At 38.3% G+C, this 124,012-nt stretch overlaps 2 protein-coding genes and 3 long non-coding RNA genes across 13 annotated transcripts; 1 reads left to right on the top strand and 4 right to left on the bottom strand.

The window, feature by feature from the left end:
- Window positions 1-21,630: 21,630 nt before the first annotated feature.
- LOC118553648 (uncharacterized) lies at window positions 21,631-23,547 on the bottom strand. The gene is made up of 3 exons (XR_013441392.1): window positions 22,996-23,547; window positions 22,486-22,583; window positions 21,631-21,787 (listed from the first exon to the last, which is right to left on the bottom strand). It is a non-coding gene; the product is annotated as an uncharacterized LOC118553648 (long non-coding RNA).
- An 8,798-nt stretch (window positions 23,548-32,345) lies between these two features.
- On the bottom strand, window positions 32,346-77,603 carry BLOC1S5 (biogenesis of lysosomal organelles complex 1 subunit 5). Of its 4 annotated transcripts, none has more exons than XR_013441391.1 (6): window positions 77,435-77,599; window positions 70,619-70,701; window positions 54,314-54,443; window positions 47,433-47,491; window positions 35,634-35,946; window positions 32,346-34,347 (listed from the first exon to the last, which is right to left on the bottom strand). XR_013441391.1 is itself a non-coding variant. In XM_036120671.2 (6 exons), the coding sequence occupies exons 1-5, from the start codon at window positions 77,547-77,549 to the stop codon at window positions 37,326-37,328; spliced, it is 474 nt and encodes a 157-aa protein (XP_035976564.1). In that variant the 5' UTR covers window positions 77,550-77,603; the 3' UTR covers window positions 35,817-35,946; window positions 37,304-37,325. The 4 variants fall into 4 exon arrangements, 2 of the variants coding, with proteins under 2 accessions (XP_035976552.1, XP_035976564.1); XR_004926116.2 differs by lacking the exon at window positions 32,346-34,347 and adding an exon at window positions 39,261-39,482 and having other exon boundaries at window positions 35,814-35,946; window positions 77,435-77,603; XM_036120671.2 differs by lacking the exon at window positions 32,346-34,347 and adding an exon at window positions 37,304-37,412 and having other exon boundaries at window positions 35,817-35,946; window positions 77,435-77,603.
- LOC144379114 (uncharacterized) lies at window positions 71,528-72,165 on the bottom strand. Its single transcript, XR_013441393.1, has 2 exons — window positions 72,116-72,165; window positions 71,528-71,812 (listed from the first exon to the last, which is right to left on the bottom strand). It is a non-coding gene; the product is annotated as an uncharacterized LOC144379114 (long non-coding RNA).
- Window positions 77,604-78,588: 985 nt separating the features above from the next.
- Window positions 78,589-80,404, top strand: LOC118553640 (uncharacterized). Its single transcript, XR_013440969.1, has 2 exons — window positions 78,589-78,683; window positions 79,933-80,404. It is a non-coding gene; the product is annotated as an uncharacterized LOC118553640 (long non-coding RNA).
- A 6,292-nt stretch (window positions 80,405-86,696) lies between these two features.
- Window positions 86,697-108,938, bottom strand: EEF1E1 (eukaryotic translation elongation factor 1 epsilon 1). Of its 6 annotated transcripts, XM_036120704.2 has the most exons (5): window positions 108,792-108,901; window positions 108,323-108,444; window positions 103,826-104,026; window positions 97,721-97,816; window positions 87,966-88,518 (listed from the first exon to the last, which is right to left on the bottom strand). In XM_036120704.2, exons 2-5 carry the CDS (start codon window positions 108,380-108,382, stop codon window positions 88,378-88,380), a joined length of 498 nt encoding a protein of 165 aa, XP_035976597.1. In that variant the 5' UTR covers window positions 108,383-108,444; window positions 108,792-108,901; the 3' UTR covers window positions 87,966-88,377. The 6 variants fall into 6 exon arrangements, with proteins under 6 accessions (XP_077911811.1, XP_035976597.1, XP_035976579.1 ...); XM_078055685.1 differs by lacking the exons at window positions 87,966-88,518; window positions 108,323-108,444 and adding an exon at window positions 86,697-87,111 and having other exon boundaries at window positions 108,792-108,938; XM_036120686.2 differs by lacking the exon at window positions 108,323-108,444 and having other exon boundaries at window positions 108,792-108,938.
- Window positions 108,939-124,012: the final 15,074 nt, after the last annotated feature.

The raw sequence follows: 124,012 nt of genomic DNA on the forward strand, positions 1-124,012 counted from the left end.
GGATTTTTTTTTAGATTTTTTAGCTCTAAGTGGAAATATTTTGAATGAATTTTATATCTTATTTCTCACTATTCTTAGTTGCTAACTGACAATAATTAAAGAATTTGAAGTGCTTTGATGGGTGATGATTTTTATCAAAGAAATACAGCGTAGAAGGATCACCCTCATTTGGGGCCCTCCTTTAAGGACACCCACTTAATCAAATAGGAAAATATTTAATCTTTAAACTTAAATATAAAATTACAGGCTCTGCAGAAATGTAAGGAACATTTATCTCTGCTTAATTCTTGGCTTCTTTATTTTTTAAAGAATTCTAAGATGCCACTGATGTTTAAGAGGATGAGTTGATGACAGATTTTGGGGGAAGGTAAGGAAGGAAAGTAAGACTGCCACATTAAGTATAGATATTCACTGTAATATACTATTCACTGCAGAAATGGTAACATGTAAAAATAATAAAGCACATCTTTTATTTGAGAAAATATGATATCATTAAGATCGCCTTTGCTTCTCTTTAAACTATCAGAGGATCTGCCTTACATGTGTTCAATGTAATCACCTTCTCCTTAGTCAGTTTTCTGTTCTAAAATATTACTGTCTCATAGCATAACTGTTTTAATAAAATGTCTAGATTGGGGGTGACGTGGCTAAGACAGGGGTCTATTTCATTCCATAACAAGCATTCTGAAAATCAAACAAATACTTAATTTTCCATATTAACTGCATTTTGGAAAATAATTCTTCACTAATCACACAATACACTGCACATTAACAGAAACCAGCTTTGTCTCATACACACATATCAACTGCAAGCCTTCCATGGAGTGGGCAGGTATTCTTCCCCTCTAGGTGCTGTTTTTCTGTACAGAGAAGATGATTCAGAAGTCAACCCTAGGGCTTCTGGATCGCTATATCCTTTCCCACCTGCCCTCCAGATGGCCAGCCTAAGGGAGGCAGATACACAAAATCCAGAAGTCTATTTTTAGGGCTCTGTGCATTAAAGTCCCTTCATAACAAGTCAATTTTATGCCTTCCTGACCTTGAAATTTGAGTTATCTATATTAAATTAATGAACCACCCAGTGTAAGAAACTAGCTACTACCGAGATCAGATGGCTAATCACAATCTTAATTAGACCAAGAGACTAAGGATAAAATGTTGCCAACAGTGTGTGGTCCTTACCCGCCCCTAAGCTATCTATAGCTAAATCTAGCCTTCACCTGCCAAAATCTTACTGAAAATATGTTGTATGATAGCCAATAAAAAACATGGCTTTTATTGAGGTAAGACTCACACTCTGATGAGCTTCCACTCTTCAGGGGATTTAAATAACCAACATATAAAAACAGACCTATCTATATATTAAAAGAAAGGAGTGCTATAAAATCTGGAGGGATTTTTTTTTTTTTAGGTAAATACTATGTTAGATGCCTGTTAAATACTCCTGAAGATTGTGCTGATTAGTTTATAATAACTTTAAGAATAGGAGTCAGTGCTAGGCTGTGCTAGGCGAGGGGAAAGAATATACTGTGTTTACATACAATGTAATTAAGTTACTTAACATTGACCTGGGAGCTCTCATGCCGGAATCTTAAATCACTATGTAAATATCAATTAGGTATCAAAATTCCAATAACTCAGCAGGCTCTGACATTTGCTTTGAGTCATTGTTGAAGAACAAGTTCTGTGGCTTTGAATACTGATGAAACAGAACTCATATTCCTTGCTCTCCACTGCCCTCAAATTAATAATGGGTATTAGCACTGACATGCTGCCCTGGACTTGGGTAGCCCTTTGTAGCTTGCTTCATAGTAGAGCACTGAACTTACCACTAAAACAATCATTCCTTTATTGCTGTTTTAGCTATTACCCTAAAAGGTTCTATGAGACAATGAAGGAAATTTTCATCACAAATCTACAGCAGAAACTGCAGTGTGATGCCTATCTGGTGCACCTAATGACTTGAGCTGAAGAAGCCTGCGGAGCAATGTGCATCATCCCTATATCTAAAGGCGCATTTGGTGAGTAGAGCGGTTACTACTAGTTTCAGATGCTCTTTGGACAGCTCAGAACAAGCAGGTCCAAGCTCTGAGCTATCTTCAACTGCCTCTCTAGGTTATCAGAACCATGCCTTAAGAATGAAGGCTATGTCTGTTGGTGGGAATGCAAGCTGGTGCAGCCACTCTGGAAAAAAGTATGGAGGTTCCTTAGGAAATTAAAAATAGAGCTACCCTAAGACCCAGCAATTGCACTACTAGGTACTCCAAAGATACAGATGTAGTGAAATGAAGGGGCACCCACACCCCAATGAATACAGCAGCAATGTCCACAATAGCCAAACTGTGGAAAGAGCTGAGATGTCCATCAACAGATAAACGGATAAAGAAGATGTGGTATATATACAATGGAATATCACTCAGCCATCAGAAAGGATGAATAGTTACCATTTACATCGACCTGGATGGAACTGGAGAGTATTATGCTGAGCGAAATAATTCAATCAGAGAAAGACAATTATCATAAGGTTTCGCTCATATGTGGAATATAAGAAACAGAGGATCATATGGGAAAGGAGGGAAAACTGAATGGGAAGAAATCAGAGAAGGAGAAAAACCATGAGAGACTCTTAACTATGGGAAACAAACAGGATTGCTACAGGGGAGGTGGGTGGGGGGATGGGGTAACTGGGTGATGGGCATTAAGGAGGGCACGTGATGTGATGAGCACTGGGTGTTACACGCAAGTGATGAATTGTTAAACACTACATCTGAAACTAATGAGGTACTATGTGTTGGCTAATTGAATTTAAATAAATAAAAAGAATGAAGGATGTGTCACCCATTGAGCAGACAATTTATAAGACAACCAAACCCTCACCTCATCACATGATCATGGATTTTTTAACCAAAGCAACCACAAATGAACAGATTCTCTCTCCAAGATGAGTTGCTTTCATTAATTTTTTTTTTTTTTTTTAATCACATCTCTGGAAATTCCTCCCTGCAACATAACCCATTAAGTATTTTTCTTTTTACCCGTCCCAGTAATAAAGTCAGTCCTTTGGACTAACTTGAGACTGTTGGCTGGTGTTGACAGCAAGGACCGGGCAACCAGGAAACCATGTGCTCACTGGCTGCTTCATCCCCTTTTCCTTTTCAGCGGCTGCCAGGTGTAGCCCTGACTTCCTGAGGGCCTCTGGCTCTCAGTTGCATCCTGCCTGTTATCTCTGTCTGGCAAACCACCACTCTGGGCTTCCAGAACTTCAGAGCTTTCGGGGCACTGATGATAAGTCATTCTCAGCCCCCGGTGCCAAAAGTGCTTTTGGCGGGCGGACTGAGGAAGACTATTGTTATGGGTGGCGGTTATCTCTCGCCCCGACTCCACTTGGCAAATGCGCAAGCCCATCTCTCCGGCGGGGAAGCCGGGCGCTGGCCTCGAGATGAGTCAGCGCGTTAATAAACAAGCGTCGTGGAGGAAATAGCAACCAGTCTTGAAAACAAACAAAAAAAGAAACGTTTTGAGGTTTGTTGGATGCTGAGCTGTTTGTCCTCGGTAGTGAGCCCCTGCTTTATCTCCCTTCACAGCCTTCCTATCAAAGAAATGGGGAAGTTAGTAGTTTATCAAATGTTCATCGGCTGTAATGTTTACATACTCCTTACATAGCCTGGAAAGTATTTTTTGGTGCGGGTTGGCGGGGTGGGGGGGGGGTTCTGTTTTCCTTGACTGCAAGCTTATATCTTTGTCATTCACCTCCCCTTCCATCACACTCTGTATTCTAGGAGGTCCCCAGGCTCCCGAGACATGTGTTGTCTCCTGGACTTAGTCGCCGGCCGCCAGGAATACCATCCTGACCGTGGCCTTGCAGGGAGAGAAGAATGGCGAGCTTTCTCCCCAAGGAGACAGAGAAGCAGCCCTGCAACCCTGCTCCGGGGAGGGAGAGTGGCCAGCCAACACGGCGTGATGCCGGCCCCTCAGCGCTGGCCACGGGGCCCAAGTACCCCTCTCCGTGTCCGCCTACACCACATGGGGGCCAAACCCCAGGCTTCGGTGATTGAGCAGGAACCCAGAGGGCCCACGGGAGGCAGGAACTCAACCTTGAACGTGTGGTGTGTCCCCACGGGGATTGTTGAGGAAACGTGGGCGGAGGGCGTCTGCTCCAGTCCCAGGACCACCTTCCTCCCAGAGATCTAGAAACAAGAGTGGTGCTTCGCATACCAGACTCTTTAAGGTCACCTGGGGATGGGAGTCCCTGGGGTGACACGGGCACAGCTTGCAATAATCCTGTTGGCAAGAGAGTCATAAGAGGGGTGACCATATCTCTTGGTTTCCTCCAGAAGATCCTGGGTTTACCCTGGCATATGTTTTTTTTTTTTTTAATTAAGATTATTTATTTATTTATTTGAGAGAGAGGACAAGCCCAGAGGGGGGGAGTGGCAGAGGGAGAGAGAGAAGCAGGCTCTCCGCTGAGCAGGGAGCCTGCCCGATGCGGGGCTTGATCCAAGGACCCCGGGATCATGACCGGAGCCGAAGGCAGATGCTTGACAGCTGAGCCACAGGCGCCCCTACCCTGGCATATGTATTAATCACACCTTTTTTCAAGGTGAAGTAGGAAGTTACCAGCTTTCTACAAGAAGTAGAAAATTACCAGCACCTCACTTTTTTCACACTCAAAAGTGTCTTATTGGCCTGATAAATGGTCCCGTTGTCAGTCCACACCCTCATGGGGCTAAAGATAAGCAGTCCTGATGCCACAACTGCACTATTAGGGCCACTCACCACCTGAGCTTTTATTTAACGTGGTTTCAGCAAACATTTGCTCAGCACCCATGGGGTGCCAGCCACTGTGGTAGGCAAAGGGGACTAGAACATGAATATGAGGGCGCCTGGGTGGCTCAGTTGGTTAAGCGACTGCCTTCAGCTCAGGTCATGATCTCAGGGTCCTGGGATCGAGCCCCACATCGGGCTCCCTGCTCCGCGGGAAGCCTGCTTCTCCCTCTGCCACTCCCCCTGCTTGTGTCCCCTCTCTCGCTGTGTATCTCTCTGTCAAATAAATAAATAAAATCTTTAAAAAAAAAAGAACATGAATATGAGAGACAGACTCATGGGCAGATGAGCACAGGGCCCGGCATTAAGTGCACAGTGGATGCACACACAAGATAGGACCTCAGTGTGTCTTCGAAATGTCCATTTAGTGAAGAGCTGCCCACCCACTTAGAAGATTATCTAGGGTATGTGCTGGCCTACAAGTGGGGATGGCGGTGGTGGAATGAGCAGTATGAGCAGACAGAAAACTGTAAGCCCGTGGAGTAGACGTGTTTCTTGCTGTGCTTCTGGAATTACCAGCATCTGGAGAGCAGAGTGTGAACAGCGCATAGAAGCACTCACATTTTCCCTAAAGACACGCATAATTTTTAATTTCAATATTTACTCTTATCACTGCTTGGCTACCACCAACTATAAAAAAGTCAATCCACTCTACAGAAGCTAAGATCCATGCATGGAATTTTAGATTAACAAAGAAGACTTCTCCTTCCATTCTATTTTTACTCATGCCTCCTGGCATTAAGACCATTCTCTCTTTTATGATCAGCCTTTAGCACTAATACAAAATTTAGTAAGTACTGGTTTTTCTAATCATTTTTTTTTTTTTTTTAAGTGGCGGAGTGAACATGCCTGTGCTTTTAAACTTGGTTTGTGTTCATGAATTTTCTACCTGGACATCCTTAGCCAACTTCATTTGTTCTGAGGCCGATCATACTTTAAGATGCAATTCACATGCTGACTCCTTGGGAAACCAATCCTGATTCCATGAGGCAAGACTGCTCCTATTCTGTATATTGATCCTTGATGGCACTTAGCACATTATTATGTCACAGCGATTTGTCTATAAGTCATTGTCCACAGTGATATTGAATTCCTGGAAGCCAGATACTACCTCTGATTCACCTTTCCAATTCTGGCATTTAGCTCCGAGTTCAGTTAAATAATACATCCTATTTTGAATAAACCTCATCATAGGTTTGTATCTTTACGAAAGAGTGTACAACTCAACGAATCATCCAGAGAATATTCCTGGGTGACTGTCACCTAGGTTGAGAAGTAGAAAGTTACCGGCCCCTCAGAAGTCCCTCCTTGAGCCCCCTCCCAATCACTACTCCCCAAGGATAACCAGATACTAGTTGTACTATTTTGAACATCATATAAATGGAATCATATAGTATATATAATTTTGCATCTAGCTGATTTCACTCAACATCACGTTTGTGAGATTCATCCATATTATGGTCTGTAGCTGGGTTAGTTCATTTTGGGCATCTGTAGAGTATTGCATTGTATGAACATACCACAATTTATCCATTCTGCTGCTGATAGATATTTGGGTTCTTTCCAATTTGGGACTCTTACAAATCATGCTCTTGTAACTAGTTTTGCATCATTTCTTTAGTCTTCTCAAATACACAACTTTTAGTTCTGTAGGTCCTCTCTATTCCTATTTTCTATTTTATTAATTCCTCTCATCTATTTATTCCTTATTTTTACTCTCTCTCTCTTTTTTTTAAGATTTATTTATTTTTTTTAGAGAGCAAGAGTGAGAAAGAACCAGAGGAGGGGCAGAGGGAGAGGGAGACAAGCAGACTCCCCGCTGAGCAGGGAGCCTGATGCAGGATTCATCCCAGGACCCTGAGATCATGACTTGGGCCCAAATCTACAGTTGGCCACCTAACCGACTGAACCACCCAGCACCCCAGTTATTTCTACTTTCTTTAGGTTTAATCTGCTGTTTTTCTTGAACTTCTAGAGATGGTGTGCTTAGAAAACTGATTTTTAGTATTTCCTTCCCATATATGATTTTTTTATAAATTTAAATTCTTTTGTAAATTTAATATTTTGTATTTTTTTGTAAATTTAAATTCACAGTTTAAAATTTTTAAACTATAAACTTTCCTTCAAGCATGGCTTTTGTTGAATCCCCAAAGCTTCAAAGTCATAAATTCTCTTTCAGTTTACAATATTTTCTGACTTCCACTGTGATTTCCCTTTTGACCCAGGCTTTATTTAGACATAATATTTATTTCTAGTAATATTTTCGTTATTAATTTGTAGCTTTATTCTAAGTTGTCAGAACACAGTGTGTATGATCTTCATATTCTGAAATCTGTTGAAACTTGCTTTATGGCTCAGCATGGGGGTCACTTTTCATAAATACTCCTGTGTACTTAAGAATAATATATATTTTGCATACTGTGCAGCAATAGGTACCCTAGTCTATGGATGCCAATTTGATCAAGCTTGTTAATTGTCTTGTTCAAATCTTCTATTGTTTCACTGATTTTTCAGTGCCTTTTTTGTCAATTATTAAGGCAGTTACATTATTTGCTGCAAATTTAGAATTTTTATACTTTGTTGGTAAATTAAATATTTTATCATTCTGAAGTATTTCTCTTTATCTCTTGGAATATATTTTGCTCAGTATCCTTTCTCTGATATTAATTTGGTTACTAGTTTCTTTTGGTTAGTGTTTCCACAATATACCTTTTCTTATCTTTTTCTATCCATATCTCTATATATTCGTTTGCTTTCAATCTTTTCTGTGTTCTTATAATTTAATGTGTCTCTTGTAAAAGCACAGTTTTTTAAAAATAAACTCAGCTATCAATGTTTATATTTTAAGAAAAGCATTTTGTCACTTACATACATTTAATGTATTTCTTAAGATATATTTGTTTCAAAATCTACCGTCTTCCTATCAGCTTTATGCTCATCTTGCCTGTCCTAGGTCCCCTTTTTCCCCCTCTTCTTTTTTGCCTTCTTTAGAATTGACTCAATATTTTAATATAGTTTTCTTCCATTAACTTGGCAGTTTTCAATCTTTTATTGTTTTAGTAGGAAAGATTACCAAACATGTATTATTGAATGTCAAAAGCTAATATTACGGTGCCTGGCTGGCTCAGTTGGTAGAGCATGAGACTCTTAATCTCAGGGTTGTGAGTTTGAGCCCCACACTGGGACTACAGGTTACATAAATAAAAATAAATAAATAAATAAATAAATAAATAAATAAATAAATAAATAAAATCTTAAAAAGAAAAGCTAATATCATTAACATTTTTACTTCTAAATGCAAGGGACCTTGGAATAATTTCATTTATACCCTTCCCGATTATTGCTGAGAGTCTAAAAATCTTTCTATATGTTTTTAAATTTTTTTCAAAGATTTTATTTATTCATTTGAGAGAGAGAACACGAGCAGAGGCAGAGGCAGAGAGACAAGCAGACTCCCCGCTGAGCAGGGAGTCCACCGCGAGGTTCCATCCTAGTACCCTGAAATCATGACCTGAGCCAAAGTCGTATGCTTAACTGACTGAGCCAGCCAGGTGCCCCTCTATATTTTTTTAAACATCATTTGGTATTTTATTTTATTTATTTTTACATTGTTTTTTAAATTGAAGTATAGTTGATCATACAACCAGCTAGTGATGCAAGTAAATTCTTACATCAGTTATTCACACTTCTTAGAGCTCTGAGCTCTTTCTTCCATAACACACCGGTTTTGCTGCTTGAGAAAACTTCTACATATGAATTGGGTTTTTTTTTTCTTTTAGATTTTATTTATTTATTTGAGAGAGAGAGAAAGAGAGAGAGCACAAGCGAGGAGTTGGGGGAACAGAGGGAGAGGGACAAGCAGACTCCCGGCTGAGCAGGAAGCCCGATGTGGGATTCAATTCCAGGACCCTGAGATCATGACCTGAGCCGAAGGCAGACCAACTGAGCCACCCAGGCACCCCACAAGTTGGGGTTTCAAGTATGTTTTGTTACAAAGAAGGAAATAAGGCTAGAGTAGTTGAGATGGTAGGACATACAAGTCATCAGATATAACTTAAAAAAAAAAAAAAAGCCTTAACAGCTGGAATGAGTTATCAAAGAAAGAAACTGATGGATTGTCTGCATGAGAACAATGAAGAAAGCAGACAGGGGATGAGGAAAAGTTGAGGTTATCCTGTGAAAGCATCTTAAAGTAGAAAAGTGAGGCTCCTGTTCTGTTCAGTGCTTTAGTTTACGAAGTGTTTTCACACTCCGGACCATGATGATGGTAAAATGGGGCAGGAGTGAGGGAGGGGAGGCTGCTGACTACGCCGCGTCTCTCAGTGCAAGGGTGGAAAGCAAGTCAAGACGGAAAGGAGTGGCCGGGAGGGGATAAAGGCCGTCGTAAAAACTAAATCCATACAGTAGTAAAAATGTTGTGGGAAATGGAAATTTTTTCTGGATTCACAGATTTCGTAAGTGTAGGATACCATTTATTCTCTACAGAACTCATGCTAGTCATAGATGGGTTTGCAGTGTCTTTATATTAGTTGTCCCATAAGTCCAGATTATTATGAGTTGTCCTGGGTGCTTCGGTAACATATCTGCTAATAAAGGTACCTTCGTCAGTGTTCCGTTACCAGCATTGTTTCTGAGCCATATTAATTTATCCCTTCACATACTATTTCGCTCATTTGAGAAACACTTATTAAAACTTATGCTAGGAACTAAGGAAACAGATAAAAGACATGGTCCCTGCTGCCAAGAAGTTGCTTGGCTTACTGATGGAATTTCCTAGTACCCTGTGTTACTCTTGGTTATGCAAACATTAGATTCCTAGATTTTTCACTCACGGTTATTCCATTTAGAAAAAGAGGCCTCTCCAAGGTTGTTCACTGAGATCGCTATTCAGGTGTTAGGTTGAAGGGCAGGCCTCTTGACGGACTCTGAGTAACAAGCGGAGCCTTTCCACAGTGATGGGACTATATCGCTTTCGCGAAAACTGTGTGAAAACAGCAAAATGACATCTTAGTATTGCTTTTAAATCTTAATGACAAAAAAGGGAGCCAACGCTCTGCCCAAGAAGGAAGAAAATGGCTATGTCACTTGCTGGGACGCTAATGTCAACATGGGATGGGGGTGTAAGGTTATTGTTCACAAGTTAATTAAAGTTGAATTGTATTAACATTCAGTTCTCATTCCCAGTAGCCACATCCCACGTGCTAACAGCCACTCCACTGGGCAGCAGAGACACAGCACCTTCCATCGCCACAGAAAGTAAATGCAGTGGGTCTCCTGAAAAGGTTGCAAGTGCCAGTGGGTCTGGATAGCAAAAAAAAGAAATTATAATTATATGTAATGAGAGGGTTTTTTTTTAAAGTTCAGTTAGAACTTTCTAGCGTGTTATTAAGTCACACAATAATGATGGAGATACACTTACTCTTGGCTTTGGATGTTTGGATAACCCACTGTTCAAAGCATGTCTGTGGGATACGCAAGATGCTGTCCCCCTGCGTCCAGCTACCAGATGGGCCGGGGGTCACTAACTCTGTTGTCTCCAGCTCATCCAGCTGCTGGTTGATGGAAAAGGCCCATCAAAGCAAAGCACTGAAATAAGGAGGCACATTTGTCCTGCACATTTAACAAACACCCTGTCTGCCTACTACTGGATTCCATAATATGAGAGAAATCCCATTTAACAAGAGGGTCCTCTTATTCATGTGATTAGGCACTTAAATGACCTGATCACATGGGAGGGACAGAATGGAGTCATTCTGCAATGGATCTTGTTAAGTCTAACTCCTCTTGCTCCCATTGACATGGTCTGCTTTTCTACACTCCATTTACTTGCTCAAATCCAAGTCCATTGGATCCATTCTACTGTTAATCTTTAAGCATAAGACAGGTACACGGAAGGGTGCAGTGTTTCTTGAGTCATGTGGATAAACATGAGCAGTAACAACAGCAGACCTGTAACTGGGGCGAAATGAGATGGGTAAGCGCTAGTTTATGTCTTCTGTCTACCCCCTGGTGGAGGGATTCATTACAAGTTATAGCCGAAGAAGGAAAGAGGAAGAGAAAAAAGGATGAATTATTTCCTGAATATCTATTCAGTCCCTCCCTCAACAACCTAGTGTTTGTTGTTTACAGGAGATTGCCAGCTCCACAGAAGAACCGAAACCCGTTCTTTCCCTTTGAACATGTACTTTCCCCAGGAATGGCAGGAGCAACTCAGCAGCAGGGGGGCTGCCCTGCCAAAATGCTCACCTCTGAACGCAAGGGGCCATTACTCTGGGTGCAGAAAAAGAGTTATGAGCTTTGCTGCCCTGTCAGGTCTGGAATCCTGCCCTTGGCCATGGATAATACCTAATGATTCAGAGGAAGTACCGTCAATTCTTCAAAGTGATCCTAGCTAATTGCGTGATGTTATTCTGAGCATTGGGAGAAGCCAAAAAAGAAGGGAGGCTGGGGAGAAATTCCTTCCTTTCCAACGATCAGCTTACATCCTGCACTATCAGATTTGATTGTCCTTATCTTTTCTTGCATAAAAGTCACAAATGTTATGACTGGACAGAAGTGACCAGACTTCCAAAAAAAAAAAAAGAAAGAAAAAAAGCTCCAGCCACAATATTTGACTCCGTAACTGCCTGTGGTGGTAAATTCCTTAGCCTGGCCACATGCTGTGTGAACAGCTATTTCCTTTGATTTATTCATTTATCAGTTCTTAACGCTATCAGGTGCCCCCTCGTTCCCACATTAGAGAATGAGGCCAAAAGAAAAGTCTGTTTATTTTGCATCTTGCCTTTTTTTTTTTTTTAAGATTGACATATGTATTTGACAGGGAGAGCACATGAGTGGGGGGAGGGGCAGAGGGAGAGACTCTCCAGCAGACCCCCTGCTGAGCTTGGAGCCTGACCCAATGATGCGCAATCTCACCAACCTGAGATCGTGCCCTGAGCCAAAACCAAGATTCAGACACTTAACCGACTGAGCCGCCCAGGTGCCCCTTCATCCCTTTTCATTTAGGCAATTTAACCTAAATATACTCTAACCTCTTTTTCTCATACTGCATAGTAATTTTAAAAATTAATTCAATTTTTTAAAGGTACCTTAAAAAAAGGAATTAATTTTTTAAGCTACCTTTAAAAAAACTGAGTAAGTAATACAAGGACATAATTAAAATCATTTAGGCAAAAAAAAATAAAAATAATAAAAAATAAAATCATTTAGGCACTGCAATAAACCAAAAAAGCAAGTATCTCTCCTGTTGCAGACCCTTGGCTTCCCAGTCCCCACCTCCAAGGCAGTATTACCACCAGCTGCTAGAGTATACTCCAGAGATATCCAAATTCACAGATGTGTGCTTTTCCTTTTTTTAAAAATGCATTTTCACATATCTTGGAGATCATTCCATTTTGTCATAGTGATACTTCAACCTTTTTCATGGCTGCATTGTATACTAATATGAATATACCATAATTTATTTAACTAGTTCCAAACTGATGGATATTTATGTGTTTCTAATCATTTGCTCATATATGAAAAGCCCCAACAAAGATCTCTGTATACATGCCTTAACATACAAATACAAGTATCTGTATTTTAAATGTTGATAGATATTTCCAGATTGCCTTCCAAAGATGCTATGTTAATTGCTATTCTTACCAACTCTACGTAAGAGTCCTTGTTTCCCACAATCTTCCGTCAAATGCTAGTTCTACCTGAAAAACCACACATGGTGTAGGAACCTCCAAATAAACACTGAGTCCTGACACTGAACCTTCTACCCTTGTAAAACCAATCTCACCTGTGTAAGCCCTAATACCTGACAGGGAAAAAGAAGTAAGATGAAACACACAAACAAAATGGGTTACATGAACAAACAACCAGAGCCACCTAGAGGTTCCTGGGTTTTAATATCACCAAGTTTGTGAACTGCTCAATTTATACCAATAATTGTTTGTGTATGTGCTTGTTTAGGGATGGAAGTGAGAGAAAAATCCATAATTTTCATTAGATTCCTAAAATGACCAATTTCTGCCAGAAAGGCTAAGAATCGTAACCTAGATACTAAAAAAAAGAGAAAGACATAGAAGTAAAACTGCACACAAATCCAAGGGCCTGATTTTATGGCCTAATGTGGACATACTAAATAACACTGTGAACTTAAAACCATTAAGACATAAAATAATGAAATCACGCTAGAGTTAGAATCGCTTCTCAAATTTTGTATTAGTTTTTTTTTTTTTAATTTAAATTCAATTTAGTTAACATATAGTGTATTATTAGTTTCAGGGGTAGAATTTAGTGATTCATCAGTTGCATGTAACATCCACTGCTCATTACATCACATGCCCTCCTTAATGCCTATCACCCAGTGACCCCATCCCCCTCTCCAGCAACCCTCAGTTCAGCATCTCTTATGGTTTGCCTCCCTCCCTGTTTTTATCTTATTTTATTTTTTCCTTCCCTTCCCCTATGTTCATCAGTTGTGTTTCTTAAATTCCACATATTAGAAAACAAAATTTGTGGCCCAAGGTGGTTTTGTTTAAGTTCTGTGACACCAGGCAGAGTGGTTAACAAAAAATAACTCACATTCTGCCATCATTTTGTAAGAATATTTTAACATCAAAAAGCAGGAAAGATGTAGCCTTAGAGTAAAAGGCAGAGTCCTTGAAGTTGAATACAATTAACTCTGTTTAAAACTCCCTACACTGACCCTCATTTTCTCACGCCAATCATCTGGCCCAAGAATCTGAATGGTGCGGACAGGAGAACTCTGTCACGTATTCTCGCTGTCCCCGGACCGGCACTTGGAAACTGCTGCTATCAGGGACTGGCTCTTAAATCCATGAAAGCCAGGGCTCCTTGCACAGCTGAAAAACCCAGAGGAGAGAGCACCAGAGTTTGAGTCCTGGGTTTGCCGTTAATGAACTTTAGTTAAGTTACTTCGCCTCTCTTTGAACTTCAGTTCTCGACATCACATGAGAATAGTAACACCTTTCCTGCTACTGCACAGGACTCACAAGTTCAAATAAAATAAATAGGTGAGCAAGGTTTTTTCCGTAAAGTATAATGCAGGATCCACTTTAAGTACTAACATTTACTGAGCAAAAACAAAACAAAACAAAGAAACATTTACTGAGCATTGTTAAAGTGCCAGATACTGTTTTTTTTTTTTAAGATTTACTTTATTATTTACTGGTAGGGGGAAAGGTAGAGGGAAGGGATCTCAAGCAGACTCCCCGCTGAGCACAGAGCCCCATGCAGGGCTCAATCCCAGGACCCTGAGATCATGACCTGAGCAGAAACCAAGAGTCAGTCACAACCAACCGAGCCCCCCAAGCACCCCTTACATGCCAGATATTGTTTTATACAAATATCACCCCCTCTAGCCCTCGGAGGCCCCAGATGAGGGAAGCTGAGGCTGAGGATAAAGTAATGTGCAAGATTTATTTGGCAGGTGAGGAGTAAGGTCAGGACTTGACCCCCGGGCTGCCTGGTTCTAATTCTGTATTCTTAAGCATTTCTACACACTCTTTTTAAATTAATCATATTCTTCTTATTATTACAATTCTTGTAGGTTTTAATTCGAGCTTCTGGCTGAACATACATTAATTATTAATCATTTATCAGACTCAGGCTCCTCTGATAGATCAGCAACACCTATGGATGATAGCTTTTAGTTTAATAACAAAGGATTTGCTCAGGGACCATTCAGCTAATACATGTCCCCCGTTTTTTTTAATCTTCGGATATTAACCTTTGTAGCTAGCTATAAGACCGAGCCGGTGTAATCACTAGCCTATATTGCTAAGAAAGAAGATTGAGGCATTACTGTATTGGAGATATGTCACTGGATAGAAATGTAAAAAATGGGGAACGTAGGATATAAAATTCAAAACGTGAAGTCAGCTTGAGAAGTATTGATTTGATTTACTAAATCTTTAGTAAATGATACGTAGGCATTTAAATAGTATGTGGGGCTTGCTGAAGCCAAAGAACTATTAAGAAACTCTGTAATAAACTGTTTTTCTCATTCATTTTTTAAAAAGATTTTATTTATTTATTTATTTATTTAGTGCGAGCATGAGCCGGAGGAGGGGCAGAGAGAGAGAATCCCAAGCAGACTCCCCACTGAGCTCAGAGCCCGACATGGGGCTCGATCCCAGGACCCTGAGATCATGACCTGAGCCGAAATCAGGAATCAATCGCTTAACCGACTGAGCCACCCAGGGGTGCCTCTCATTCATTTTATTTTGTGATTTATCTAGAATAAAACATTATTGAGTTTTCTCTTTTGCTCAAGACAGGGTCATCTTTGGTTAAAGCTGACTGCAGCTTTGGTAGTTCAAGGTCTAGAGCCGAGAAGCGGGGCGGCATGAGTAATGGGCGGCACCCAGGAGCAGCAAGGACAGCACTGAGCGCCCAGCAGTCCTGCTGTCACCTGAGTGAGCAGGTGCCACCAGGGACAGCAGCTCCCATAGGTGTCCTTTCTTTTGGCTTTCTGTTACTTTGCCCCAAGCAGAACCACATTCCCTCATGCTTTACTTGGCAGCTTCCCCAGTAGACTTCCAGCACCCCCCACCCCTACCCCATACACTGTTTAAAGCAACACTCTCACCATGCCGTTCTCCCGTCCATAAACGAGCTGGCTCTTCTGGCCCCTATGGCATCTAGCTCCTAAGGGCCTATATATAATTCACTTCCATACGATTTATCCAATCTCTTTTTCCTTCCTCCCTCACCCCAACCCTACTTCAGGCATGAAGGGGACTTCACTTTTCTTTAGCAGATAAAATGCTTGCTCTCTCTCTATATATATATATTTAAACATTTATTGATTGGTTACAGTACCTCAGAAATGGCTAAATTCTTTGTCTTGTTAAATAGTTTATTCATCACATTAAACCTACGACGCAGCTCTTTTTATCTCCCCCGTTTATAGGTGAAAAAACTGAAGCACTAAGAAATTAAGCACAGCCAGTTAGCAGAGGAGCTGGGATTTAAATCCCAAAGTGCCTGGAACTCAGAGCCCCTGGTCTTACCCATTACTGATCAGCAGCTCACTAGCTATATAAGCTGGAGCAAGTTACTTAACCTGTCCAATCCTTAATACTCTCCAGTGTAAGCAGGGATATAAATGTCTACCCTGCTGGATTAATGAGATTATGTATATGAAGCTACTATCAAAGAGTCTGACAGTCAAGGGGCTCCAAAAATGTTTCTGTCCCTTTTCTTTTCTGTCCAATTATATTCCACTTAGCTTTCACATTCCGCCTCTCCCATGAAGCTTCCTTGGAAGAAAGAATGAACTATTTCAGCCTACGGTGACTTTTGTACAATCCAGGAGTTCTAAAATTCAGTTTTAAATTGTGTTCCAACTATTTCATTTAGGTTAGTCTTTGCTTCTCTACCTAAAATATTATATAGGCAGTAGCTACATATTAAACTTCATTTACATCCCCTGTACTTTGCAAAATACATCATAAAGACCAGATAAATGTTGGTTGGATCAGCAATGCAGCCCCCTGGATACAGTCTAGGATAGACCTTGCTTTAGAACAATTGCATTCTATCTTAGCAAATGCTTATAAAAAGGTATTATGGTAAATACAGATTCATAATTTATCATTTATCCAGCTTGGGTAACAATGAGTTGAAAATGAGGAACAAACTCTAATTTAACTTTCCTTCTTTGCTTACAGCCTGTTATGTACCTGGTTGTTAAAGGCTAAGAAACTCTTGGTATCTGAAAAGCTATACTATATCTTACTGAATCGCTATATTACTGAGGAAACAAGGTCGGTACGAGAAAACATTAAAGCACCCATCCTTAAATATGTATGGCAGCAATTAGGATTTAAGTGCTTCATAGACATGTTAATTATTCATAGCTGGTGATTTCCCTCCGAGGTAATTATAAAGACCATTAAAGTAACTGGAATTTGTAGAATTGCCTAACTATTGTGTTAAGCCAGTCCTGGGAATGAGCCAAGATAAGAAGCCAAAAATGATTCCACTGATACAGACCACAGCCAAAACAACAAAGACAACTGATTTAAGGCTCCAGACACAGTTCATTCTCTTTAAGTTCTTAAATTAGACTGAAGACCACCAAAACCTGGCCCCAGCACACTCCACAGAAGGAACAAAGTGCCAAGACCTCATGCCTCGTCCTCTTCCACCCAGAAAGGCTACTTTAGCCACAATCCCAGAACCACACATGAGCTGCTTTCCATCCAGTCCTATGTGATGGCACAGGCCCTACTTTTGCTTTTCGTTGTTGTCATGGACTCTTCTTTAGATGGTCTTAATTTTATCTATTACCTTTTTAATTAAAAAAAAAAATTGACCATTTCCATCTACAGTTTCTCAATTTGAAAAGGGTCAGTGGGAGTCAAAAGACTATGTCAAGTGCTAAGGAATTCTCGAATGTGGACATGTGGCATCAGGAGGAGCTAGATGAAGCTGCCAACTACATTGGTTGGCCAAGTAAGGGCCAGGCTAGATGGAATGATATCTTAAAGGAAGAAAACCTCAATATAGCTATTTCCACTGTTTCCGAAGAACTGGTCGATTTCTAACACAATCAGAAATCATTTTAAATGCAAAATTTCACACCACACTTCTAAAAGTTATATATTTCACTACAGAACATGACCAATAATTTGATTCTGATGTATCATAATGAAAAGACACTAAATCAATACCCACGCTTCCAGACAGGGAGAAGATTTATGAATACCTAAACAAGCCAGACTGAAAACAGTCTACCCTACTGTGAAAAACTTCCGGAGACAGCTTATGCAACCTCCCTAAGTAATGTGACAGTGTCTCGAGTTTCTCTTCATTCTGCTAACTTTCACTCCCTGCGACACCTACACACGATACGTTATACCTCTTATTTCGTAGGGAGGATATGTCAACACAAAGTCCAATATTCAGATGAAATTTCAAACAGGCAATCTTCTGGAAGTTTCCAAAGATATATAGTTGGCATAGTTCAAACTATATAGGCTCAAAGTCCATGACTATCCCCAATTTTCTCTCAGGACACAAAGAAGAAAACCCATGATGAAATCATTTATTGTGCCAGTTTTCCTTCAGATGAGAATTCCAGAAGACAATGTCTAAATATTAGAAGTCTTCATTTCTCTTGTTTGCCATGAACATGATTAGGCTACCTCTGTGATGCCCCGATTGTTAAGGATCACAGAGAAGACAGCTCTTATTATGAATATCTACCAAGCTGCACTGAAGATAAAGGACCCACAGGGTTCAAAAAAAGCTCTCACACTACTCAAAAACATGTTTTGATGAAATGGATATTCATGCTCTCTAGAAAGTGCACATTTCTTATCGGAAAGCCTGAAACAGAAGCCCCAAATTCTCTTAGGGAGTAAAAGAAGAACAATGCCATAAGTAAGTATAGTTTCAGAAGCTGCAGGTAATCTCTGGGATGGTTCCCAGAAGTGGACAAAAAAGGACCTAAGGCCACCATCTCACAAGAGGCTATAAGGCAGTGAGAAGTGTTCCCAAAGCAAAGACAAACAACTTACCCAGCCAGAGCCCCTCTGAGTAATGCCAAGTGGGTAGTAATTCATTACTGCTGGTCACTGGATTCCAGTGGAGGAAACTGAAATGTCATACCTTCATTCACAACACCGGCTCATGGAATTATTTTTTCCGGATTCCTTGGGAAGTTCAAGTATTTGAGAAGAATATCAGGAACTGTTGTTTCAGCCTGTTTTGTGAGTAGATAATTGCCTTCCAACTCCATTATTTCAGGAAATGATGTGTGCGGCATTGTTCTTGGATGGGGGCAGCACTGTGTTTTAGCAAGATCCATACATGCTTATTAAACAAAACAAAACAAAAGCACGCGGTCTAAGTCACTTCGCTGAATTCAGACTTTTTGAATCTGGGCTCTAGATAAGAGGCTGGCCCCAGACAACCTACCCACATACCAGAAACATTCTTTTGAAAGGGTGTAAGCAAAACTTGTTTTGAGAAATGAGAAATTTCACCCAAATTACTAAATGTGGTAATAAATAACTCTGGTCAATTAAGTGCTGTCAAAATCGGTTCAGCAAAGACCTGTTTGAAAGGCTAGGTTTTTCTCTAATTTGGGTCTGAATCAAAGACCAGCCTGGGAACTAGAAGTAAAACATTTCATCCTGAGAAGTACCTTTGATTCCATGGAATATATTAGCCGATCTTCCTGAAATGTGACATCATTTGTGGTACCAGCTGTTTGGGTGTGCCATCTAAGGATTTACAAAACTAGCATTTCTTTGGCTTTAATACGTATTTTAAGATCATAGAAAGCAGTCTAATCCAGCTAAGTGCTCCAAGGGGAACTGCTATGGACTTCACTTTAAGAAACTTAAACTATTTACAATCATGACCTATCAACCTTTTTATGGATGGGTTGCAAAGAATAAATTCCCAAATGGACATCTAGAATCGATGATGATGATAAAACTGTTAAAAAACAAACATTAAATATGGCGCTCATACGTCAGGCTATGTTGTAAATATATTACATAAGTTAGCTCATATAATCCTCAGAACAAACTTATGAGGTAAGTTTTAGTACTTTTACCACTCCTATTTTACAGATGAGGAAACTGAGGCACAGAGCAGCTAAGTAACTTGCCCATGGTTACCTAATTAATGAGTAGCAGAGGTGGAACCGAACTCACAGTGAATACTCTCACCACCTCAGCTATCCCACCTCTCATGGTTCTCAAACACTCTGTCTGATTCAGTTATGTATGTTACAATTGTCAGATCTCCTCTTGATAGAGGTTATTATTTGTATGGTTTGTTAATGAAATGAGAAGTACTGAAAATTTTCTAGTTAGTCTCTATTATGATTCAACATTAGTTTCCAATAGTTGCTGTGGAGAATTCATTTTCCCCTTGAACAATATATTACTATAGCTAGATATGTAGGTAAAGAGAAAGCCATTTCTATGAAATATCTATGCCTGGCATTATCATTCAAAAATTTAAGGATGTATTATCTTTAAAGGTTTTTAAATAATCTGTTACCAAATGTAGAATTAAGCTATAAAGAAATCCCTCAGTTCTTTCATATTACACCTTAAAAAATCAGGTATGAAGAAATCTAGGTGGAGTGTTAGACTACAGCATAGCCTCCCATCCATGCATCCACCCAACCATCCATCCATCCACCCATCTATCCATCCATCCACCCATCTATCCATCCACCCATCCACCCATCCACCCAACCATCCACCCATCCACCCAACCATCCATCCATCCACCCATCTATCCATCCATCCACCCATCCATCCATCCACCCATCCACCCATCCACCCAACCATCCACCCATCCACCCAACCATCCATCCATCCACCCATCTATCCACCCATCCACCCATCCATCCACCCAACCATCCATCCATCCACCCATCTATCCACCCATCCACCCATCCACCCACCCATCCATCCAACCATCCATCCATCCACCCATCTATCCATCCATCCACCCATCCATCCATCAACCCATCCACCCATCCACCCAACCATCCATCCATCCACCCAACCATCCATCCATCCATCCATCCATCCATCCATCCATCCATCCAATAAGTCCCATATGCCAGGCACTGAGAATACAGAAAGGGTAAGACAGACAAGGGTCCTGCCCCTCATGGAGCTTATATTTTAGTCAGGGGACTTTAAATACAAATGTGAGGGTGCTATTTTAGGTTGAGTGGCCAGGGAAGGCCTCTCTGAGGGGGTGATGTTTGAACAGAGAACTAAAGAAAGTGAGGGAGGGAGTCTTGATTGGATATGGGGAAAAAGCATGTCAGGCAGAGGCTCCTAGGTAGAAATGAGTTTGGGTATGTTTGAAGAACAGCAAGAAAGCTAGCGTAACTAGATGAAATTAAGCAACGTGCACAAGAGCAGGAGATAAATGTGACATAGACAGGACCTCATAGGCCATGCCAAGGGGTGTGGATTTTGTTGAGTGGGAGAGACTGCCATTAGTTGTAAGCAGGTGAATGACAGTGATCTGGTCCGTGCTTTCTAAAAGACACATGGCTGCAGTGAGGGAAATGAATGGGTGGGGAGCAAGAGCAAACGCAAGGAGACTGGTTAAGAAGCAGGAGTCTAGTTGAAAAACCCAGTAGTGGCTTAGACTAGAATTGCAGCAGTGAGTTGGTAAAAACTGGTGGTTAGATTTGGGATATATTATGAAGGCAAAGCCAACTTGGCTAACAGATGGGGTGTGTGACACAAGAATCAAGCAACTGGATAAACAGTAGGGCCTCATACTGAGATTTGGAAGACTAGGGGAGGAACAGTGTGTGAAGAAGGGGAATCAAGAGTTCTGTTTAGACACTGAAGTTGGATACCTGTTAGCTATCTAAGTAGATAAGCTTCTCAGGCAGATTTTTGAATGTGTGAGGGGAAGAGTCAGGGCTGGAGATAGAAATTGGGGCTGGTTAAAGTCATGGCTGTTGGGAAGAGACTAGGTTGGAGGTCTGACCCTGAGGCACATATAAAATTAGAGGCTGGAAAGAAGAGGAATATCCAGAGAGGTGGAAGGCAAACCAGGAATATATGGCGATCAGAGAGCCAAGTGAAGAAAGTGTTTCTAGAAGGAGGGAGTAATCAATTGTGTCAACTGCTGAGGTAGAATAATATGAACTCAGGGCCAATCATTGGATTTGGCTTGATGGAGTTGCTGGTGACCTTGACAAGAGGGGTTTCAGTGGAGGAGTGGTACTGAAAAGCAGGCTGGAAAGGTCTCAAGGAGAATACAAGGTAAGGTAAGTGGAGACAGCAGCAAATTTTCAGGTATTTTACTATAAACGTTAGCAGATAAATGGAGCTAAGGGTAAATGTGGAGCCTCTGGAGGGCATCTTGGGTCTAGATGGTAGTTATAACACATTTGTAATATGTTAAATGATTTTGCATGATCCCTAAATTTTTATCTTTTCATCTGAAAAAACAGAAATAAAAGAAATAAAATTAGTTTAATTGATTATAACTAATGTTTGAAACATGCGTTTTTTTTTTCCTGTACACATTTAATCTAGGTTTTGTTTTGCTGCTTGTTTGAGATACAAGGTGGCATACAAATGGGCATCTAGACGTGGCTCAGCCAGTCAGCTGGCCACAGCAATGATGAGTATTGTCTCTTACTTTTCACTTACTATCATTGTTTTCCTTTCCCTAACACTTAAAAAGGGAACTTGCCTTTTTCTTTACTAAAATCAAATCTAGATGCTCCTAGGTGGGCACTGGAGATGAAATCTCCACTGGAAAGCAGTAACCAGGCCTCGTGGGCACAATGCCCACCTGCTCCTTGGAGATCTCTCCCTACTATCACCACCATGTACTTTACGCCAAGGGACACCTCCTTCCCCAATTCCCCCCACACAACTGAGATCATGTAAAAAAGGTTTCACTGAGGATTTGGGGGCTACAAAATGGGAACAGTCATAAAATATAACTAGATAATCTGGTTTATAAAACATAACTCACTCATCTTTGGCTCAAGCACTCCTATCAAGAAGATTCCCTGACTAGCTCCATGTGGCAGGGGCTATCTGTAACCCTAAGAAATGCCACCAAGTGTGCCTAGACTTCTGAAAGTCCAGATGAGAAGGGGAGAGGAGGGAGAGGTTCTGAACCCACCTGGTCCTAAGAATCACCACTTTCTCGGGTGATTGACAGTAATGTCCAGGCATTCCAGGACTCAAGTACAGTCTCACTCTGGGTCCTTAAGAAGATACCTACATGAGATTATAAGACAATAAACCCAGGATCAACACAAGACATACACATATATCAGATACAGGAAGGTGTTTTATTATCATCTTATAATTGTAGACACCACTGGGACCTGGGATCTCTACCACCACCCTAACTCACTTCATGGTAACCCAGGTCTGGGACGGCAGGGCCAGTTTGGGCAAGAAAGAAGGGAAAAGAAATGAAAATAAACTCTTGGGAGTTGCTCTCTACAGCCACTTGTCATTTCTCAAGCCCCATTGTAAGTCCTAGGCAGCAACTTCGCAGCCAACTCAGTCACCTCAAAGAACATTCCACACTTAGAGAACCTCAGACAAAATGTCTGAAGTTCATTGAATCTGCAAATGAAGATACTTTATCCAGTGATGGGTTTAAAAAAACTATCATTGTCACCTGAGTACATTTACAGATATGTGTTGAGTGCGCATGGTGGTGATAGGGGAGGGTGCTTCTCTTCTGTCGTCTGCTTCTTATTCTCAACAAATCCTATTAAGAATTCCAAAATCTCTTCAGCACCAGATAAGAGAAACCGTGACTTCATCTGGAAACGAGATGGATAACATTCCGTTTTGAGACAGTAAGTATAACAATGGAAAGGCAAGCAGACTGGTGGGAGCCAGGCCTGGGGATAAAGAAGGATTTGGCCTAAACTGTATTAGTCTCTCTTCAGGAACTAAGGGATTCCTGCTTCCTCTGGTCCTACCGGGGAACATTATTTTCAGGCTACAGCAAGAAGGGTTCATTCCAGGTCTCTCAAGTTGAAACTCTAGGTACATTTCTCAAAAAAAAAAAAAAAAAGAAAATTAAATATAGTGGCTTATAGCATTACATACACTATTGGTAGTACTATTGGCCCATGATATTTTGAGACATAATAGTTTTTGTGGGCTAGCTAAGCGCCTAATCACTATGTACATCATTGTTTCCATCTAGAGATTCATTCCAAGTTCCAAACAGATGACCTAAATTTTAGAAAAATACCTATACTGGTTAATTGGGAGTAATTATGTGTGTGTGTGTTTCAAAAAGGTAAGATTTCAAGTTTCTACTTTTGCAGTATATAGTTCACCTTAAAAACTTTCCTAAGAGAAATAGCAATATTATAAATTAGGTGACGATAGACCAGAATCCTGATGGTGTAGACTAAAAATAATGGAACATGTTAATCTAGCCTATGTATTTCTTCATATTCAATCACTGGTAAAACACAAATGTAAACAGCAAGGATAATTCAAATCTTCCTTAACCAAACCCATAACTAGCTCTGTAATATGGAGTTTCCCTTGTTTCATACACAGTCAGCACATGTTCTCAGCATGGGATATAAAACACATTCTTTGTCCTTGAACAATTTAGTCTTCTGGGAAAGGAAACAGGAAATCCTTAAAGAGGGGTAGCTGCTTAATAAAACCCCACAGTATTTTCTCACTAATTATATAAAAGCAAAATATCTAAAACGTGAAGAGAAGACCCTTCAATATCTTTTTTACTTTTATAGTGATGATATTCTCAAAAGCAAAACTTCGGTCACTTTGGATAACAATTAAGAATGTATATGAAAAGGAAATATCTCAATCTGAAACTGTGCTAGTAATTGGCATAAGTAATATAAACAGCACATAAACATATCTATATATCGATGTTAAGAATTCCCACTACCTTAAATTCCAAACCAAGATCTTCATCTCTAACTCTGCCCTGTCTAGACTAGGCATTGCTGTTTTCAGCTACGTTCTCAAAATCCATGAGCAGGTTAGTAATTTCCTCTATCAGTCAGTCATACATCTGAGTCTACACAGTAACCTTCCTGTAACTTTCATAGTGCCACTTACTCTAATAGTCTCATTACCTACAGGATAAACACAAAATACTCAAGTTGGAAATGATGTGAACATTTTCTGAGTGATGTGTTTAAGTCCCTGTATAAATTTAGTGATGGAAGCATGACTAAAACCTAAGTCTTTTGGCTCTCAAACCAGTGTGCTTTCCAATTCCTAGTCTTCCCTATCACTGCCTTCAACATCGAAGAATCTATAAATTGTTATTTGAATTTGCCAGGAGTATTTCCGTCTATGTTTTTGGTAAACAAGGGTGGAAATCAAGCTTCATTCACTTCTTTATCTCTGGTATCTATTGAGGAATAGAGTGGCTGGAATATAGGTGTTCCATGTGTTTACTGAACTAAACTGAACCAGAAATATTTTGCCATTCTTTTCATTCTCTAAATCCTAATCAAGTTTTATCTGTATTAATAATAGAATGAGTCTCTGTTTACAATTCACGAAGATAGTTCCTACCTGGAATTCACTTATTTTAATCATAAACTACTTGCTTGTATATAATGGGGTGTGTGTACGTACACACACACACACACATATATACAAAAAATGGTCGTTGATATATTAATATTATGGTCCTTGGTATCATATTGTCTTGGCTTTTCTATTTTATTATCATATATGCACAACTTGATTATTGTGGACTATGTGGACTGTATTTCTCTTGGAATAAAATCCAGACACTACACAATGCTCCAGTGAATAAATACTCATTAAATTCTACTTTGGCTTCTATACCAGGTGGGGAAAAAAATGCCCTGACAACCAGGTCTTCAATTCCCATTATTTTCCACCAATTACATATTTTGGTCTCTAAACATTCATTTAGAAATTATAACTCTACCTCACTTTGGAGGAAAGGACCAAGGGCTTTTCAAAATTCATTTGAAAACATTCCTGGGAATGCTGTTTCTTGATTTGGTTTTGGTTACACAGCTGCAACCTAATCATCTGTGCACTAGTCTATACTTCAGTAGAAAGTCCAAAACATCACCTGGAGTTTTTTACTATATACTTTTACTGCTAATAAAACCCTCACATCAATAATATAATGAAAAATCTGTATGTTTGAGAGATGAAGAAAGGAAAAAAATATAATTCTCAAAAGTACTCCTAACCCTCCAGAAATCCTGTACATACTTTCCTACATTCTAGTACTTTTGTTCAGTAATGTAACTTAAATTATCTCTTACACATCTTTGTTCATAGATGGTATACACCCATCTACACAGAGCTGCTTAGATGGAGGGGGGAAAAAAAAAATCTGTTATCACAGTGACACCTGCTGGTTTTAGTTATAAATTTTAGACTCCAAGTGAAGGACAGATTCCTTAGCATCAAAATTTTGCTTAGTACAATTAAACATTAATGTTTTCCATCTTAATAAATTATTTATTTGATGTATAATTAATTTTTAAAGCAAATTTAATATACAATTGACCACATTTTAAAAATTCTGCGACAGTGGTCTTACTGTAACTTTATAAACTATTTTCTTAAAAAAGGTAACATTTCCAAAAAAGCTGTTTAAGCCTTTCAGGGTACATTAAGTTTTTTAAAAAGTGATTTGACTTGTGGCTTTCTTTTCAAATTCTCTACAAATATATTTTAAGGGAATGCATTATATTAAACCTTAAAAACATTTAGAACATATTTTCTTTGTAGAATTGTAATTTTTGCAATATAAGCAATTTCATAAAAGTCGAGAATTACATCTATGCAATAGGGAAACTTTTAAACTCAATCTAGCTAACCTCATATATTGACGTTTTTCTCTCGGCTTTATTGATTATATAATTGACATAGAACATTACATTAATTTCAGGTGTACAACGTGATGTGATATATGTATATATTGCAAAATGGTCACCACAGTAAGTTAACATCCACCATTTCAGTTATAAAATTCTTTTCTTGTGATGAGAACTTTTAAGATCTATTCCCTTAGCAACTTTCAAATACACAATACAGTACTATTAATTACAGTCACCATGCTGTACATCTCATGACCTAATTTATTTTCTAACGGGTTTGTAATTTTTGACCCCCTTTGCCCATTTTACTCACTCCCCACCCCTACCTCCGGCAACCACCAGTCTGTTCAGTTTCTGTGAGTTTGATTTTTTTTCTTTAGATTCTACATATAGGTGAGACCATACAGTATTTGTCTTTCTCTAACTATATTATAATAATATAAGCATTATTTTACTTATAATGCTAAGGCCCATGTGAAAACTCGTGTTTTCACAAATGACAAGATTACCTTCTTCTCTATAGCTGCTTAATATTCCATTGTGTATATATAATCGCATTTTCTTTTTCTATCCAACCACTGATGGATTTAGGTCATTTCCAGATCTTGGTTATTGTAAATACTGCAATGAACATAGGGGTGCAGATATCTCTTCCAGACAGTGATAAGGTTTCATTTAAATATATACCCAGATGTGGAACTGCTGGATCCTCTGGTAGTTCAAGTTTTAATTTTTGGAGGAACCACCGTACTGTTTTCCAGAGTGGCTGCACCAATTTACATTCCCACCAAGAGTGCATGAGGGTTCCCTTTCCTCCATTATCTTTGCCAACACTTACTATTTCTTGTCTAGCCACTCTAACAGGTGTGAGGTAATGTCTCATTGTGATTTTGATTTGCATTTCTCTGATAATTAGTGATGTTGAACACCTCTTTAGGCACCTGTGGGCCATTTGTACGACTTTCTTGGGAAGTTTTCTATTCAGTTCCTCTGACCATTTTTTACTGAATTTTTGCTTTTATGCTATTGCGTTGTAGGAGTTCTTTATATATTTTGAATATCAACCTTTTATCAGATATGATTTGCAAATATTTTCTCCCATTCCACAGTTTTCATTTTATTGATGTACAGAAGCTTTTTAAAGTAGTCTCACTTTTTGCTTTTGGTATCAAATACAAAAAAATCATCAAATGTCAAAGAACTTACCCCTGTGCCATCTTCCAGGGGCTTTATGGTTACAGGTTATGCAACGAAGTCTTTAATCCATTTTAATTTTCGTGTATGGTATAAAATAGTGATCTAGTTTCATTCTTTTTTGGATGTGGCTGTCCAGTTTTCCCAACACCATTTACTTAAGAGACTATCCTTTCCCCATTGTATATTCCTGATTCTTTTGTCATAAATTAAATGACCATATGCTCACATATGGTCACATATACATGCAGGTTTATGTCTGGGCTCTGCTCTCTATTCTGTTCCACTGATGTATGTGTCTGTTTTTATGCCAATCCCATACTGTTTTGATTACTATAGCTTTGTAACATACTTTGAAATAACGAAGTGTGATGCTTCCAGCCTTGTTCTTCTTTTTCAAGATTGCTTTAGCTACTCAGGGTGTTTTGTGGTTCCATACTAATTTTAGGATTATTCTATTTCTGTGAAAAAAATGCCATTGGAATTTTGTTAGGGACTAACACAATCTAGCTAACACATATAATCTACAGTAATCATTCTGAATTTGGGTAGTACAGACATTTTTATAAATTGTGTAAGTCTTCCAAACCTTCAGCACGGATTATCCTTCCACTTATTTATGTCTTCTTCAGTTTCTTTCAATGATGTCTGGTTTTCAGTGTACAAATCTTTTACATCTGGTTAAATTTATTCCTGGGTATTTTATTCTTTTTGATGCAGTTTTAAGTGGGATTGTTTTAATTTCACTTTCTGATTTCTCTTACTTTCTTGTTGTTAGTGTATAGAAACACAACTGATTTTTGTGATTTTATATCCTGTAACTTCACTGAATTTGTTGATTAGTTCTAATAGTTTTTTGGTGAAATCTTCAGGGATTTTTGACGTATCATGAAAGAAATAAAACTATGTATTTGCAGATGACACTGACTTCTTTTATAGTCAAATTTTTCACCCATACATGGTGGATAAATTATTTGCTATGAAGGCTAAACTTCTCCAGGCCTGCCTGGTCTCAATCAAACTTGATTTTTTTTTTTTTAAGTTTAAGGGAGGAAAACAATTATTCCAAAGGAATAATGGGAACCACATATTCTGTATTCACTTCCATTTTTAAAAAGTATTAATACTGCCCATGTTGACTGTGGAGTGGTTTTGCTGGCCAGGAGGGCTAAATGCATTGCAATGGGCTTGTATTCCCTTTATACTTTAAGTGAAGGCTGGGCCACTCTGGCCTGGTGTGTGTGTGTTGACAGTTCTCAGCGACCTCAAATCATACAGCAGTCTGTTCCCTAGTGGCATTTATCAGCCTTTTAACCTTGGCCACACTCATATTATTTTCTAACCTTTTTTTTTTTTTTAAAAGATTTTATTTATTTATTTGACAGAGAAAGAGACAGCGAGAGAGCGAACATAAGCAGGGGGAATGGGAGAGGGAGAAGCAGGCTTCCCGCTAAGCAGGGAGCCCGATGTGGGGCTCGACCCCAGGACCCTGGGATCATGACCTGAGCTGAAGGCAAACGTTTAATGACTGAGCCACCCAGGCGCCCCATATTATTTTCTATCCTGTGGCACAGTCTGAAACAGTAGTAAATACCTTTAGTAATTCAGAATATTTTAAAAGACAGAAATTTCACATATTGAAACTTACTAATCTTTGGTTAAATTTCACATGTTGACTTATTAATCTTTGTAGTACATGAAGCATTCTTTTTTAAAAAAAATTTTTTTTAAAGAAAAATTGAGGGACACATTTATACTGTGGATTTTCATGACATTTATGGATTTAAAAAAAAAAACATAAAAGAATTATTTATCTAGCTAATGCTGCTGGCTCAATGTTAGGTGAGCAAAACACTATATTCCCTGTATTTCTACCACTTTACTTTTTTTCCAAAGAACAAAGTGTGTAAGTCTTGGTTACAAGGATGAAGTAAGATTAAATTACACATAAGGCACTTAAAAGTACAATGTAAACTGTAATCTATAAGCTGTGTTATACAAATGTGAGTATTGGTTACTTACCTTAAATCAATTTTGATTATTTCTGCAGAGACCATTTGAATCTTGAATTTTTGTCAGGATCAGATGTTAGTGTACTTATTAATTCACCGCTCTGGGCAGTGCATCACATGTGAAAATGTCAGTTTCTTTTTTTTTATGGAACATAAATATGAAAATATCAGAGGAAATACTGCTTTGTTAATTTTGCCAGATCAATCACAAGAAAGCACTGTTTTTAAGTTAATTTTAAAAATGAGAAGGAACAGCAGGTAGTGATATGACCAATTTTTAACCTTCCATTCATTCTGTGACCTTGAGTTGCACGTTATTAATATCCGTATTTACTGGAGTCGAAAATTAATGAAATGATTTTAAAACTTTTCTGAAGGACTAAGAACTACTAGAAAATACATGTTCTATAATGGTAGCTTCAAATATTTTAACTGAATGAATATTTAAAATATTTTTCTGGTATTTTTCATCCTGAGATACAGACTTACAGCACCAAATGGCAAAAAAGGAGCCTCTAGGGTACAGTTTCAGGAAAGGCAGTCATTATGCTAAATTCCAAAGCAATAAAACCCTCTACTTTTAATTTGCAATGGCAACCAGAACCTAATACATCAAAATACATGTACATTAAGGACCAGTTCAGGAAGTGAATGGAAGTGTTCAGATGGAAAGCCTACGTGTTCCAGGAGCAAAGAAGAGAATCTACGATGTATCTGGGAAGCATCTGTGACTCCTCCAGGTTTTTAGGGCACTTCTGGTTTAATACCACAGATCTAACCTCTAACTACATATCCATATTTATTTACATATTCACAAAACACAGTAATGTCCTAAAAAGAAAATAATCCAAAATGAAGTATTCAGATAAAAGTGATCCAGGTTCAGAACAAGACTACTATATTCTTACTTGTCTTCAGTAGCTCACAAGCAGTAAAAAGAAAGAATCCAACAGAAGTAATAGAAATAATCAAATTAGTTCGCAGATAATAAATAATCAAATGGACAATATTTGGCACAATAATTAAAAGGAAAGGTATCGCTTTTTATACCAGAATATGGACATTTCTTTTGGAGGTAAATTTTAATATAATAAAATCAACACATACTTGTTTAACATGCTATTTCTGTACAGGGAAATCTCACTAGCTACTGAATATCAAGAACACTGGGGAAAAAATTTAACTATTTTTTTTTTCTTCATAGCTGAGTAATGGTAAATAAATGGAAACAACTGAAGGCAGATAGGAGAGTGAAATTCCATACCATAATTTAGACTGGGAATTGGTAACTGTCCTAACGACATTTCTCCACCCCTGTAGCCTAGAAGGGCCCCAGTTTTAAGGAGCCACGTCTACACGGGGGACAGGAATTACACAGTCCGGACTATATTAGTCTCCTCTGACTGCCGTGACAAAATACTACAGATGGGGAAGCTTAGACAAAAGCGATCTGTTACCTCACAGTTCTGGAGGCAGTAAGGCCACAATCACAATTCCAGAAAATTCAATTTCTGGTGAGGCTTGCAGATGGCCAATTCTTGCTGTGTCCTCATATGAACTTTTCTGTGTGTGCAAGTGCAGAGTGAGTGCTCTGTTGTCTCTTCTTTTTTTCAGAAGGACGCCGTGTTATGGGATTAGGGCTCCACTTCATTTAACCTTAATTACCTCCTTAAAGGCGCTTATCTCCAAACACAATCACTTTGGGGGTTTGGGCTTCGACATATTAATTTGGTGGGACACAATTCAGTTCATAACAGGGACTGAGCTGGATGAAGAGTAGGACTGATGAACCCCCAAAGGGTACCACTCTCAAGGAGTAAACTAGAAAATACCTCAGTGTGCCCTTCTTAACTCCAAGTAGATCTGTCGAGAAAAGTCTCCTCTAGGAATGCTGACACTCACATATGTTCGAGGATGAAGTTCACACTACCTGTGAGTAAGTGTACATGCATGTGTGTGTGCACGCAATGAAGGACAGGGGAGACAGAGGAAGGAAACCCAAGATGAAAACTGAAGTGATCCAGGGTTGGTCGTGCCCCAAGAAACAAACTTCAAGAAACAGAAAAACAGTATCTTCTCTATGGGAACATATTTTAAATAAAAATTCCCCAAAATAAAGTTTAGAAGAATACCAACTCAACCAAAATCACTGATCTTATTAGAAAACAAATCACCGTAACTGTTTCAGACAAAACAACATATACAAATTTAGATTTAGAGCCACAAAAAAGGAGAAAAATATGAAATTATCATACATAGAACGTAAGTACATTTAATATGTTTTAAGAAAAGAGAAAGAGGAAACAATGGTTAACTATCCCAAATGACCAGGAATGTTTGAGAAAGAAACAAACAATTCTTTGGAAATGAAAAAAACAACTGTAATTAAAAACTCAATAGGTTATAAATAGGTTAGAGATGGTGTGAACATAAGAATTAGGGAACTGGAAAACAGATTTAAAGAAACTATCCAGAATTCAACACACTGAAGAAAAAGAGACAGAAAATACGAAACAGATATGAGATACAAAGAACAGAATGTGATGATTTCCTACAGGAGAGAATAGAGAGAATGAGCGATATGCAATATTTAAAAGAGATAATGGTTGAAAATTTTCCAGACTTCATGAAAAGCACTAATTTTCAGGTTTAGGAAGCTCAATGAATGCGTACAGTGTAATAAAAAGAAGTTAAAAAAGAAATACTGGAATAGGGGCGCCTGGGTGGCTCAGTCATTAAGCGTCTGCCTTCGGCTCAGGTCATGATCCCAGAGTCCTGGGATCGAGCCCCGCATCGGGCTCTCTGCTCGGCGGGAAGCCTGCTTCTCCCTCTCCCATTCCCCCTGCTTATGTTCGCTCTCTCGCTGTCTCTTTCTCTGTCAAATAAATAAATAAAATCTTAAAAAAAAAAAAAATACCGGAATAAAAAAAAAAAAGAAATCCACATTGTGTTACAATGGCTTTAATTATAAAACACCAAAGATAAAAACTGTAAACAATGTGAGACAGATTAGCTTCAAAGGATTAGCTTCAAAGGAATACTGATCAGACTACAACTATGATTTCAGAAGCAACAATGAAAGCAAGAAGACAATGAAAGAATATCACTAAATACTGAGGGAAAATAACCATCAATCCATCCATCTAGAATTGTAGAGCCAGCTACCTTTCAAGGATAGTAAAATGATAAACTGTGGGTAAGTCTAAATAGATACTGACTGTATACAATAAAATAGCTATTTTTGGAGTTAAACTGAGATAAATTAAAATTCTAGACACTAACTGATTGAGGAATCAAACTCTTCAAAAGTCTCTGGTGTTTAGGAAGACAGTAAAGATACTAACTTTAGATTTTGTTAACTATGCAGATTAAATTTCTTGGTAAGCACTAAAAGTTAAAAATTGAGTTTTACCTTCTAAACTAGTAGAGGGAGGATAAACAGGAAAACAAAATGAAAATTAATCTATAAGAAAGCAAAAACAAAACAAAACAAAACAATGGGCAGTGAGGAAACAGAAAAGGTAGGACAAAAAGCACAAAAGATGATATAAATGAATCCTAATACATTAATAGTTTCAACAAATTTAAATGGATTAGATAGAAAGAAAAAAAATCCAGTTATAATTTTTAAGTTACAAATACTAACCAGCTGATGTGTGTAGCTTATGTAAATTAAAAAAAAAACACAGAATTAAAAGCAATAAAAAATGAAATAAAAACATTACTGGAAATAGAGGCTATGTCAACAAGATTCAATTCTAAGCTTGGAAGATAAAAAATTCCAAAGTTGTATCTACCTAATAACAAAGCTTCAAAATACAGAAAACAAAAGGGAGAATTAGAAAACTGACTAGAGTATGAAATTTCAAGGCATCTCAGAATCTGAGGGATTACATAGAAGGAAAACAACAGTAAAACAGAGATAATTTGAACAACACAGTAAGTGGTCTAATGGATACCCAACAACTGGAAAACAGCATATGTTCAAGTGCTAATGAAACACAAAAACTAACAATATTTTAGGTCATAAGGCAAATAAAAGAATTTCAACGTATCAGTCTTACACCAAACCATTCTCTAACCATAATCCAATTAAAGAATAAATCAACAACAAGAACAATTTAAAAATCTACAGGTTAAGAAATGAAAAAACACCCATAAATACGTAAGTCAAAAAAAAAAAAGAAATCATAATGAAAAATAGAAAATACTTAGACCTTAAGAATATTTTTATAATACTTTAAAAAGGCAGAATGTTACTTCACTTGATCATTACAAAATAATCCTGTGAGCTATGCAGCACCCATTTTATCTCTGCTCAACAGCATAAACAGAAATGTTGTAAATTATGTAATTATTAAAGTTAATTTTTATATGCAAATAAAGTATCTATCAAAAGTGATTTGGAAACTGGGAAATATAAGTGAAAATATTAAGGGGAAGGCAAACCAACCGTCTCTTTTACACACTATGTTGATTAGCTAACAAAGTTACAAAGGAAGAATTTAATATCTTAATGTTGACAGCTCAAAAAGCTTACGAATTCATTTTGGTTTAAGAAGTCCTTTAGATCCTTATATAAAATATACAAACTTATACAGTATTTATTATTCGTATGAGAGGAACAAACACTATCAGAAACCTTTGCTGCACAAGTGGAATAGCCACTTTTGCTAGCACATTTGCTCTCACACACACAGTCCTGATTTCTCGCATCTGTTCAAATGGTGCGCTGGCAATTAATAGCATTCCAAAAACTGCCTACAGTACAAAGGGAATTTTCATTTAAGGTTCCCCTCCCTTTTCATGTGTGGGCTATTTTTGGAAGTATGGTTTTATTTTTTTCCATCCACTGAAAGAGAATTAAGAAAATTCCAACATGCCTTAGTGTCAGCAAGTGCTCTTTTCAGTCCAGGTACCAGAGAATGATTGATGAACCTGTCAAGCCTACAGTAGCGGACAGAGAAAGTTGGCAGAAGTTCAGTGTTATTGAAAGAAATCTCAAATACTTATTTCATCTCCTCTATTAACTTTAATCACATTTTCAACATGCAGCCAAGAATGAAGCTTTACAGTAAGCCATAAATTTACACAAGCAAGCATTGTCACTTTTCTGCAGTAGCAACACTGAGATAACACAAGAGAGTTGGGTATTTTCTTTCTTGTGCCTTTCTTTACTGGAGAGCAATAAAAAATATTTGAAAGATTTATCCATACCTTGAATTCATTCGCCATAAATCTCAGAAATTATTGCATTTAATTTTGCTTGGTTTATGGCAAATAAAAAAATCAACTTAGTTTCTCAATTAGATTGTTAAATGCAGATTTTTTAAAGATCACAGTGATGACAGAATTGGTACATGTTTCATCATAATACACCTGCTTATGAGAACAGACATTAAACACTAAAAAAGGATTTACATTTAACATGGATCATTTGCCATGTGGGCAAACACTTCTGGTTTATTCAGAGCCAGAATCTTTATACGGTTCCAGAGGGACTCCTTGGCAGATTTTGCTGATTACTCATTAAACAGTTGAAACATGTATAGACGTTATTTATCTTACAAAGCTTACCCACAGCAAAACAGACACAAAAATGAGGTAAATACCATGGACAAGATTATGGTTCTTGGAAAGGCTAAACGTCAAATATATTTTTGGTAAGCTTTTCCTTCTAAGTATGTTTTAAAAGCTGAAAATATTAAGTGCTGGAAGGCCACAAAACTTAGCAAGTGTGTTTTGTCATTCAGTGAAACACTTGGCATTATGCCGTACTACAAAATCTGTAACCTTTCCCAATGGGCAGTTCAAAGACCAACGTGGCCATCTTTGTCTCAGCAGAGAAAAGGTTGTGCCTCTCACCTCTCTTAAATATGATCTCTGCTCTAAAGACAGTTGTTTTTGTCCACATTACTCATGGAATAACACTGTATACATTCTTCCAATAACCAAGGACGTTATGACAGTAGCTATTCTATCTGCCTTCTAAGCCACAATAACTAATATTCACCCTGTATGAGAAAGAATTAAATTATTTTTCTAAGAAGTCTATATCTACAGTCCTCCGAGATAATCAATGGAAAAGACACCCAATTCTGATTAACAAAAAGCAAACTTATCCCATTTTTCCTCCTATCCTCCCCATTCAAATAATCATATATAGGCACTTAAAACTGGAAAGATGTAGCACTCTTCTTCTATTAAACAATTAAGACTCCAGTAGGACTTACTTTCTTCTGATATAAGAGTGCCACTGAATATATTGCTAAGCTTGAAGCAGAGGCTAAATGGTTTGGTGGGAACAGTTTTTTTGGGGGAAGTCAATGTTCTCTTATTAAATTGTCACTGTTGTGGTTAAAGTTCTTAAAAGGTTGAAAATTTTGCTAGGTCCTTCTCCATGTCGGCATATTGTTCTTTAAGCCTCTCCGTGGCTTTTCTGTGTTCTTCATCCACTTCAGCCTGTCTGCTGTGTTGTTCTTTCATGAAATCTTCCCACTGGATTATATGCTGTTTTTCACTAGCTATTAAATGGTCATTAAGAATCTGAGAAAAGAAATTTGAAAGTCACATGACATTGTCCAGACAATTATTCCTCTATGCAGAAGAGACAAACATAACTTTACCTCTTGGTATGTGGCTACTACAGCTTGAAAGTCACAATGCTAAAACTGCATCACAGTTTTAATGTCCAACAAGAACATGACAAATTAGAAATGTCTAAGGCTTCTTTACTATGACTGAACATGGATGGGTAATCATATTTCTGAAATTTCAATAATGTCTAGTATCTTTAAATGACAAAATCAAATACAACCCAAGTAAATTTTCATGCCTCTATTTCTTCTCAAATTCCATTTAACTGTATTTAATATTTAAATCAAGTTTAAAGAATATATGCCCAAAGAATCATTACTATGAGAAATCAAGATGCATGTCTTACATAAAATATTTTTTCGATGCATTAAAAAAGATTTTAAATTCAAAAAAGATTTTGGGGTGCCTGGGTGGCTCAGTCGGCTAAATGCCTTCGGCTCAGGTCATGATCCCAGGATCCTGGGATTGAGTCGCACATCGGGCTCCCTGCTCAGCGGGGAGCCTGCTTCTCCCTCTCCCGCTGCCCCTCCCCCTGCTGTACTCTCTCTCTCTGTCAAATAAATGAATAAAAAATCTTTTAAAGAAAATTTAAAAACAGATTTTAAATCTAAAAAAGATTTAGAGGGGGGCGCCTGGGTGGCTCAGTTGGTTAAGCGACTGCCTTCGGCTCAGGTCATGATCCTGGAGTCCCAGGATCGAGTCCCGCATCGGGCTCCCTGCTCGGCAGGGAGTCTGCTTCTCCCTCTGACCCTCCTCCCTCTCATGCTCTCTGTCTCTCATTCTCTCTCTCTCAAATAAATAAATAAAATCTTTAAAAAAAAAAAATAAATAAAAAAGATTTAGAGGAATAGATTATTAATCACTGGAAGAGAACTCAAGACATCTCTTCTGGCTCAGTTCCATTCCTTAAAGTAAATAAATACCAAAAGCATCTGTGCAAATATCTTAAGTTCTTGAGATGTCCCTTAATATTTCTATATGAAGATGAAAAAATTTTCTTTTGACTACCATGATAAAGATAAAACAATGTATAAGTGAAAAAGGCGTAAGTTTAGTACAATTTCAATTATCTTTGAATATGTACAACAAAGAGAAGCTAAACAGGAAAAGAGAGTATGAAAAATAGCTTTATATCCCTGCCTTAAATGTTCTACACACATGTCTTTAGAAATCTGGATACAGACTAAGTTCTATTAAACAAACAAACAAAAACTGTGACAGATATAAACCATAAAAAGTTATAAAGCACCTAAAATCATTATAAATTCCAGCACTCTAATGAAAACAGGACACCTGGTATACTCACATACTGGTGCCCAGATGCTTGGTCACACCAAAAAGATAGCTAATAGGAAAAAAATGGGAACTGTTTTCATGCTGTCATCGTGTCCTTGCTGCTCCATTTTCTCTCTCATCTGAGATGATGATAAGCAGGATGAAAAGGTGGATAAATCCATCATTCTCTAAGTATCTCCGAAATGCATGTTTTTGCTACTTGTTTTGCATATCTTATCTACTCCTAAAAACTGCTCTTATAAAATTACATTATTTTCACTTTACAGATGAAGAAATTAAGGTTTAAGGACAGTAAATGTATTTCTCCATGGTCACTCAGCTATTAAGTTGCAGATTCAAACTTAGGTCTTTGTGACACCCAACCTATGCCTTTTTTATCCAAAGTGTGAACTGGATCTTTCCAGAGGAAGGTTTACACAGGTAGGAAAAGTCTCTTTTACAAGACAAAAACAACTATTACAAGAGCTTTTTCCTGCCAACGTGATCTGACCTTCCTCTGCATGGAGGCTTTTCAAGTGAAAAGAGGTTGGAGTGAGTCTGACGTTTGCGTTAAAGTCAAACATTCCCTCCTAAAATATGTGCCACAGACCCCTAGGATCTGCACAGGCACTACAGTGGTGGGGAGAGAGGGTTAGGGAGGGGTTTGCTGGTGGCAATAAATTTAGGAAACAGGTTAAACAAAATTCAGAACTTTACTTTTTAACTTTTCAGCCTCACGGACTGTAATTCTCCAAAAGATGAACAAAACATGGAGTTCATTAAACTCTTTTCATGGTACTTTAGCAAAAACTATTATATTCTAAGGGAAAAGTCACAGTCAGACTAAAGAGAGAAGAAAATGCAAATAAACTTTCTCAAAATGGGATCCTGCTTTAGCTGTAAATTATTTTTTAATAAATACAGAAAATACTAAACATGCACACTCAGATGTTGTTTAATAGATTTTTCTTTTCTTTTTATTCTTTTAAGATATGCACGATAATTGGCTCAGCCGACCCTGTGATTTGGACCACAGGGCAATGGCCCTGATTCCACTTCCCACCAGAGAGCACTTTTTCCAGTGCTACTCAATGGAAAAATGATGATTTGGGAAGCATATAAACCTCACTTCAAATTCTGGTTCACTTGCTACCAGCTGCATGACCCTGAGCAAGTTAAAGTTTCTTTAATTTTAAAATGAGGAAAATACTTTATACTCATAAATAAATATTTATGAAGACCAGATGTATTACATGTCAAGTTCCTAGCTCACTGCCTGTGGAACTTAATGAAAATTAATATCACTATTATACAAATTATAAGCAAAACATCTAGAAGGAAGATCAAACCACTTTTTATCTTCCCCATTTTTTGATCTTTAATTTTAATAATTTTTTATTTTACTAATTTTAATAATAAATTTAATAAATTAATTTAATAATTTACTTTTTAAGATTTTATTTATTTGAGAGAGGGAGAGACCCCGCGTGTGCGCGTGCACGCATGTGTTGGGGGAGGGGGCAGAGGGTGAGGGAGAAGCAGGCACCGGCTGAGCAGGGAGCCCAAGGCGGGGCTCCATCCCAGGACCCCAGGATCATGACCTGGGCTGAAGGCAGACACTTAACTGACTGAGCCACCCAGGCATTCCTAGTTTTAATAATTCAATTTCAGCAATAGATTCTTGTAATAATTTGAACAATACAGGCAACTCAAATAAAAGTGAGTTTCCCCTTCCCATTCCTATTCTCAATTCAATCCTCCTTGATGATTCTACTATTTACCATTTGGCTCTAAGAAAAGAATTTAAGATGTCACTAATTATCAGTATGTCTACTTTGTAGTTTCAGAATATTATGACTAAAAACATATATATCCAACTAGCTTTTTCATGTAAGATAGATCACTTCTTGGCCTCACAGTTCAGGTGAAAAGAAGTTGAATGCTGACTACTCTCTAATCCAGCTGAAAATATAGTCTTGCTTTCTTACCAAGAAGTTCATGAAGTCACTCTTATTTTATCTTAGCTTCTCACTTTTAATAAAAGTAAGTGCTATGAGGGACGCCTGGGTGGCTCAGTCAGCTGAGTGTCTGCCTTCCGCTCATGTCATGATCTCAGGGTCCTGGGATCGAGCCCCACATCCAGCTCCCAGCTCAGCGGGGAGTCTGCTTCTTCCTCTCCCTCTGCCTCTCCCCCTGCTTGTGCTCTCTCTCTTTCAAATGAATAAAAAAAAAAAATAAGTGCCATGCAATCTTGCATTCTTAACACACAGTTTAAAAAAAAAAAAAGGGCAGTTTCTACATTCATGTACTGACAATACCATATTCTTTACATAAATAAATAACACTTGACTACCTGGAAATAACATCTATCTGAAATTTAGTTGAGAACTATATGGTAAGTCTTTTAATCCATCAAAAGAAAAAAAACATACCAAAAAGTCCAATTACAAATACTGCAGTATTCATGAAAAGCTCTTTTGATTCTGAATTAACTTACCTTACTTTGCACACAGTTCTAACCATGTTAATTAACTGGTTTCCAAAAGTACACTGTATTAAAAGTCACAAATTAGAAAAGAAATGCTGATAAATGAGGTAGGAAGAAATGATAGGCATCAGCCTTGTGAGGAAGGAGAAGAAAGATACAAAAACTTAGAACACACAGTATTTGAGGGCATTTCCTACAGAGAAACACTCTAACACCCTGAGGACACCCCCATATTCACCACAATGTAAAACTGTCTATTCTCAATAATTCCTAATTTGTAAAGAAATTTAGCCTATAATAATTCTTTTTATGAAAACCAGAAAAGTATGAAATACGTTTTTAAAGATGTCCCCCCAAAATAAAGTTATAAAAGTGGTGTGCTTGAAGAAGATAAAACCTCAGCTTTGTGGTAAGCTTGGCTAGATGGAATGTTTCATTTTCTAAGATTCCTAGACCCATAAGGTTTTATTGTATGTAAGAGCAGAAAAATCCCCAATTAGCTGTATCTTACATATCACCTAGGCAAAAAGAAAGTATTGTATGACAGGAGTGAAGGTTATACTAGGGTACAGCTATTCAAAATGTAAGGAAATGCAGTCTGGCCAGTTGCAACTTCACTGGAATAGAATGACAAGGAGCTGAGCAGCTGCTTCATTGAAAGCAGCACATAAGGTCCCTCCTAACAGACTGTCACAATACTTCCTCAACTCCACTGAAGCCATTCTGACGTCAGCGTGCACCCCAGTTCATACACGAGGAAGTTACAGAAGCCAAGGACTTGGCCCGACATGCCAATCAATCTGTTCACAACTACAAAGAACTCTCGGAAATAAGGAAAAATCTTTTATAAATACTAAGCTAACTGCAGATGATCATCACCTGTGCACATCACCTTCAGAAACAGCAATTCTGCTTTTATGTTCAAGAAGTGGGGTTCTACGTGAGATTCAGTCTGAAGTAAGTGTTCCTTTAATTAAAACACATTTGAAAACAATGATCTGATCTAACTATAGTTAGAGTCACACAGCTTCATCTGAGTCTGATAGGAAGTGATAGCTCCCCACATACACACCAAATCCTTTCTCTAGTATCCTTTTTCCTGGCATTATTAATAGTTCAGTGAGTACTAAAGATTATTTCCTGATGTTTGTACAAACGCATCTCTTTAATAACAACACAATGAAGTCGCATTACACAGGAGGGTCTGCAGTTTTCTCTCTTCAGTAACGACACACCATGTACCAGGGGCACAGCAACAGCAGGAGGGTGGGGGAGCCCTGCCCTGGGTGCAAGCAGTAAGACGGTGTATTGTCGGTAGAGAATTTACATCAAGGACACAAACAAATGAAAGACTGTTTTTTATCATCACCAGCCACTGATGATACTGAAAAATGTCGGTGATAAAATACTCCTACTAAACCAAAAATCTTTCTCTGGTCTAAAGCTCTAAACAATTACTGAAGTTATTGTTGAATTTTAATAATATGTTTCAAATTAACACATTTTTATTGTTTATCCTTTAATAAATTTTGTATTTTACAGTGAAGTTAATTTAGAGGACTTCCAGTTACATAACCAGTCCCGGACAAAGATGAAGTTGGCTATACATGTTTATTTCCAAAGTAAATACCAAACAGTCCAGAATCATTTCAGCTTTCTTTAGACACTAAGCCCCTCCAACCCCCGGGGAATTAAATATTATTGCACTTAAACAATGACAGTAGAGCAAATGCAGATAAAATCTGAATCAGTTCAAATCCATTATTCTATATGACCAATTTTTGGACTTAAATTTGAGTATGTTTTTATTTATACCTAAAATTTTTATACTGTGGGGATACTGGGAGCCATTAGAATGACTGCCAAAGAATAAAGATAGTATTGCAATTTCTGGAATTTATTGTGACACATGATTTTTATGAAGCTCTTCCAGACTTATGCTTAAAACTTTTCTGAACTATGTATCTATTGCTTCATGTCAAAGAAATTTTTCAAAATTATAATAAAAAAGCATTTTTAATCAACTGTGAGTCAAAACATTAATAAATCTGTCTATACTATTTATTTAATTTGAATAGTCAAAGATCAATTCAATGAGGTTATTAACAAATCTGCATAAGAATCAAAAGCAAACTGTAATATTATTATTCATTACCATAACAGACAACATGTAGATGACAGGGTTTTTTTCCTTTTTTTTTTTTTTTTTTTTTTTTCAAAAAATAATCAATGTACTTAAATTTATTAATCTCTTACCTTTTTTCTTTGGTGTTATAGTACTTTTTAAGTTTTTTATTTTTTTACTGGTGTGACTACATACATGAAGTTAAAAACACCACCACCTGCATTTTTGTTTGTCATTATTTTTTAACATCAGGCTTACTATATTAAACATAATTTTGTTGGGAGGAGTGGTAAAAAATGGTCTATTCTAGGTGTCAAATATGGTATGTATGCTGCTCCTATATAGACATGTTTCCATGGACACACACTTAGAACAAGGTAGAATCAAGAGTAAAAATCCAGTTTTCTACTCTTTTTGCTATATAATGCTGTTTAAACCAAATAAATTATTAGTCTCAGGACTGGCACTGTTTTAAAAAATGACAGAAACTAACAAGTATTTCACATTCCAATTTCCAAAAGTATTAAGAGCTTTAAAAAAACTGACTGAATATGCCTGAATAGGCAGAAAAAAGTCTATAGGCACAACACTGTGAACCACTCAGGGATTTATATGTGCTAATTTTCAAAACAAAAGTGCAACTAACTTTGAAATAGTTTTTCTTTTTCTAGCAAGAGTTTATGAGAGCATGTGGTATTAAAAATCAAGTCACATCAGAACCAGATGAGTTTACTGGTGAATTCTAGCAAACATTTAAAGAAGAATTAATACCAATCCTTCTCAATCTCTTCAAAAAATTTGAAGAGGAGGGAAGACTTCCCAACTCATTCTATGAGGCCAGCAACGTCCTGAGACCAAAGCCAGATAAAGACACTATAAGAAAAAAGAAGTGCAGATCAATATTCCTGATGAATATTGATACAAAATCCTTAATAAATTACTAGCAAACTGAGTTCAACAGCATATTAAAAGGGTCATACACTATTTTGTTCTTGGAATGTAAGGATGGTTCAAAACACATGAGAATCAATGAATAAAATATACTACATCAACAGAATGAAGGAAAAAAAAACACATTAATCACCTCAATCTAATGCAGAAAACGTATTAGTCAAAGTTCAAGACATGAACTTTTTTTACCTTACGTGGTAAAAACACTCCACAAACTAGTGATAGAAGGAAACTATCTCAACATAATAAAGGCCAATATGTGAAAAATCCACAGCTATCATCATATCCAATGGCAAAAAACTGAAAGCTTTCCCTCTAATATCAGGAAGGAGACAACAAAATTTTGCTTTAGCCACTTCTACTCAACATAGTATTAGAAGTCCTAGCCAGGGCAATTAGCAGAGAAAAAAAGAAGGCATCCAAATTGTAAAAGAAGAAGCAAAATTATCTGTGCTTACAGACAGCATAGTCTTATATGTAGAAAACCATAAGGTTCCACAAAAAAACCGACTAGAATGAACAAATTCAGGAAATTTGCTGGATACAAAATCAAAACTCAAAAATCAGTTGCATTTCTATATACTAATAATGAACAATCCAAAAAGGATATTAAGAAAATTCCATTTACAATAGCACTGAAAAGAATATTTGGGAATGAATTTAACCAAGGAGGCAAAAGACTTGTACACTGATAATTTATATATATATATATATATATATATATATATATATAAAATGATAATCTCATTAGAGATAAATTTAAAGAGAAGCCAATCCTGAGGCCAAACTATGTCTAGGAATAGGTATATAAATGAACTCTGGATACATAACAAGAACAAAATTTTGCATATACTATAGTCTAAATCAGTGATTCTTAATGGCGGGGGGTTTAACCACCATTTAATTTTCTCTTGTCCCTCAAATTTTTGGTTATCACAGCACAGATTAGGAGGAAGTGCTATTGGCATGTAGTGGGTAAAAGCCAAAGATGCTTCTAAACATCCTACAAAGCACAGGCCAAGCCACCACAACAAAGAATTATCTGTTCCAAATGTCCACAGTGCAGAGGTTGAGACACCCTGGCCTATGGGAAAACTCTGAATAAGCCAACTAAGGCCTAAAAGGCCCTTTCAAACATCTGTCAGTAATACACTGTCATTAATTTTACCAAAAAATAAAAAAGAATTTACTTCAGTAAGAAGTGTCAGAATAAGAGCTACTCCTTTGCATTTTCAAACTCTGTGACGAACAATGTATATGCTATTTTGTTGCTCTCATGAAAATAATCATGCAGGGGTGTAACTAAATCTAGTAAGTATCTGCAGACAAGATGAATCAAAAGATTTGTATTTACTTTATTATCATCTCTAGTCTGGTCGAATATGGCTTCAAAAGTTGACACGTGTGCGTGAACCTAAGTTTAAACTACTGACAGGTATTAACAGCTTGTTTCCCTTGACGGTATATTTTTAAGTCACTGAATTTTCTAAACTAGTTGTATTTTCATTTCATTACTTTTAATGCTAGCTTCCAAAATGCAACTTTGTACTAGAGGGTAGTTTTCAAGACATATGTCAAATAACTGGGGAATGTGCATTTATTGTTCTTCTGAATGTACTTTTGGGTATCAATTGCGGGAAGTGTAATTTGGATGAATGACGTTTATCATAATTTACTTCCCACAGAATTCCACATATTGTCTTGACATAAAAGAATTAAAGATTAATGGCAATAGTCTATTTTATTCCATTACTACTCCCATCTTTCTTTGTTCTGAGAGCCATTCAAATATACAAAATGTAGCCAGCCAGCAGTATAAGCAAGGGCAACAATTAACATGAGACTGTAAAACCCAGCTAAAGGTCAATTTTGCTTTGTACACATTTGCTAGATGAAAATTTAAACTTTATGTCTATATCTCTTATATATATGTAATCCGAAACCTCTGCCATGTCAGTTTTGGCAAAAATCAGATATAGCAGTATAAAAAAAGGGTCGTTAAAGATACATATTTCAAATGTTCTAACTAGACAAGCACTAAAAAAGAAACAAAGACTAAAGCTTTATTGACCTGCAGAATATAAAGAATGTTTACTTTTCTCTGAGCACTGTCTGAGAAATGCATCTTTGTGTAACATTTAGCTGACGAATTTTATTAAATTATCTTGAGAAAAGAAAATAATCAAGAGTGGATTCTTACACACCTAGCCTCGTACATGCCATACCAATTCTTAGTGAAACACATTTCAGTACATTCTAAAATACTAATTTTTAACGTGTATTCCACATTAAGAAATAGTTCAGTAACATTCTCTGACATAATACCTATAAGAAATATATTTAAGACTAATATAATCTAAGAACGTTATTATTTCTTGAGGCCATTTTTATTCAAACCACAGTACAGTAACTTAGTATCTTTTAATTTAAGAAATCGTGAATAGGTGGGATTCTCCAGTGCTTCACCAACTCTAAGAGACCACAGCAGGGTTCTCACCCACCTTAAACAATAATTGAGCTGGCAGGGGAAAAATGGTGCCTTCCACTAGGAGTGGGATACAACCTGCAAAGCTGTTTCACATAGATTATATAATACAATTTATCTGGTAAGTAGAAAAATCAATCTATCAGGTAAGTATAACTGGTACTTATTTTGCAGATGAGGAGCTTGAAGCTCAAGGACTTGTGTAAGGGGATATAGCTAGCCAACAAAGGAACTACCAGAAGTAGAAGATTCCAGGTATTTTCTCACCAAAGCTGGTCGTTTTCCTACTTATATACAGTTAATGCACCAAATGTGAGAAAGTTCCAAGTGACAAGAGGAACTATTCCAATTATAATTTAATTTTAGGTTAGTTCTGCTCAAGAGTGACAAGAATTGACATTTCATCACAATCCTAACTGTTCTGACAATGTCTTAGGAAGAAAGGCCAATAATGTATGAGTGCATATTGATGTGCATGTGCTTAAATCACATAGTAACACGCTACACAGAACACTTTTTTAAATTTTTATTCTGAAAACCAAGAGAACTGCTTATTTACAGTAACAGCCAGTACAGCCAGTGTTCTATCAAATAGCGTTTGTTTCTCAAAACCAGAAATGCTCCTGGTGCCCTCAACCACAAATTGTTTAATATAGCATTCAAGATTCTCCACAATCATCTCCAGAAATATCCATTTATATCCTCTACATAGCAGCTGCGTGGGACTACTGACTTCACAGCCTTTTGTCTTTGCTTACACTGTACCCCTCACCCCACAGTATCTTTCTTCCCATCCTCCATCAACTGAATTCCTACTCACTGATCAAGGTTGGGCTTGAATGCCACCATCTTCCTAATACATTACTCCTTTTGCCAAGATCCTACAAAGTTCTTTGTAACTTGACCACAGTTCTTACTTTATCCTACATCATACTTGTGTTAGTAGTTTGGGACACCTCTTCTGGACTGTTAGTTCCTGAGTGTCTGAACTGCCTTCAACTTAACAAACTAAAATCTTTCGTCCCCAGTGGCACCTCGCAAAGTAGAGAACTAAAAAATACCTGCTGTCCAGCCTGGCATGGCCCACACGAGCTCCAGTGCCTGCCTTTACAGTGCTCTCTGGACACTGCAAGAACTACTCTGACAGATTTCCCAGCATGGCTTCGCCTTGCCATTTTATCAACATGCTCAGGGGCCCTGCTTCCTGACACAGCCTGCTAGGACCCTACTCCTCCTGGGCAGTCTTCCCACCTGCCTGAAGTGTCAAGTGCTTTCAGTAAGGCCCAATTCACCAAATTGTTGAATTTTTAAACTCTGTATCGATATTTAGAGTTGAACAGAGGGTGTAGAAACTTAAACTCTGGCAAGGTTTATTTCACTGCATTTTTATACAGTGCAGATCTGAACTATTATTGTGGATTAACCACAATCCATTCCAGAGAAACGGAGATAGTAACACTTGTTGATACATAAAAGGCATTATATTCACAGTGATTTAGTATTTTCAGTATTTCTTAAAAAGTATATCTTTATTAGTTTAGAACAATGATTAAGTTATAAAAATACTTTATGGAAATTGTAAGTGAAAACAGCAAATTATCACAGGAACTTAAATTCTTGTGTTGTTTTTCCATATCTGAATTTATTTAAGATATACTTTCAATAAGCAAAGCACTACCTAGCAAGTGATTCACATACTCTTAGGACTATTCATTAAATAACCCATCCACAGGTATGAATGCTTCCTTTTCTAGAAGAAATATACTCATCAATACTTCAAGCTTAAATAAAAGAATTATATTTCCAATCCGGTGGGTATTTTTTGTTCTATGTAAAAGTCTTAGTCTCTGTTCTCAATCAGACAAATACCACTTCCAGGGAAAACATGGAAATATTGAAAAAGGAAAAAAAGAGGTCTGCAGTTTGAATTAGAAAAGTATGGATGGGGCAATCATGTGCTCATACCTCAACATTATCTTCAATGAATTAGCCATTTTTAAATCACTGCATAAAGAAAATAAATTTGGAGATTTTTTTAATCAAAAGCAACTGCTAACAATATGATGATATTAAGAGTTATAGGCCCCATTAGCCAAATGATCTACTTTTACCTTCTTTCGTTCCTGCTCCCTCTGTTGGAGTCTACAGACTGAGTCAGAAGCTGCTTGCACTGAAATAAAACAGACAATGAGTTTCAATCAGCAGCCCTTGTTCAAGACTTACCTGAAAAAAAACAAAACAAAACAAAACACACCAAAACTTGGATTGTTTTAGATCTCATGATAAAAGAACTGATACTATTTTGGTCGTGGTGAGGTGGCTAGAAGGGAAAAAAGAAGTTCTGCCAGTATATTCAGGATACCATAATTAGAACCACCATCATTCTTGAGCCTTGAGGTATGCTTGAGGTACAAGCCAAGGGCATTTTAAGTACTAATTCCAATGACAAGTTGTCAACAATGACTTCAGAATTCTCCAAAAAGATATAAAATGCCTGATAGATTTACCATTACATTCTGATTATGTCTTTACAGTGTCTCTTTGATTCGTTCACCCTCCCCCCCCTTTTCTCATTCATCCGAACTTCTCTCTTGCAGGTAGTGCTTGATACCTACAAGGCTTCCACAGCTTCCTATTCTTGTTTCTCCTCCCTTACCTGTTAATTCATCCTGGCTGCCACTGCCAGATTCAGATTTCTCTGGGCTGTTTTCATGGAGTGATTTCCCTTTCTAATGGACCACAACTACTAGTAATAATTATTAGAGTTATTTATTATTACTAGTGCCCAGACTCATGCTAAGTACTTCCCATGTATTATTCGTCTTAATCCCACTTTCCTATTAGGAGAGGATCACTGTCCCATTTCACAGATTTTTGGCATCTGTAAAAAACTGAGGTACAAAGAGAAGGTAATACGACTAGTAAGTAGAGAAAGCAGGATTTAAAATCAGACCCCTGCCTCTAAGGACTTGGCTCATACCCTCAACACTCTACTCCTCTTATGATCTCATCAATGAAACTGGTCTTCATCCATCAGTTTTTCAGACCCTTTCATTCACTGGACCCATCGTATTTCTGTACACAAATGTTTTCACTTATTTCACTGTTCTGCATGCAGGTTAACAGTGAGCCAGGGTCAAATCTAGAGTTGAGCACTTAGTTGCGTAACTTGGCACGTTTGCTTGTGCGTTCATTCACTTGTTTAACACTGAATGAGCACCTACTATGTGCCAGGCGCTGTGACTACTGCGGCCCCTGGTCCCTTAGCACCTTAGTTCCTCATCTGTAGAATGAGCATAAGAATTAATACGAGCACTTGAGAACTGACATTAAATGAGATAATATGGCAGAAGCTACTATGCTTACAAATAACTGCAATATTAATGCCACTGAGAACAGTTCTTCACAAAGTGAAAGCAGTCAAGGAGTTAAGTTATTATTACTATTATTCTTCTTACTGTACTATCCCTACGGAAAATGCTCTCCTGTATTCCTTTCTTCTAATAAAAATGTTTTACTTGTCTTCAAAGAACAGTTCGAGGTTGACTGCCTTCATAATAAAGCCCTCCCAGATTAATCCTTTCTCTGTAAGGATTTTCTCTTACTTGAAATTCCTTTATCAGGTAGGTGTGTATCACACCACTTTATCCTGTAATTGCTTAAACAGAGGTTTGCCTAGTGTTTTACAATTCTGCCTTCCTATCCTACCCAAACCTAGCTCCAAATAGCTCACAAGTTCCATAACAGGGCAGGGACTGTGATTTCCCTTTCAGAAAAATGTTAGGTCCCTCCCTGTGAGAATATGGTAAAAGAGGAGGATTCTGCTTTTCAAAAGTAATGTTTTTATCAGTAAACATTTATTTTAGTTATATCAAAGATAATATTTTAGGACTGAAAATTATGTTCCCAATCATTGTTTGTTCTAACAGAAAAGATGAAAACAAAACAAAATGGGAGCTGATTAGATCTGCCTTCTTTCTGTGGCATATTAATATTACATCATTTTTCCCAAGCAGTGGTTCCATCATTTCCTGATTGGATTTTTTCCCCCTGACTCCAAATGTAACTTAAAAAAAAATCCATTTTGTGGTCTTTGGGTGCTTCTTCATTTTCAAATCATTCTGGGCTTAATCTAAAAGAAGAGTTACAAGACTATGACATTATTTTGTCATTTGTTATGTCCTTTAAAATTTTAATTAGAACACATCTGACAGAGGCGTCAGAGGCAAACTTTTGTTCCTTATATTTGTGCTCAGACAGAATGACCATTTTTAGAAATTTCAGTCCCTTAGAAGTAACTGATTTTTTAATTCTTTAGCCACACAATAATAAAGGCTTACTTTCTAGATTTCATGAAATCTGCTTTTCTAAAATACAAGAAAAATCATGTGACTATACCAAACATTCCTTCTTCATGATTAGAGACCCCAAGGGAAAAGGCCCATTATGCAAACCTACCCATCACTTCCACATCACTTACTGCAGTGTTATTCCTAATTCAGTAGGAAGCCGTCTCCCCTGTTGTCTCAGTGTTTTAGGAGACTGTACTGATTTTAAAGCATCAAGAATTTGTCAAATTATTTTCTCTCAATCAAAAGATTTTTTTAAATTAGCACCACATACGGTAATTGTGCCACAGACGACAATTAACAACATCCTGACTGTCCTCACAGAAGAGAAGCAAATACATTCTATCACGGTGTGTATATGTAAACCTCAAATACATAAGCAAATAATTTTGGTTTGGTAGCAGAAAATGTTGGCTGAATTCTCATTCACTCATTTCAATGAATGCATAATTACTTCGTGACTACAATGTGTCACTGTTTTAGGTGTCAGGGGTACTGCAGAGAACAATCAAGAGTCTCTGAGCTCATGGAACTTATGTTTTAGTTGGGGAAACAGACAACATATAAATATTGAGCACGTCAGGTGGTGGTGGATATTCCAGAGAAAAACAAAGCATGGTAAAGAGGCCAGAGAATGCCAGAGTGAGGGGCAACGATTATTATAGCATAGCTAGAAGGGTCTCACTGTGGACATTTGAGCGGAGATTTATAGGAAATGACGATGTACAAAAACCTGACAAAAGAGTATTCCAGAGGGATCCCTGAAGTGGGAGCACATTTGGCACATACTAGAAGAAGAATAAGGAGGCCAGAGTAGCTAGAATGAAGTGCGGGAAAAGAAAATGGAAGAAAATTAAAAAGTCAGAGCGGGGGCCACCGTGTAGAAATGTCCAGGCCACTGTGAAGATTTTGGCTTTTCTCTAAGCAAGGTGAGGAGATCCTGATATAGTAATGATAAGAGCCAAGTCACATTTCAAAAAGATCATTCCGGCTCCTATGTGGAGAACAGACTACAGGGAGGAAAGACATGAGTTATGTGGCTACTAGAACAATCTAGGTGAGAGGTCATTGTGGCTTAGACCAGGCTGGTAGCAGTTAGGAACGTGATGAGGGTGGTCAGAGTCTGGTCACAGTCTCAAAGTGGAGCCAAGAAAATATGTTAGTAAGATACATGTGAGGGAATGACCAGGGGGAGAATGGAAAAGGGAGGAGAGGAAGGAGATGGGTAGAGGAAGAAGCAATCAGTGAAGAAGAAAATTCTAACTGGTAAAGTGCTATAAAATATTGGTTAGTATTTTAAACTGTTGAAGTCCTAAAGATTTCTAGGTAGAGAGAGAGTGAAGCAAAACCAGGCAAACTCAGTCCCTTAAAATAACTCACAAAATAAATAAAAAGTTAAGAAAAACAAAAGGTAAAAAATTCCATCATTCACTGAATAAGGATGAATTATAGTTGTATATTATAAACTTTGAAATGTGGCAGCCAAGAACTGAGACTCCTAACCCCACTGTAATTACTTCATCCCCCAAAAGTTAGAAAGAGAAAATGAGTTGACAAAATTCTTAGAACTCTAATATGCTTAAATTTGTACAGAAATAGATTTGGGGGGTGGAGAAAGTACATAACATGTGAGAGATAGATAAGACAAAACACTCATTCTGAAAGAAAACCTAATATAATTTTCCATAGGTACTTTGTTATACAAAATAACAATATGAACTTATTAAAAGAGAGCAAATACATTGCATGAAATGAAAAATGAAATTGCAGCGCTAAGGAAACAAACTGAGAACTATGACAATATCATTACAGATCTAATAAATAAATCAGAAGGAACTGAACAGTCCAAGACTAAATAAACAATTGGCAGCACTAGAACTGCAGGACAGAAAGCAAATACTGCAAACCTTGATAAAGTTAAAATTTTCAAGTGAGGGGTTGGGGAAGAGAGGAAGGAGGGGAAAGTTGCCTATACCTCTCAAGGCATTAATTAATGCAGAAATAATAACATGACTCTAACTTCTGAATGTTTTTTGTAATTTTTTTGTTTTTCTAATTATTTTTCTTTGATCTTTTAGTAACTATTATCTCTTATAATATACAGAAACACTTATTTAAGGTATTCCCTTCAGTTTTAAGTGTTTGTTCTGTTAAATTCAAATAAAATTTAAAATTAATACCTAAGCTTAAAAAGTGTATGACCCCATTCTTATCAAACACTCTCTCTCTCCCCCTCGTACCTTCCCAGCTAGTCATTCAGCCATCATTTCTCTATCCGTTCTTCTATTTGGAGATACAAAGAGATGTCTGAAATGATGTTCCCCAAAGTTAAAAAGCAATGGTTATCTTCAGGTGGTTACTAAGGTGATTTATTGCTTTCTTCTCTTTTTTTCCTTATTCCTTAAACATATATCCTTCTGTTTAAGTAATTAAAAAAAAAAACAGTCATGTTCTCAAAAAGAGAGAGCGAGGCAGGAAAGAAGAAAAACTATCTTCCCATGACCATGCTAGTTAATGTGAATAAGGAATAACCCAGAGAGGCTCTGCCCTTTTTACTCTCAAATCAAGGTCGCGGTCCTCAATACTACAGTGAGATCTCCAGACAACAAAGTTGGTGAAGCCCAAGAGTCTGTGAAATAATTTGAAAGCAGGGCACAGACACTACTATTGTTATCAGGATGAAAATAACATAAAGGCTGCATCTTGATGACTTTATAGGCTGCTTTTTTCGTATTCTCCTAGAGCTCTCATTTACTTTTTTTGATTTTTAAGGACCCACAGGTCAGTTTTTGTTCTAAAGCTTCTGGTCACCAAATCCGGAGACACGCTGCAAGGTGGGTGGCTGCCCAGCCCAAAGCGGAAACAGTTCCAAGCTGAGGATTTCGTCATAGTTCTACATTCCAGTAATTCAAGACGTCTGCACCTTACTGCTCCACAGTTACCTAGTTCTGCACAACACGTGGGACCACCAGCTTAAGGCCACTCCTGCAGAGTTCTGAGCACACAGCTCTCTCACAGGAAGAGATAAATGTGGCAGTTGTGTTAAGAGGCACAAAACAAAACTCAACTCATCCCTAGGCTTGTAAAGCACTACTTAGGTCAAAATATATTCCAGTATATTCCATATAAACTTGCTTGCATGATTTTGTACAAGTCCCTGATCAATTACCATTGAAAATAAACAAGCCAGCACTCTGACTTAAAATGGCAGATTTTTAAATGTGAAATTCCCCAGGAACGACAGCTGGGCCCAGGCAAATCTTTAAAATTAAAGCAGATAATCATCTCCATTCTACGCATGCTCATAATACTTACCAGAATATACCTGGGCAGAAGCCTACTGAAGAAGCCTTTCCTGCTTCTGGCAGGGAAACACCTCCAAAAGCCGTTTCTTAGGTTCATAGAGCTAATTACACCCAGGGTAGTCCACAGATTTTGAAACCTTAACTATCAACTTTGTATTTTATGTGTTTCAATTCTTTTCAGGACATGTGTACAGTCTGAATCCCATTTTACCAGCAATACTTTTGTATTTCATTATGAAGACTCTACTTTTAAGAGGCTAGTCCTCAAATCAGAAGTAACATTAGCCCAAGAATGAAGTAAGCCAAAATAGTCATTCATAGATTATTATCAAGTTTTACCCAACTTATTTTTATATACTCAAAGTGTAGAAAAGGAAGGTTATAGGCACATCTCAAATGCACTCATAAGAATTGTTATTAGTAATACTGTTAGTATAACATCTAGAATGTTTGTCAGGGTTAAGGAAGCCACTCTACAAACAAACAAGGGATGTCTGTAGTAAAATGCAAAAGCCCACAGTCAATTTTAGACTTTTTACTATTCTACTCAAAGAAACCAAACGTAATCTTGGGGCATTCATTCTATCCAAGCTCCTAAAGGCATTAGACTACACAAGACTAACTTGGACTTGAATACAAAGACTGGCTTAACTCAGTTATTAACCAAATCTCCCTGTTGCTTTCCTTCATAGATCATTATATTACTGGCTAGTTTTGTTTTTTTTTTCCCCCCAGAAAGATATTTTTTCAGTTACCAGCATTATCTATCCTTGGACAAGCTGAATACTGTCGATATAGATCTAAGGAGAAGCCCTGAGTAAAATCAGTTATTAATAAAATTTTTATTTTATATTATTATTTGATATGTTTAATAAGGATTCTTTTTTAATATCCTTCCACATTACAATATTTTGCTTAATGAAAAAAGTTTTAAGATACAAATGTTTATGACAGGATTATGTTTTTAAAAAGTTAAAAACTCTAGTATCCTGTCTGAAAAAGAAGTTTCATTTCATATCCTAACTCCTAGTTACCGAACTTCTTCTTATGGATAATTAAAAAAACAAAAAAGGTAAAAAGTGTTGCAATTTCCTCACATCCTAAAAGGACTCCAGATGCACACATCTCACTTTGGAGATTAATGCTCTCAACATCAATGGCAACATACATTAATCACGAGATAGTCAATGTTCTCTGTGGCAGGGCTTCCAATTTATATGTTTCGGTTAAGAATTCTCTCTCCACCTACTACCAAAATACTGAAGGAAATACATTTTGGCATAGCATTCATTTGAAATAGAACAATATATATATAAAAAAACAACAATGCAGGCTTACATCTCTGAAGAACTTGGTTTAAGTTGTCCTGCATGATTTCTCTACATTTGGGAAGAGTATGTTCATTTGTTTCATGGATCATATTCTTCAAATTTTCAAGAACTCGCATTTCTCGAAGACCACGTTTTTCCTGTTAAAAGAAAGTAAATTACTAATACATACTGTGTCTTAATCTCAGTAATTACTTTCTGGGATTTCCAGCCAGGTTTCGGTTGTTACGCTATTATTTATTAATGAAATTTACACAGCTTTCTTCCAATTATTTGGCAATAAATGAGGTCACAACCTGGAGGCATTCTTTTTATTATGAAATGCTTCAAAAGTTGCAATATGAGTAATATTTTTATAGCAATGTTTAAAAGCAGGCATGAGAAACACTAAATGAACAAAAAGAGGCCTAGAATGCCACATATTTTATTCTGTACAGCAAAGAAATTAGACACCCTTGATCTAATTTTAATTTTGTTGTTCTTACATCAAACACATAATAGCTCCCATTATTATGCTGTTTTTAAATCTAATTCCATTTTTCTCAAAAATGTGCCGTAAAGGTAACAACATGTCGATAATTCCCTATACAGAAAAGGGTTAACACTGACCCCTCCCCTTAGAAAGGCCCGCTTGCAAGGCTGGCCTTTGGCCAGGGGCTGGAAACTTGCCCAGTAAATAGTTCCCTACACTGGTATAAAACTTTCCATAAATGATAATGCGCATCTCTTCTTCTGGGAGTCTAGAATTTTGATACATGCCAGGCACAGACTGCCTACCTGACCAATTGCCAATAAAATCCCTGGACTCCTAGACTCAGGTGAGCTTTTCTCGTAGGCATTTCACCTGTGTTGTCACAGCTCATTGCTGGGGAAATGTAGCACGTCCTGTGTGACTCCACTGAAGACTCTTGGAGGCTTCTGCCTGGTTTCCTCCAAAATCTTCATCATGCACCTGTCCCTTTGCTGATTTTGCTCTGTATCCTGATGTAATAAAGCCTACCCACCAGTATGACCATATGCTAAGGCCTGTTAGTCAGTCACTGAACCTGGATGTGATCTTGAGGACCCCTGATACACCCCCCCTTCAGAAAACAGACTTTAACACTACCCTTCCACCACCACTTGAGGGTAGGCCAGATTTAGTGACTTGCTTCCAAAGAACAGAGTAGAGAAAGCAAAAAATACTGACTTCACAGTGAAGACAATGAAGGTTGACATCATCAGTGATGTCATGGTGATAACACATACCCTCTGATGTAATGTGACAAGGGCACTTCCCCAAAACCCGTAACCCCAGTCTAATCTTAAGAAAAACATCAGACAAACACAGATTGGGGGGACATTCTACAGGCTACTGGCCAGTATTCAAGACTGTAAAGGTCATGAAAAACAAAGAAAGAAAGATAACTGTCACAGGCCAAAGACGACTAGAAAGACAGACTAGAAACACAAGTAAATGCAGTGTGGTACCCTGGATTAGGTCCCAGAACAAAAAGAGGACTGTGATGGAAAAACTGGTGAAACCCAAATAAAGTCTGGTATTTCATCAATAGTAATGTATCAATGTTTTACCCATTATATAAGATATTAATAGGGAGAGAAATTGAGTGAGGGGTACACGAGAACTATTTATACTACCTTAGCAACTTTACTGTCAGTCTAAAATTAATACAAAATAAGAAGTTTAAAAAAGAAGAGTAGTAAACTTGATTGTAGGGAAATAAGTTAGTTGTATTACTGAGGTTTTTATTTTGTTCTGAGCCATTCTTATGGAGCAGCTATGGCCAGATTTTTACTATACTGTTCTTAGATTTTTTTAGATTTTTACTAAAATTTTTTCCAAAGAATCTTTCTCAAAGAATCAAAAGCGAATACTGTACTTACCACCAATCAACAATTCTCAACTCCTGGCTTATTTTGTTCCCTCTGTAACACTGCATACATTCTCCTGCCCACAATCCTAGATTCTTTTGAAGCAAATCCCAAACAGCGCATCATTTCAACTGTAAATATTTCAACATCTTTAAAAGACAAAGACTCCTCTTAAAAAAAAAATACAGTAAGACCACCTCTCTGTCCCCTTCTCTCCTCACACACACTCTCTCTCTCTCTCTCACACGTACATGCACACTCAATAATAATTCTTTAGTACTATTAAATAACAAGGTAGTATTCCCAATTCCTCAAATGTCCTATTAATGTTCTTTTTTATCCCCATTTAAACCAAAACTGAACTAAAACTTATATATTGCAACTGGTTAATATGTTTCTTAAATCTTTTTTAATCTATAGATTTCCCCTCCATCACTTTTTTCTTTGCAATTTGTTGAAAAAATGTGAGTCATCTGTTCTGCAGTTTCCCACAGTCTGTTATGTGGCTGAATGAATCCCCGTGGTGTAATTTAACATATCCCTTTGTCTGTTCTCTTTCCTGTAAATTAGTAGTTAGAACTAGAGGCTTGATCAGATTCAGGGTTTTGTTTTTTTGTTTGCAAGAATATTTCAGAGGTGGGCTGTGTACTTTCAGCAGGATGTTGGTAGCATTCCGTCTTCATTTATCAGCAGAAATACCTCTGTAAAGAGAAATTTCCCCTCAACTATTTGGTTATTCTGAGGAATGCTTACATGTGAAAGGCAAAATAAAACACTTGATTATTTCCTCTTATTTAACAGATTTAAAAATAATGATTTGGTTCCCTAGTATTCTCTAAAGGTTTCTGTTTGTTTCTACGCATTCCTATGACTCACAGAATTAACATATTTGAAGTTTTCAAGCCATTACAGTATTTTTCCTTACTGGTGTTCGAACTGTCCTATCTTTGTCCAGTGGGAGCCCAGTCAGGTCGGCTCTGCAATGCTTTAGACAAAATTCTATGTTCTTTAGTAGCCTCTTTGCTTTCTGATATAACTGGGTGCACCAGGCTCACCTCGTACATTTCTGGACTCAGACTTGGAATCAGCAGGTCTCTAAACACCACTAATATTTAGAAATGGTATTTGAGAATGATCACTAGGGGTGTTCACTGCTACTGGGTCAGTCATTATTTCTAGGCCTTTCAGGGGATAAGGCTACAAAATAGGTTATGTGCTTTTTAAAAGACACATTTTAAGTTCATACTCAAACAATAAGGTTTTTAATTACTGTTCTGTCTTACCCATTTCTTTGCAGTTGTCAAAACACCAAGAGAACTACTCATTTGCTTTATCACCACTTCACTCAAATGACAATGACGACACTAGCATCAACAACACGAGCATCAACTACGCGATCACTGAAAACAGCTTAAGGGTTTGTTTGCTTGTTGTTGCGGCTGCTGTGAAGAAGGGATATTCCACTAGGAACGTACGTCAAACTGCCCTGTTTTAACGTTACTTGGAACACTTTCTCTCTGCATGGCAATGCCACCATCCAGAAACACAGGTTTGCTTTTTTTACATTTTACTTGATTTTTAGGGATTGTTCCTTAAAACTTAATTATCTTTTACGTAAAATATTTACATGTCTCCAAAATTACATCTATAAACAATATATATACATTCAAAAAAGTCTAGCTTTTATCCATGTCCTTTGCATTGTATTCCTTCCTAACTCTCTCTTTAGGTAAGTATTTTATTTTATTTTATTTTATTTTATTTTATTTTTTTTAAAGATTTTATTTATTTGACAGAGAGAGACACAGCGAGAGAGGAAACACAAGCAGGGGGAGTGGGAAAGGGAGAAGCAGGCTTCCCGCGGAGCAGGGAGCCCGATGCGGGGCTCGATCCCAGGGCCCTGGGATCATGACCTGAGCCGAAGGCAGACACTTAATGACTGAGCCACCCAGGCGCCCCTAGGTAATTATTTTAAAACTTTATCCTACCCCTGTCTTAAGTATAAGAATATACATCCACATACATACGTATACACACACACACACACACACACATACACACACGCACGCACGCATATATAAATGTGGATGTGGATGTATTTGATGTGAAAATGTTGGGGTTCGGAGTGAATGGTCAAGAAAGAATTCTTGAGGTGTCTCCAGTGCAAAAGGGTGGTTTTATTAAAGCCCGGGGACAGGACCCGTGGGCAGAAAGAACTGCACGGGGGTTGTGAGGGTTGACTGATTATATACTTTTAAGTTGGGAGGAGGTTAGGGAGAGCACAAGCCTCTAAGGAATTTGAGATCAGGCGCATTCAGAGTGGTATGGCCATAGACATCTTCCTCTAAGGAATGTGGAAGCAAGGTTTCCAAGACCTTGAGGGGCTTGCTCTTATGAGGAAAAGGTGATTTACTACTACCTAGTAAACCCTTAGTCATGAGACCCTTCAAATGTTTATCAGGGAACCACATGTTTGGAGGATGACTGCTAACGTACAAAGTGATATGGGAGTAGAGAAAAGGAAGTTTCCAAAGGAATTTTTATGTTAAAGGAGACTTACAGGATCCCGGAGGTTGGGCTAATATTAAGCTAAGGCTGCCTTTTGCCCTTAGCAAAGTATTAGCATGGAGGCAGCTGAGTTCCGAGAAGAAGGTCACTCTGCCTGTCTCAAAGATTTGTCAATGGGCTGCAAGTTGTAAGGAAATTTAATTTTTTCCCTTTTGCCTTTGTTCTCCCCATCATATTTATTCATATGTATGTGTTAAGTATATATGTATGTTTCCAATTCCTTCCTTCTTAAATGGAAACATGATATACAGACTATTCTTATTTCATAAATAAACGCACACACATAATGTATATAACATTTTCAGGTGTGGTCATGTGGTCTATTTGTTCTCTCTCTTTTGGTATCTCTTTCAGTATTGAGAAGAATTTGGTGTTTTTGTTCTCATGGTTATATTTATATTAATACTTTATATAATACCCTTGGTCTCCACTTTTTTGGTTACTGTCTACTGGTTCCCTACTATAAGCAATATTAGTATTAGGATCATCTCCTCTAGCTTTCTCACTCCTTCAGGATCCAATGTGAAACAGTATCCTTTTACTCCCAGTTAATACTTATAAGGCAACAAGAGCCGGACGAATAAGGCAACAAGAGCCGGACGATATTCTCCTTTTCATACACACTTCCCTCAGCCTCCACCTTCTGGTAGACCGAGTCTGCACGGTCAGAAAGCAGTCACTGCATGTTATACTCTCTCCCTTAACAACTGCCATTCAGTCTTAGTTCTGTAAGTAAATAGATATTTAATGCTTACCAACTCTTGTTACGCAGAAGTCTTGCCAATCATTTTAGTCATCTGAAACTCACTCTGTGGATTATATAATAGGTTCCTCAGGAAAGGCTCATTTGAACAATACTTGCAGAGTCCTGCATGACCCAGCAACAGTGGATTATATAGCTGCGGGTCAGTTAGGCTAGACATAAAATCCCTGGCTGTTCAAATCCATTGTCTTCTGGCATAAGACAGGTAAGTCTGTTAACAATCAGGTTTTCTGGGGCGCCTGGGTGGCTCAGTCGGTTAAGCGGCTGTCTTCGGCTCAGGTCATGATCCCAGGGTCCTGGGATCAAGCCCCACATCGGGCTCCCTGCTCAGCGGAGAGCCTGCTTCTCCCTCTCCCTCTGCCTGCCGCTCTGTCTATTTGTGCTCTCTTTTTCTGTCAAATAAATAAATAAAATCTTAAAACAAAAAAAAATCAGGTTTTCTTCCCCTAATAAAAGACACCCATTTTGTCTATATGCCCAAAGAAAAAAATTTTTTTTCTATAAAAACCAATAGATTAAAAAATTTCTCAGTGTAGGCTCTTCTGGGTTAATTTTCCCTGACAGCAGTGTGCCCTTCCATAAAATTTCACTAGTACTTTCTTTCAGGAAAGTTTTCTTGAATTTTAGTTTTCACATTTGTTCTATTACACTGCTTTGGCTTTCTTCTCTAGGGGCCGATTATCAGGCATATATTGTACTGCATCTTCTGTATTTACTATCAATAACTACTCCTTTCTCTTGAATTCTTTTTATCTCTTTCACTCCGTCTTTTAAATTTCACATAAGGGCTATCCATTGTGTTTATTCACTCTTAGGTTCCTTCGAGTTTAGTTTTCATTCCTGAAATAATTTTTAAAATTCCTTTTTCCTGAATTTTTCATCTTAGCTTTTATTTTTTCCATTTCTGTTTTAGCCAATTAATTTTGAGTTTTTCTGATTCTGATTTATACCATTTTTTTCCTCACTTCTAATAATTTTCTTATGCTTCCCAAGCTCATTTTAAATATTAGGTTACAGTTTTTATCTTTTTTTGTGGTCATACTTACACTTATTGCCTTAAAGGACATTACTGTTATGGGATTTGACTCCTGCTTACTTTTAAGTGAAATTAGTTTTCCTCTATTTCTAGAAGGGAGGGGTGGTCAGGACAGTCCTTCTAACTTCAAAGTTCTAGAACTCCCTTTTCCTGCTGTTTCACAAAGTATTCAATCTCCTTTAGTTTCTCTAAGGTGCAGGGCCTTGTTCTAGAAGGGTGTTCTGGTTTGTGAGTTTCAAACTCACAGGTGGCTTCAGCCCATTAGACTTTTCTGTGGTCTGCTATCACTCACTCAGAAATTAGAGCCTGTGAAGTCCCCTCCGAAGGTTCTGCTTTCTCCTTAGAATGGCCCTTCAAGCATTCCTGATGGTAATTTTGAGGTTTTCTAGCATTCAAGGCTTCACAAGACCCTCAGCCATTCTTCCATGTCTTCCTCCAGTTTCTGATTCCACAGAAGCCTTTTTTGGTGATTTGGTCATTTGGTATTTGGGGGATACGTTGTCCCCTGGTTTTATTACAGATGTTGCCTGGTTTTGCTATTCTTTCCTCTATCTCTGTAGCCAGATTGAAGTGAAAAAACAAACCAACTATGTCATAGCTGCTGTCACCTTCCCCCCACGGCACTGGAATCTGAATGAATCAAGACTATAGAGATTATTGCATTCCTTATGGTACATTTTTTCTTTATCAAGATGCAAAGGAGTGGTCTCTCAATTCAAATACAAAGACAATGAAGAACAGAAAGGGGAGTTCTGCAGTTCTACTCAAAGTATAGGTCTTACTCTAGGGTCCACGGATGGGCTTTGGGATTCCAGAATGCCCCTGAAATTGTACTCAAATTGAATATATATGTCCTCTACACATTTTCCTGGGAGAAAAAAATTCTCCAAGGAGACCATGACCTACTAAAGTTAAGAAACACTATCAAAGTTGAAATAAAATATAAAGTTAAGAATCCCTATCAAAACACCAATAGCATATTTCAGAAATAGAACAAATAATACTGAAATGTGCATGGAACCACAAAAGACCCCGAATAGCCAAAGCAGTCTTGAGAAAGAAAAACAAAGCTGGAGGTATCATAATCCCAGGTTTCAAGATATACTACGAAGTTGTAGTAATCAAAACAGTATGGGGTACTGGTACAAAAATACATACATAGATCAATGGAACAGAATAAAGAGCCCAGAAATAAACCCATGCTTATATGCTCAATTAAGCTATGACAAAAGAGGCAAGAATATGCAATGACAAAAAGACAGTCTTCAATAAATGGTGCTGGGAAAACTGGACAGACACATGCAAAAGAATAAAACTGGACCACTTTCTGACACTGTACACAAAAATAAACTCAAAATGGATTGAAGACCTAAATGTGAGACCTGAAACCATAAAAATCCTAGCAGAAAACATAGGCAGTGATCTCTTTAATACTGGCCTTAGGCAAAAGCAACAAAAGCAAAAATAAGCTATGGGACTACACCAAAGTAAAAAGCTTCTGCACAGCAAAGGAAACTTATCAACAAAACAAAAAGACAGCCTACTGAATGGGAGAAGATATTTGCAAATGCTATATCTGATAAGGGGTTAATATCCAAAATACATAAAGAACTTATAAAATTCAACACCAAAAACCAAATAATCCAATTAAAACATGGGCAGAGGACCTGAATAGCCTTTTTTTTTTTTTTTCAGAAGACATACAGACGGCCAAGAGACATATGAAAAGATGCTCAACATCACTCATCATCAGGGAAATGCAAATCAAAACCACAATGAGATATCACCTCACATCTGTCAGAATGGCTAGAATCAAGAAGAAACACCAAGTGTTGGCAAGGACGTGGAAAAAAGGAAACCTTGTGTACTGTTGGTGGAAATGCAAATTGGTACAACCACTGTGGAAAACAGTACGGAGGTTCCTCAAAAAATTAAAAATAGAAATAATATATAATTCAGTAATTCCACTACTGGGCATTTACCCCAAGAAAATGAAAACACTATTTTTGAAAAGATACAGGCACCCTTATGTTTACTACAGCATTATTTACAATAGTTAAGATACAGAAGCAACAGAAATCTCCATTAATAGATGAATAGATACAGAAGATATGAAATGTGTATACACACACACACACACACACACACACACACAGGAATATTACTCAGCCATAAAAAAGGGGATGAGATCTTGGCATCTGCAACACATGGATGAACCTAGCAGGTACTATGCTAAGTGAAATAAGTCAGACAGAAAAGGACAGGGGCACATGGGTGGTTCAGTTGGTTTAGCATCTGACTCTTGATTTCGGCTCAGGTCATGATCTCAAGGTCGTGAGACTGAGCCTGGCATGGGGCTCCATGCTCACTGAGGAGACTGCTTGAGGATTCTCTCCTTCTCCCTCTGCCCCTCCCCCCCACCAAATCAATCAATCAATCAAAAAAAGGACAAATACCGTATGATTTCACTTATATGTAGAATCTAAAAAAACCAAAACAAACAAAAAGCAGAAATAAACCCATAAATACAGAAAACAGATGGTTGCCAGAGGCGAGTGTGAGGAAGGATGGGCAAAATGAGCGAAGGGGTTCCAAGTACAGGCTTTCACTTATGGAATGAATAAGTCTCAAGGTTTAATAAAGGGCACAGCATAGGGAATATAGTCAATGGTATTTAAAGCACTGTATGGTGACAAATGGTAGCTATGCTTGTGGTGAGCATAGTACAACATATAGACTTGTTGAATTACAATGTGTAATTCAATGTGCCTGAAAGTAGTGTAACATGTGTCAATTATACTTCAATAAAAATAAAAATTAAAAAAGAACCACTTATTTAGAGGGTTATTTCTTCTAGCAGGCAAACTGGTAGTCTTATATTGTAGAAAGGGAATTTGTAGCCTCATTCATTTAAACAACAAATAGGCCCAATGATAGTGTTATATAAGACAGGATGTTAGAAACAGTCTCTGCCCTTAAACTTAACCCGCTGGTATGTGCTTGTTTTTATGCTGATATTTTTTTTTAATTTTTAATTGTTATGTTAATCCCCATACATTACATCATTAGTTTTAGATGTAGTGTTCCATGATTCATTGTTTGTGCATAACACCCAGTGCTCCATGCAGAACGTGCCCTCCTCAATACCCATCACCAGGCTAACCCATCCTCCCACCCCCCTCCCCTCTAGAACCCTCAGTTTGTTTTTCAGAGTCCATCATCTCTCATGGTTCGTCTCCCCCTCCGATTTCCCCCCTTCATTCTTCCCCTCCTGCTATCTTCTTCTTTTTTTTTTTTTCTTAACATATATTGCATTATTTGTTTCAGAGGTACAGATCTGTGATTTAACAGTCTTGCACAATTCACATTTATGCTGATATTTTTGACCACAGTGTACTGTTGACACTACAAAAGGAAGATTATAAATTAACATCCATTTATTTTTTTTTTAAAGATTTTATTTATTTATTTGAGAGAGAGAGAATGAGAGACAGAGAGCATGAGAGGGAGGAGGGTCAGAGGGAGAAGCAGACTCCCTGCTGAGCAGGGAGCCCGATGCGGGACTCGATCCAGGGACTCCAGGATCATGACCTGAGCCGAAGGCAGTCGCTTAACCAACTGAGCCACCCAGGCGCCCAACATCCATTTATTTTTTTTAAAGATTTATTTATTTGAGAGGGAGACAGAGCACGCAGGAGGAGTAGAGGGAGAGGGAGGAGGAGAGAAGCGGACTCCCTGCTGAGTGGGAAGCCCGATGCGGGGCTCAATTCCAGGACCCTGAGATCATGACCTCAGCTGAAGAGTTAGCTGCTTAACCGACTGAGACCCCAGGCACCCCTCCATTTAATTGTGTATATATATACATTCTGGGGCATAAATTCTCAGAACAAAGCTTAGCACTAATGAAGCTTGGTTTCTGATGTGTAACACCCCATAAAATTACATATACAGTTAATTTTTAAGTTGAAATTAATAACATGTCGCTCGGGTAATGTACTTAAAACAGTACCTGCCACTATCTGCTTAAAAATGCTACCGATGGGGACACCTGGGTGGCTAAAGTTGGTTAAGCGTTCAACTCTTGATTTCGGCTCAGGGTCTTGAAACTAAGCTCCTTGCCGGGCTCTGCACCAAGCGTAGAGCCTGCGTGAGATTCCCTCTCCCCCTCTCTCCCTGCCCCTCCCCCCCACCCAACTTGCACTCACTCACTCCCTCTAAACAAACAAAAATGCTACCAGTTATTAATAATATTAGTACAGTTACTAAATATTTATATTTAAGATATAATTTGATACTATTAGAAAGGAAATGAGAGACCAATACCATAATTTAAAATTTTCTTTCAATCACTAAACTGGTCAGTCCCACAAGATTTAAATAAAACCGTAGTGTGTGTGTGTGTGTGTGTGTGTGTGTGTGTGTGTGTCTATCACATGCTCTATGGGACAGACTTTATCCTGATATTTAATAATCTGACAGTTACCCTAATAATCTACCATCCAAGTACTAACCAGGCCCGACCCCGCTTAGCTTCCGAGATCAGATGAGATCGGGCATGTTCCGGGTGGTACAGCTGTAGACAGTTACTCTAATAATCTAACCAAAAATGAGAGATTAGGATGTCAAGCGAAATTCTAGTTTGTCCTGCCTTTTAAGGAATTTTCTCTTCACCAATTCAACCCACATTCAAACTCATGGACACAATCCCTTCCGACTCTGTAATTACTGTACTTATTTGAATCCTTTTTTTTTTTTTTGGCCTCTACTTTTAATCATTGTCTCCATTTTTGTTTTTCCTACTGGCCAACATCCATTTTTCTTTCTTAGCTCAAACACCACCCCCTCTATGAAAATTTTCCTCCCAGCTCTATGGGGAGTTGCTTCTGGAGTTGTTTCCTCTTGAGATCTCAAGTGCTTTGTGCTTATTTTATCATAATTCCATCATTAAAATTCACTGTTTCTATGTCTTTTTTCCCCTAGACTGTTAACTTCCTGGAGGTAGACTGTTTCTTATTTATTTTTATATATCTCCTTGACATTAGTTCTGGATTCATTCTCCTGTCTTCCCATCAATCCCCAAATATTATCTGGAGCCGCAAATGTGCCTCTACAGAGACTGCTTGCTATTTCCCATCTGCCTTCTTTTTTGTTACATGAAATGCAGATGTCATTGGTAGAACTTCCAAAGCCACCTTGAAAGCATAAGAATAGGAGCAACACTCCAGGGAGGTAGAAGGCAAAGTTAGAAGAAAAAGCTAACTCCAGCCCTAGGCTCTGGGTTTTGAGAGAAAAATAAATACTTGTTAAAAAGTCACTATTTTTCAGGTATCTGTTACTAGTAACTAAACACATTCCTTACTGATATACCTAGGTAATCAGTAACTATTCAATAAAGCATTCAAAGAATAAAATTTGCTAAAAATGAAATAAGCAACCAGAGGGGAAAAGGTGGTGGGATGGGCATAATGGGTGAAGGGGAGTAGGAGACACAAGCTTTCAGTTAATGAAATGAATAAACAGGTCATGGGGATAAAAGGTACAGCCCAGGGAATATAATTAATGGTCCTGTAATAGCACTGTATGGTGACAGACGGTAGCTACACCTGTGGGGGGCACAGCATAGCGTATAGATTTGCTAATTACTATGTTGTACACCTGAAATGAATGTTAACATTGTGTTTCAATTATGATTCAATAACAAAAGTTTTTCCATCAAAAAAGAGACTTATGCAACTAAAAAAAAAGAAAAAAATGAAATAAGGAACTTGTATAGGACCATAGACCCCAAAGCACTCCAGAAAAGCTCACTAACTGTTCCACATGGTGAGCCCACGACATCTCCTCTGTGGCTAGAAAGATAATGGTCCCGCAGACAATGCCACACCCACAGACCCTACTGAACTGATGCTCACCGAAAGGGCCCTACTGGGATCTCTGTGCACTGGAATCAGCGATATAAAGGATCTGCATAAAGTCAGGAGAAAGACAGTCAACTGTCCAAAAATACTAACAAACACAAAAAGAGAGCTTAAATATAATAGAACTTCAATAATTTAAGTAATGCTGCCACCATGTGGCACTTACTCCCCTCTTCTAGAAATAAAATTTTGTAAAGAAAAAGATGATTGTTCCCCTGTGCATTAACTTTTTGAAACATAAAAACTATAAACAACTTTAGTTTGAAATACTAGCCAGGTTTTCTTAGGGTGAACTACATTTAAATGCGAGAGAGATGAAAGTTCTAGGAAGTCCTAATAACTCTGCTTCACCATTCCTCTCTGCCCAACCATGCCATCTGGGGACGAGAATCAGAGGATGTTATTGTTCGGACCAAGATACAAAAGAGCTGTAAATAATGCAGATATATATTCAAATCAAAAGCCTCTAAAATGCTTTCAGCTTTTTTCTTCTAATTTGAGGCAAAATGTCAGCACACAGTACACAGAAAAGGTAGATGAACCTGATACACAGGAAGTTTTCCACGCTACTCTAAACCCTCAGGAAGACCAACTAGGGAGGTTATCATGTAAAGAGCCTGGATCAGGTATGTGGCAAGAAAAGGAGTGGGGGGGCCTGGGTGGCTCAGACGGTTGTGCATCCCACTCTTTGTTTCAGCTCAGGTCATGATTTCAGGGTCCTGAGATCAGCGCCCCCATCAGGCCCCCGCAGAGGGCACTGCGCTTAGCGCAGAGTCTGCTTGTCCCCCTCCCTCTCCTGCTCCCCCCACTCCCTGCTCACTTGCGCACTCTCTCTCAAATAAATTAAAAAAAAAACAAAAACATTGAAAACATAAAGGAGTTATGTTACACTTAGTTGAAGATAAACACTTAAACTTAGCTGACAATATATTTTTGAGTCCTTCAGAGGCCAGTCTTTAAGGACAATAAGAGAATGCTTCATGGGTGGGTCTGTGCCTATCTTCTTCACCAGGACAGCACTAGTTCCTGACATTATGTCTCACACAAAATAAGTGCTCGAGATACTTACAAAATAAGTTTGTTCCTATCACACCTGGTGTGATCATTTTATTCTCTAGTAAACATTTTTCTAATATAATGCTCATGTCATTTGCTTAGCAAATCTCTATTTTCCCTAAAATGGAACCCAATCTCATTCACATTATTGCAAATTCTGAATTAAAACATTTTTATCACACTGTACTTGCTACCATCTTTCTCTTAATAGTAACAGTTAACATTCATCTAACACCTGCATGTCAGGGATTTTTTAAAATAACATACCATTTAATCCTCACAAAAACTGTACAGTATATATTATTGCTCCCATTATTAAGTAGGCACCTTAAGCCTTAATAAAGCAGGTAATCATAGCTGATAAGGGGGGGAGCAGGATTTGAACCCAGAGATGTCAAGCTCCAAGGCCCATGTTCTTTTTCCACTCAACATCGCCTCCTTTCCAAAAAGACCTTGGAAGGCTTCACGATGTGGAGTGCAAGTAATTCCTCTCCTCTCAGACACAAGCCCATCTTTTCTTGGCAACTATCTTCTATCCCAGTTAAAAAAGGTATTGGCTTCTACAGGAAGTGAGCTCTTGAACATAAGATATTCAACCGCATAAATGTAACGCTTCTTTCATTTGCCACTCAACACTCAGCTTCATTTGTATAGATGGCCCTTTCATAGAAACCATCGACATTATTTAAAGAACACTGGTGTAAGTACAATGACACATATTCTAGGGATATCTCAGCCTCTATTTAGCAATGTGTAACTTTTCACACTTATGAAAAAGATGACTTATGACATCAGTAGACATCAGAAAACTCAAGTTTTAGTCAAGGCTCTGCTGCTTGTTCTTTTGAATCATATTAAGCACGTACAATGCATCAGACATTGGTTTAGGCATTTTTTAAATTTATTTATTTATTTATTTATTTTAGAGACAGAGTGTGTATGTGTGTGTGGGCGGGGAAACAGAGGCAGAGTGGGGGAGACAGAGAATCCCAAGCAGACTCCCCACTGAGTGCAGAGCCTAACACAGGGCTCAATCTCACAACCCTGAGATCATGACCTGAGTCAAAATCAAGAGTCAGACACTTAACTGACTGAGCCACCCAGGCGCCCCTGGTTTAGGCATTTTTAATACAATGGAGAAGAAGGCATTTTTATACAATGAAGAGTCCTGACTTTTATGGTATGTCTATTCTAATGAAGGAAGACAGGCAATAAACAAACAAGAAAAATATCAGGTAGTTACAAGAGCTTATGGTAGGCAAAATTCTAAGATGGCCCTTAAGACCCCCACCCCTAGTGTACACACACCTTCTCTTAGTTATTCAATCAAACCATAATCTAAGTGTTACTGTATACATAGTCTACAGATTTATTAAGGTCCCAAATCAGCTGACTTTAAGAAAGGGAGATTATCTTCAGTGGCCCTGGCTTAATCAGGTGAGTCCTTTAGAGTCTAGGCTCTTCCTGGCAAGCATGAGAGGGAGGGACTCCACGTGAGCGAGGTTGACTTATGGTTTTGTTTTTGTTTTTCTGGTTTAAGTAATCTGTACACCCAACGTGGGGCTAGAACTTAAAACCCCCAGATCAAGAGTTGCATGCCCTACCAACTGAGCCAACCAGGTGCCCCCAATTTCTGGCTTTGAAGATGGAAGGGGCCACCCGCCAAGGAATGTGAGTGGCCTCTAGGAATTCAGAGGGGCCCCTGGCTGACAGCAAATAAAAGAAAGGGGAACTTCACTGTACCATGGAAAAGAACTGGACTCTGAGCTTCAAATAAGAACAATGTCTGACCAACACCTTGATTTTAGCCTTGAGAGACTCTTAAGCATAGAATCCAGCCATGCCACGCCCAGACTTCATTCTCACTAAGGAATTGGTAATAATCTTCATATAGCATGATAAGGGAATCATCTCTGGATAATATTCTGTGTGTCCCAGATTATCCGTATCCCACCAAACAGTAATGATGACGAAGAGAGCTAACAGTTACTTATTCCTAGATACCAGATCACATTCTAAGATATACACATACAGACACATGCACTGTGTGCACATGCCTATCTTCAATCTTTACAACCACGCTGTCAATTAGGTATTATGCAGATTTTAAGTAAGAGTCTGTTGAATCCAGAAATGGTATCTGATGCTGCAGCTCTGTCCCTCATCTTGAGGGCTCTGTGCCACAGGCTTTCTGTAGTTTTAAAAAGGATTTATGAAAAGGTTCTTTCCTTTTGGCAGGTTTAGACTTCCTGTTTGGTTGGAGTCTTATTTGAAAACAGCACCCCAACTTACACAGAATCATGAAATTTTTGTGTGCAACACCACATACCATCTACCTGACAGTAGCTCGGGCGCTACTGTTTAGGCACGATGAAGCGATGACACACGTGTGAGACACCAGGAATATGAAGCAGGACGGCAGGCTGCTGCCTCAGTGTTGCTGCAGCACGGCACGAAACACTGGGTGGCAGACGGTAAAGCCAGCAAGGTAGGGGCCTACAGAAGGATGCTTGGATTTCATCCTGGACACAGCAAATATTATTTCAGGGTTTTAAAAAGTAAAATAACATCAGAGCACTCTGGCAGCACGGTAAAGACTGGATTTGACTGGGGTGATGAAGCAGGCACACAAATTAGAAGGGATGGAGATTTATGAGTAATATCCAAAAGAAATGGTCACTGAAAGTGGGCATTAACTGGGTAAGAACAGTCAAGGATGAGTCTCCTATTTTAACCTGAGTACTCTGGGTGGGTGCTAATGCTCCAACTGAGAAAAAAATATAGAAAATGGATCTGGACGACCTACACCCATCAGTCTTTAAAATCTTTTTTTCACTATACTCATTTTACTGATGAAGAAAACTGAGATCAACAGATATTAAGTACTCCAGAGTAGGCACCAGCACTTGAGCCCAAGACTCCTGCTGCCTAGTCTTAAGCTCCTTCCATGAATGGTAATGCCTCTTAATGAGTTTTACTTTGCCCATTTTATGAACACATGAATGGAAATCAGAGATTTTAAAACCAGAGAAGTCCCCTTCTGTATATTAACATACTAACAACTAGGGCAGTATTTTTACAAAATAAGTTTTAAATACTCACTTCAAATTCTTTCACAAAATAACGGGTTTCACCTTGAATAACTGGTCTGTGATCTAAAAGCCTTGAATGAATTTCTCCAAGGTCTATAAAGACAAAATGAAATTCAGAGTTAATCCACGCTGGGTGGTACAATCTCTAGTATCTCTAGTTTGTTTTACTCTTCCCAATTCTCATGAATAGATGTAGGTTAAAATCTAGTTTAAACTTGGACCGAGAGGAAATCTCATCCACTGCCAGTAAAACAATATAAGTACTTCTGAGAGCAATTTGGCAATATCTGATAAAGCTCAAGACATGTATACCCAGCAATTTCATGCCTAGGTGTCCCAGAAAAACTCTTACACAAATGAAAGACATTTATAAATGTTTACTACAGCATGAGTGTAATGTCAAAAGAAGAAAAAAAGGAAACAATCTAAATATACTTAGACAATGGAATACTATAAATCAGCAGGTAAAAATGAATACACTAGGGTTACATTTACTAACATGGATAAATCCCACAAATATAATTATGCTCAACAAAAAAGCAAGTTTCAGAAGGATAAAGCCATTTTATTTATTTATTTTTTTAAAGATTTTATTTATTATTTGACAGAGAGAACACAAGTAGAGGGAGAAGCAGACTCCCGCGGAGCAGGGAGCCCGATGTGGGACTTGATCCCAGGACCCTGGGGTCATGACCTGAGCTGAAGGCAGACGCTCAACCGACCGAGCCACCCAGGCGTCCCAGGATAAAGCCATTTTATATAAACTTAAAAAATATGGAAAAGACACTTCCTGTTGGGACACATACCAAAAGCAATGAAACTAGAAAGAAATGCATGAGAACAATAAATAGCAAAACCAAGACAGTGGTTACCTTTAAAGGGGAGGGAGAGCAATGCAATTACAGCAAGGTACCCAGTGGGCTTTGAACGTTTATTTATTAAGATGCGTGGTGAGAGTGCATTACAGGTCTCTGTACTTTTTTTTTTTTTTTAAGACTTTATTTATTTATTTGACAGAGAGACACAGCTAGAAAGGGAACACAATCAGGGGGAGTGGGAGAGGGAGAAGCAGGCTTCCCACTGAGCAGGGAGCCAGATGCGGGGCTCGATCCCAGGACCCTGAGATCATGACCTGAGCCGAAGGCAGACGCTTAATGACTGAGCCACCCAGGCGCCCCACAGGTCTCTGTACTTTTTGGTAAGTCTAAAGAAGTTAAAGATAAGGGGAAAAGTGGTGAATTTTAAACTGTTTTTGTTAAGTCATTCTATTCATCCTACTTTGTAACAACTATATAGCTTAAGAGGTAAACCTCAAAACTCCTGAAGGAAATTAAATCTCCAAATAAGAACATGTACCATTCATGTTCATTTACTAGCATAACCTGTTCCTCTAATTTTTTTATTTTTGCAGACATGCAATGGGGCAATATTTCCATTCTCTAAGGAGTTTTAATAGGATACATATTGGGACATATGCTAAGTAAAAAAATATAAAAAGAAGTATTACTTCTGCTTAAGTTCTTCAATGACTCATTACCCAGAACACTTCTGTAATTCTGTAAGAAAATAATAGGAGTTCATTAAAAAAAAAAAAAAAAAGTTCTATTCTGAGTTAAGTTTGGGAATCAGATAAAATCAAGTTAGACAGGTTCCTTCACCTCAGATCTGCTGGGAGTCTATAGTTTACTTATATGAACTATTAATGCCCAAGTGAGGGCTACAGTATGCAGAAATGTGTGGACCTTATTTGATAAGAGAACCTATGTGGCAAAGAGTATCTGTTCACATTTCAGTAAACACCAGTGTCTCTGAAACACAACTAGCCAACAGGCTGAAGTTCAAGCCTCCTAGTGCCCCGCTTGCCCGCTGCCCCCCCCCCCCGCCCCACAGTCCTCCATGTCTGACTCCAGCCACCCTTCCCCCCATGTTGGCAATTCTGAACTACTTGCAGTTTTCCAAAAACATCATGCTCCTCACGTGTCCTTGCCATAGTTCATGCTCTGGAACCCCTCCCCAATCCCTGCTCTTCCTTCAAAACTGCTCAGACATCACACTTCCTTGAAATTTTCATTCATTCTATTCAGCTTTCTCCTAGGTTTCAAGGAGTGCCCCCACTTTATGCTCCCAAAGCACCAGGGGCAATTACTTCTATCATACTACTTACTATGTTGTCCTTAAATTGTATCTCTCTTCCAGGGAGTATCTCAGACACCAAATTATTTATATCATCCACAGAAGACATACGAGTTAACATGTATTTTTCTATGTGATGGAGAAGCCATTAAGCCTTGTTGATTTGGGGAGCCTGATATAAGGAGAACTTATTTGACCTTTGGAGAGAATTCAATTCTGTTTAGAAGTGGATAATGATCACCTCTAAAACCCTGACTGTGCCCCCAATTTTTTTTTTTTTTTTTTTTAAGATTTTATTTATTTATTTGACAGAGAGAGAGACAGCGAGAGAGGGAACACAAGCAGGGGGAGCGGGAGAAGCAGGCTTCCCACCAAGCAGGGAGCCCGATGTGGGGCTCGATCCCAGGACCCTGGGATCATGACCTGAGCCAAAGGCAGACGCTTAACGACTGAGCCACCCAGGCGCCCATGTGCCCCAAAATTTAAGAGAGTAAAGATCTAGGGAGAAAATACACATGACCACAGAAATTAAGCCACTAACTAGTTTTGTTATAACATTATAACAACAAAGCAAGCACATTACAACACAGGAGTCACAAGGACTAAAATTCTCCAAGTCTGATAGTGTAAATATAAGTTACAGATTTTCACATAAGTTCCACCCTAACCTTATTACACACAAAGCATTCTTTCGTTGTTTGATATAATCTTTTGTCCTCCAAAAATTCATACTCTAATGTGGGAGATGGACAAAAATCCCTTCACACAAAAGATAGAGATGAGCACTTTAATGGAAGATCAATATGCTGCTCTGTGGCTATGGAACAAGGAGAAACGGTCAATTGAGATCTCTCATTATCTAATAAAAGAAGTTTCTCCTCTGGCCCTGAATTTCCAGGCCTTTAATGTAATATCATATGGAACAATTTACTGCAATTTTTCTGATAACGTCCCTTGCATCACCAAACAGATGTTACTCTTCTCACTACTTCTCAGATCCATTACCTCGTTTTCATCCCTGCTTGTCTCACGAGGGCTATTCGAACAGTCACACCTCTCTGTAACCCATTCTACAGAGCTCTTGTCATTTGCAGTAGTAATGTTTATAAAGTTGCCTCGAACACTGAACTAGCAAGTACGGAACTACTGTTCCTAGAGGCTTAGCTTCCTGCAGGCCTCTGATCACATTTCTGTCAAACGAAAATGCCATTTGTATTACACAGGTTTACCAACATCCTTGTAAAACATGCCACTCTTGACATTCCAAAATCTGCTCTTCCAGTGTAACAATTTCTCTTGTATTAACACTTACCAGTTATTTTTACCTGCATAACCTACTTCACCTGCAAGTCAAACATTTTTCACACTGTCCCAACCATGAAAGTGTGGCCAGCCCTAGACCAGAAGGGTTTAACATTTTCCTGACCTTATCCAATCGACCATGAATTCCTTTGGCTTTCAGCTTCACAACAATGCTGTCCACTACGCTCTCTCAATCATCTCAGGAATCCACAAATTTAGCTGCTTTCCCATCACTTCATCACACACTATCAATGTTACTTTGGCACTTTCCAGACTGGCCTAACACACAAATTGGTGAACGCCCTTCCTTTTTTTGGATTGTTGACATTTAACATTTACCTCGCACCAAACAGCACTCTAACTCATACCTGAAAGAAACTTCTCTAATACAGTATTTTCTCTGTAAGGCACACCACAGCTTTCTTGTGCTGAGGGAGAACTCAGCACTACACCTTGGGGATCCTTTTAAAAAGCAAAATCACCATCAAAAAGCACAAAAATGTGAAAAATACGGCACTAAATAAAAAGCAAAAAGGACACTTATAGTATAAGAGCTAAAACAAAAAGCAGAGCATTGCCTTGTTCAGTCTCAACTACAAATGTGCATGTAGGGAGACTCAAATTTTTCTCTATTCTGTGCATGTGGGAATGACTATGAAAACACCATCAGTATTGATTTTGGAGTTACAAATTCATTTTAGCAATTAGACAAATTCACTAACACCCAATGCACAAGATGAGGATCCACAGTTATGTGCCTGAGTGCTTTATTTAAAATGTAAATCTAACCACATGATTCTTATACTTACTGCTGGATAGTTTCCTGCCATTCAAGAAAAAGTCCAATTCCCTAAAAAGGCGAGAAGTCTTCTCTGGTCTGATTTCTACCAAACTCCACCTCTCAGAGTCACACTGTAGCAATACATGCAGCTTCCCAAACATGCCATGCTTCCACACCTTTGCTCATGCTGTTCCAAACCAAGTCCAAAATAGCCTTGCCCTCTTTTCTTAACTGCTAACACTTGACTCTTCAAGACTCAGATCAGACACTACAGTGTCCAGGAAACCCTCCCTGTTTCCCAGTCCTTACCTCCTAACACCCAAACCATGGGCCAGAAACCCTTAAAGACCCAGGGCACAAGTACTGAAGTCATTTATTTATGTTTCCCTTTCACTAGACTCTGGCAATAAAATTCAACAATGATCTGTTCACAACGATGGTCTTTAAATAAGAATGAACTAAAAATCGATTTTCAGAATGAAAAGAGTGAATGGTTCCATAAGAAAAGCCAAGGAAATTCTGGACATATTTTTAATTAAAACCTCAATTTTCAATTAACTTGAAAAACTTTCCTTGAATTACCTTTAAAAAAAATAATATATGAAAATTAAAAAAAAAAAAAAAAAACAACCTATGCATCAAGGGATACAATCAACAGAGTGAAAAGGCAACCCATGGAATGGAAGAAAATATAGGCAAATCATCCATGAGCAAGGGGGTTAATATCCAGACTATATAGAGAACTACAACTCAACAACAAAAAACAACCTGATTGAAAAATGGGCAAAGGACTTGAATAGACATTTTTCCAAAGAAGATATACAAATGGTCAATAAGCACATAAAAAGATGCTCAACATCACTGATCATTAGGAAAATGCAAATTAAAACTACAAGACAGGACTTCATACCCACTGGGAGGGCCACTGCCAAAGACACAAAATAACAAGTGTTGGTGAGGATGTGCAGAATTGGAGCCCTTGTGCACTGCGAGTGAGACTGTAAAAATAGTGCAGCCACTACAGAAGACTGTATGGTGATTACTCAAAAAAATTAAAAGTAGAATTATCATTTGATCCAGCGATTCCAGTTCTGGGTACACATACACTCAAAAGAACTGAAAGCAAGGACTCAAACAGATACTTGCATACCTATGGTCACAGCAGCATTATTCACAATAACCAAAAGGTGGAAGCAACCCAAGGGTCCATCCAGAGATGAATGGATACATAAAATGTGGTCTATACACACAGTGGAATATTATTTAGCTTTTAAAAGGAAGGAAATTCTGACACATGCTACAACCTGGATAAACCTTGGGGACATTATACACAGTGAAATAAGCCAGGCAAATACTTCATGATTTCATGTGTATGAATTACCTAGAGTAGTCACATACAGATACAGAAAGTAGAACGGTGGTTGCCGGGGACTAGAGGGAGGGGGAGATGGGGAGTTAGTGGTTCAGTTTGGGAGGATGAGAAGTTCTGGAGATGGATGGTGGTGACGGCTGCACAACAATGTGGAGGTACTAATGCCACTGAACTGTACACTTAGAAATGGTGAAGATAAATTTTATGTTACATGTATTTCACTGCAATTAAAAACATTTTTAAGTAGCAGTTCACTTAAGATAGCACATATAAACATTTATAATCTAGCCCTAACACTCACGCACCACTCCCACACTCCTAATCACATTTAAGAGACAACGTGAAGTCTAGAAAAATAGCCACAGCCAGCTGTGTTGGAGCTGTCTACAGTCCTGACAGGTAAGGTTAAAATGAAATAGGCAGCAACCAAAGGACGTCATTCTCTTGGTAGTGAAAGGACTCTGGCATCCTACGAGGGCTTCAACGCTGCAAGATGTTGGGACAGACAGGATCAGCATTGGATTAAAAAAGGATAAGGATAAAAAATTAAAAAAAAAAAAAAAAAAAAAAGGATGAGGATGAGAAATTCCGTATCTAACTGGCAAAGATCCTGCTACAGGAAAATAGGGTTGTTGTGAGCTTTGGGAATCAAGTATTCAGGTTCTGTGAGAATCCAGGATGTAACCTTCTCAAAGCGCAAAGCAGACAAGACAAATGGACATCTCTACACGTGTATGGCGCTTTAATGTTTTAAGATGCTTTCATATGTTATCTCATTTATTCCTTGCATGACCCAGGAGCAGACAGGAGCAGAGGAGGTAAAGCAGACCACCCAAAGTCACCCAACTCCTAAGCGACCTGCCGGGGGGCGCAGGCCCTTCCCGACACCCAAGCTCCATGCCTCCCTAAGCGTTACATGACCGTCGTGAAGCAGCGTCCAAAGCAGCTCCGCGCTCAAAGGTCCCCCGCTAGGGAAAGGGTAGAAGGGGCGGGGCCCAAACGCACATCCGCGGCTTTTTTGAAAAAGTAAGAGGGACTGGGTTGGTTGGTTGTTACTGGGAGGCATCTGGCGTAGGAAACCAGGAGGGCTCTGGCCACTACTCCCCCAACCTCCCACGAATGCGAGGCCGCCCGGAAGCTGGGGGGCGCCCTGGGGAGCGGCCCTGGGTCAGAGGGCGCCGCTTGGGAAGTGGAGTAGCGCCGGGCTCCACCACAGCGATAGCCCTACCACTCCGTACCCTTGATAATGAGATGCGCTGGCGAGCCCGTGGTCCCCAGCGAATCCTTCTTCTTGTCGCCGCCGCCCGGGGTGGCCTCACAACCCACAGGGGCCTCCGTCCCTCCGCCACTCATCGCGACCTGCTCCGCCCACCCGCCTCCGCGTTGCGCCTGCGCAGACCTGCGCTGCCCGCCTTCCGGGCGCGGGTCTGGGGCGTCATCAAAGGGCGTAGGAAAAGCCGAGTCTACCCAGCGGCAATTGCGTTAGTGTAGCCAGAGATGGGGACATCAAGAAGCAGATGCCGCCATGCTGGATTAGGGCAGATGCGGCCGGAATTGGACGTTGGTGTGAAATTCTGTTATTTCTCCTTAAATTCGCTGGAATTTATTCTGGTTTAGAGAGGATGGGAGAGAGGAGATACAGTCGCAGAATAATATTAATAGTATTAGAAGTATATTATCTCTGTTATTACCTGCCACCAATATATATATATATTTTTAAAGATTTTATTTATTTATTTGAGAGAGAGAGAATGAGAGAGAGCACGAGCGGGGAGAGGGTCAGAGGGAGAAGCAGACTCCCTGCCGAGCAGGGAGCCCGATGCGGGACTCGATCCAGGGACTCCAGGATCATGACCTGAGCTGAAGGCAGTCGCTTAACCAACTGAGCCACCCAGGCGCCCACTGCCACCAATATTTTATAAAGCATTTTGACGGGCATTGCCACGTTTAGTCATCATAGCAACTCAGGGAAACGGTTTTACCACTTCTTTTTAACAAATGATGAAATAGGGTTAAAGTAACTTGCCCAAATCACTTAGGCTCATTCGTGCCCATGTGAAGAAAAAACAAATTTGTTCTTGGTATTTGTATGTACAAAATTTCAACCGGTTGTTATGTGGTCTAAGATAAAATACATGTAATTATGGAAGGGACTGGTTTGCTAGGCAGCTTTGAGTTGTGGTCATGAAATGTCAACTTTGGAACTGCATGTATCTAATTGCTGCGGTTTGTTAAACTCCATAAAGTTCATCTTGTAATCTCAACAAGTCTTCATGTTTGTTCAAAGTACGGACAATGTGCAGCTTTGCAATGGCTTCTTCACCTCCTCTGTTCATCCAGTGGTTCTTTTTAAGAATCATCTAGTCTCCCCTTGTCCCTCTCTTTCTGTACAGCCCTTACCTTCCAGAATCTTGCAGTCTAGTGCTGAAGAAGGAATATAAGCCAACGTTTAGAATATGAAGCCTATAAATGATAGCATTGAGGAAGGTACAGTACACATGTGGGACACCTGGGGGTGGGAGGTGGCCAGGAAAGACTTCCCAGAGGAGGCACCTATTTGTCCTCAGAACCGAAATGAAGAGATGTTGGTCAGGTTGGGTGAGAAGAAGATGGAAATTGGGGTTTTCTAGCGAAGGAAATAACAAGCCCAAAGGCAAAGAGGCATAAAATAGATGAATTAATGCATGAAATGTACTGTTGATTAATTGCAAGTTGTTGAGTCTGGTTTGTAAGCTTTCTAGTCTCAATTCCATTCCCTCAGCTTTAGCATCAACCTCTAGAAAATGTAATTATTTTTAAAGCCCTTCATTATTCTCCCCACTTCTAAGTACTTTTCTTTTTCAAGTTTTCTTCTGCACCTGCAAGCCTAAATTTCCTTTCAGCTTGTCTTCTCAGTGTCTTTGAAATACTGAAAAATCTGAAAAGGCTCCCTATAGTACAGTGAGTTTAATGCTTCTTCCACATTGATGTGGCTGTTAAGTATGCAGATTCCAGGTTCCACATTCAAAAATTCTGTTTTAGTAGTTGTGGGGTAGCAGCTACCTCCCCTTACCCAACTGCTAATTGACTATAAGTGATAGAAGAATTTTGGTGCAGTAGTAGTTAAGACTTCAGAACCAGACAGAACTGGGTTGAAATTCTGGCTCTGCCTCTTGCCTTCAGTTCCTTTGCTGTAAAATGGCAATAAAATGGCAATAAAATATCCATTTATAAGGTTGTGATGATTAAAGAAGATAATACCCATAAAGCACTTAGTACAATTCTTGGCGCATAGCAAATGCTCAATAAATGTTATTACGACTACTATAACCTCCTCTATCTCCTTTTAAAGCCCTGTAAAATCTGTTCTCATTCTTCCAATCCACATTTATCACCCACCACTAAAATATCTTGTACTTTTTTTTAGCACTTTACAATTTATAAAATGCTATCATGTATCATATGACATGTCTCTTGATCTTCTCATGAATCTAGTTGAGGTAGCTATTAAAATACCCACTTTGATGAGTAAACTGAGGGTCAGAGAACATGCTAGAGTATCCAAAGGTGACTGCAGTGATTCCTTCCCTCCGTGTGTACACATGCAACATGCTGCTGAGATGGAGTTCGTCTCCCCTCCCCTCAAAACTCGCGGCTTTGTGACTTGCTTGGATAGATTAGAACATGGTGGGAAAAATGTTGGGCCGGTGTTGGGCCTTGAGACACCTGGTGGTTTCTACTTTTGCTCTCTTGTCAGGAAGTCCAGGCTGTCCTGCTGTAGGAAGGTCATCGTGTGGAGAAGCACTGGAAGATGAGACATCACATGTAGAGAGAGGCTATGCTTACTGAGCCAGCAAGCAGTCAGCATGAGGCCACAGATGTGTGAGGGAGCCATTCTCGGCTCTTTTCATCCCAGCCATGAACCTTTTTGAACGCAGTCTCATGAACTGCAGTGGAGCTAATAACGCCACACGAGCCAGAAAACTGCCTACTCCTGATAAGGGAAATCTGTGTCCTAAGATGGCCGACCGACCCAGCAAGGGAGTCCCAGCCCTTGCCCTGGGCCTCTTCCGGGTTCTTCTCCCTGCCCAGCTTCCCGCACGTGCCAAGAGTGCCTAGTATGCGGAAGTAGAAGTGTATAAATTACCCCCTTTGTGCTCGCGGCTCAGACCTTTGGAGACCACTCTCCTCTGAGCCCGCTGGCCTTAAATAAACCTCCTATCCTCCAAGATCTCTGAGTGCTGCTTGGTTCTTCCCTGGGGTGATCCAATCCAGGTTCCATAACACTCCACCCATAGTATTGTGAGAAATAATGAATTTTGTGCGGGGAAATAATACATTGGTGAGAAATAGTAAAATTTTGAGAAATAGTAAATAAATAAATTCACTAAATGGTGTGTGTTTCAATTATGCCCATCTCTCCTAGATAGGATTTACGATGGGTTACAATGATCCCTATTCTCCCATGAGATGGCTCGTAGCTATCAAATAGCAGAACCTTCGTCAGAACTCTGGTCTTTAGACTACAAGGCTGGTGCATTTCAACGTAGCAAAGCCCAGTCAGCTAGGCGGGGTCTTTCCACTGTGCCATGACTGTGCCGGGCATATTTCTGCTGCTTCTCTTTAGACACTCCCTTCCTGGAATGGTTTTCTTGCCCTTTCTGCCTATTCAATTCAGTAAACTTTATTTATGTTGTATAATAAAGAATTGGGCTGATCTTTGTTCCTAGTTCCTTGGAGATAACCTCTAAATCTTTGGAATATCTCAAGTGATAGCAGTGTCTTTGTTATTCATGGTGGCCTGAGTTTATGCTAACGAGGTCACTCCCAAGGGCCCTTAGATGGTTTCAGGATGGGAGCTGGCCATGCTTGAAGACCAATGTGTGATTAGAGGGTTGGGGCTTTGAGCCATGAAATAACACTGACTTCTGGGGAGCGGAGGGGGATTGGAGACTGAGTTCAGTCACATGGCCAATAATTCAAGCATCCATGCCTAAGTAATAAAACCCCAATAAAACCTCCTGGACACAGAAGCTCCAGTGAGCTTCCCAGTGGGTAATATCCCACTGATGTATCTAGAGGATGGGGCGTACTGAGGATACAGAACCTTCGTGTTTCCAGATCTCACCCCATGCATGTACTTATTTGGCTGGTCCTGATTTGTATCCCTTACAATAGAACTATAATCATAAGTACAGTACTTCCCTGAGTTCTATGAACCATTCTAATGAATTACTGAACCCGAGGAGGTAGAGTGGGAACCTCCAAAATTTGTAGACAGCTGGTCAGAAACACGGGTGTCTTAGGAACCTGGAGCTTGTGCCTGGTGTCTAAAGTGAGGGCAGTCTTGTAGAGAATGGTGTCTGTTACCTGTGGGGTCTAAGCTAATTCCTGTAATCAGTGTCAGAATTGTGTTGCAACTGAACAAACACCTACACGGCACCCATGATATGCCAGATAATGTCGTAAGTGCTCACACATATTAATTCATTTAACCCTCATGTCAGTCCTTTGAAGTAGGTATTATTGTTATTATTATCCTCATTTTACAGATGAGGAGGCTGAGGCACAGAGAGGTTAAATGACTGTCCAACTTGCATGTGGCAGAAACAATCTTGGTTCCTGTGCGTGTGTTTACCTGTAGATGGTGGGTGAGGAGAGAGTGGGGAAGGGAGATTGGGAAGGAGGGAAGAGAGAAGCCATTCTACCTCTAAAAGGACATATGGGCTGTAAATTTTTTTCATTCAAACACATTTAACAAGCGTGTAGTGAGTACTTTCTATGTACCAAGTGCAGTGCTAGGAGCTGAGATACAGGGGTGAGCAAGACTGCTCAGCCTTTTCCTTCTCTCAATGAGTGTACAGTCTACCAGAGGGAACAATATTAAATCACTATACAATTACTTTTCTGCAATTCTGTTGCTTAGAGTCTGCAGATACGTGTTCTAGCTGTTTGATTGTTCTGTTCTGTATATCACTGAGTTATATTGTTGTCTGGAATGCTTAGGTCTGCAGCAAAAAGTCAGAAAAGAGTCACATGAGCAGTGCTGTTGCACCATGCATTTCAGCGAGGATTAGGGCTTCTGTGAGCATGTCCTTGGACTCTATGTCATCTTGCCAAAGGTCTTGTGTTATCTCTTGTTGTCTGGATCCACGAGATTTTTCTGTATTCTTAAATGAAACTTTGAGATAATTACGGATTCTCACACAGTTGCAAGAAATAATAGAGATTCCTTGTACATTTCACCTCCTTTTCCTCCAGTGGTAACATTTTGCAACTGTTAATATCACAACCAGGATATTGACATCAATACAATCCATGGATCTTATCCACCTTTCCCATTTTACTTGTATTCATGGTGTGTGTGTGTGTGTGTGTGTGTTTGGCTCTATACAATTTTTTAAATATTTATTTATTAACGGTGGGGTGGGGGAGAGGGAGAGGGAGAGAATCCCAAGCAGACTCCCTGCTGAGCGCAGAGCCCCATGTGGGACTCAATCTCACCACCCTGAGACCATGACCCCCTGACCTGAGCTGAAACCAAGAGTCAGATGCTCAATGGACTGAGCCACTCTGACGTCCCTGGCTCTGTACAATTTTAGGTTGTAGGTTCATGTATCCATCATCACAGTCAACATACTGAACAGTTTCAAAGCCATAACGATCCCCCCGGGTGCCTTTTTGTAATCACACCTACTTTCCTCTCTGTCCCCATCCCAAACCGTGGCAACCTATAATATATCCTCCATTTCTAAAAATCGGTGTTTTAAAAAAGTATTACATGCATGGAATCATACACTAACTACTTCTGTGTTTTACGGATAGCTGTTCTCACCATCATATTATACCTACAAGATCATTTTCCAGAGACTCAATATCAGACACTTTTCAACCATGGAATTGTAAAGGGATTTTTCCAATTACTGTGCTTTTTGAGAGTTAAGACTTCTAAATCATGGAAATAATATTAATTTAGTAGGAGTAAAGTTCTGACTTCAGGGTAATAGCTGCTACAACCATATTGAAGCTTATGAAAATTAGAAAATAGAAATAAAATGAGCACTTAATTATATACATACTGAGAACAAAATTGAAATTCATTCCTTGGTATAAGCTCATCAAGGATAAGCATAACTGGGGGAAGGGACTTCCTAAATTTATTTTGCTTTTTATCATATCTGCTTCCTGAGATTTCCTCTGGCACATTTTCTGTTGACATTACTGTTTATCCCCTTTTGTCTAACTTATTCTTGAAGCAGATGAAAAAAATTAAAAATGGAAGAAACTAATGAAAGCAAAGGAGAGAAAAAGACTAGAGGGTCTTTGGGGGTTAGATGGTAAATATTACTACATATTAATCTCATGAAGTTTCGGGAATGCGCCGGGCACACTAGACTTGAGATTTTGGTGGAAGTAGCATGTTGTGCTTTGAGATCAGCTGTCTTCCAGGTGGCAACCATTCAACAGTCCTGTCCTCAATCCTGCTTCTTACCCCTGCAAATGCTTCTGTTGTAGTTACACCACTTGGGAGAACATGAGGCACCCAACTGCAGGGCCACCACAAAGAGGATCTGTGCTCCTGTGATGGGGCTGACTAGTCAAAACGTAGAGAGCTCCATCCCCCCACTGGTCAGACCTTCAGAAAATGTCACAAAAGTACCAGCTGTTGAGTGATACAGCTACTCTATGCCTGATTGTCACCCCAGCTTTGGACAGGTGTACTACAATGGTCCTCGTGGTATGGTCACCACACTGGACCTCTCAAATCACATAAACTCAGATTGGAGCCTAGCAACGTGTGTTTTGAGAAGTGCTAGGTGATTTACCACGCACGCTAAAGTCTGAGAACCCCTGCTTTAGTGTGATATCTGTTACGCATTCCCCACACTTCTGACAATGATAGTTAACTCTGGAGTTCTTTTATGCAAGTGAACAGGGCTCAAGTCAAATGCTGAAAGCAGTCAGAAACTACAGAGCTGATGAGGCCAGCCAGAGGGTTAAAAATCTCTAAAGTGACTTTAAGATAAGGGTGTGTGTGTTGCAGAAGGTCAGGAACAATGAGACAGTAGGGGACTACATTACGTGAACAGACTGGTTCATGAACTGCACCAAAGAAACTTTGGAATTGGTAATCCGATGACTGGAAGTTTGTGGTCTTGGTCAAAGCAAGCCTCTGGCCTTGTTGTTCAGAGCTATGCCTTGTCAAATTAGTTGTGTGGCTACTGTATTTCAAGCTTAACTTGGACAGACAGGCCTGCCAGGCACAAATTTCTCAAGCAGATGATGTTAGGGGGGACAAGAAGTATCCACCGCGAGACCGTTAGGACAGATGACACTCAGCAGGAATGGCAAGCCAAATCTGCAGGATCCATAATACAATTGGCCAGCCCTAGGGACCCAGGCTCTTTGAAGTGGAAGAGACAGCATGCATGAGCCATCACATTAACTCACCAGGCTGGAAAAGATGCAGAGCTTTCATCCTCCCCACAAAGAAATGAAAGTTTAAAAGATTAAAATGTTCCTAAAGGAATCACGATAATGGAAGCAGAAATCCTTGAGACAGAATAGCAAAAATAGCCAAGATCTCAAATTCTCCTGACTTCCTGTCTACCTTCTTTGGGCCTTTCTCGTAAGTGAAAGATGAGTTTTGCTAGATTAGGTAGCAGTTGGAATTAGTTTTATTCACCAGCAGTATTGGGAATAAAGGCAGAGCCTGCAGGAATGTGGGCTCCAGCAACAAGTAATCATTATTGCAAAATCAAATTCCCCATCTCATCTCTGATATGCCTGTATGTAACCCTAGAGCTGGGCTTCAAAGTGTTATAAATTCAGCATACAAGACATGGAGCAGTGGGATATAGAGCCCCTTGTGTATCTAAAAGCTCTGCCCAGCAAGAGAGATATATGATGGTAACTTTCTCCCCATTGCTTTTGCAATAAAATTCACCCAGAGCTCCAGGAAGTTAGGAATGTAATTCAGCTTCAATAAATCAAGACTAAAATTAAGATGGCCATATATGTAGCAGCCTGCTCAGGTGTATGGAGAATTTGAAATTTAGTGCCCTGGTAATGGGTAGGAGCAGATTATCTAATTACGGAGAAAAAGAAGAAATATTGCTCTCTGGGGTAAAAAGCTAAATGCTCTAATCCATTAAACCACCACATCTCTGCCAAAGCTAGATTAATATTAAAGTTCATGTAACGTCTGACTTTTTTTTTTTTAAAGGAATGAAGTCAAATGAAAAAATATATATAAATGAAAAAGCTGTACTTCACAATAATTCTGACTTGCCAAATAGTTGCGTATTTGATCTTCCAGTGTGATGTATCTGTACCTGATTATAATAGAGTTCCATTCTTTCCCAACAATAGATCTGCTTAAATTTTTATCAACACATCCTGAGGTTTTTCTGGAAGGATTTTCAGCAGGGCTCTCATGTGATGCCCTGCAGTAGGTGAACCTCCCATTCATTCTGCTCCTACCTTCCTGCCTTCATCCTTGCAGGAGACCTTATGTGCTTATCACTGACTATGCTTAACTATGGCTTCAGATTTAATTGGGTGGAGCCAATGGAGGACCTATGTTTAACAGGGAGTAAGTAAAAATGAGAACGCCCACATATCTGTTAAAAACCTCAGTCCAATAATCTTATTGCTGAGTCTGGATGGGGAGGGAGTGGAGTTTTAACCAGAAAGCCAGGTGATTATGTCATTCTCGAAGCTATGTTACTTTTCCTACCATATTGCGACAGCAGCTACTTGAGATTTAAAACCACACAACTTCATAAAATACTTCATGACATCTTATCCTTTGGATATAACTGTGTCTAAAGGCAAATGACCTTTTGATATTGCCTCCAGCCCTGTTATTTCTCTTTGTTTTAAAACTAGTGTTCATTTCAATGAATGAAAATTTCATGGATTCTGGACTGATGAAATGTTCCTTCTCTATTTGAAATTTTTTATCTGTTCTTGAAAGTTGCATGTGGAATAAGGAGACAGGGCCATGTATCTACTCAGGGCAGTCAAATCAACCCCTGTGTATAATATGGTGACAGATTATGTCCTCTGCCTCTGAAATTGTCCAATTCCCATTCACTCCAGCCATGGTTTAACTGAGGTGTTGGTTAGCATGTGGGTTGGTCTATGCCCTCATCCTAACTCCTCAATTAACGTGAGATAACTTGAATGTGTAGTGCCTGGTACAGAGCCTGCAACAGAGCAGGCTTTCAGGAAATGGTATCTGATTGTTTTTACTTACTTTCAAGCAATGCTGAGTGGCGGCAGCCTCCCAAAGAAACTTTATGTGCTGTTTCAGAAATTTGGTCACAGACCATTAGATTGTAAATGTGAGCAATAATGTCACTGTCATCCTCAGGGACAAGCAGTTTCTGATACATAGTAGGTTCTAAATAAATATTTGAGGGATTATTGAATGATCAGTGATGCAGACTTCTGAGAATCACAGAAAGAAAATGGTTATAAAGGGGCATTCACTTTTCAGAAGAAATAGCATGCACAAAGATTGCCCCACTTTTTTTTAGAGTCGTCTCACCGTTCTTTTAGAAAACAAAACAATGAATAGAACAGTCCCTTTTTTTGAACAGCTTGAAAGATGTGAGGACCAGAGATTTTTAAATTGCTAAGTCACAAGACAAATTCATGTTTTACCAAAATAACGAGATGTTCTGCCCACCTGTGTTATCTCAGATGGGCTCATGCTGCACAGGCACCTCAGGGACAGCAGAAGGGGACTTAAGAATTAGTTTAAGGGGGCGCCTGGGTGGCTCGGTCGTTAAGCGTCTGCCTTCGGCTCAGGTCATGGTCCCAGAGTCCTGGGATCAAGCCCCACATCGGGTTCCCTGCTCTGCGGGGAGTCTGCTTCTCCCTCTGCCTGCCGCTTCCCCTTGCTTGTGTTTCCTGTCTTGCTGTCTCTCTGTCAAATAAATAAATAAAATCTTTAAAAAAAAAAAAAAAAGAATTAGTTCAGGATTTGAGTTTATAAAATTATGGGTTATGATTTTACGATCTTCCATAGCAGTATTGATCACTTTCTGTGTGCTAGGCATCACACTAAGTAATTTTTATACGTTCTCATTGCAAATTAAATCGTGAGATCAGAAATTTTTATCTCTATTTCGTAAGAGGGATTTCATGTGCACTGAACTCTTCAAGGTCTCCTAATATATGGTGAGGCTGATGGATTCCATTCCTTAAAAAAAAAAAAAATGCTTTACCTAGCTGTAATTCACATATCACAGTTTAGCCATTCAAAGTGTGTAAGTTATTTATTCTTGAAAGTTATGTACTCATTTGTTTTATCCAATGCTTAGGCCACCCAGGTGCCCCTAAAAAGCTCTATTTTTCTTATTATTTGGAAATAAAAGTTCTTTAGCTCTCAATAATTATTTACTCAGCCAGTAAGTTATAAAATGTATAGATTTGTTAATAACACGTGTCCTTGTTCTTTAGAGGGCTTCAGCAGCAGCCTTGAGTTGGCTTTTAGTTTAGAAAAATCTAGTAGTTGTCAAGTCTAAAGTTAGTGGAATAGCAGGAATTTCCCATCTTGTTTTTAGCCACTGCATATTCCAATAAGCCCAACACAACAAAAGAACCATTAGCTCCACTGAATGTATCTTATTCCAGCTCCCTCCAAGGCAGTTCAGTAGTTAGTTTCACCTCAATGAATACTGACTACAGGAAAGAAAGAAACAAACAAAAAAGATTTTTTCAACCACATTTACTGGCTCACATAAATATTTGAAAACAAATCCGTCTTCCCTTTCTGTATACTTGGCACAATTTATTATAGTTATTAAACAAATTACTGTAAATATCCATAAGGGGGAAATGAATTGTAAAATATGAGACGGAGGTCGATAAATAGCCAAGTTATGTCACCACTGAAAGGACTATTTTTTTCCCTTAAGATTAAGCCACTGATTTGCAAGTTTTACTAAAATAAATTTCATCTATGAAAAAAAGGTTAATTTATAACTTGATCTCAAGTTTTGACAGTTGAATTTTTACATAAAAGCTGCAAAATTTCAACTGAAGAACAAATAAACATTCAGACATAAGTTTATTCCAACTTCAGCAAATAAAGAATGACTGTGTATCCATTTACGTTATTTCTCTGGTCCAGAATATACTTTCCATTTAAAATATTTGTGATCATGCTTCTGTATGTCATGGATAGCTTCTAGTGGGAATTAGTATATAGTCTGTTCTTGATGAAGACAACAATGGACAGATGTTGCCTGATCCCTGGATAATGCTGAATGTGACAAAACCAGCGAGACACATTAAGATATTTCTCCTTTTCTTGAACTGTCAGGTCAACCTAAATAGAGATTAAAAACACACACAACACAGACATTGCATAAGAACAATTATCAATACCATTTGTGTAGAAGATAAAAAACTCAGGGAGAAAAACTCCAGTTCTCAAAAGCCAATACATTTAGATAATGAGTAAAAAGTTTCAGCCACTTAGAAGAGCCATTTGTTTGATGCTTTTATGTTCAGTTCAACACCAGACATGCTTTTTAGGGAAGTCTCAAATTTTCAACAAATGCAAAAATTACATTAACCCAGCATCTGGAGATCCAAATGTTACAGGATTTGTGTCCCCTTAGTGCCCCGGTTCTTGGTCACGCTGCTTCGAAGAATGAAGAGTGGACCAGACGAAGAATGGTGGGCAGCAAAGTTTATTGAGCAAGAGTATAAAGTTCCCAGAGAGGGAGGCGGGCCCGAGTGGGTTGCCCTCAGAGTTTCTAAGTTTAGGGGTTTTTATTGAGCTCTTTTGCGTAACTTTCTTAAGCAATCAGGGTGTGCTGAGTTGTGCCAATCAGAGCTTTGGTCACATATCTGTCTATTAGGTTAATGTCCACGTGTTGATGGTCTTTTTTTTGCTGACATCTGGGGGCTTAGGTCTTACCTGTCCCTTGCCTGTGATACTGACAAATGCTTTTGTGGTTAACTGTCTTATTTTAGGACATTTTGTAGAAGTCATTTCTGCAAAGGCTGCAAAGCAGAATGTCGGTGTGGTCCTAAGCTGCAAAACAGGATGTTAGTGCTGTTTTATCTTAGCTGTTCTGACTCCATACTTTCTTGTTGGGGACCCTGGCTCTGACCATCTAACTCCTAACAGAAAGAGTTTGTTTTTTACTTTTTGGAAAGGAAGATAGGAGAAAGGAAGAGAAGAGCTTCCAAAAGGCTAAGACACTGGTTCTCTCTACAATATTTTTTAGCAAATCTAAAAGCAAGGTTTATTAGGACCTAACATGCTTAACAAGGGAATACCATGTAAACTCGAATATATATATACTTCCTCTCTCTATGTATATTACTTCCTTTCTCTTAAGCTCTGGGGAAAAACTGTACTCAAGAAGATGATGACCCACTTAATTACAAGTGATTATTGCCTAATACAAGAAGGAAGGGCTATTTCCAGTGGAATATGCCTCAGATGAACAGACCTTCTCAATTCGGTTTGCTACAAAGCTGAACTCTCTCTCTAGTGGAGGTAGCAGGCCACACAATTTCCTGTCAAGCTCAAGAATGCCCAGAGATTTGGTTAGAGAAAGACACAATAAAAACAGTTGGTGCCGATCATTTCACTGGGCTCCAATTCCAAAGTAGGTGACTCAGAGACTTTTCTCTGAGACAAATCTTGGACTGGAATGATTAAGAGCTGTCAGGTAAAGAGAGAGCCAGCGGGGCAGTAACTAACAGCTACGACCCATGTTTAAGAGTAGAGTAGGTAGCTCCTTTTCCTCTTCTTAAATCAACATTTATTCAACAGATATTACAAGTCTCTGTAAAACTGACTGGAATATTTACACAAGGGAAAAAAAAAACCCTCCTGTGGTTCACATCCATTAGCAGTCTGCTTGTTGGAAGGCATGTCTAGTGAGACAGATGTCCTGTGGCTGTTTAGAATTTAGCATACACTTGTGTCTACAGGCAAAGACTCTGCTACGTTATTGGGTCAACAACACTGAAGGTCAAATCACTCTAGTATGCAAAATGTATTGCAGAATACAAAATAGTATTAATAAAATTAAAAGGTAGATATGTAGTATTTTCTCAATAAATGTTTAACTGAACTCATATTCCCATTTCATATTTACTATAAGGCAATTTATAAAGAAAAAATTTTTTTTTTTTTTTTTTTAAGATTTCATTTATTTATTTGACAGAGCGAGAGAGCACAAGCAGGGGGAGCAGTAGAAGGAGAGGGAGAAGCAGGCTTCCCGCTGAGCAAGGAGCCCGATGCGGGGCTCGATCCCAGGACCCTGGGACCATGACCTGAGCCGAAGGCAGATGCTTAACCATCTGAGCCACCCAGGCGCCCCTAAAGAAAAATTTATACAATCATCCTGCTTTCCTTTTTACCTTAGACATGAAGATACTATTTTATCAACAATGTATTAACATTGTCTTTGGTGGCCTCAGATGTCCAACTCTGTAGGCTCAGTTTACTTAAATTACTAGCAGTGAAAAAAAAAATTATTAGCAGTGAAAGTCTCCTGCTTCTGCTACATAAAAAAATTTAAGTTTCAGGTTTAGGTCCTTACTTATAAGCTGCTACACAAATTATAAAAATATACTCAACTTGTTTAAGGCGGTGTAAGGTTGCATCTAGTTATCAGAAATACGTTACTGGAACTATTTCACCTACAATATCGTTAATCTATGGCATAGAGATAGAAAATTAACACATTAGTCAAGAAAACTGACCAAGAATGTCTTTTTTTAATATAAAAGTTACTTTTTATTAAAAGAGAATTCATGGCTTCACATATGAAGAGTTATCTTATTCCTAACTATCTGGTCTGTACACAGGAGGCAAATAAACAACCACTACAGAATAAACTGAGTATCAGTTTATTCAAAAGGTAAAACACATTTTGTAAGAGCTGACACTTCATTCTTTTTCTAAATCTTTCCCATATGTGAACTTCACCAGCTCAACCACTAGTAAACACAGCTACAAATCTAACAGGAAATCGGGGGTGAGTTTTCTTCATTCATACACACATACATATGTACATACATACATACATTCGAAATCAACTTCAGCAACCTCTCCCGATAGCTAAAGCGAACAAGTTTTATTCCAACTTGATTTCATGTCAGTTGCTGAAATACAGGATTCAAATCTGACCACCTTCTACAATTTACTTTTCACAACTCTTCCATTGAAAAGTCTCCACTCAGCCACTTGGTGAAATGTTATTTTTCTGAATGAATTAAAACACACTGAGAAGAAAGCATTTCCAAACAATACAGTACTAATGCTTGTTTGATCTATGTGCAAGTTGTTCACTCAGACTCTGAAACACAAAGGGCAGTGTCTGTTTACTATTTACATTTCAGAGGAGTCTTTGCTACTGCAGAAGGCTGGTTAATGCTGCTACTATTATGGCCTATTATTTAAAATGGCAAAACAAGACACAACACACAGCAAAATCGATATTCTCCAACTTAAAAATTGCACATTGAGTCTCTAGTGTAAGGATTATGAATAGACTCAAGGCACAAAGGAACTTATTTTTTATTTTTTGTTTTTTTTGGGGGGTACAAAATAAATTTTTTTAAGGTTTATTTATTTATTTTAGAGAGACAGCAAGTGAGTGGGGGGGAGAGGAAAAAAGACAGACTCTCCAGCAGACTCCCCACTGAGCACGGAGCTGGATGCAGAGCTTGCTCCCACGACCCTAAGATCATGACCTAAGCCGAAAGCAAGAGTCGGATGCTTAACTAACGGAGCCACCCAGGAGCCCTGTTGCAAAATAATTTTTATTCCAAGAGCTTCTAAAGCTTCTTCTAATATTTCCAATTTATTCCAATAATTTTTAACTAGATGACCTACTTCAGAGAATGTAAGTCTGTTCATTTTCCCTCAGAAAATTTTGCCAGAAATACACAAGAACCTTTCCAAAAGGTGCTGGTTACCACTGACCCTCCTTTTAGTTTAAATTTTGGAGCTTGTCCCATGAATCTGAGAAAATTATGACTGATCTCAATTTGTTAGCTCTGCTGTATTTTTGGTAGGCATTTTATTTCTGAATTTACTGTAAATAAACACAAAACAGACCCCTCCCTCCCCCCCCCAAAAAACCTTACAATTTTTTAGAACTTTTTAGATGGGATCCCCTAGGCCCTTTCACGTACAACATTGGTCTTCCAGCATCCCTCTCTAGTCGGCTAGTTTCTTTTCCTTTCTTACAACAGGAGAAACAATGTGACTTTCCAGTCACCACTTCCTGTTTCTTACTGGCCCACATGCCACTGTGTCTACAGCCATGATTCTTGGCTCTTTCTACCTAATCATCCCTTTTTATTTATATTGGCTCTCTATACCTAGTCTGAACCTTCAAAGCCAAAGAGATAATATTCTTAGCTACTAATTTCCCATGGAGACATGTGAGCACCACTTTAAGTGACCCATTCCAGATCGGGGTGAGAGGCTGGTTTGCTACCTTCGGGACATTCTTTATGGCTGGTGCTGCTGGACTGCACTTTAGCTGTTTCTTGTACTTTTCCTTTCTTTCCAAAAGAACGACATACCTCCACTGATGCTCCTAACTTCAAAACAAATGTATTTTAGTTGATAACAATCTCATAGTCAAGCAGCTCATAATGCTACAAAGGATTTCAATAATCTTGAGTAACAGTGTGTTCACAGGGACTGCTATCTACGAGTGAAATCACTTTAAGAAAGCAATGAATCACTGGTATGATAATAAACAGCCACGCTAACTGGCAGTTTCACAAAGGAAGAACAACGTAATATTCCTCAAAGGAATTAAGATAGACCAGATCTTAAAATCAGAGTAACTTAGCCACAACTAAAATTGGGCTCACAATGAAACAAAATACTGTGGGATTATCTGATGACTTGAAGGTTCCCTGACTGCTGTTTTGTACCCTGTGCTGATTACATATTAAGTATTTAATAATGGGAACAAATAAATGAAGGAATGCATGAGGGCAAAAATAAATATACTGCCAAAGCAAAGAAGCACAAGAAACTGTCTGATGAATATGAGCAGGTAGCCAATCTGAGCTTTACATCGATTCTGCCTGAATTTAATACTGAATAATCACCTTTTTCTCATCTGGATATATTTACACCTAACTCAAGAGGGATGATGTCATTTAACACCACTGTGCAATTCTATCACAGTAGAGGTTTGAGTCGGTGAGGAGTTCCTTGAGAGGGTGTTTATTTCTCTGATGTACTTTGCCTGCACATGGACCAGGGTGGGAGAGATGCTTTGGTTATGGACTCATTTCACGAACCCAAAGGGATGGTGAGCTGAATGATTTACATATCATTCTACTCACTTTTGTTTTGAAAAAGATAAGCATAATATCCTTCATCATAATATCCTAGTCACTACATGTAAAGAGGACATACATTCCAAAACAGGAAATATAAATGGGCACATATCATTAAATATTGTTAATGTAACCCGAGTTTTAACATGCTGCATTGAACAGAACACTTCTAACCTGCCTGAAAACCCAACACCCTCCAGGACACCTGGATTCATAATTAAATAACTATGCAGCTTGTGCTATCACTATTTCGCTTTATAGAATTATGACCTTGTTCACTCTGCTGGCCAAGAAATTCCAGACAAGCTCCCTCCTTCTGAGTACTTCCTTTCCCTACCACATGACCTGCATAAGCCAGGAGAGAGAAAAACGTAAATACACACTTGGTTTGCAAGAGTTAGACTTTATTACATGGGAGAAATGCTGTCCTTCTTAATGAGAGTCGATGCCACAAGAAGACAGGCCTTCACTAGCCAAGTGATGGTCCAGACAGGCCTTCATTAGCCTGCTCACAGCAACACACATAGGATTAGAGATGACATTTCTCCTAATATTAAGCTTTAAAATTAAGTAATGCCACATTTAAATGTTTTAAAAATGTCTACAAGGGTGCTGTTGTTGTTAGATATAAATTGTTCTTATGCTCCTCTAGAAAGTAGCCATGCTCTTAACAGTGGACTCGCTCTCAAGTCAAGTTATGGACACCTCCTAGTTGAAAGACTGTAGATTTGTCACCGGGATAAAGATAGGTAGATACCATAACAGCAAACTCTCTTTAGCTAGAGGCTTTTGTATTTTAAAATAAGGTATACCATGCTACGTCACCATTCTACATTCAAAAAGTTACTAAAATATTTTGAATCTAGAATGGAATAGATCAAATTATTTCAGCTCTACTTAAACTGTCTTCACATTCAAATAAGGTTTTAGAGTTAATCACATTGAAGCATAAAACTAAAGATTACACTATAAAGATATACAACCTAAAATAGGAAATACAAAGAGGAAGAGATTGCTAAGCATTGCTGATCTCAATAAGCATCTAGTTGTATGATGCATTGTGCTAAGAGCTGGAAGGGGTACAAAGAGAAATAGGACATGATCCTCCTCAATCCCCTTATTTTGCTTAAAATTGAGTCTTATCTCTTCAAAATACAAGGAGCATTTGTCCTAATTTATTCCTGTTGTACCAATAGTTATTAATAGCCCTCCTTTCACTGTCAAAAGTGTTTTGGATGAGAAAACAGATGGTCATCCTACTCACATGCAAGATTTATATTCAAACTTATCACTAAGCTTTCTAAAACAACACAAATTCCCTTAAATAGCCAAAGGCATCCGAATCCTGCAGATATTTTTCTGACAATTTCATGATTCTACATTTTACTTTGTTCTACTTGCCTCTTTAACTTTTCTATAATATTCTGACCAGAAATTAGCACTTTGCCTTATTCAATTCTTTTCATGTGAAACAGTTTTATCTCTTCGAAGAGATCAACAGTTGAAAATAGGGTTTTATATTTCTTTTATGTCTCTCAAGGACAGTATTATAGACACATATAATGAACTCAGTATGTATAGTTGTAATAATAGAAACTAGTAGGCTGAGCGAAGGATCATACTAGGTGGTTACAGTGATGATGTTATAGAACTCAGCACAATCCTTTAGGGATTTTAGAGAAACAATGCTTAATAAGTCGAGTAAATCCACTGAGGAATTAGAGCTTGAGGGGGGATGAAGAAGAACTGTCATACATTATGGTTTTTTTTTTCGGTCATACATTATGTTATTTGACGGTGTATGAAGGGCGTCCCCATACACTGCGACGCTTGCAGCAGAAGACGCAGTTCGTCTTGGCCCCTCCAAAACCCAGGCTGTGTCTTTGCACAAAGCGCTTGATGTTCCAAGCCCTAGCTTCCTTCTCTATAATAGGAGGATAATACCATCTCCTTCCGAGTTATGAGGTACGAAGAGAAAATATACATAAAACTGAAAAATCTAGAGGAATCCGTTATGTTATTCAATGTTTATGGAGGGGAGTGCAGACTATATGCATGTGGGAGGAATTACGTCAGACGGTAGTGTTACAAATATGAGTTGCTGCAGTCTCTGGCTCAAACAGTTTACGATTTAAAAGAGAGAAATTTTCCAAGAAGAATTACAGTAGAAAGTGAAACAAACTGAAGCTGAGGGAGGCTGTGAGGCACAGAGCGAACAGAGGAAAGGGCTCTTCAGTATGCTTCAGGAGCCTGAGAGGGCTTCACCAGGAGGTCAGTGCTGCAGCTGAGTGACACTTGCTGAAATGTGAACCAGTTTGGGAGGAAAAAAAGGGCTGGGCCCAGGGAGCCAAAGAGAAGAGCAGTACGAGGACCTTGAGCAGAGGGAGCACAGGAGGAGAGACCAGGGAGTATGCTAAGGCTGAGAGAGGGGAGTGCGGGGCGAACAAGGATGATGAGGCTGGCAGGGGAGGCAGGGTCAACATGAAGAAGGGGCTCCCAGCCCAGGCAGTGAGGAACTACTTATTTTGAGAAAGAAAGACACATTTGTGAGAAAAATCGCTCCAGTGGCCATGAAGATGGACGGTATGAGATGAAACTGGTGGCAGGAGGCCATTTCAATAGCCCTGACAGAAGATAATGAATTCTGGAACTAAGGCAATTGTCACCCAGGATCACAGGAAGACACATGTGAGAGGCATCCAAGAGGTGGAAACAAAAGAACCTGATTAATTGGATGCATGAGGCGCGGGATACAGAAAAATCTACGGGTTATTTTTTTCCACAGGGGAAAAGCTGGGTGATCTCAAAGAAGATATCTGACCTCTCTGTGCCTCTCTTACTTTATCTGTAAAATGTGGATGATAATAATAATACCTACCTTACAGGGCTGTTTTAAGGATTAAATGAGTTAACATTTATGAAGCATGGAGAACATAGTGAGTGCCATTTAACTGTAAATAAATTTAAGATGGGATACAACTTAAAAAGACTGACCAGGGGGCACCTGGGTGGCTCGGCTTGGTTGATTGGGCATCTGACTCTTGATTTCACTTCAGGTCTTGATCTCAGTCAGGGTCCTGGGATCGAGCCCCGAGTTGGGCTCCACACTCAGCGGGGAGTCTGCTTGAGGATGCTCTCTCTCCCTCCACCTCTGCCCCTCCCCCAACTCACACTTCTCTCTTGTAAATTCTCTATAAATAAATTTAAAAAAAATAAAGAGACTGACCAGATAAAGGGGAAAATTGCACATATGGGAAAGAAAGGATATAAAATTTGGGACAAGATCCAGAAACAGGGCAGGAGGGTGAGTTCAAGTAAGAGGGCAGTGAAAGGAGACAAGACGGTTAAGGATAAGCATGCAGTGGGCTGGAAGATGAAGGCATTCAAATGAACAGTCTCCAATTTCTAGCTGAGAGAGGGAGGATGACTCCATGATAATGACTAAGATAAAGGGGGAGGGAAAGGATGGGGTTAAGGAAAGTGCTAAAGGTCTGGAAGTATGCCTGGGAGGAATGAAAGAGCTGATCCGTAGGAGAGCCTGGCTGAAAATGGATAGTATAAATTTATAGTGGTACCAATCTGTAGCTTTGGGATTTCTCCAACAGAGCTCAGCTTGGATATGGGATTGAAGGCATTTATGAGAACTGACCAAGAGGTGGGGATTTACAGACAAAGGTGGTGAATGTACAGTGGAGCAAAGAAGCTGCAGATACTAAGAAGAGTATCGGAAGTTACACAAAAGGGGATCTGGTTGGATAGGGAAAAAGTAAATAGGTTTGGAAATGGGAAGGAATCCAACTGCTTCAGACAATGATGGGATTAGTGAGTTAGAGATTACGAGCTAAGGATTAGCGGTTTCACAGAATATGGGGTATGCAATTAAGATGTTAGAAGGAGAGTGGGATGCTGATGACAGGGACCAGGTGATGATGACGATCAAGCTCAAAGGGTGGCAAGAGAAGTAGGTGCGAACAAGAGTAGAAACAACAACAGGAAGCAAAGAGGTCAAGGAACAGGAAGCTACTATATTTGATGGAAATGTGGAAGGAATATGTGCATACGGTACCTTGTATAAAAACAATTCATTTTCATTTGAGAAGGTGAAAATGCAAATTTGATTTAAATTCAAGACAAATAAAAAAATCATTCTGAACATTACAGAGAAAAAAGCTAACAACTATTCAAATACTCACTATAAAGCGATGAAGTCCATAGTACAATAGGATATCTGCTAAGGTAAAGTTATATCCTGTAAGGTAGACTTTATCTTCAAGATATGAATTAAGATCCTAAAAAATAAAAATAAAAAAAATAAAAATTTCATTTAAAAAACAGTAATAATTGGGGTCCCGGGGTGGCTCAGCCAGTTAAGCATCCAGCTCTTGATTTCAGCTCCGGTCATGATCTCAGTGTTGTGAGACTGAGCCCCACATCGGCTTCACGCTCAGCTCAGAGTCTCCTTGGGATTCTCCCTCTTCCTCTGTCCCTCCGCCAACTCATGCACGGGTGTGTGCACTCTATCAAATAAATAACATCTTTGAAAAAAAATAAAAAACAGTAATAATAAAGTTAACTACCATATCATTGGACTTCAAACATTTAGAAGACTATTAAAAAACAAAACAATGACTTTTAATTTGATAAATTTAATCTGACATTAATAGATTCAGATTCATTCAAAGAACAGATCATATTATTAATCACCTCATTTTAAAAATAGGGTAAATGTTATTAGTCTTATTTTATTTTAAAGAAATAAGAAAACATTAAAAAATGCTATTCAGAATGTCATCTATGACCATTTGAAAGACACCAATTTTTTTTGGGGGGGTGGAGATCATTATGTTCATGTTAGATTTAATTTTTCCATTAAAATATAAAAAGCTCTTCAATAATTTCTCTTAAGAGGATTATAATTTATTGGTTTGCTGTATTTTTATATATGTATATTTAAAAATTTTTAATTGTAATACAATCATGTTTCCATCTTAGCCACTTTTAAGTGTGTAATTCAGTAAATATCAGGGATATTCACACTGTTGTTTAATCAGTCTTCAGAACTTTTTCACACTTCAAGACTGAAACTCTATCCTGTTAAACAACACCCCATTTCCCCCTCAACCCGGACCCTGGCAACCACCATTCTTTCCATTTCTATGAACTGACAACTTTAGACACAACACGTAAATGGAAGCATAGGGCATTTGTCTTTTTGTGACTAGCTTATACCTAGCATAACAACCTCAAGGTTCAGCCATGTTGTTAACATGAGTCAGAATTTTCTTCCCTTTTGGGGCTAAATAATATTCCATTGTTTATATATACCACATTCTGTTTTTCTGGTCATCCGCCAATGGGCCCCTCTCGACTATTATCAATAATATTGCTATGGATGTGGGTGTACACATATCTCTTTAAAGCCTACTTTGAATTATTTTGGGTATACATCCATAAGTGGAATTATTGGATATACGGCAATTCTATTTTGATCTTTTGAGGAATCAGCATATTGTTTTTCATAGCAACTGTACCATTTTACATTTTTTTTTTTTTTTAAAGATTTTATTTATTTATTTGACACAGAGAGAGAGAGAGAGCACAAGTAGGCAGAGAGGCAGGCAGAGGGAGAGGGAGAAGCAGGCTCTCCACTGAGCAGGGAGCCCGACGTGGGGCTCGATCCCAGGACTCCGGGATCACGACCTGAGCCGAAGGCAGCCGCTCAACCGACTGAGCCACCCAGGCGCCCCTCATTTTACATTTTTAACTGGCTTCTTAGTTTTTTTGTTGCTGAGTTATAGGAGTTCTTTACATATTTTGGATATTAACTCTTTATCAGTTACATGATTTGCAAGTATTTTTCTCCCATTCCATGGGTTGCCTTTTTACTCTGTTGACTGTGTCCAGTGATGCAAAGAAGTTTAAAATTTTGATGTAGTCCAATTTATCCATTTTTACTTTTGTTGCCTGTGTTTTTGTTGTCATATACAAGAAATCCCTGCAAAATCAAGTAACATTATATTTTTTCCCCTAGGTTTTCTTCTAAGAGTTTTATAGTTTTAGGTTTTACAATGAGGACTTCAATCCATTTTGAGTTAATTTGTATATATTGTGTAAGGTAACATTCCAACTTCAATTTCATTCTTTTATAACTGGAGATCTAGTTTTCCAATACCTGCAGAGACTCCATTTTTTTTTTTTTTAAGATTTATTAATTTATTTGAGAGAGAGAGAGAATGCACGCGTGGGTGTGCGGGGAGGGGCAGAGGGAGAGAATCTTCAAGGAGACACCGTGCTGAGCACGCAGCCCCATGCAGGGCTCCATCTCAACAACTCATGATTCATGACCTGAGCCAAACCAAGAGTCTGACACTTAACCAACTGAGCCACCCCTAAAACTCCAGTTTCAAACACCATTTAAACCCACAGAAAGTTCTTTGCCATTTGTTCTCCAGACCACAATCATCAATTTTCAAAAGGCAATGTTAAATTAAATATATACACAAAAGAGTTCATTTAAAATCTTTAACAACAACAAAATATTAGTAAGCACTGAGCTCCCTAAATGGTGAGTAAGCACTTTTGAAGGAAAAAAAAGAATTAAAGTACATGTTAAAAAATGAAATAAAAATCTTAAGAGATCCTAATCTAAATTAGAAGTAAAGTCTGACAGAACAGCATGAATGAATCAACTACCTCCCTGAGAAAAGAAAAAAACGTAGATAAAAGAAAGATCGTATGAATACTCTGAGTTCCTCTCAAAATTAACATGTAATTTCACAGCACAGGAATTCATGCTGCATTTATTACATTACATTCAAATCAAATGAGACAAAAGATTCATATAACCTTTAGATAAAGGTTTGTAAATCAGTTACATGGATTATTATCAGATATTCTCACAGGCTTCTCTAAGGACTCGTTTTAGAACACTGCTCAGTGGTCAACAGCATATATTCCAGAAAAATTCCTTAAACTGTAGAGAACATTTTGTTTTCTCAAATCACATCCCAAATGCTGGCCCATGGTATTTCTGTAGGTAGTAAATATTTGCTGAACTGAATTTAATGTCTTTGAGTCTGCCCACGTCTTCGTCTAAAGACAGTAATTTTCAAAATGCTATGTAAGCATGCAACTGCTGGGGCACTACAGATGAGGGCATAAAGGAATATGGACAAAAATGAGACAAATGCAGGAAAATCAAAATAAAATTTGGGTACAGAGGGTGAAATAGACTGGTATATAAGGAGCTACCACTTAAATTCTAGAGTGATCTGTGAATGGAGATGGTTTCTCTCCAGTGTCTTCAAATGAAACACCTTGGATAAAGTTTAAGAATAAAATATATATTCAATTTAATTTTAAGAAGCATTTTTTAAAAAGGCCTGAAACAATAATTTAACACTGGTTTGTACAGTGTATATATTCTTAAAATAGAATCCATGTGTAAGTTTTTGTTATAGAGACTCAAGGTTGTCGTCTTTAAAATGTCTTTATAATTAATATTTTTCTGATTGGTGATATAATTCAAATTTTCCCTGCCATATCACAGAATTTCACATATTCAGAATATTCACAGAATTAATATTCAGTGTCCATTTTCTTTGTTTTAAACAAGTCTTTCCCATGGCCAAAGTTATTATCAAATATTTCCTCCTATAGAGTTCTGAGGCTTTTTTCCCTATTAGTATTAACCTGTCTAATAACATTGAAAAAGCAGTATAATAAACAGTTATATATTCTCCATCTAGATTCAACAAATGTTAGTGTTTTGTAATGCCTGCCATTTTGAAATTATGTATTACATTATGAGCCATTTAAACTTAGAATAGTGGTTTTAGCCCGAAATGGAACTTTAAAGAGTAAGAAGTAAAAATAAGTAATACAAAGATAAATAGCAGTATTAAAAAGAATGCATACAAGGAAATTTTTAAAATGATTTAAATCCTGATACACCTCTATGAGGCAATACTAACAGGTTATCAAAAAGATAGTATAAATGAATATTCTGTGGACATGAAAGGTATTCACAACACCCTGTCAGTGAACAAAAACGCAAGTCACAGTGGCCAACAGCTGCCCACTTTTAAAACAAAACACACACATGTCTATACGGAAAGGAAAAGCATGGAAAGAACATGAAGGGAGTTCAATAAATATTTGATGACCAAACATAAGTGCTATTAGCACTTCTCTCTTGGTGGGACTACTAATGCTTGAAATTTTTTTCCTTACTTATATTTCCTAAACTTCTATAATAAATATTTACTGCCTTTAAGATAAAAACAGGCAAAAGCAAAGCAAAACAGAAAACAACACTTTCTCAACATGTATCATATGACCTCACTGATATGAGGAATTCTTAATCTCAGGAAACAAACTGAGGGTTGCTGGAGTGGGGGGTGGGAGGGATGGGGTGACTGGGTGATGGACACTGGGGAGGGTATGTGTTCTGGTAAGCGCTGTGAATTGTGCAGGACTGTTGAATCTCAGATCTGTACCTCTGAAACAAATAATGCAATGTATGTTAAGAAAGAAAAAAAGAAGAAGAAGAATGTAGCAGCAGGGGAAGAATGAAGGGGGGGAAATCGGAGGGGGAGAAGAACCATGAGAGACGATGGACTCTGAAAAACAAACTGAGGGTTCTAGAGGGGAGGGGGGTGGGAGGATGGGTTAGCCTGGTGATGGGTATTGGGGAGGGCACGTTCTGCATGGAGCACTGGGTGTTATGCACAAACAATGAATCATGGAACACTATATCTAAAACTAATGATGTAATGTATGGGGATTAACATAACAATAAAAAATTAAAAAAAAAAAAAAGAAAACAACACTTTCTCATCTATGCTTATATGGCCAAAAATCACACTGCAGTCCATTATACATACATGTGTCTCCCCCACTGGTCTGAGCTCTGTACAGGCAGGGACTGTGTCTACTGGGTCACTGGACCACTGGCCCTTAGAACTGCATCAGGCACATCAGTGCAGGTACAGGTACAGGTAAGGAAACTGGCAGAGCAAGGATGACAACCAAATCACCTGTTCCCTTGTACACTTCAAAAATGGTAATATCGCCAGATTCTCCTGATTGCAATTTCAAATAATATTTACATATCCCAGATACAACATTTTGGTGGAATTACTTCTATGTTCTTAATACCCAATCTCTGAATACAACTTTGAACTTATAAACCCAATTCAGTGAAATCCTGTTCATATCTTCCAGAATGAAGTACTTTATTACTATCCTTTCTTCTGGAAAATTGTAAGAGATAGTTATATTTATATTTTATTTGCCTGAAATCCCACATTCACGTAGAGGAAAGACATGCTTGCTTCCCTCTAGAAAGGCTGCTGAGCATGGCAGAGGCCAGTGGGAGGGGTCAGTATGGATATTAAGCATAAATAGTTGATCAGGATAGACCTATAAAGGAACAAAGCCTGAAATTTATTTTTTATCAGTTCTCTTTATGATATCTATCAAAAATACAGTTTAAACCATTTCCCCAGAATGATCACTGAAAAGCTTTCAGTTCTATGAGACCTTCTTGCACAACTCATACTACCAATTTATATGACACTGGGAATAAAATTAGAAAACAGTAGGGATTCCTGCAGTGATACGTGGTTGCCTAGATGATCTCTAGGTTCCTTTAAATTCTAAGCTACTATAAAAACTTTTTTTGATCTGCTTTATTTTTATGTAAATAAATAACAAAAAGTATCATTTGGAATATTTTTTACTGCTGGTGACTCTGGAGCCATATTCAGCTTATACCTTATACTGATAGATTCTTTTATTCTGATTTTGCTTCTTTGGAAAGAAAATACAGATCTTAAAGCAATAAGTCTCAAGGAAAAAAATGTGAGTTTTTTCAGATCAATCTAACAGTTTTTTTCAGTAGCTCCCGAAGATTCTGATTCCCTTCTTGCCTTCGAGAAAGTACTTTACTGCTGAGTGCAGAAACTAAGTATTAAGACATCCTGTTTAAAAAAAAAAAATCATACAAATAATTGTTGACTGATGAGTGTTAGGAAGAAAAAGCATATAGAACAAGGACCCACATGTGTTAAGGGAAAGGTGGTCAAGAACATTTCTCGTGAAGGGGCATCTGAGCTGAGATCTGAAGGGGGAGTGCAGGCAGAGTCCGTTTCCAGCACAGGTAATAACAGGTAAAAATTACCCTGAGGCAGAAGGAAACAAGAAGGCCAATGGCTTTGGCTAGTGAATCTCAGAGGAGAGAGCTTCCTGCTACTAACAGTTCATGCATTCTAGCCTCTAAAGAGAAGTCACAATACCTTCAACAGAGTGCGGATATCGTCTTTATTGGAGTTTCCATCTACTCGAGTTACTCTGTATTCCAACCACTGCTGAACGATTGCTTTTTCTTCTGCAGTGCTCCCAAGCAAATATTCTTTGTTGGCCTGCTTGACAAGATGAGCTGCTATAGTAGTCAGTCCTGTTAGACTTGGACCATTGTTTGTTTGAAGAACTGGAATCTTAAAAAGAAAAAATAGTTCTTCTGAAAATTTAAAAAACAAATACCAACATGACCTTAAGTTCTAAGGAGTTGCTAAATCCCTCACTGTTTTCTCAAACGCCCTAGGATTCTACTCTAAGATACTAAATTACATTCAAATGAAAATCAGGAAAATAGTAGTTAAGATGTTATTTACAATTTGAGAACAGATGCTTGAAATGACAAAGTAGTAACATTGCAAAAGTCAATGTTTCTACATAATTCATAACTGTGCATATACTAGAAGAAAAAATGGAAATCCTAATAATACTGCATTAGTTTGGATCAAGTTTACCAATACCCTATGTTAGCAAGATGAACATACTTAAATAAACCTGACTTCTGTAACAACAAAAGGATATAATTATAGTAACACTGACTTAATGCTGATGTAGTTAGAACCACCAAATGAGATATGGGTTGGTTTTAGTGATATGTGATCTAATATATCTCGTTAACTAGGTATGGACTGTGACAGTGACTTGGTTGCCATGAATTGCATATCCACCAATTTTTTAGAGTGAAGTCACTGTTGGCCAATATTTCATGTTTAAAAAACATTCCAAAATATAATTGGGGCCACTGATAATAGTCTGGGCTTCAGGTAATCATCTGAAAAATAATCCTGTTTTTGTTTCCCTTATTAGAACAGCAATACTGGGGTGCCTGGGTGGCTCAGTCGGTTAAGCGTCTGCCTTCAGCTCAGGTCATGATCTCAGGGTCCTGGGATGGAGCTCCACATCGGGTTCCCTGCTCAGCCAGGGAGCCTGCTTCTTACTCTCCCTCTGCTGCTCTACCTGCTTGTGCTCTCTCTGTCAAATAAATAAATAAAATCTTAAAAAAAAAAACAAAAAAACAGCAATACCAAGGTTCAGATTATAAGAAATTGACAATTAATTTAAATGTTCTTGATGCACAACCAAGCAAAGCACTATGAGAAATTTAAAAGAAAATGGAAGGTATCATCTGATGAGGAGACTGACCAATTACAAATAATATACAATCTAAATGACCCAAACAAACAAAAGAAGAGTATTTTCGTGGGAAGACAGCTGCTTTTTGCAGTCACTAAATATCTTGTACTTGTAAAGTGATTTACACTTCGCAGGACACTTTCATACTCACATCTAGGTCAACAGGACTCTGAAGTAAACAGACAGATTAACATTTTACAGATACAGATTCAAAGGTTACTTCCTACAAGTGAAAGGAAGTAACGAAGGGTATTCTCTGGTTTTCCACTTCTCATTCACCACTTAGCTCCTTGAATTTTCACTTTTGCCTTCACACTCAAATGAAGCCTCTACCTCTAAGATCACCAATAATATCCTTTTAAAAAATGCACTGAAAGAAAACAATAAGGAACCCTCTGGGGGTGCTGGTTCTACTGTTTTATTCCTTGCTGGTTGGTTCCTTGTGTGGTTACCTACCTGTGTTCACTTTGTGGTAACTCGCTGAGATTTATTTGCTTTTCTGAAGGTATGTTATACTTAAAAAACAAAACAAAATAAAAACAGAAAAAGAACTTGCCATCAATGAGCGTGTGGGGGGAAATGACATTTAATTCTAAAGAGAATTATTTGTAAAAATAAATTATCCATAATCCTACATTGCTAAGTCAAAAACTTCCCAGTTACCTTCTCATTACATCTTCTAAGTTGGTAAGTAATTTCATCATCATCTTACAAACAAAGAACCAAGGTCACTCGCTTTGTCATGGCAGAATCAGGGTTTGGATAAAGTAAGATTGCCTCAAAGTCCCTTCTCTTTCCTTCATACAACCTAAAGTACACAAATCTTATGTAGTTGCAATCGTGGGACACATACTTTTTCCACATTCATTTTAGGATGGCATGGTCTTCTAAGTAATCAACGTCGATGGCTAATAAGTAATATTATAATATGCTGATGTACCATAATTTAACAAACCATTCTCCGAAAGCTGGATCTCTGGATTGTTTTCAATTTTTTTCTTTTATTTCCTTAAATAATCTCTATACCCAACATGGGGCTCGAGCTTATGACCCCGACAGATCAAGAGTCGCATCCCCTGCCAACTGAACCAGCCAGGCGACCCTGGATTGTTTTCAATTACACAGTCTCCCCTTATCTGTGGGGAATATGTTCCAATACCTCTAGTGGATGTCTGAAACCATGGATAGTACCAAACCCTACATATACTATGTTTTTCCTATACATAAATACCTATGATAAAGTTGAAGTTATAAATTAGGCACAGTAGTCCGAGATTAACAGCAAGAACAAATAATAAAGTAGAACAATTATATCAATATACTGTAATAAAAGTTATGTGAATGTGGTCGGTCTCTCTCCAAATATCCTATTCTACTGTACTCACCCTTCTTCTTGTGATGATGCAAGATTTCAAAATGCCCATATAATCAGATGACGTGAGGTGAATGATGTAGGTGTTGTGACATAGTGCTAGGCTACAGCTGACCTTCTGACACTATGCCAGAAGGAGGATCATCTGTTTCTGGATATGGCTAACCATGGGGAACTGAAACGGCAGATATCGAAACTATGGATGGGGAGGAGGTACACAGGCGGGTGACTACTGTATCATTGGTAATGTTGCAGAGAAGGCCTTATTGCTTGATGTGGAGAACAAAGGCAAAAGAAAAAAATTAAATTTCCTTACAACTTACAGCCCAATGACAAGTCCTCGAGACAGGCAGAGTGACATTCCTCTAGGAACTCAATTGCCTCCATCGATGTTAATACTTTGCTAAAGGCAAAAGGCAACCTTAGCTTAACATTAGCCTGACCTCTAGGATCCTGTAAGTCTCCTTTAATGTATAAAAATCCCTTTCGAAACCTCCTTTATCTCTACCCCCAAGATATATGTTAGCACTCATACTCCAAGCATATGGCCCACTGATATATGTCTGAAGGGTCTCATGACTAAGGTTTTACTAGACAGTAATAAATGATCTTTTCCTAACAATAGCTAGCCCCTCAAGGTCCTGGAAACCTTGCTTCCAAATTCCTTAGAGACTTACGCTATCCTTAACCCTCTGCCAACTTGAAAGTATATAATCAGTCACTCCTCACAACCCCAGTGCAGCTCTTTCTGCCCCCAGGTCCTGTCCCTGTGCTTCAATAAAACCACCCTTTTTGCACCAAAGATGCTTCAAGAATTCTTTCTTGACCATTTGCTCCCGAACTCCAATATTTTCACATCATTGCTGGCTTACTGCTATCAGTTGTCTCCCGGCCCCACCCAAAAAAAAAGACCGAATTTTTTCATTTATTCCCATCCCTTGCCCCAAACATATAAATAGAAACTTTCAATAGCTGCCCTCTGCTAAGACCAAAAAAAAAGCTTTAATTAAAGTAAGAAACCACACTATGAACTCCAGAGCCCTCACAACTGCCCTCAAACTATAATTTTGGGCTTACTTTGCACTGTAGCACTTTTCATATTGGTCTACTTCTTGCCCCAAACTTCCCAATCTTTCATAATTTTGGCCTTACACACTTTAAACACCAGGTTTTCTGTGAAGTTTACAAATCCATTCTCACAGTCAAAATTAACTTTCTCGTCCACATTCCTCAACAATGTCTCCTCCGTTTAGCATATATTCTGTCTTGCCTTAAATTAATTGTCAATGACTGTTTCTTATACTAGGTAAGCTTCCTGAAGGCAAGACTCATGTCTTGGCAATGTTCTCTAAAAAAACAGAAACCAAACGAGGAAGCAGTGGGTGAAGGGAAGGAATTAGCATGTGGCCAGAGGAAAAAGCAAAAGCAGGAGGCTTTGTCTCCAGTCAGTGGGCTCATCTTGGACAAGCCCCGAGACCTTTCTATGCTTCAGCTGAACTTAAGTGTAAGAACTACACTAGGACTGCTTTTAACATAAACCAAACAAAAAACAGAAAAGTAAGAACAAAAAATAAACGTCACATGGAAAAAATCTCAAGGAGGCAAAAAAAACGTTATCTATCCAAAGTAGTCTCCCTACAATTATTCTCCTTTCCTAATGCATTCCCCATCGACGTCAACGATATTTACGAAACACAAACGTTCTTCACCGCCCTGAGAAATCGGAGTCCTTATATCTTACCAATTTCATACTGTATTAATCTTCCCCTTCATTCTCTTCACGTCATACACTGAACTTGAACAACTCAGAAAAACCTTCCTTGAATCTTCCAGATTGGACCAAGACCACCTACGTGCTCTCTCAGCCATCTCGGCTTCAATACAGCACTTTTCACTTATTGTAATTAAAATAGCAACAATATTTGCCCACCTTGTTAAAACCAAGCTTCCTAGGGAGGAAGGAGGGTGTCCTTCTCAACCACTGCTGCATTCCCCAGTCCCAGCACAGTGCTACTTGGCACCCCGTTAGTTCTCTGGAGTAGCTGCGTGACGCTGAATGAAAGGTAGTGTTAAAGTAAGTGCTGTCACTGTACGCAAATACGGGGCCTCCAGATTGGTCTAAGGGCTCTTTGAGAGCTCTCCTCGCTTTCCCAGAACAGGATGACAATTTCCCAGGGGAAAAGGTCAGGGCAAGCCCGAACGGGGCAGATTGCCCTCCACCCTCCAGCAGCGAGGGCCGCAGGAGACCGAGAGACGCCAGTCAGCCCGCCCTGCGGCGCAGACACGTGGGGGAGGAGAATAGCCGCATCCTCCGCCTCTGCCGGCTAGCCCATCTTACCCGGGCTCAGCAGGGCCCGCTCCTGTCCACCTCTTCCCCTCCACGCAGCCCCGCTTCTCACCTGGCGCTCGCCCTGAGCGCTGTATTTGTTCCCTTTACTCAGCCCCAGGGATTTCTCCAGCAGCGTCAGCTCTGCGGCCGCCGCCATCTTCCGGCAGGAGCTCCTGGTAGGGGAGGGACTAGGACAGCAAGGATCTCCTGCATTGGCTGGGAGGGAAGGCCCGCTCCCACAAACGTCACCAGCTATTGGCTGAACGCAGGGGGCGGGGAAAACGCGCCTGAGCGCAGGAGGCGAGGCCAAGGTAAGGGGCGGGGCGGAAAGGTGGGTGTAAGACAGGTGGAGAGGTGGTGGCAGACAGCTCTGTGAGTTCTTGGAGCTCCTGAGGGCTTATTGGCATAACGGGCTTTGGTGTTGCAGTAGACGGAGTCAGCCAACTTCTAGACAGCAGGCTGTTGTCCTGGCTGCCAGAGTTAACTGGTTAGCTGATTTGGCATGCTAAGAGATTTTTTATGCATAATTGGAATCGAGATTTACCTTAGCTTGGCTTGGGAATTTGCGAATTTGAACAATCAAATTGAATAGCAAAGAGTTCACAATCTGTTAGGAATTTCTAACGGTGTTATTCATGGGGATTTTAATTGTATTGGAAAAACAAATTTTTCTTCATTCAATCTACAGCTCAATAGTAGCAGTAACATTAAAATTTAAAGATTATTTGTAGAGCACTGTGTATGTTAGATACCATCAAGCAATTCCTGTGCCCCAAGAAAATCAGCCATTAATAGTCTTTTTTTTTTTTTTAAAGATTTTATTTATTTATTTGAGAGAGAGAATGAGATAGAGCATGAGAGGGTCAGAGGGAGAAGCAGACTCCCTGCCGAGCAGGGAGCCCGATGTGGGACTCGATCCCGGGACTCCAGGATCATGACCTGAGCCGAAGGCAGTCACTTAACCAACTGAGCCACCCAGGCGCCCAGCCATTAATAGTCTTAATGATCTTTATTTGCAATACCACAAAGATAAAGTAGTGATGTAATTTATGTAGCTTTTTTCATGTAAATAAGCAATGCATATAACATTTTCCTCCTGAGCTGTTATATGTTTAGGTCTTTAAAGTAGAAAATGGGTAGTGTATGTTGAAGCCTGGACTACTTCCAAAAGATTTCTGGAAAAAATTTTTTTCCACATTGAAAAGTGAATGAACAAAATGTGTATTAGTCTGAGAGAAATGGAAAAGAAGTACTACAAGGTAGCTCATCACTAATTCAGAAATACGGACATTTCATAGGGAAATGCTGTCCCTGTGTGATACCATCCTTTCACCCAAATACTTAATGAGTTAACACTGGCAGCAGAATTAAATGTAAGGAAAAGGAAATTTGGCCAAATCAACATAAACAAAATACAAAGGAAATTCCAGTGTAAGTGGATTGTTGCACATTGATTTTCTATTTTCCATATACAGAGAATTGAATGACTGTTTCACTACTTCTAAAATGGCCAGTCCTCTGAGAAAATTCACCTATCTATTTTCAGTGTTTAGGTTCAGTTTCTGCTTATAATAAAACATTTTTAAAGATTCCACAGTTATGTAATTCCAGTGGATGGTATATTTAAAATAAGGCTTGACCTAAATGACCTGAACTGTGATTTGAGTTCCAGGATAAAAAATAACTGAATGGATATTCCCCCAAATGATAGAAGTGATAATTTGGGGGAGTAAGATTGGATAAATGGGTAGAATATCACCTTTTAATTTATCCAGTTTGAATTATTGCAGATAGATTTTGTAATTAAAAAGAAAATTTGTTTTAATGTAGATAGAAGCTTCTTCCCTTCAAACCCTGAAGTTTTTTAATACTGAATTTCTTTTTATTTTCTGGTATTCTTACTTTTGTTGTGGATGTTCATGAATGGGGGTGGGGGGAATTGGTTAACCACTGCAGTGCTTCTGAAATGAAAGGGAAGGGAGGCGGTGCCACATAAAAGAGGCAAATTTAAACTGGATTCCAGGAGCCAGAGGTTCTATTCTTTATTCAGCACTAACTGGTTGTGTCGCTCTAGGCAGGCAATTAGCCTCATTAAGACTCAGTTTCCCCAAATATAACCCCAGTGGGCTTGGATTCTATCTGGTTCCTTTTGGTGATGACATTATATCTTTCAGTGTTTAAGGTGAGCACATGTATTTCACTTTTTACCTTAAAGTGAACATGCATTTTTGTATACTTTTACCTTAAAGTGAACATGTATTTTTGTACAACTAATGTAAATTTGTAATTTTAATTTTGAAATGTAACTGCACCACTAAAGTAATTTTGTATATGTTTGGCTGGAAAACCTTTTGTTGTGGCCAATTGTGATATATAAATATCACGGCTTGCTTGTTTTAAGCAGAATTTAGGGGTGGCAATAGAGACATGGATCTAGATGTCCCTGTCATATTCTCTATTCCTAACACCAACAGATGAGAAAGAAATCAGAAGTGCTTCATATAGACAGGACCTGCTGGTTTCATGGGCATGCATGCTGGGAAGGGTCCTGTGCTTGGTTTAATGCTCTGCTGTTGCCATCTTGAAATTCATTTTATATATATATATAAATGTATATAATATATTTGTTTTTTTGAGAGAGAGAGAGTATGCATGCATGTACATGCGCATGCCTGTGTAAGCAGGGGGTGGGGGCAGAAGGAGTGGGAGAGAGGGAATCTTAAGCAGGCTCCATGCCCAGCTCAGAGCCCCATGCAGGACTCGATCTCACGACCCCAAGATCATTACTGGAGCCAAAATCAAGAGTCAGACGCTTAACCAACTGAGCCACCCAGGCGCCCCCCATTATAGTTTTTTTTTTTAAAGGACCCTGCATTTTCATTTTGCAGTGGGCCCCATGACTTATGTAGCCCGTCATGCATGTAAAGTTTGTTACCTTTGCTCTTGAGTTTAATAGACTAAAAAGATTCCAAGAAGCATTTGAGGCTTAGACATTCCATGTCCAGTGCTCAAATATATCTTTAATAAATGCAGATCTATTTCAGAAACTTCAACATGATCTACCATGGCTGCCTGTGTACTATTTGCCTTCTCAGGTACCCAGGGGGAAACTAATCCTTGCTGCGCACTATTGTGTGTATGTTCAGTGTGTTAGCATAGCTTCTATCATTCAGTCTCTACAACAATAGTAGGAGATGTGTGACCCTCCAGGTATGATTCAAGTCAGGACATTGGATGCAATCAACAGTATCTGCTCTGATTAATTTAAGCAGAGGCGGGGAATACAGGAAAGGATTTTAGGAAGTTCACAATAATGTTAGGCTGGAGGCTAGAGAAATAATCTCAAACCTAGGGTTCAAAAACCAAGTTGGAGAATTGGCCTGTTAGGAAACTTCTACCACTTATGTCATGTCTACAAAGTACAAACACCAGAAATTATATGTTACTGCAGCTACTACTACTACCAGCAATATGTCACTTCGGCTCAGGAACATGACCTTCAAATCATTGGGAAACTTCTCTTTCATCATTGCCTGTGCAAGCTGGATGCCTGGGCTACTAGCTTTTCCACCATGCACAGTGGCTTCCTAACATTCCTCACTTCTGGATCAAAGTTCTGATTGGCGGGACTTAGTCACTTGCTTGTGTCCAAGGCTGTAAGTTAATCCAGGAAATTGAGTTTTGACTTCCATATTCAAGGGGAATTGATTATATCTTTATCTCTAGTACCATGACTAAATGATCGAAATAAAGGAGGTGGTCACTATACAATGCTTATCTGCTCTGCATTGTAGGAACAATATAACTATAAAAAATGTATAACTATCAAAAACTATAATGATTTGTATAACTATCAAAAGTAGGGAGATAAGATGAAGAACATATGGAAATGAGACTAGCTTGCAGATTGCCCTATTGGTGTTGATTAGAAGAAAAAAAAGCTATTATTTCACATTAGGTGCTGAAGGAGCAGGAGGGAAGGGGACAGAAAAGATTTCTAGCAAATTCCAATATTGTTCATAATTGTTCAGATAGGCAGTATCCCAAAGAAGAGAGGATTTGGTTATTATATAAAGGTATTATTCTAAAGGTAAACTTAGAGCAAAAATATAAAGTTTCCTAAGCACCAAAAGAAAGAGAGAATGCAAGCAAATAAAGCAGACCATGTAAGTGGGTGACTGTGTGTCTAGCTGTACCCATATGTCAGAACTGAGGCCAAGTATATGGATTATATTAATAAATATGTAGGTTTAATTCACTATAAAAGAAAAGGATTTTATTTTTTTAAAGATTTTTTTGTATTTATTAGAGAGAGAGTGCACACGAGCAAGGAGGAGAAGCAGAGGGAGAGGGAGAAACAGATTTCCCGCTGAGCAGGAAAACCTGACACAGGGCTCGATCCCAGGACCCTAAGATCATGACCTGAGCCAAAGGCAGACATGTAACTGACTGAGCCACCCAGGTGCCCCAAAAAGGATTTTAGAATTGTCTAACAAAGCAAAATTCACATGATGTTGTTTACAAGAGCACATCCAAAACAGCACAAAGGGCACTTTATAATGCTAAAGGCTACAATATGGGATAAAAATAAAATAGTGATTAATGTTATGTACCCAAAAATGTGACAAAATTTTCACCCAAGCAGATACAACAGGAGATGGCAGGAGACGTAGAAACTCAGGAATAATGGGGAGCCTGTAGTGTATCTCCCTCAATCTGAGACAGAACAAGTAGGAAAAATAATCAGGAAGAATATAGAAAATCCAGAAAGATAAGCAGTAATGTAGAACGTATACATATGTACAAATCTCTGAAACCTGATAAACAGAGGAAACACCTTATGTATTAGTTTTCCTTTGGCTGCTGTGACAAATTCCTACCATCTTGGTGGATTAAAACAACAGAAATTCATTTTGTTGCATTCTGGAGGCCAGAAGTCCAAAATTAGTTTCATTGTGCCAAAATCAAGGTGTCGGCAGGCTGCATCATTCCAATCAAGGCCAGCATCTTTAGATTTCTTTCTGTTCCGTCTTCACACACACTTCTTCTTTGTGTGTGTCAAGTCTCCCTCTGTCCCTCTCTCATAAAGACCCTTGTAGTTGCATAGAGGGCCCAACTGGATAATCCAGGATAATTTCCCCATCTGTATGTCCTTAACTTAATCATATCTGCAAAGACCCTTTTTCGTATTCCTTTATAGAGTAATATATTTCCAGGTTCTAGGGATAAGACCTGATATTGGGGGGCCATTGTCAGCCTCCCATACCTTCCTTTTGAGTGCACGTGAACATTCACGAAAACTGATTGCATCTTAGATCATGAAGAAAAAAAAATAAATTTGAAAAGTAACAAATTCTAAAGAATAAAAATAAATTTTTGACCACAATGCAGTAGAATCAGAAACTAATAAAAATAAAAATTTAAAAAGACTTCTTTTAGAAATGTAAAAACATTTTAATAAGCAACTCTTGGGTCAATGAGGAAACACAGGGTAAAATAGCAGAATCTCGTGAATCTATGAATGCAGTTATGATGGAAAATTTATTCTGTGAAATATTTATACGAATAAAAATGAAAAATGAATTAAAATAAAATTGAAATGTAAATAATTTAAAAATAGCCAGAAGAAAGCACCAGGAAAGAAGTGATAAATATAAAAGAAATGTGTAAGAAAACAACAATAACAACAAAAGAGTAGAACTTATGAATAAATTCAAGTTGCAAAAGTTGAAAAATTCACAAAATTAACAAACCACTAGCTAGTACGTAGTGAAAAATATAAAAAGGAGAAAGCATAAATACACAAAATTAAAAGTCACGGCGCGGGGGGAGGTTGGTGCCTGGGTGGCTCAGCCGTTAAGCCTTTGGCTCAGGTCATGATCCCAGAATCCTGGGATCGAGCCCCACATCAGGCTTCCTGCTCCCATTGGGCTCCCTGCTTCTCCCTCTCCCACTCCCCCTGCTTGTGTTCCCTCTCTGGCTGTCTCTCTATGTCAAATAAATAAATAAAATCTTTTTAAAAAAATTTAAAAAAATAAAAGTGGCAATAACCATCATAACAGAGAGAATTTTAGAAATCATAAGAGATTTATTTTGTATAAGTCTCTGCAAATAAATGTAAATTTAGATGAAGTTTCCTACAAAAACTTTTTGAATTTTTTTCTAGAAAAATGTAATATAATCAAATTGACACCAGCGAGAAAGATATCCTAAAGATTCCATAGTAATTACTATGGAAGAAGTAGAGGAAGTAGTAAAAGAGCTGCCTCACAAAAAAGTACCAGTTCCAGATGTATTCACAGTGGGATTCTACCAAAGTTAAAGATCAGATCATCTCAGTGCTGGTTAAACTACTCCAGAGCAAAGAAGAAAAACTTAGAAATTTGTTTTACAAAGAGACAAAAGCATTGATCCCTAAACCTGTCAACGATATCTCTAAACAGGAAAACTACAGAACAATCTCAGTTATAAATATATGTATAAAAATCATAAATAAAGTATTAGCAAATGGAATCCAGTTACATATAAAAAATACATCATGAATACATGGAATTCATTCCAAGAATGCTAGGGTGGTCCAACATTAGGAAATCTGTTAATATAATGCATCATGTTAATATGGCTAAGGAGAAAAATCATATAATCATCACTGCAGGCTCAGAAACATCATTTGACATTATTTAGTACTCATTCACATTAAGAACACTCAATAAAATAGGAATTAATATATACATGTGTGTGAGTGTGTGTGTGCATGCACATGTGTGTGCCAAAATCCCAAAGGTAGAGTTTACTTTTTATTTAATGGGAAAACATTAGAAGCTTTCTTGTTGAAGTTGGGAAAAAAGCAAGAGAGCTCTCCCTCTCAGCTATTTCATAACATTGTGTGAGAGAGTTTTAGCCAATGCTCTTAGATAAGAAAAAGCAATTAGATGCATTCAAATGGAAATGAGAGGTCAAAATCTGTTTGTAGAGAATTTGATTTTATATCTTGAAAACTCAAGATGATCAATGGAAAAACTACAAATAATGAGAGAATTTATCAAAGCAGCAGATTATAATAGGAAAATAAAAAATCAATAGAAGTTACAATTAAAGAGATTCCATTTGTATTAAATATTAAAAAATGGAGATATAAAAAACATAATGTTAGTCATATCAATAACAATATAAAAACACAAAGCTGCAAAAGTACAGTTGAACAAATGGATAGACATGTCATATTAATTTATAAATTACTAAATTCCAATAAAAAATAACAGTTGTTTTCTTTTTAAACATGGAACTGGATAAGTAAAGAGTTCATTCAGAAGAACAGACAAACAAGAAAGAACATAAAAATTCTGTGGGTGAAAAAAGAGCAATGAAGGGTGGGAGCTGGGAGAGCCCTTTAAAACTTTATTATAAATCCTCTGTAATCAAAACAAGGTGGTATTGACATATGAACAGACAGATCAGTGGACCAGGATAGAAAATCCCGATATAGACCCAGCCATATTTGTTAATATGCAATAAAAGCAGCATCTCAAATCAGTGGGGGGAAAAGATGGACTTCTTAATAAATGGTATTCAGTAGCTCCCACTGCACACACACAGATGAATTCCAAATATATTAGAGATTTAAATGTATTAAATAAAAGCTTATGAGTACCGAAAGAAAACATGGGTGATTTGTACTTACACTATGTTCTCATAATAACACAAAATGTACTCATAATAAGGGGAATGAAAATTATAACCACATTGATATCATTTCTTGTCTATCATATTGGCAACAATGCAAAGTTGTGACAACATGTAGGCTATGTGAAGAAATGGGAACTCATACATTTCAGGTGACAGCACGCTGATATAATCCCTATGTGGGGAATTGGGTGGTGGCTAGCAAAATTACAAACATGTTTAGCCTTTGGCGCAGAAATTCCACCTCTAGGATTGATTCCATGGAATACTGACAAAAACATGGCAACAAAAACTATGTGTATATAAGGCTATTGAATGCCATCCTGTTCATTATAACAAAAATTATAAACACCCAAATGTCCTTAAATAGCAGACAGGTTGAAGAAATAGGGTACAGAATACTACGTAGCTCCCAAAAGGAATGAAGACCATCTTTATATAGTGGTACATATAGAATGATCTCCAGAATATATTGTTAAGTGAAAAAAGCAAGGTGGAGCAAGTGTTAATAGCATGCTACCATTCATCTAATGAAGAAGGGGGTAGTACAAATATACACACACTTTTGCTTCTATTTAAAAAGTGGAATGATAAACCAAAAACTTAAAAAAAAAATGAAGGTAACAGGAATAGAAACTAGACTTTTGTGACTATACTTTTTCCTAAAGGTTTGACTTTGGAACCAGGTACATATTTTTACATAATTATAAACATATTAAATTTAAAAAGGTTATTCTTGAAAAACTGAAAGCAAAATAAAGCAAATGGCATGTCAATTTGGTGGCACAATCACATAGCGTGGAACTCTTTTTAATGCCTTTATAACACAATAATTTAGTTGTACATTCTTAGTGAGATACACTCTAAAGAAAAAAATTCATGAAAAGATTTGTTTTTTTTTTTGTTTGATTAGCATATTGACAGTGCTGGACTCTAAGTGTTGTATTCCAAGGCATGTGTTATATTCCAAGGCATGTATACTATGAACTTTGTACTAAGGCATATGCACTGTGGCACAAAGCAAGGGAGTAATTATGTGGTGTTGCTAGAAAGTAGGGGTTTTGGTACGGCAGAAAAGAGAAACAGATGTAAGATAATGAGATAAATCAGAACTCTTCAGTTCTGAATTTTAATTGAAATATCAATATGAGCTCATGATGATTTTATCTTAAAGAAAATGAAAAGTATTTCCTATCTAGCTCTGCTCACTTAAAAGTCTTAGAGACAGGGACAACTCCGTAACACTGAGAGCCAATTGTACCGAGATTCTAGTTTCAAATACTGTTTCCACTAAAGGGAATAATGGTTCTTTGCTGAACTGACTGATTCCAGATCTGGGACAAGACATGTGTAAGATGAGCCTAGATCATCTTGTCATAGCAGAAAGCAAAGAACTTATCAAAGAGTAATGAAGAAGTGTCAAAGGATGGGATAGGATCATTTGAGGGTCAGTAAGAATAACTGTAATGGATTAAAACACTTTAAATATATTTGGATCTATGAGATCATAGTGATACTAAAAAACAAAAAAAAACGTTGATCACCTTTGGATAATTCTAGCGATCCAGTTCATTATTTTGAAACGTGATAAATAATGGGAACAAATAAACATTTTTTTCTTGATTATTCTATTGATACTGTATTTCAGGGAAACCAAATACTGATGAAGGATAAATTTCTCTTTATGGAAGTGCTCAAGCTAATAAATGAAGATAAAACAATAGAATATCATTGTTTTGCATCCCCCCAATGAAATAATGGACCTAGGCAATGATTATTAATAATTGCTCACATCACACATTAACAAGTAGTCTTGACAATTGAAGTAGTCTTGCCAATTGCATTTGAATCTGATGAAGCCTTTTGCTCTAGCAACCAATTTACAGGAAGTAATGGGGGAAAGAGGAACATGTTAAGTAGCACCATGGACAATCAGCAAATTCTACCATAGAAAACTCTTTAGAACAAATGATCTATTTCATTAAATAAATTAGAAAGAAAAAATAAAGGAGGGAGGTAGAACTTATAAATTTAAAGAGTTCTTTTTTTTTTTTTTAAGATTTTATTTATTTATTTGACAGAGAGAGAGAGACACAGTGAGAGAGGAAACACAAGCAGGGGGAGTGGGGAAGGGAGAAGCAGGCTTCCTGCAGAGCGGAGAGCCGGATGCGGGGCTCAATCCCAGGACCCTGGGACCATGACCTGAGCCGAAGGCAGATGCTTAACGACTGAGCCACCCAGGCGCCCCAAATTTAAAGAGTTCTAAGGACATAACCGATTGCAGTGTATGGATATTTTCTCTTTTTTTCAAATTTTTATTTAAATTTTTGTTATTAACATATAGTGTAATATTGGTTTCAGGAGTAAAATTTAGTGATTCATCACTTACATATAACACTCAGTGCTCAACATAACACATGCCCTCAATACCCATCACCCATTTAGCTCATCCCCCACCCACCTCCCCTCCAGCAACCCTCAGTTTTTTCTCTATCATTAAGAGTCTTTTATGGTTTGTCTCCCTCTCTTTTTTCCCCCTTCTCCTATGTTCATCTGTTTTGTTTCTTAAATTCATTATATGAGTGAAATCACATGGTATTTGTCTTTCTCTGACTGACTTATTTCGCTTAGCATTATACACTCTAGCTCTATCAACATCATTGCAAATGGCAAGATTTCATTCTTTTTGATGGCTGCTAACATTTCATTGTATATATATACCACATCTTCTTTATCCATTCATCAGTTGATGGGCTATGGACTCTTTCCATAATTTAGCTATTGTTGAAATGCTGCTATAAACATTGGAGTGCATGTGCCCTTTTGAGTCAGTATTTTTGTATCCTTTGGGTAACTACTTAGTAGTGCAATTGCTGGGTGGTAGGCTACTTCTATTTTTAACTTTTTGAAGAACATCCATACTGTTTTCCACAGTGGCTGCACCAGTTTGCATTCCCACCAATGTGTAAGAGGGTTCCCCTTTTTCTGTATCCTCGCCAACACCTGCTGTTACTTGTGTTGTTAATTTTAATCATCCTGACAGGTGTGAGATGGTATCTCATCGTGGTTTTGATTTGTATTTTCCTGATGCTGAGTGATGTTGAGCATTTTTTCATATGTCTATTAGCCATCTGGATGTCTTCTTTGGAAAAATGTCTATTCATGTCTTCTGCCCATTTCTTAACTGGATTATTTGTTTTTTGGGGTGTTGAGTTTGATAAGTTCTTTATAGATTTTGGTTACTAACCCTTTACCAGATATGTGATTTGCAAATATCTTCTCCCATTCTGTAGGCTGCCTTTTAGTTTTGTTGATTGTTTCCTTCACTGTGCAGAAGCTTTTTATCTTGATGAGGTCCCAATAGTTCATTTTTGCTTTTGTTTTCCTTGCCTCTGGAAATGTTTCTAGTAAGAGGTCGCTATGGCCGATGTCAAAGAGGTTGCTGCCTGTGTTCTCCTCAGGATTTTGATGGTTTCCTATCTCACATTTAGGTCTTTCATCTGTTTTGAATTTATTTTTGTGTATGATGTAAGAAAGTGGTCCAGTTTCATTCTTCTGCATGTGGCTGTCCAGTTTTCCCAACACCATTTATTGAAGACTGTCTTTTTTCCATTGGATATTATTTCCTGCTTTGTTGAAGATTAGTTGGCCATAGAGTTGTGGGTCCATTTCTGGGTTTTCTAGCCTGTTCCATTGATCTGTGTGTCTGTTCTTGTGCCAGTAACATACTGTCTTGATGACTACAGCTTTGTGATATAGCTTGAAGTCTGGAATTGTGATGCCTCCAGCTTTGCTTTTCTTTTCCAGGATTGCTTTGGCTATTCGGGGTCTTTTGTGGTTCCATACAAATATTAGGATTTTGTGTTCTTCCTCTGTGAAAAATGCTGGTGGTATTTTGATAGGGATTGCATCAAAGTGCAGATTACTTTGGGTCGTATAGACATTTTAACAATATTTGTTCTTCCAATCCATGAGCATGGAATGTTTTTCCATTTCTTTGTGTCATCTTCAATTTCTTTTGTAAGTGCTCTATAGTTTTCAGGGTACAGATTTTTTACCTTGTTGGTTAGGTTTAGTCCTAGGTGTCTTATGGTTTTCCGTGCAATTGTAAATGAAATAGATTCCTTGATTTCTCTTTCTGCTTCTTCATTATTGGTGTATAGAAATGCAACAGATTTCTGAATGTTGATTCTGCAACTTTGCTGAATTCATGTATCAGTTCTGGCACTTTTTTTGGTGGAGTCTTTCAGATTTTCTACACGGAGTATAACGTCACCTGTGAATAATGAAAATTTGACTTCTTCCTTGCCAATTTGGATGCCTTTTATTTCTTTTCGTTGTCTGATTGCTGAGGCTAGGACTTCCAGTACTATGTTAAATAACAATGGTGAGAGTGGACATTCCTGTCATGTTCCTGACCTTAGAAGAAAAGCTCTCAGTTTTTCCCCATTAAGGATGATATTAGCTGTTGATCTTTTGTACATGGCTTTTATGGTATTGAGGTATGTTCCAACTATCCCTACTTTGTTGAGGGTTTTTATCAAGAATGGATGCTGTATTTTGTCAAATGCTTTTTTTGCATTTATTGAGTAATGCATTAATGCATAATGCATTTCTACATTATGGTTCTTATCCGAATTTCTTTTTATTAATGTGGTGAATCACATTGATTGATTTGCAAATATTGAACCACCTCTGCAGCCCAGGAATAAATCCCACTTGATTGTGGTGAATAATTCTTTTAATATACTGTTGGATTCGATTTGGTAGTATCTTGTGAAGAATTTTTGCATCCATGTTCATCAGGGATATTGATTTGTAATTCTCCTTTTTAGTGGGGTGTTTGGTTTTGGAATCAAGGTCATGCTGGCCTCATAGAATGAGTTTGGAAGTCTCCCTTCCATTTCTATTTTTTGGAACAGTTTGAGAAGAAAAGGTATTAAGTCTTCTTTAAATGTCTGGTAGAATTTGCCTGGGAAGACGTCTGGCCCTGGGCTTCTGTTTGTTGGGAGATTTTTGATTACTGATTCTACTTCTTTGCTAGTTATTGGTCTATTCAAATTTTCTATTTCTTCCTGTTTCAGTTTTGGTAGTTTGTATATTTCTAGGAATTTATACATTTCTTCCAGATTGCCCAGTTTGTTGACATATAATTTTTCATAATATTCTCTTATAATTGTTCATATTTCTGTGGTGTTGGTTGTTATCCCTTCTCTTTCATTCATGATTTTATTTATTTGGGTTATTTCTCCTTTCTTTTTATCAAAAGTCTGGCTAGGGGTTTATCAATTTTATAAATTCAATAAATTCAATATACAATATCATTTATTTCTGCTCTAATCTTTATTATTTCCCTTCTAATGCTGGCTTTAGGCTTTATTTGCTCCTTTGTTAGCTCCTTTAGGTATAAGGTTAGGTTGTGTGTTTGAGATTTTTCTTGCTTCTTAAGGTAGGCCTGTATTGTTATATACATCCCTCTTATGACTGCCCTTGCTGCATCCCAAAGGTTTTGGATCATCATGGTTTCATTATAATTTGTTTCCATGTATTTTTCTATTTCTTCTTTAATTTAACTTAATTTCCTGGTTGACCCATTCATTCTTTAGTAGGATATTCTTTTACCTCCATGTATTTGTGGTCTTTCCAAATTTTCTCTTGTGGTTGACTTCAAGTTTCAAAGCATTGTGGTCTGAAAATATGCAGGGAATAATCCCAATCTTTTGGTACCGGTTGAGACCCAATTTGTAACCCAGTATGTGATCTATTCTGGATAATGTCCCATGTGCACTTGAAAAGAATGTATATTCTGCTGCTTTAGGGTGAAATGTTCTGAATATATCTATTAAGTCCATTTGGTCCAACGTGTCATTCAAAGCCATTGTTTCCTTGTTGACTTTCTGCTTAGATGATCTGTTCATTGCTGTGAGTGGGGTGTTAAAGTTCCCTACTAGTATTGTATTATTGCCAGTGAGTTCCTTTATGTTTGTTATTGATCGTTTTATATATTTGGGTGCTCCCAAGTTGGGGGCATAAATATTTACAATTATTAGATCTTCTTGTTGGATAAACCCCTTTATTACAATATAGTGCCCTTCTTCATCTCTTGTTACAGTCTTGGGTTTAAAATTTAGTTTGTCTGATATACGTATGACTACTCCAGCTTTCTTTTGACATCCATTAGCATGATAGATGGTTCTCCATTCCCTCACTTTCAATCTGGAGGTGTCTTTAAGTCTAATATGAGTCTCTTGTAAGCAGCATATAGATGGGTCTTGTTTTTTTTTTTATCCATTCTGATATCCTATGTCTTTTTTTTTAATTTATTTTTTATAACAATTTTTAAGATTTTATTTATTTATTTGACAGAGAGATGCAGTGAGAGAGGGAACACAAGCAGGGGAAGTGGGAGAGGGAGAAGCAGGCTTCCTGCTGAGCAGGGAGCCCAATGTGGGGCTTGATCCCAGGACCCTGGGATCATGACCTGAGCTGAAGGCAGACGCTTAACCGACTGAGGCACCCAGGAACCAGTATCCTATGTCTTTTTATTGGAGCATTTAGTCCACTTACATTTGGAGTAATTATTGATAGATAAGAATTTAGTGCCATTGTATTACCTGTAAAGTCGCTGTTTCTGGAGATTTTCTCTGTTCCTTTCTAGTCTTTGTTGCTTTTGGTCTTTCTTTCCCACTCAAAGGGTTCCCTTTAATAATTCTTGCAGGGCTGGTTTAGTGTTCATGAACTCCCTTAGTTTTTGTTTGTCTGGGAAACTCTTTATCTCTCCTATTCTGAATGATAGCCTTGTTGGATAAAATGTTCTTGGCTTCATATTTTCCTCCATTCAGCACATTGAATATATCATGCCACTCTCTTCTGGCCTGCCCAGTTTCTATTGATATAGATATGGGTCTTACTTTGTAAGTTAAGGATTTATTTTCCCTTGCTGCTCTCAGGATGTTTTCCTTATCTCTGAATTATGCAAATTTTACTATGATATGTTTTGGTGTTGGCTGGCTTTTGTTGATTTTGATCTGTGCCTCCTGGATTTGGATGTCTGTTTCTTTCCAGATTAGGGAATTTTTCAGCTATAATTTCCTCACATAAACCTGCCCCCTTCTCCCTCTCTTCTTCTGGGACTCCTATGATACGAATGTCATTATACTTTTTGGAGTCGCTGAGTTCCTTAAGTCTACATTTGTGCACCAATATTTTTCTTTCCCTCTTCTTCTCAGCTTCATTATTTTCCATAATTTTATTTTCTATATCACTTATTTGTTCCTCTGATTCTTCCATCCTTGTGGTCATTACATCCAGTTGGTTTTGCATCTCAATTATAGCATTTTTTTTTTTTTGACATAACTAGTTTTTAGTTTGTTTATCTCTGCAGTTAGGGCCTCTCTGGTTTCTTCCATGCTTTTCTCAAGCCCAGCGAGTGTCCTTATGGTTGTTGTTTTAAATTCTGATTCAGGCATATTGCTTATATCTGTTTTGATTAGCTCCCTGGCTATGACCTCTTCTTGTTCTTTCCTTTGGGACGGATGAATTCTTCTGTCTTGGCATTTTGCTTAGGTCTCTGGCTTTTGTATGTTAGTAAAACCTATGCCTGGTCTC

Source organism: Halichoerus grypus, chromosome 9 (assembly GCF_964656455.1).
Source record: "Halichoerus grypus chromosome 9, mHalGry1.hap1.1, whole genome shotgun sequence".
NCBI classification, from domain to species: domain Eukaryota; kingdom Metazoa; phylum Chordata; class Mammalia; order Carnivora; family Phocidae; genus Halichoerus; species Halichoerus grypus.

Coding starts and splice junctions, on each gene's coding strand:
- BLOC1S5 (XM_036120659.2), bottom strand. CDS start 77,549: ATGAGTGGCGGAGGGACGGAGGCCCCTGTGGGTTGTGAGGCCACCCCG. Junction 47,492..54,313: donor AAACCAAGTTCTTCAGAGAT/GTAAGCCTGCAT, acceptor GTTTTATTTCAG/TGCAAGCAGCTTCTGACTCA. Junction 35,947..47,432: donor GGGAGCAGGAACGAAAGAAG/GTAAAAGTAGAT, acceptor TTCTTTTCTCAG/ATTCTTAATGACCATTTAAT.
- EEF1E1 (XM_036120686.2), bottom strand. CDS start 108,878: ATGGCGGCGGCCGCAGAGCTGACGCTGCTGGAGAAATCCCTGGGGCTG. Junction 97,817..103,825: donor ATATCCGCACTCTGTTGAAG/GTATTGTGACTT, acceptor TTTATTTTTTAG/GATCTTAATTCATATCTTGA. Junction 88,519..97,720: donor ATGGACTTCATCGCTTTATA/GTGAGTATTTGA, acceptor ATCTCTATTTAG/GTTGACCTGACAGTTCAAGA.